At 35.1% G+C, this 143,155-nt stretch overlaps 10 protein-coding genes and 2 pseudogenes across 16 annotated transcripts; 8 read left to right on the plus strand and 4 right to left on the minus strand.

Moving 5' to 3' along the window:
- The first annotated feature begins 2,089 nt into the window (after nucleotides 1-2,089).
- Nucleotides 2,090-23,509, plus strand: ATH13 (ABC2 homolog 13). 2 transcript variants are annotated; one of them, XM_086245462.1, is made up of 21 exons: nucleotides 2,090-2,714; nucleotides 3,987-4,122; nucleotides 6,953-7,119; nucleotides 7,844-7,964; nucleotides 8,111-8,211; nucleotides 8,655-8,753; nucleotides 10,334-10,444; nucleotides 10,548-10,627; nucleotides 10,726-10,795; nucleotides 11,823-11,896; nucleotides 11,995-12,064; nucleotides 12,233-12,321; nucleotides 12,475-12,599; nucleotides 13,794-13,874; nucleotides 15,911-15,971; nucleotides 16,080-16,134; nucleotides 16,225-16,323; nucleotides 16,428-16,517; nucleotides 17,187-17,246; nucleotides 17,349-17,472; nucleotides 23,008-23,509. In XM_086245462.1, the coding sequence occupies exons 1-20, from the start codon at nucleotides 2,229-2,231 to the stop codon at nucleotides 17,463-17,465; spliced, it is 2,292 nt and encodes a 763-aa protein (XP_086101588.1). In that variant the 5' UTR covers nucleotides 2,090-2,228; the 3' UTR covers nucleotides 17,466-17,472; nucleotides 23,008-23,509. The 2 variants fall into 2 exon arrangements, with proteins under 2 accessions (XP_086101588.1, XP_086101587.1); XM_086245461.1 differs by having other exon boundaries at nucleotides 2,091-2,714; nucleotides 22,997-23,509.
- On the minus strand, nucleotides 17,487-22,988 carry LOC147283938 (uncharacterized). 3 transcript variants are annotated; one of them, XM_086245466.1, is made up of 6 exons: nucleotides 22,066-22,987; nucleotides 20,927-21,009; nucleotides 20,255-20,424; nucleotides 19,939-20,177; nucleotides 19,063-19,549; nucleotides 17,487-18,971 (listed from the first exon to the last, which is right to left on the minus strand). In XM_086245466.1, exons 3-6 carry the CDS (start codon nucleotides 20,415-20,417, stop codon nucleotides 18,955-18,957), a joined length of 906 nt encoding a protein of 301 aa, XP_086101592.1. In that variant the 5' UTR covers nucleotides 20,418-20,424; nucleotides 20,927-21,009; nucleotides 22,066-22,987; the 3' UTR covers nucleotides 17,487-18,954. The 3 variants fall into 3 exon arrangements, with proteins under 3 accessions (XP_086101592.1, XP_086101589.1, XP_086101591.1); XM_086245463.1 differs by having other exon boundaries at nucleotides 17,487-19,549; nucleotides 22,066-22,988; XM_086245465.1 differs by having other exon boundaries at nucleotides 17,487-19,549; nucleotides 20,927-22,988.
- A 3,703-nt stretch (nucleotides 23,510-27,212) lies between the features above and the next one.
- On the plus strand, nucleotides 27,213-32,428 carry LOC147283939 (cycloartenol-C-24-methyltransferase-like). 3 transcript variants are annotated; one of them, XM_086243202.1, is made up of 14 exons: nucleotides 27,213-27,362; nucleotides 27,522-27,647; nucleotides 28,700-28,766; nucleotides 29,423-29,496; nucleotides 29,584-29,668; nucleotides 29,777-29,832; nucleotides 30,334-30,388; nucleotides 30,597-30,644; nucleotides 30,804-30,887; nucleotides 30,989-31,105; nucleotides 31,211-31,294; nucleotides 31,404-31,529; nucleotides 31,669-31,766; nucleotides 32,124-32,428. In XM_086243202.1, the coding sequence occupies exons 2-14, from the start codon at nucleotides 27,565-27,567 to the stop codon at nucleotides 32,185-32,187; spliced, it is 1,041 nt and encodes a 346-aa protein (XP_086099328.1). In that variant the 5' UTR covers nucleotides 27,213-27,362; nucleotides 27,522-27,564; the 3' UTR covers nucleotides 32,188-32,428. The 3 variants fall into 3 exon arrangements, with proteins under 3 accessions (XP_086099328.1, XP_086099329.1, XP_086099330.1); XM_086243203.1 differs by lacking the exons at nucleotides 27,213-27,362; nucleotides 27,522-27,647 and adding an exon at nucleotides 28,204-28,374; XM_086243204.1 differs by lacking the exons at nucleotides 27,213-27,362; nucleotides 27,522-27,647 and adding an exon at nucleotides 28,392-28,587.
- Nucleotides 32,429-34,597: 2,169 nt separating this feature from the next.
- LOC147283940 (uncharacterized) lies at nucleotides 34,598-37,003 on the plus strand. The gene is made up of 2 exons (XM_086245623.1): nucleotides 34,598-35,678; nucleotides 35,814-37,003. The coding sequence occupies exons 1-2, from the start codon at nucleotides 34,598-34,600 to the stop codon at nucleotides 36,866-36,868; spliced, it is 2,136 nt and encodes a 711-aa protein (XP_086101749.1). The 3' UTR covers nucleotides 36,869-37,003.
- Nucleotides 37,004-61,152: 24,149 nt separating this feature from the next.
- Nucleotides 61,153-66,960, plus strand: LOC147283941 (Leucine-rich receptor-like protein kinase family protein). Its single transcript, XM_086245839.1, has 3 exons — nucleotides 61,153-62,245; nucleotides 62,788-64,455; nucleotides 66,218-66,960. Exons 1-3 carry the CDS (start codon nucleotides 61,324-61,326, stop codon nucleotides 66,793-66,795), a joined length of 3,168 nt encoding a protein of 1,055 aa, XP_086101965.1. The 5' UTR covers nucleotides 61,153-61,323; the 3' UTR covers nucleotides 66,796-66,960.
- Nucleotides 66,961-69,505: 2,545 nt separating this feature from the next.
- Nucleotides 69,506-75,165, plus strand: LOC147283942 (Tetratricopeptide repeat (TPR)-like superfamily protein). Its single transcript, XM_086244903.1, has 2 exons — nucleotides 69,506-69,604; nucleotides 73,056-75,165. Exon 2 carries the CDS (start codon nucleotides 73,216-73,218, stop codon nucleotides 75,145-75,147), a length of 1,932 nt encoding a protein of 643 aa, XP_086101029.1. The 5' UTR covers nucleotides 69,506-69,604; nucleotides 73,056-73,215; the 3' UTR covers nucleotides 75,148-75,165.
- Nucleotides 75,166-75,624: 459 nt separating this feature from the next.
- LOC147283943 (Mitochondrial transcription termination factor family protein) lies at nucleotides 75,625-79,046 on the plus strand. 2 transcript variants are annotated; one of them, XR_015122401.1, is made up of 3 exons: nucleotides 75,625-75,748; nucleotides 76,976-78,625; nucleotides 78,836-79,046. XR_015122401.1 is itself a non-coding variant. In XM_086244971.1 (2 exons), the coding sequence occupies exon 2, from the start codon at nucleotides 77,181-77,183 to the stop codon at nucleotides 78,369-78,371; it is 1,191 nt and encodes a 396-aa protein (XP_086101097.1). In that variant the 5' UTR covers nucleotides 75,625-75,748; nucleotides 76,976-77,180; the 3' UTR covers nucleotides 78,372-78,815. The 2 variants fall into 2 exon arrangements, 1 of the variants encoding a protein (XP_086101097.1); XM_086244971.1 differs by lacking the exon at nucleotides 78,836-79,046 and having other exon boundaries at nucleotides 76,976-78,815.
- A 17,761-nt stretch (nucleotides 79,047-96,807) lies between these two features.
- Nucleotides 96,808-99,689, minus strand: LOC147283944 (uncharacterized). Its single transcript, XM_086245624.1, has 4 exons — nucleotides 99,534-99,689; nucleotides 98,308-99,458; nucleotides 97,664-97,900; nucleotides 96,808-97,603 (listed from the first exon to the last, which is right to left on the minus strand). Exons 1-4 carry the CDS (start codon nucleotides 99,687-99,689, stop codon nucleotides 96,808-96,810), a joined length of 2,340 nt encoding a protein of 779 aa, XP_086101750.1.
- Nucleotides 99,690-107,909: 8,220 nt separating this feature from the next.
- On the plus strand, nucleotides 107,910-110,407 carry LOC147283945 (transcription factor MYB114-like). Its single transcript, XM_086242828.1, has 3 exons — nucleotides 107,910-108,044; nucleotides 108,442-108,571; nucleotides 109,993-110,407. Exons 1-3 carry the CDS (start codon nucleotides 107,927-107,929, stop codon nucleotides 110,384-110,386), a joined length of 642 nt encoding a protein of 213 aa, XP_086098954.1. The 5' UTR covers nucleotides 107,910-107,926; the 3' UTR covers nucleotides 110,387-110,407.
- A 12,046-nt stretch (nucleotides 110,408-122,453) lies between these two features.
- On the plus strand, nucleotides 122,454-127,098 carry LOC147283946 (transcription factor MYB1 pseudogene; annotated as a pseudogene).
- A 12,053-nt stretch (nucleotides 127,099-139,151) lies between these two features.
- On the minus strand, nucleotides 139,152-140,214 carry LOC147283947 (uncharacterized; annotated as a pseudogene).
- A 141-nt stretch (nucleotides 140,215-140,355) lies between these two features.
- Nucleotides 140,356-141,967, minus strand: LOC147283948 (uncharacterized). The gene is made up of 3 exons (XM_086245625.1): nucleotides 141,845-141,967; nucleotides 140,846-141,581; nucleotides 140,356-140,537 (listed from the first exon to the last, which is right to left on the minus strand). The coding sequence occupies exons 1-3, from the start codon at nucleotides 141,965-141,967 to the stop codon at nucleotides 140,356-140,358; spliced, it is 1,041 nt and encodes a 346-aa protein (XP_086101751.1).
- Nucleotides 141,968-143,155: the final 1,188 nt, after the last annotated feature.

Here is a 143,155-nt window from a genome sequence, read left to right on the forward strand (position 1 = left end):
TTAGAATCCAAGAGTAAACATAAATTTGAGTTGTCTATTATTAAATAGAATCTTATATAAAAAAAAAAATGTAAACTATTCAAAACCCCCTAATTAGAGTTTAGTTATTTCAAAACCTCCACCCTTATTAAAAATAATTCAAAACCCCCTATTAGTCATTTAAACTCTCCCAAAACCCCCTAGTCAACTAACATCCACTTATGTTTGACCCACATTTTTTTAAATATTCCTATTATAACCCTGTTATTCAAATCAGTTTTTTTTTTTAATTTCTCTCATCCTCATCCTCATCCTCACGCTCTCTCTCTCTCTCTCTCTCTCTCTGTTCTCTCTCCTCCGCGCGCGGCTGTCGTCGGCGCGTGTGGTGTCGTCCGGCAACGATTGCCAGCAAGACCACCACCATCAGCTTCGTCTTTCTCTCCTCTTTCTCCCTCTGTCATCACTCGCCCCGAATCAAGCCCAAACAGCCCAGATCGCCGCGACTACGATCGGTGGTGCTCGCCGGCGATCTGCCTTTTTCGACGGAGTTGGAACGCCGGACCACCCAAGTCTTCTTCCTCTCGACGTCCTGAGCACGATGGTATGCTCGGATTCTCCATCCGATCAGCCACGGCGGCAGATCGATGCCACAAAGGCCGCGGCTTCTCCGCCGGCGATCTGCCTTTTTCGGCGGAGTTGGAATGCCAAACCACCCAAGCCTTCTTCCTCTCGACGCCCTGAGCACGATGGTGTGCTCGGATTTTCCATCTGACCAGCCACGGCGGCAGATCGAAGCCACAAAGGCCGCGGCTTCTCCGCCGGCGATCTGGCTTTTCCGGCAGCCATTTCCGTCGAGTCAGGTACTAATATTCTTCTCCTCATTGTACTCTTCAATGCTATGTGTTTGGATTGGACCAATTGCTGATGAATCAAAAAACCCCAAATCGAACCTCATTGTGTGTTGTTGTAACTGTGTATAGGGAACTTTAAGCCTACATTTATTGGTTAAACAGTTTCAGTTCGTGAAACAGTTTCAGCTCGTGAAACAGTTTCAGCTCATGAAACAGTTTCAGCTCGTGAAACATGAGTTTTAAATGAATTTTGAATGAAATTATGGTTCTAAAATATGATGAATCAAATTTGCAGGTAGAAACAGATCGAGGCAGTGGCGACTGTCGTGTACTCGTCGCGCGTGAGATGATCGGACGACGTTGTATTGTTGGCTACTCCTCTCATCTCAATGGCTTATTGTATTGTTATTGTTTTTTTTTTTATAAGGTTGCTGTGTTCTTTTTAGTGAAACGGAATTCAGTAAAGGTGTAACTGTTTTAGTGAAGTGTAATTGTTTTAGTAAAGGTGTAATTGTTTTTTAATTAAGGTGTAATTGCATTTTAGTCGAGGTGTAATTGTTTCATCACTTAATTCAGTTTCAGTAAGTGAATTCATAACTGAATTCTTCAATTTAGTGTAACTGAATTTCTGAAATTCAGTTTCAGTGTAATTGAATTCTTAAAATTCAGTTTCAGTGTAACTGAATTTTTGAAATTCAGTTTTAGTGTAATGAAATTCAATTTCAGTGTTTGATTTTAGTTTTAGTGAAATATTGAGTTTTAGCAAAAACTTCAATTCAAAAAAAAAAAAAACAGTTTCACCAAAATACAGTTACAGTGACGTCAGCATGCGTCAGCGCGCGTCAGAAGGGTAATTTAGGATTATAAGTTTTAGGGGGTTTAGAAAGAGTTTCTAGATGGGTGGGGGTTTAGACAAATTTTTTTTGTGAGTAGGGTGTTTAAAATTAGGCACTGAAAAAAAAATTAGAGGGTGAGAAGGAGGTTACTCGTTTTCGTTTTGGATCCTTTTTGGGTCAAATAATCTCAATTTCTGAGGCAGCCAAGTAAGCGTCCAAAAGAATCTCCCACAGACGAAGCGCCTTTGTGGCGTAATACAACCCGCGAGAGTCTCGCAACCAATGAGAATCCCCCGTCCTCCAAAACACTCATCCTCCCACTTGCCACGTGTTCTCCTTACCTCCACCCCTTTCCCTCCCTTTTCTTTATTTCCGTTTCCTCCACAAAAAACTATATTTTTCTCATTTTCATCTTCATCACACTCAACAGACTTTCTGTCTTCCTCTTCTTCATCTTCTTCAACATCTCTCTCTCTCTCTCTCTCTCTCTCTCTCTCACTCTCTCTGCGGCCATGAAAATTGGGGTTTAGGGTTTGAACAAATTTCACGATTCTTTCCAATAATGGCTGCCTGTTCTCTACCTATACCGGAACTCACCTTTCTCTCACCACACACCACTTCCAGACGCCGCCTTTTTGTTTCTAGAGTTTCTCTCTCTAAATTCTCCCTCTCCGGATACTCTAGGTACGGTCTTCGATCCCGAATCAGAGCGGTGAAAGAGGAAGGCCTTGTAGTTGAAGAGAGGGAAGCCAAATTGATCAAGAAAGTGAATGGTGTGGAGTTGAGTGGTAATGGAGCTACTCTTGGTAATAGTGGTAGCGGTTTCGGGAGCAATGGCTCGGCCAAGAAGTACTCAAATGGCAGTGTGAGTGGGATAGAGAGTGAGAACGGGAGCTTGGTGAAGTATGTGAATGGGAATGGCGTGGCAGCGGAAGTGGTAGCAGAGGTTGAAGTTTCGGAGTCGAAGGAGGAAGGGAGGATGAAGAAGATTGAGGAAATTGGTAAGGAAGATGCATGGTTTAAGCGAAGCGGGCAAGGAAAAGTTGAGGTATGATTCTGTGATGTTGATTTATTGGAGTTCCTTTGGATTGCCTTTAAGCAAGTTGTGTGTGGTTGCATTTCGTTGGCGTTGAATTCGAGTCAGCATTTCTGTGGAGTTTGTGAGAAAACTTTGATTTTGAATGTACATGCTAGATTTTGATATAGGTTTGTGAATGTTAGTTGAAATACAAATTGGTTTGGAATTGTGGTCTAGAATTCTAATTTATAGTTCCCGATTCTTTGCCATCAAGATGCAGTTTCAATGTTAACTTGTCCTTCAATTGCAACGATTTGTAAATTGAACAATTGAAACTACAAGGACCAAAAGTGGAATTAAGCCTATTTAAGATATAGAGAGAAGTTTGAAGAGGCTAGTACACAATGAAATTGAGATTGAGACGTCTTGTTATAGTGAAGAAAGATGTACAGAAAGTATTATTAGCCGTCTAATGGATCATGTTATTAAAACTAGTCGGTTGCAAATGTTTAGTAGTCAAAAGTTGGTATATTCTCACATCAACCACAACAAGGACTAAGGTTAGCTGATGAAATCACAGATGAGTAAATTATGTACAATGTGTCCATTAATTGTTGGTATTAAGAGATGCAGCTGTAGGATGTGCTGACCATTGGAGAAAAAAAAATTGAGCAATCTATGGTGGTGGTAGCGCTAATGGCATAGTAACATTAGATTTATCATATCATTATTTTGGAGATCATAATCCTTTTCCATTATTATTTCTTTTTAATTTTCATCAGGGTTACCAAGATTACCATTTTCTATATCAGTTGTTTTGTGCTGATTCCCTTAATTGTTTTATATAAAATTTGAAGAATATATATTATAAAACCAACAGTCATTTACATATTATTCATAACATTAATGGTAGTCTAAGTTACTCTGAAGCTGGCTCAGTAAATGGGATGAGGATGGGTGGTCCATGTTTAACAAGAGAAGATAGAAACTGAAAGAAAAATGGTTCAGGAAAATCTTTTGAGTAAGGGGATTATTTTTTTTTTCTCTGAAAAGAGGGACCATTGATCTGTTTAGGATGTCCAATTCATGCTTGATGATAAATAGGTGCTTCTAGTATTTTATTGCTAATAATATTGCGTGTGCGGAGGCAGAATTTACTCTATATAGCTATGTGCAACAATTTTGAGTTGGCTATATTATATCAAAATGGCTTAAATTTCCAATTTTGTAGGTTTCTTCATTTGTATGTTGTGTAGTATGTGCAATGTGTGCCACAATATTATGGTACTATATGGTTTGCAGGTTTCTGTTGCACCTGGTGGCCGTTGGAGTAGATTCAAAACTTACTCGACAATCCAGAGGACCTTGGAAATATGGGGATTTGTTCTAACATTCATCTTCAAGGCTTGGTTGAACACTAAAAAGTTCACGTATCGAGGTTAGTCTCCAGTAAAGTGAAATTTCAAAAAGTCAAATACACACATTCCTCATCATTTTTGCTTTTCATGTGAGAAACAAACCAAAACGTAAGAAAATATTTCAAGCAGGGAAGTCCTTGCGAAGCCCATGTAACAACAATTGTACAGGCTTTTTCCCACATGATGTGTAAATGCTTTCTAGTTCCACAATGTATTATCGGATATTGAAGAGAAACAAGATATTCTGCTTCAGTTTACCCTATAGCTATTGGGGGATAATTAGCACAATTTTATGAACACGAGCACAACGTGAACCCTATAGCTATCTAAAATGAGTTTTGTAGGGAACAATCTGAGTTGGCAACTTGACATGGATAAAAAGAACATGATTTAACTGACGATTGAGAACATTCCATATGTAACTAAACCAAACTTTTCTGTTCCTGAAACCTCCTGAGCTAGTGCTGGGGTTTTCATCGCCTTCTTTGATTATCTATTTGGAAGGTCCGATCAGTCCATTCACTTGTTTTGGTAGTATGCTACTTATACAGTAGTTAGTTCAAATCTATTCCTGATAGATTTCAACTTAGCAAAATTCGGGTTGTTAATATGAATCCATTTGCACCATCTAGCTCTGTATAGACTAGTTTGATTTTAAGAGACCTGCTTCATTGGTATTTGATTAGACGATGCAAATCAAAAGGAAATGAGCTGAAAGCACTACCAAATAGAAAGATTCATGTAGTATGTAGTGTTGTCTTATATAAGGAATTGAGTAATTTATGCATGTTTTACTTTTCCTTTTGTTGTTTGTCTATATCTATTATTAATCAGAGCTGTATTATTGAAACTTTATTTTAGAAGAAGTGCCAAGTGTTGGAAGGACCTGGCATGCTCTCAAAATCTTGTTTCAAAAAACACATTTGAGGTGGAAAGATTTGTGCCTTTGGCCTGATTTAGATTAGGAATTATGAGATTGTTACAAGGTGTTGCAATATAGCAAGATTTTGCTGTCTCTTTTTGAGAGAAGATTGTCTACCCCGCCGGACTATGAAGAGCTTCGAGTCTATCGGGAGAGGATGTGGTGGTAATCCCTGCAGCTTCGTCTAGAGCCGGGCGTCCAGCCGTGTAGGAAGACTCGCCCTGGCCACTATAACTTGAAAGTCAATTCACTCTCATAATTCAACACTATTGTTGGTGTTGTTCTATTTGTTGCTGTCTCAGTCTGAGTCCTCACAAATGATCATCAAATGTGGCTCTCCCTGGGAAGTGGTTGTGAAAATTCTCATTGGATAAGGGATTCCCTCTGGAATTCTGTCATAAAAAACAAGTATTGGGTACATGTGAATGGGTGAGATTCTAATGTTGTGGTTAGAGGCTCGAGTTGATGTTCTTGGAAAAACATTTCAACAGGGGATGCTTCTTTCTCTTCTTATCTCCGTGTAGTGGTGGGAAAAGGAGAACAAATTAGGTTTTGGGAAGATCGGAAGATAGGATAGTCTATTTTATATGCATCTTTTCCACGTCTTTATAGACTATCCAACTTTCATAATGTATCAATAGCCAATATGTCTGTGTTTCCTGTTTTACAGTAAGCTGGAATTTTGATTTCCTTAGACATTCGAATGACTTGGAGGTTGGGGAGCCATCTTTGCTATTCTCTTTGATTGAAAATGCTTTGTAAAAAGCTATTAGATTGGATTTGGTAAATTGAGTGTTTGAGGCTTATTTTATGTAAGTCTTATTTTAGTAGGTTGATTGACGAGTCTTCTCTTCCCATTTTCAACCCCTATAACGTTATTTGTAATTTTAGAGAAAGCAAAGAGATGGAGAAGAATGTAGAATGTAGAAAGAGGAGAGAGGAAAAGTTAGAGGAGACCACAGCACAAAGCCTTCAACAACGCTTGATTTTCATTGAATCAAATGATTCAAATCTGATTTGCCTTACAAGAGATAACCTTATTTATAGATCTCAAATAGAGCTCCCAGATTTACTAAAAGACTCAATAAATATGTGAGAACTATTAAAAGACTCATTAAATATAAACGAATTATTAAATAATAGCAGACTATTAGAAAACTTAAAGACATTGTATTTTCCTAAGACCCAAATAAATAGGCTCTTAATAACACTTGACTTAAATAAATACTCTTAACAAACCTTGACAGTAACTCTTAGATTGACTCTTGACTTATTTATTTATTGACGGATTATTAGACTACCATGGGCATTTCATTTTTAGATCAAAAAGGCTTGTTGTTAGATTTGGTCCAATGGGCTTAGTCTTGGGGTTCCATAGAGGATATTTATTTTCTAACCAACCTGTAGATATTGCATCAAAGGAGTAGGCCTAATGTTAGTCTATCTCCCCATTGGTGTATAATGTGTAAAAGAGGAGGCGGAAAATGCTTACTTTAGATCTCTGGCACAAATTGTTCTTGGAGGCTATTTTGTGGTGGATGATTCCAGATGGTGGTCTTCATCGATATCTGTGGAAATATCGGTGAAAAATAAAAAAAAATGATGGAAATTTTGAATTAAACTTCTATAAATATTGGCATGTGTTGATTCATACTTGAATTCTAGAATTGTTTAGCTAGACATCCATTTTTAACAGAAATGCTCATTTAAAGGACTTAATTTGAGGGACAAGTGAGGGACAATGTATCTAAGGGCTTCACTTCAATGTAATTAATTTCAACCCTTGTGTTAAATCCAAGGGCTGGATGTATTGTCTCTTACTTATCCCTTATTTTAAGTCCCTTAGGTGAGTACTTTTGCATTTTTAAGGTAGCTGGACTGTGTAGTTTTTGGTACTTTTCTCTAATTTAAGGGATATAAATGTTCAGGGGGAATGACAGAGGAAAAGAAAGCCTTAAGGCGTAAGGCCCTTGCCAAGTGGCTAAAGGAGAATATTTTGAGATTGGGTCCAACATTCATCAAAATTGGCCAGCAGTTCTCCACAAGGGTGGACATTCTTGCTCAAGAATATGTTGATCAGTTGTCAGAACTTCAGGTTGGAAATGCTTTAATTCAATGTCATTGGGATTGCATATCTACTGTATGCTTCTGTGCATATATCCTACTCCTAAACTGTAATTCTGTAACTTTCCTGCTTAACTTGTCAACAATGATATGTTGGAACATGAAGCCTTGCACTTGAAATGTTTTTATATTTTTATTATGTTGAAATTTGTTTATGCAAGAGGCTGGAATTATTAGGTGGTAAACATAAAGCCTTCTATGCTGTTTGTGTGCCTAGGTTGTGCCCCCTAGGTGTTTTTATAAGTTATCTTGTCAACAATTGAAAAGAAAGTTAGAACTTTTAAGACCTTAGAAGAAGAAATCACATTTTAATTTTCAGTACATAATAACCTAAAATTGAATTTTTCTCAGGCTGGTGGATTTAATGTTATTGTATCATTGGATGTGTTTGTACTGTATACTGCTGATAGGTTAAGTTAAGACACGTTTGACTCTGAGCATGCCAATTACATATCAACATCATAGATATGTTTTTGTTTTTTTAGATCATGAAAACCGAGCTTGGTGTCTAACTTTTTTACTATTAATTTTATTTTATTATTTTCTTTCCCTTTTCCATATTATACTATTTCATCCAATCAGCTATGTGCAAGTAGAGGCAATTTTGTTTTTGTCTTATCCTTTCTCATACAAACTCAGTTGTTTTTTTAAAATGGTGATTCTTAAGGCATAACTGAATCACATTTTAATTTCAGGATCAAGTTCCTCCTTTTCCATCAGATACAGCTGTATCTATTGTTGAAGAAGAGCTTGGAGCTCCTGTGAATGATATCTTTGATCGGTTTGACTATGAACCAATAGCCGCTGCTAGTTTGGGTACTCTTGATTTCATTCTACAGGCTGAGAGAAAATTTGTGCAATCAGAAAATGAATCTAGCTTAATTGTTTCTTTTTTTTTTTTGGTTATAGTTGAATTTGATAAGAGATGAAATATCAGAATATGATATTATCCTTTTATGCAGGTCAGGTCCACCGTGCAAGATTGAAGGGACAGGAAGTTGTTGTTAAAGTACAGAGGCCTGGACTCAAGGATCTTTTCAATATTGATCTTAAAAACCTGAGGGTCAGTTTCTCACATTGGCTTACAATTCTAGATTATAAATGCCTGGATTTTTTTTTGTTTTGTTTGCTCACTAGGAGATTTGAACATAGGATCTACCCTCACCCCACCCTTCCTATGCCACTTCAACTATGGTCATGTGCAATGCTTGGAGTAATTTAGGTTGTCATATATTTATCTGATCACGGTTGACTTTCTTTTTATGTTTATTTTGCTTCCATTGGCCTGCCAAACTTACGAATTCCCTTTGATGTTTTTCTTTGAGACACTTTAATTTCCTATGCTAACTGTATCATTAGATCTTATAACATTTTCTTTATTCAGTTTGGTTTTGTCTTCTGTGTGTGCGCTTGCACACACATGTTTCACTTTTGCAAGGTCTATCCTGATCTTGTGAAAGCTATGGAAATTCTGATGAGGATCAACATATTGGTCGTTATTTCCAGGTAATTGCAGAATATCTTCAGAAGATTGACCCAAAGTCAGATGGTGCGAAGAGGGATTGGGTTGCTATATATGATGAGTGTGCAAATGTCTTATATCAGGTATTGATATCCTCTTTGATTGCTTTAACCTTTTAGCACTGAATAGTGAGCCAAAAAGCACATGAATCTTGTGATTTTTGTAAGTGTAGGTGAAGGTCTATCGTCCACTGTGACTTCTGTTTCCCCCTCAACTTATGTATGGGCTCTATTTGTTTTAGGTGTTTGATAAATTTCCTATCACTCATTCACTCGTAAAATAATAAGGCAGACCATGCATTTTGAAATAATATCTCAAGGATGTTGGCATCAGTGAGTAAGGATGCAGGTAGGCATGGAAGAATATTTAAGAAATAAATAATGTGAGGGACACTTAGATAATACATATCTAGGAAAGAGGTCAAAATAGATGGTTCAAAGTCCAACAAAGACAAGGAAAGGCAATTTAATGTCGATTGTATCATGAGTAAGGACATAATGGCGTATTTATTTTACCTGGCATGTGGTCCCTTAAAGTGAAATGACAACGGATTTACATTGCAGATCCTAATGGTTAGGTGAGGCTTTTAAGTTAATTACAATGTCTTACTGCCTGCCCAACAATAACGTCTAGGCTTCTCAAAAAATGATGCCCTACTGGCTATTAGCTGACTCCTCATATTCTTTCCTGTCATTATTTTGGTGAGAGGGTTACTGTGGGACTAGCAGGATGCTAACAAAACAAGTAAAATCCTGTTGGTTCAAAACCTTATTACCTCGTAGGTTGTTTCAGAGCATTAATCAAGTTGATAAGAATTACCTCACATAGACCAGTAGGTTAATGCTATGGGGTCTCATAAGTCATAACATGGTCTAATTTGTTGTCATTTTTGGGTATGGTAAAAAATACCAACAAGTAAGGAGATATATATATACTATGGGAAACTTGGTAATATACATTGTAGAGGTGGTCCTACAAAGGTGTCCTTACTTTTTCTTAAAATGAGGGTATCCTCATTGGAGAATTGTCCTATATATATTTTTTTATGGGAAACTTAATGCTTATATTGATGAAAAAGGAAGTCCAATCAATGTGGAACAGCAGTAAAAAAGGAGGGAATGACGGATTTTTTTATTTATTTATATTTTTAATGGGAGAGCCAACGAGAATGGAAAGAGGGGTACTTGGTGAATTGGAAATTTCTTTCAAAATAGAAAAAAAGGGAGGATTTTGGGTGGGAAATTTGATCAAGAGGCATGTAGCATGCAAGGGAAGTGGTTGTGGAGATTTTCTTTGGAGTGGGAATCATTGGGGTATGCAGTCATCCGGAGTAGATATGGCCTTGATGCTAACGGGTGGGATTCTAATGTGGTGGTAAGAGGTTCTGGTTGAAGTCCTCGGAAATACATTACATTGGGAATTGATAATTTTTCTCAACACATTTGTCTTGTTGTGGGGAATGGGTAGAGAGTCAGATTCTGGGAAGATAGATGAGCTGGGGTGTCACCATTGTGTTTATTGTTATTTATTAAATGATAGCTTTTGTTTAATATAATTCTCTATTATTATTTATGATGCAAGTCTCCTATTATTATTTAGTAAATGATGCAATTCTCCTATTATTATTTAGTAAATGATAGCTAATAATTATGAAGTTCTCCAGGAGATTGATTACACCAAGGAAGCTGCTAATGCTGAACTATTTGCAAGTAACTTCAAAAACATGGAATATGTTAAAGTCCCAACAATAGTATGGGAATACACCACACCACAGGTTTAAGCTTTAGCACTACTGAATTTTTAGCTGGTGAACATTCTTATGTTTTTTTTTATTATTGTCTCTCTAAAATTCAACTTCCTGTATCTATTACTATTAGGTTCTGACAATGGAGTACGTCCCAGGGATTAAAATAAACAAGATACAAGCTTTAGATCAATTGGGTGTTGATCGGCAAAGGTCATTATAATTTCCTATTTTATCATAGGTGAAATCAAGTTGAGGTGTGACCTCTTTTCATCAGTCCATGCTTCTGATATCAATCTCATCTTCCTCAGGTTGGGCCGATATGCTGTTGAATCATACTTGGAACAAATTTTGTCTCATGGGTTTTTCCATGCTGATCCTGTGAGTTCTTGTTGTTTAATTCAATTTTTGGTGCTAAAGCATGTTTAGATGTCCATTAGAGAATCTTATGGAAGTGGAATTGCAATGGAAGTTGAAGCTTAATGTGCCAGAATATGAGAATAGGTACTTTGCCTACACATAGAAGCCTTAGTTGGAAAGATGTGCAATGCCAAGTTTTGAAGGTTCACCTTCTGGATAGGTTTGAAAGAAAAAAGCCATCCCATGCATTTTATTTGCGCAAACTTCAGCTTGTGCTAAGTAGATGGCACTGAGAAAGTAAGTTCCACACACTTTTAGGCATAAACAACGAAAGGATTGACTATGGAAGTTGAAGTTACTGTACTAGAATATGAGCATAGATACTTCGCATATGCACATAAAAGCTTTAGTTGGAAAGACATGTGAGACCAAATTTTGAAGGTTCACCTTCTGGATAAGGTTAAAAAAAAAAAAAATCTCCAGTGCATTGTAGTCGCACAAACATCAGCTCAGCTCATACTAATTAAAAGGCACTTAGAAACCATGTGGCATGCAATTTTGGGGTGAACAACGAAAGCATTCACAAGAATAATTTTGGTGCTATTGGCATAATGACAGTGGCAAAAAGTACTATAAGTAGAAAGGTGGAGCAGAAAAGCAGTATAGGGTCATAGCATTAATGTGTATAATGGCAAGGAAGTGGGGTTCTGATGATGGTTGTAAGCAGCGGCTGTGGTGGCAGTTGAAGTTGTACCTGGTTTTATCACAATTACTGAAGTTGTGGTGATTTTATGGTATCAATACTTGTATGGTGATGGAAAAATTGATATTGATTTCATTGTTGACTGAGATGGTGGTTGTCTTTGTGCGGGTTCCAGGCTAGTGGCGATAGTGCCAGGTTTTTTGCTTTTGATACTCAGATATATAGGGTTTAATATTTGTGTTGCACACCGAAAACCCTGGTCTTCATGTTTCTTGATTACTTATTTCCTGGTGTTTAATGTCCCCCCACTAATGTGTCACCGCAACTTTTTTTTCCTTGATGTAGCATCCTGGAAATATTGCTGTGGATGATGTCAATGGTGGAAGGTTGATTTTTTATGATTTTGGAATGATGGGAAGGTATTTCCTTGACTGTGCTTCCTATATACAATCCACCAATAACAATTCTCTAGCTTTTATTATTATTTTATAATTTATTCTTCATATTTACCTTGCAGTATCAGTCCAAACATTAGAGAAGGTTTGCTGGAAACATTTTATGGAGTTTATGAGAAGGATCCAGATAAGGTTTTTAATTTTATATGTTTTTTTCCTTTCCGTTTAAGTTTTAAAGCATGGTAGCCTACATTCATGCCCAGGGCAGTCAAATTTACACTTGGCTTACAGTAATTATATCATGGTTCCCATGCATGGTTGTGATCTACTTGTTGATGGAAACTATTTCTACTGGTGCAGGTTCTTCAGGCAATGATTCAGATGGGTGTTCTTGTGCCTACTGGAGATATGACAGCTGTCAGACGAACAGCACAGTTCTTTCTTAACAGGTGCTTTCGATAGAGAAGAAAAGAGAAAATCTGATTAGAATTTACCATGGGTTCCCTTTCTCTTTTGTTAATTAATTTGCAGTCGTTCTTTCTTTCTTTCTTTTTCTCTCTATTTTTTTTGTTAATTAATCTGAATACTCAAAACTTTTGCAGTTTTGAAGAGCGTCTTGCTGCACAGAGAAAAGAGAGAGAAAAGGCAACAACAGAACTTGGATTTAAAAAACAATTGAGCAAGGAGGAAAAGATAATGAAAAAGAAGGAAAGGCTGGCTGCAATTGGTAATTACCTGGTTTAAATCTTGTATTTATGATAAGGTTCTATACGTGACTATATTTTTGGAGTCTAGCAACTAACTAGAAGATTTGGAGGCTGAGTTTTTTTATTTTTTTTCCAGTTGGCCAGACCTATCAATAGCATGGCAGGCTTTATAATTTAAGTCAAATCATGCTTAAAAGTTTATTTTAAATTTAAAGAAGGAAAGGCTTGCTGCAATTGGTAATTACCTGGTTTAAATCTTGTATCTATGATAAGGTTCTATGCTTGACTATATTTTTGGAGTCTAGCAACTAACTAGAAGATTTGGAGGCTGAGTTTTTTTTTTTTTTTTCCCAGTTGGCCAGACCTTTCAATAGCATGGCAGGCTTTATAATTTAAGTCAAATCTTGCTTAAAAGTTTATTTTAAATTTAAAGGCATTCTGTTGGAGAGAGAAATGAATTATATACCTCTACATCCTGCTTCTTTTTTAATTTAGTAAAATAAGATCAATCAGCTTTCCAATGATCATTTAGACTGGGACCTATTCATGCCATGTTGAACTTGACAGAGTTAGGAAAATCTCCAGGATTGACTAATAGTTTTAAAGACTTCTCAGTCTTAGTATGTATAAGTTAACATGTAATATGATGCTCATACTTTATTAATTGACTTAGTTAATTAATAAACACCACATCCTCTATTTTATTTGTGTTTTGAATTTAAATTTGAATCTCAAGTACTTTCTATTTTTTTTTTGGCTTGATTCTTATTATTTCCTTTTTGGATCAAGTTGAAATAATATTCTGGGGTTTCCCTATCTATGTGGATGCCCTGCAGATACATAGATATGAGCGTAGTCTGGCCAAAAAAATAAGGAACTTATGACCTTAGATATTTAGGTTTATGTGTGAAAGTTCAGCCACCTAGGCTATTTGAATTTCATATGTCTGATCAGGGGTCTTATGAGTAAGATGTGTTTACTCACCAAGCTTTCTTGCCTGATTGCACTAAAAAATTCTATTTTTAAATGAATTAAATTTGAGGCTGGGCTTGAACTCTAATTAAGGGTAACCATTTTCTATTCAGCACCTGGATTTCCAAATCTGAGATTAGTTGTGCAAGTTTTCCACTGAAATTGATGCAACCCATAGGTTATTTCACATGTTCGCAGTAAATGTTGATGCTTGCTACTCATTCCTTGCATTCTTATAACAGGGGAAGATTTATTAGCCATTGCGGCAGACCAACCCTTCAGATTTCCTGCGACATTCACATTTGTTGTTAGAGCTTTTTCAGGTAATATAAAGAAATATGATTGAGACATTGTTTATAGGCAAACCTGTATTTATGTATGCATTTGACATTGGCTATGTAATGTATTTATGTACACACACACACACACACAAAGGGAGCTTACTACCTTGACGGATCCATCACTTTTTACGAAGAGACATTGTGGGGGCCACCCCACCTTGCAATGTGGTCCAATGATCTAGACCATCTATTTATTAGGTCTCCATTCAAGGATTATTCTTGAGAAAAATTAGCCAAATTGGAAACCACTTGGACACCTAATTTTGATCAAATAAATAGACAAAGACAATGTTGTATGAACAATGAATCGATCATGAATATAATCAAATGGCTCAATGACTATCGATTTGGTTGGTCTTTTTGTAAAGATGATTCTTTAATGAGAACCTAAATATGGATGGTTCAGATAATGAGACCACATTGAGGAGTGGACCCTAACAATGTGTCCCTTACTTTGTGAAGGGATCCATAAGATAAGCTCTCTCTCTCTCTCTCTCTCTCTCTCTCTCTCTCTGTATATATATATATATATATATATATATATATATTGGGTCCCCTTCTTAAGAGGGATCCCTTTTGATAAGAAGCAAAAGGGATCTGATTGTTGGGGCCATGCCGCAATGTTGTCTAATGATCCAAACATGTCTATTGTTTAGATTCTCATTTTAGAATCATCCTTGAAAAAATCGGAAGTCATTTGACCATTTAATTATCACCATGAACATTTTGGTATTTGTTAGGAACACTATATTTGTCTATTTAATTGGTCAAAGAGAGATGACTAAATGATTTCCGATTTAATTGATATTTTTAAGGATGATCTTTGAATGGGGACCTAAAAAGTGGACAGTTTGAATCATTGAATTGCATTTTGGGTTGGACCCACATGCAATCCCATTTGAATCTTATTAAAAGGGATCGATTGGCCTCATCTACCGGTCGATTGGCGCTAAGTCCGGAAGTTGATAACTTATTGGCATCTGGGCCTGAGAATAATTGTATGTATAACACATTTCTATATCTGAACGTCCGGATCTTACTAAAGACTGGTCCTGTGGGTTTAAGCCATTGTATGCAGGTTTTGTTAAGTGAATTAAGTCATCCACTATAATAACATTGCGTTGGGAATGCAAAACTCTTCATTCCTTCCTTTCTTTTCATTTTATTACTTCGTTAACTGATTGGTTCAAATATGATATGAAATCTTTTTTTTTTACATTATCACCTTTTACTTGCCTTTTCAATCATCATTCCACTGTTTCGAGCATCCTTTTACTGTTTCAATCATTGCTGCAATGTTTCCAAAATCATTGCATTGCTCATAAAACTTAAATTTGGAGAACTGGATTTTGGATAAACTCCCGACATTTGGATTAGAAAGATGCTCTCTATATATAGAAATATTCTCTAGAGCGGTTATCCACAGTGCACATAACCTCGCCGATTCATCGGTGGGGAAGGCAGATCGATTGACATGTTATAGTTTTACGCAATCTTACTTATTGAGGTCGATCGACATCTTTATTTTGTCAATTTTTGACACTTTTTATCTGTTCTCAATATGGTTGATTACTTTAGGGTGTAGAATTGTTGTTTAGAACTTTTATTTTAAGTTTTAACTCTTGAGTTTTGGACACCTAAAATCTAAGAGATGAACGGGTGTAGATGAATCTACACCTTAAAAATTCATAAAATTTGCAGTTGCCGATCGATCGATGCTGTAATCCGCATTGTGGCTAACCATTCTAGAGTCTGAGACATACTATATATATATATATAAACACACAACATAATACAATTTTGATTACTTTTTCACCGATGAGCAGGAAATCCACGTTCACCAACCATGAAATCAAAATCTAACTCTTCATGTTCTTATCCAATCAAGTACCTTTTTTAATAAATGTCAGATTTTAATCTAGTGGTTGGTGAGCATTGTTTAGCAGGGATCATCACAAATATATATTTTACATATATTCCATCCTCAAATTATATTTCTTTCGTTTTCCTCTCTGCAGTTTTGGATGGCATTGGGAAGGGTCTTGATCCTCGATTTGATATTACTGAGATTGCCAAACCGTGAGTTTAGTTTTAGCTTAAAATTATTTCCAAATTGTTTCATCAAACTGAGATTTGGCAAGTTTTACTTCCTTTTTTTTGACAAGTCTTTTACACTATACCTTGCAGCTATGCATTGGAATTGCTAAAATTTCGTGAAGCTGGAGTTGAAGTCATTTTAAAGGCAAAGCTGGACCATTTTTGTTATAATGTGATATTTTACAATCTTCTAATACAAACGTTATTCTTACAATCAAACATATAAATGTTACAGGACATCAAAACGAGATGGGACAGGCAGTCTCGTGCATTCTATAATTTATTTAGACAGGCTGACAGAGTTGAAAAGCTTGCTGAAATTATCCAAAGATTGGTACCAATTGATTTTTCTTATGCGCTATTAATATGATTGCTTTAAATATTTTGTTATGGTTTTCAGTTGTGGGCTCTAGATTGATGTCCCTAATTCATTTATAGGAGCAAGGCGATCTGAAGCTTAGAGTTCGGACTTTAGAATCTGAGAGGGCATTCCAGCGAGTTGCAACTGTCCAGAAGACTGTAGGAAATGTGAGTTCAGCAGGCTAATGACCTAGTGCCATTATACATCATACTTATCTTCTTGGGAATTTGCTTCGGTGTATAATAACCTCACAAAAAAGTTATGATTCAATTGTTTTTCCCCGCATGAGGTTCCATCAGATATAGACAAAAGATATTTGTTAAATGCTTATTGGGCTTTGTCTCTTCCCTCCTCATGTCCCCAATCACCGAAGGAGTCCATTTCAATGGTTTATACACATTTTCCCAGTGTATGAATTTTATGTGGATGATAAGAGTAGCATATCTAGAAATCAAAATGACAATTTTCCTTGTAACATTATTAAATGACATTAAATTTTTCTTATCAACAAATATGATTAAGTGATTTAGTTATGGTTTTCCAGCAGTGCGGGTAATGAACTTTTTTTTCCTTTTTTTTTTTTTTTTTTTTTTTCTTAAAGCAGTTATTTGTGCATGATAGTACTGTTATTTGTTATGAGTCTTAAATCTTTACATTCTAGTATTCTACCTAATAAGTCCAATGCCATAAGTGCTAAAACTATTAAGTTTTTTTTGTATTTTTTGGATGTGTCAATTTTCTGTTGGTTTGGCATATTTACTATAATAATGTATGAAATAATTATAATGAAAGAATATCTACTTCATCATTTGATCTTCAATTTGACCAATTTGCAGGCAGTTGCTGCTGGAAGCCTAATAAACCTTGCAACAATCTTGTATATTAATTCCATTCGAGTAAGCTATCAAATTTACTTTTAGTATTCATGGAATCGCGTTGACTCCTTGGTGCCTAATTTTATTTAATGCTTGATTCCGATGCCATCTATTTCTTTTCAGGTGCCTGCCATTGTAGCATATGTCTTTTGTGCAGTTTTCAGCCTTCAGGTTCTCATTGGCATCATAAAGGTAAAAAGGTTTGATGAGCGGGAGAGGTTGATAACAGGAACTGCTTAAAAAATTGGTAAGTGAAGCTTATTCTATTAATGTAATGTATGTTTTTGGTTCTTCATCCTTGAGGTAGAGAGGGTTTGATAATGTGCAAAATTCAAAAAAAAAAAAAAAAGATTAAAGTGTTTAGCTTCCTCTTTACTTAGACCCTTGATAATTTATATTCACAATGTGCATGAATGTGTTAATATACTTGTGCTTTTCATCCATTCAAGTCTCCTAATATTCATTAGTTTTGGCTGTTCCTTTGCCTAATGAACTCCAAAGAGAAGTAAATGATTGTCAATTGTGTATGAACTAATCTTCCAGAAAACTAACAGGACCTTTATGGGCTAGGGTAGTTTCAACTTTTGAACTTCAATGATAAACCATTCAAATACTCTCTAGAACTGTAGGAAGTGATTAACCTTAATGATAAACCATTTGAACCCTGTAGAAGGGTGTAGAGAAAAATTATCAAGTGACTTGTCTGGGGTCTCCACAGTCAGCAGTATCTATCTTGTTAGTGGAGCTGTACACAGACACATGGGCTCCATGCACATGCTGTGGAAGGGATGTGAGACTCTAGAGTAAAATGGAGGACATTGAAGTTTTCCAAGAGAATCAATGATTGAAACCGGTAAAGAATAAGTTGCATGGGCTTCAATAAGCAATATAATTTACTCAATATGGTGATTTAGGAGCTGACCCTATAGGTGGTGAAATACTAAATGTTATGACTTTAAGACAATGCTAATGAATGGTACAAAGCTCCTTGTATTATTAACTGGATTGTATGGACTTGACCCATGTGGACTTACCTGTAAAGGGTAATCAGCCATGGCAATGGTTCTTGGTTATCTATCTTTACAAAGCCAACATAGGAACAAGTAGTTATCCCTTAAGGCTATCATATACGTCAGTTTGTATCTTGGAGGCATTATAATTTTGCACAGATTTTTCTGCACCTTTACAAATCCTTAATGGCTCACGAATCTAAAATACCTTTTCTGCTCAACTAGATAAATTTAATGATTATGATTATTAGGGCCCGTTTGGATTGAGAATTTGGATTTGGATTTGAATTTCAAATTCATGTATTTTAAATTCATGTATTTCAAATTCATGTATTTCAAATCCTATTGTTTGGATAAAAAAAATGAAATATGAGGATTTCAATTGAAAATTTTTAATTTAAATATATCATTATGGTAACATATGATGAGCTTGCAAAGATAGCTTATAAATGAGGCCCATGATCTATAAATTTAAAACTAACTCATTTTAAATTGTACTTTATATTAGAAATCACTACATATTGTTCAAAAAGGATAACAAATCGTTCAAACCACATAGGAGCTTCATACATATGATTCCAAAACATATACAATATTGTTTAAAAATAATATCAAATATTATTCACAAAAAGATCCAACACCATCAAAGAAATGTTGTTCTAATATGTTTTCCATAAAGAGCTTCAAACATGCAAGGGCTTCATCTTCTACCACTTTAATCATTGGTTTCCCATACCTGAAAAATACACTCAAATCACCTAATTAATATAGTTTATATGAAAAAAATAAAATAAAATAAGGTAAAATTGATAATGAAGAGAAATTACCTTCAGACTGACAAATAAGCATCCGTACCCACTCGGTCTTTTTGACATCAGAAAGAGATTTCAAAAGTGAAAACTCTTCTGGATTACCAGCCATCAATATTCGTACGGCCTTAAAATCTTGCAATCTATTAAGGTTTGGTATATCTGAAACCACTTTATGTACTTCCTCTCCTCTGAGTTGTTTGGTCACTTGACTTGCCATAAACTCCTTTAGGGTGTTTGCCACATCACCAATTGCTTGTGCCACTGGATCTTTTTTCTTTTTCTTATATGGATGTGAGTCACAAGTTGAAGTTGCAGGATGTGTAGAAGTATGGGAGTTAGGAATGAAATCACCTTCATTTTCTTCTTCAGCCTCCATCATGTGCTCAGCATTTCCAACATCTTCTGCCCCTTCACCAGTCGCCCTATCTTTCCCGCACAACATCACAATATCATCCCAATTATCAATAACCTTGTTTTGATAACCACGAGCAGCAAGATGTGACTACAAAAATAACAGGAAATAAGGTATAATATTGATGAAGTCAATGCACCATTCAATTCACCACTTTGGTTTTTCTTTTGGTGCCAAGGATAAAAAGTGCAGGACACAACAAGTCACTAATGGCAAAACTAAGCATTGATGTATCAACAAGTCTCTAATTTTTGGAATAAGGCTGATAAGCAACTTGTACTAGTTAAGAGAAACAAAACTAAGCATTGATGTATCAATTTTGTCCATTAAAAATTTTGCTATCTTAGAGAAAAGGGTTTTAAAAGAGCAATAAGAGATAGACTAGCAAAATTAAGCATAGAGAATTAACAAATAGCTTATGAAAAATGAAAAAGCATAAGAAGCTTAGAATTTAAAATAGCAATAATTTTTAGTTATACCTCACAATAGTCATTCCAAACACTCAAATTTTCTGCTGAGATTGGAACCATCTTTTTTTCTTCGTCCCAAGTGAGCCCACTTTGACTCTTGATGTCAGTGACAATAGCATAGTGTTTCTTCCAAGCTCTAAGTCTGTTCTTGACATTCTCCTTTGTCAAACCAAGTTGCAAAGTTGCATTCAACTCATCCACAACTGCTTGATATGCTTGTGGTTTCCAATCTCCATCACCCTTGTTACCTTCATTCAGTTTGTAGTTAGTTAAAAAGTGGGAATTAAGCACAAAAATAGGGGTCAGTGGGTAGAGTTTTCATTACCAGCATTCATTTGGTCATATAAAGCTTTAGCCATTGCAGTATCCATTTGTGGGTTCCATGTGAGGTATCTTCTTGACTTTGCCTCCAATTGGGATTGTGACTTAGAACTACTTTGAGCTTGTGACTTGGAACTACTTTGAGCTTGTGACAGAAATCTTTTCATATTTGCCCTAACAAATGAACAATAAAAATTTTGTAATTCTGGATGCTAAAGCAATTTTTTATTAAGCAATCAACAAGTAACATGCACCACATATCCTAACAGCAATCAACAAGTAACATAAATCAACCAGAATCAGCCAAAGCACCTAACTTTCAACAAATACAATTGCATAATACACAAATACAATTTCAACAAATAAGATTGAAAGTTTTTGTGTGACAGGGAGATCTTATGAAAGTTTAGTGCACCAAGTCTGAGCAGAACCAGCAAATGGTCCATACCATTCAACAAATCATTAACAACTGCTAACTTAAGCTTAATCACAAGAACTCCAAAGTCCCACAAACAAAATATAAAATAAAAAGATCAAAAAGACAACTTGAAAAATAATAACAAAACAAAATTTGTGCTCCCTTAACAGCAAAGAGAAAAAAGAAAACCATGTGTCTACTAAATCACAACCACAAAGTACACCACTACGCAAACACATACAATTCTCACCCACCAACCTGGTTATGTCATAAACCAGAAGTGCTCCAGCTGCTCCTTTGTAGTAAGATCTAGTGATGGATCTGAAAGATTCTTGCCCAGCCTGAAATAAAACCAAGGATTGCTTGATTAAGTATATTCATTGCACTACTAAAATATCTCCATTTTTCTGATCTCTTGTCTAGTTGTCTCTTAATTAAGCTTCTCTGGCCTGGCTCTGCAGCTACGAGAGTACTATTTTAATTAATAATTCTCTGTGCACTACTAGATGCTATATTGACCAAGCTAATAAGCAAACTTATATAAAGAGAGAAATGAACTCTGCTGCCAAGTCGTTTTTGCTTAGTTTGGTAGGTGTAGATAGATATCAAACAATACTTGGGACTGAAGCTCTACGTATACATATATAAAAAATTAACAGCAGCAGGGCCAGAAACTTCGTGTGATTAGTGAGCAAATTTCATAGTGAGCAAACCCTCTGTTAACTTCTAATTCTATTAAAAAAAAAAAAAAACTTACTATATATCTGCTGCATATATGCTCTACCTGTTAAAGACACACAGTGGATCACCAATTGCTTACAGCTGTTTCTTATAATAGAAATTCAGTACGTACTGGGTCTGAACTATTTAAGAGTGAAAATTAAAAATGTACCATGCATGATGTTCATTCAATCACCAAGAAGCAGATAACATTTCAAAATTTCAACACGCTTTGACCCATGAGATAAGCTTCTCTAGACTAGCTGTCAGGTAAAATGTGCAGGAAAATAGCTAGCTAGGACCCATGGCCTTCAAATATTTGTCATATGCTGCAGCAGTGAACTTTAGCATAGCCTATGTGATTAGTGACACACTGGATGTTAGGATGGCTCCAGAAATTGCAGACTCGTAAACTCATGTCCAATAGGCAAAACCCACATACACACAACTCACCATAGTAGTCAAACAAGCTAGTAAATGATGGATTTCTTAAGGAACAAACACAAAGCTTTGCCAAAAGTGACCCAAAAATGAAATACAAAGCACCACAACACAAAAAAACGAAACCCCATAAGAAAAAAACATGTAGAACCATAAACAAAAAGAGAAAACTAGCCCTAAATTTGAAGCACAACCAACATTGAATCAGAAAAATTAAGAAGAAATAAGAATAGTACCTTTGTGTCCCATCTCAGTTGATGAGAGTATGACTTTGGTCCGATGGAGCTGATCGACACTGGCAGGAGCAGATCGATTCTGGGAGGTGGTGATTGTGTGGAGGCGAGGTCGGAGTTTGAGGTTGTGGTGAGACAACTTTTTGGCCGGAGAAGTCGAACCCGACAGAGGTGGCCGACGCTAGAAGGAGCTCGTCGACGCTGGCCGGAGAAGTCGAACCTGACAGAGGTGGCCGACGCTAGAAGGAGCTCGTCGACGCCGGCATGAGCAGATCGAAGCCTGGAGGTGGTGGCGCGGTTGGGTTTGTGTGGAGGTGAGATCGGGTTAGAGACTGAGGATTTCAAATACCTACATTGAGAAGTGATTTCAAATACACGGTTTTTGGCCTTTCAAATCTATCTTGGATTTGGGCCAAATCCAAATCCTTACTTAAAAATAAGCCCAAACAGGTGAATTTGAATTTGAAAAGCCCAAATCCAAATCCACCTCTTGAAATACATATTCCCAAACGGACCCTTATTGTTATTGTTATTGTTATTGTCATTGTTATATTATTGCTATCATTTTTTTAAATTCATGTTTTGTAATGGATGCAATATAATATGGTTAATTTTTAGAGAAACCAAATAGGCAATACTACTCCATTAACGGTTAGATTCTTTGTAGTTGGTCTATTAATGTCTATTAATGTACAAGAATTCATGTGTGTATGCTATTTGCAATTGCAACTATACATGCACATGTGTGTTCCTCTCATTCTTATGTAGAGTGAGCTGTTCTGGCCGAAAAACAAGAAATGCTGTAGCTGTTTTTTGTCTTTTCCTTTATTTTTTAGTTCTCTTCAGATTATGTACTGTAAAGTTTGTTTTGCATATTGTATTGAACTATTGATCTATTGTCAACTTTTGATTGGGGTCTGTTGCATATTTGAAGTGGAGATCCAGCTCATGGTTTTACAAGTCAACCTTCTGATCCTGAAGAGAATTAGGATCTTGGGAATAGTGTATTATGGTTCTTTTAACAACAATATGATCCAGAAATTCCAACTCGCAAGTTTGTGATGGATATTCCAGAAGCTGAACAGTCAGGCTGTTCTTCCAAAGTTTACCAACAGTTAAGACTTGTTCCTCTGTTAGGTTAGGTTGGTCATTGCCATTTTGCTGCAATAGTCCCTAAATTATGCTCCCAGATGTAGTTCAATGAATATGAGTCGTCATTTTTCAGGTTGATGACTGTATAGGGCAGCTTGTAGCCCTAATTGAGAGGTCCTTGTAACAATCCTCTAGCTGAGATTGGCCTGGTGGGATGTGTGCATAATTGTTGTATAATGTTGTATCATGTAGAACTTTTTTTTTTTTTGAATTTTTCAAGCTAATATGTAAGTATACATATATACCCATCTATATATTGAAAATTGAATAAGAGTTTTCATACATATTCTGTATACGTGCATCTTATCATATAAATAAAAAAGTTGGTCAAGTTTGGGTAATTGCTTCAAGTTCATTAATAAGTCTTGTAGTTTAAAATAGTAGTTGCTTTCTGTTTGTTCAATTGGAGGGAGTTGGTGACAATAGTTGTAAAGCTCAGAGCAAGTTTGCAGTGTTTTGCTTCCGTCTTTCTGAAACAAAAATGGAGTGTTTTTTACTTGTTTATTCTCTTGACTCTTGGGCATTTTTATTGGAAGAGTTGTATACTCAAAGGGTTGGCGTTACGTCAGTGCCAAATTATGCAGTGGTCCTTTTCTTTTGTGGCTTGTATGGTATGTTATGCCTTCACAAGCTGACACCGCTGCTAACGACAATAGCCATGGGCATGTTTCAGTTTCACTCACCCACTTCCAGCACTGTGTGCCTTTTGTGGATGTGAACCAGCATGCATGGTTGTTATTTATTTATATTTTTAACAACCATGCATGCTGTTTGTTAACAACTTAACATTTATATTTTTAGTTTTTAGTTTGTTTTTATTAAAAGCAAATATGTGAAAAAGAAGGAAAAAGAAGGGAGTGAGATGAGATGAGAGATGTGAGGGAAAAATGAATAAGAAAACATAAAACACAAACTGAAAGTAACAAACTAGTTGAAATTGTTTTTGGCTTTTAGTTTTCATATTATGGGTCACTCCATGTTTTCTCCTCCATTCCTCACATCTATCATATTTGATATCTCTTCTCGCTATTCTCTTACATTTTCTTTTTAAAAACTTAAAGTTAAAGCGAAATTGTTACTAAACATGCTCTAGGATTTTCCTAACATGTTTTTTCGATCAACTCTCTCGTACGTTGTGTGTGAGTCCTATATGGGTCCTAGAATATCATGAATTACAATTCATGTGAGAATTGTAAAAAGAGTTGAGTTCGAAAGCATTTTTCTTGCTCATGTTTTAGTTGAATTAACATATATTTCATCATTGCCGTGGAGATTGTGGGATAATATAGAATCACACATTCAGAAGTATAAGCTTTACATAATAATATATAAGATTTTAGGTCTCTATTAATGGCCAATTAATTTTAAGTCAGATGCTATAATTCTCACATGAAATCAGAACAATGAATGCATTCATTGGATCCAATTTGGTTTCACGTGCTCCACGTCACTATTGTTACCCAATATTATCGATCCATTTGGTTATCGCTCCTGTGTAACAGTACATAAAATCTTGAGCTTCTCAATTCATTATCAAAATATTGTCCATAAAAAAAAAAAAAAAAAAAAAAAAAACTAAAAGAAATTACTATTCCTATCCTTAGTTTTACAGAGACTTTTAATAACACATGATGCCATTGTTAACATGCATGGAATACCACGCACCCTGCATCCATGGATTCAATATTGAATTAGTTGAGAGTGTTGAGACACATGGATACCACTTAACGTTTATTTCTACAAGACTAATTATTTACTAAAATATTGTAATTAGATATTCATGTAAGAATAATATAATATCATCAACAGATAATGATTCTAAAGTCCACTTTTGGACTCTTAATAATAACTAAACCCAATTAAAATGTTGCAATATTAAATAGGTCCATTTTGTGATAAATAAGTTCACATTTTAATTTATTCACTAATTTTGGCGCCAAGCGCTCGTTGGGTTTTAAAAAAAAAAATTGGGCAAATTGTCATTGTCAGACAGTGGCATTTCGTGACAGTCATTTTTATGCTATAACATGGGTGAATGTGACTTTATAAGCTTGAATTGTGCGTTTTATGTTGGGTTCATTATGTTTTGACATGTTTATGTAAGAAAAGAAATAAAATATATCAACAAGTATCATTTTTATGTAGCTTCAAATAGTTACTGTCACACAGTGGCAATAATTGCGATGAAGGACTGTATGTTCAAAATTAAAGATGCGATGAATAACAACTTGTGAAACTGGGTGCAAAGAAAAGCAATGGAATTTGATGAAAAAGGTTTGAGTAATATGATTATCAAGAAATTGGGTAACAATTGTAGTTCTGATAACAAATCTTATAATGAAAAGTCATGAAAAACTAGGATTAAGCCAAAAGAAATTGATACTAAGAACAATGAAATCTTAGCAGAGCTAAAACAAAAGGAACGATTTGCTTGAAAGCTTGAAAAATTTGAGAAATCGAGATGCTTGATCTGAGATTTGTATTGGGTTGTGTTGAATATGGTGAGAGAGACTTTTTGAATGTTGATGCTTCCTTTATATAGTGACCACCCTTCTAGGGTTTAGGAATCCATTTCCTTGTTAAACTTGAACTCCTCTTGCCTCATGCCCAAGACTAGCCAATTTTTCCTAATTCACCAAGGACTCTCGGCGGAACTAGACTCTTGAATTCTTCTGGATTCTTCCTCTTCGACTTGGGCCATGATTAAAAGGGCTTCCAAACTACATTGAATTTGGGCCTTATCAATGGAACCTTTGGGCTTGGCTGTGATCTCGGCCCAAAACTAAGTTAGGGTGTAAACAACAATCAAACTAAATTTAAATTTTTTAATATATCAATTAAATGTAACAATCAATTAATATTGATGTTTGCCTATAATAGTGGTGATGGGAAAAAAAAAATTAAATGAAATCTTTCTAGTGGCTATTGCATATAGGCTAAATGAATTAATAACCTTTTTCATATTTATTTCTAAGCATTTTTAATTCAATGCTACAATGTATGCATAATATTATTTATTTCTTAAAAAAAAAATTTATTATTAATAAATGATATGGCCGAGCCAGGCCGTCTTAGGGCCACAAATGTAAGGCCCAAGCCCTACCATTGACACAACAGGCCAGGCTAGGCCTGCCCAAAACATTGGGCTGGGCTAGCCCATAACCTTAAAAAAAGGGTCGGATTTAGGCTGGTCCATCGGGCCTGGGCCATTTTTACAGGCCTGTGAGGGACTAGGTGGGTCGGGTGAAAGGGGGGAGGGAAAGAGGTTGTCCGGTGAGGGAAAGGGGGAAAGAGGTGTGGGTTGGGTGAAGTGGGTGTGTTTTTTTTTTTTTTTTTTTGTTCTGAGTTGATGAGGTGTGTAAGGATTGTCCTTTAAGATCTTTTCTCTTTGTGTCAATTAGGTAAATTCACAATTTAAGTTTGGCTAAAGTACATTTTTGGTCTCTGTACTTTAATGAAATTTCCACTTTGGTCCCTGTTCTTTTAATTTTGGCAATTTCAGTGTCGTACTTTTATTATGTTTATAATTAAGTATAAACTGTTAACTCAATTTATTTTTTAGACAATAATATGACGTGACAATACATATGAATGAATATTTTAAATATTTCATGAGTAATACGGTCTAAATAAATAATTTAAAAAGTTAAATAAAATATAATGAAGAAAGAAAAAAAATAAAAACTTAAATAATTAAGAAAAAAAGATATATGTGTCACTCGGTTAAATGAGTTTCTCTTATAAATTATTTAAAATGTCTAAAATGTTCATGTTATATCATATTTCCGCTAATAATTTAAATTTAATTAATAATTTAGACCTAATTACAAAAATAATAAAAATACAGAACTAAAATTTTTAAAATTAAATTAAAGTGAAAACTTCGTCAAATACAGGTACAAAGATGCATTTGGCCTTTAAGTTTTAGGGGTGTGCCTTTTTTTGGTCGAATGGGCCTAAGAGTTTGAAAAAGTGGGTCATGCACTCGTGCAGTCGTGTCCTGAATCTCTCCCTCTCCCGATAGTTCAAAAAGAGGCTATATTTCCAAATTTCTCTTCTTCAACGAATATCTCTCTATAAAGTCTCTTTTTCTCGGGTTCTCTCGGACTCTCCTTTCCATGCAAACACTCTGATAGTCTGGTACATTGGTACTCTTCCCACATTGTACCCTTTTTCTCTGCTTCTCTCGTTTTCATTCTCTCTCTCTCTTTTTTTCGTTTTTCTTTTTATTGCGATGCAAACATATCAAAGCTGCTCATTCTGATGCTATTTACTTGTGTTTTCCATGTTACGGGTTTGTTGTGTAGATCGCCGTAAGTTGCTTTTCTGGGAAATTTACGAGGAGGAGAGATGTCGAAAGCTGGAGCATTGGATCTCGCATCGGGCCTTGGTGGAAAGATCGACAAAACCGATGTCCTCTCTGCTGTTGAAAAGTACTTCCATTCTCTCTCTCTAGAAAATGATCCAGTGAAACCGTTTCTCTCTCTAACATTGTCATTATTCAATCTATGATCATGATGTTTTGTTCCTTGAAGCTTCAGTCTCTGTTTCTTTCACAGAAATAGATGCTTGATGTTTTGATCTTTGTTTCTGTCCCTAGACTGATGTTTCACTGTGTTTCTCTCTCTAAAATAATTGTTTTGTGTGTTTCTCTCTCTAGATTAAGTCTTAATCTTTTTAATTCTTACTAATCCGTAAGTTTCTGGAGCTGTAAGCTTCGCTTAATATGTTGTTTAGAGAGTTATATTTTTTGGGTTTAGTAATTATTTAGTTCATGATTTTGTGAAAAAAGCAGTGTGATGTGGTTGATCTGGTTAATGGTGTATGCTATGGGAATGCTTGTTCAGTCACGTGAATTGTGGGGGAGTATGAGTTGGTGATGTCCCTGTATGGACCAGGGGGAGTGCACTCTGCCACAAATTATTTATCGGCCCCATTTCAAATTGGGTCCAAGCCTTCTTTTTTTTCGGGTACCCTAAAAAAATAAGGAAAATAAAATTGGGTTCTGGGAAATTTGCTTTTACTTTGATTTTTTACTTGGTAACTGGAGGAACTCCTGATTTGTTTGGGAATTTCACTGATAGTGAGAGTTTTAATGGTTTTCCCACAAAAGAGAGTGAGTGTTTGAATGGTGGTTGTCATTTTTATTCTCCTTTTTGGGTAGTTTCCTGTCAGATCTTGCTAACCAAAAAGAGTAAAGCTTTATTTGTTTTAAATGATGCAACAATGGAAATTTTGGTGACAGGAAACATTGAAATTTTAACTACCACTAGAAGGATTCAAGGATTTGAAATCTAGTTGGTTCAATTTTTTCAAATTATTAAAAGTAAGTTGTGAACGAATTTTTAATCTTCTTATCCTGCAAAGTCTATGGTAATGTGAATTCCAAGAAAAACATTTTGGATGAATGAATCTTGTGACCTGAGTTTTTGTAGATGTTATGGGATATGTGGTTATAAATTCAATTTATTGAACAATGGTTCAGGTATGAGAAGTATCATGTCTGTTATGGAGGCGAAGAGGAAGCGAGAAAATCTAACTATACTGACATGGTAAGAGAAACTCTTTTTCTAATCACTTGACTGTTGAAGATTGCCTTGTATATGAGGTTCACTTATTAATAAGCTATTCCATTCCCTTCTGGTTATACCTGACTTAAGAATCTGTTTTAACTGCCTCTGTTTTATCAGCTATATGTTCCTGATTGGGGTCATAGATTGCCTTGGGATTGTGTTTTCCTCAGTTGGTGATATTATCCACCATATATGTTAATTGTTCATGAAATATGCTGCATACTTGTATATCTAAATATATTACCTTCCCTGGTTGTGAATGCTTCAAGTTTTATATTGTACACACTCTTAATGAACTATTCTTGTCATATTAGATAAGGCATAGGATTGAAAAGATTCTAGAATTGTTAATACTCATCCATTTGGCCTCTAGGTTTCTGTGTTGTCTTATAAAGTCCACCTAGTTAATGTGACAAGAGAAGGGCAAGCTATGTGGCGAGCGCTATACAAGCTATTAACTTTATTGATTATTAGATACGTTGATTAATATGTGTATATGAGCAAGGTTGGCCTTTGTAATGTCTCTTTTGATTATGAAGGATTGATGACTCTTTGGTACCAATTTATCTAATGACCTTTTGGTTCAAGATCGGGAGTGGGCGTACTTACACTAAATTGGTTCGTGTGGGTTTCAGGTCAACAAATATTATGATCTTGTTACCAGCTTTTATGAGTATGGCTGGGGAGAGTCTTTCCATTTTGCACCCAGGTTCCTCTTTTTTCTTATCTTCACATTCAAGCAATGAAATATCGTCTCTTTACAAGAATTTCTGATAGATGTGTTTTTTTCTTGCAGATGGAATGGGGAGTCTCTTCGAGAGAGCATCAAGAGGCATGAGCACTTCCTTGCTTTACAACTAGGACTGAAACCTGGACAGAAAGTATGCCTTCTTAAGTTGACTTTTTAAAACATAGATTAGCGAGAGAGATATATTTTGGTTTTGGGTTCAAATTGTTGACTTGGTTTTTCATATTCTTTTTTGTGTAAGGTTTTGGATGTAGGTTGTGGAATTGGGGGACCACTTAGAGAAATATCTCGGTTCAGGTGAATGTCATTTCTCTTATTCATGTTTGGTTGAGGTGATTTTGCCTCATGTGGCTGTAATACTTGATTATCGGAAATGGCATATATGCAGACTTTGCTTTCAAGTTTCAACTTAAGATTAATTTTTCACATGTGTTTTTAGCTCCTTATCTGCTTTTGTTTCTTGATGAATATTTCAATTTGTTGCTGAGTTCTACCCAATGATATATAACTAATTTGGATTATTATATCATTAATATCATTCTTCCGACTGAGTACAACATAATTTAAGCATATGGTTGTTAATATCTGGGAAGAATCAAGTTGAAAACTCCTTGGCTGACATCCTTTTATGCTTATGGTTAATATGTAATTTATATAGGAAGATGATACTATTGTTATTAGTGCAAACACAGTTTATGCTGATGCCAAGTGTAAAATTGAAGGGTTTGTGATTTACTTGTTCAAGGAGGAAACTCTGGAAATTATTGTCAATAATTTTGTATATGGTGGTTTGTGCAGCTCAGCATCAATTACTGGGTTAAACAACAACGAATATCAGATAGCAAGAGGAAAGGTAGATGCATATTGACCAACGAGTTGCTTTGATTAATTGACAATAGTCAGCCTTGATTGTTTCTCAAGATAATCCATTGTTTAGTTGACAATTCTGAATTAATTGATGCAAATATAAAGTCCAGAAGATTTATTTTTATTTTTCAAATGATCTCTGGAATGATTCAGCTTCCAAGTGGCTTAACAGTTTCAAGCTTTTGTTGCTCCAGGTATTGAACCGTGGTGTAGGAGTGGACAAGACCTGCGACTTTGTTAAGGTTCGTAGTAATGTATATGAAGTTCATGTTCTTGTAGGATCCTCTATGCAGTACCCCCCAATCCTCTCACTAATATTCTGCAGCAATGACTTGGCGGAACATAAAAAACGGGTTTGTGTTATAGACCTCACTCTTTGAACCTGTTTCTAAATGATGCAGGCTGACTTCATGAACATACCTTTTCCTGAGAATACATTTGATTCAGTATATGCAATTGAAGCTACCTGCCATGCACCAGATGCAGTAAGTCAGTCTTGTTGCTTGGAAACTTCCAAATCTTTTGGCTAGCTCAATAATTTCTCACTGTTTTCTGTTGTCTTAACTTCTCTTTCTTCTCTGGATAGTATGGATGCTACAAAGAGATATTTAGAGTATTAAAACCTGGTCAACATTTTGCTGCATATGAGTGGTGCATGACTGATGCATTTGATCCTGATAACCAAGAACATCAAAAGATTAAGGTAAGAAAACCAGAAGCATAAATTTCAGCTGTTGATAGAAATTTTAATTTACTTATGAATGCATTCTAGATTGTGAATATACATAAAAGAATTTCATTGACACAGGCAGAAATTGAGATTGGTGATGGCCTCCCAAACATCAGAATGACACGAAAGTGCCTTGAAGCTTTGAAACAAGCAGGTTTTGAGGTCCGTAGGAGGTTTTACTTTCTTTCTGAAATCTGATACGAGAGATGGAAAATCTGATTGGCCTTAATGAATTTTTTATTTTCTCTTTTCCTTTTCATTGTGACCAAAGGTCATATGGGAGAAGGATTTTGCAGTGGACTCGCCTCTTCCTTGGTACTTGCCTTTGGACAAAAGTCGGATTTCACTGAGTAGTTTCCGTCTCACTGCTGTTGGGCGTTTTATTACTAAAAACATGGTATGATTCAACAAATATGACGATTATTCAATGAATTTGGAATCCACTTTCATGTGGTGCATGATTATGCGGCATAGTTAAAATTCCTCTATCACTATTGGAAGCAGTTGAGTAGTGCCAAGTTATGTTGTTTATGTAGGTCAAGGCTTTAGAGTTTGTTGGACTTGCACCACAAGGAAGCCAAAGAGTTCAAGATTTTCTAGAGAAAGCAGCTGAAGGGCTAGTTGAAGGTGGAAAGTAAGTGTTGTTTATTTTCAGTATGCTCATTATCTTCATAGATCTGAAACTTCATCCACCTCACATGGGCAAATTAATTTTGCTGAAATATGTGGTATCTTGTTTCTGCGATTCAAACATGAATCAACAGGCCACGAATTCATAATTATAGTTTTAGGCAGTCGCATTACATGGTTTCAAATCCAGCATTATGGTGGGTCCATAGGGTTTTCGTTTCACATTATTTTATTGTTTTCCTTTGTTTATGGAATATTGGAAACCAGAGCCATATGAATTCTCTCCTTGTAAACTGGAGTATAAGAAGTGGATAATACTGCATTTTGACAATTTTTTTCTTTCTTGATAATTGCTTTTCAGGAAGGAGATTTTCACACCAATGTATTTTTTCTTGGCTCGGAAGCCAGTTTCAGAGAGTCAGTAAATTGGTAGTGCAGACTAGTTAACCTGCTATTATGATTTTGGAATCTTCCTGGGAATTATGGAGAAGTGATATTAGAATTGGGCTGCTAGCTACTTCTTTGAGTTGCTTGTTTGTGCTTCGTTTTTCCTTTGAGCTTATTTATTTGCACCTTCATTCAGGGCTGGCCCTGTGTATTCTCAAAAATTTACTAAACGTGCAGTTCTCTGCCTTTTGTCAAATATTGAGCATCCATTTAATCCAATGGTTGAGAATACACAATGCAATTAGGATAAATTTTTTCTACCCAAAAGACCGAGAGGTCTTAGAGGAAAATAAATTCAAACTTCGGAATGTTAATTTTTATGAAAGGTAGTGTTATTAGGGTAGCAAGTGTTCACGAGAAAGGTAGTGTTAGTTTTTAGAAGACCAATGGTGCAAATTTTGTATTTTTAAGAGTTCAGGAGATTATCCTATGAATTTTTAAAGAATCCAAAGTATTTTAATTTTTTAGAAATAAATTTGGACTTCTTAAATTTTCTAGAAACTCTCAAAGGGCAAATTGATAATTTGACTCCATAGTAAATTACTATTAGTCAAGACGAGTCTGTAAGAATTTTCCGTGTATTTTTTGAGTCCGGAATTATTTTTAATTAATTTTCAAAGTTTGTTAAAATAGGAAAAGAGAAATAAAAAAATGGTTGTACATGTGGCCACTTTTGATTGGTTGGGCCTTGCCACTTAGCATGGTGAGGTGGCAAAAGCTTCCCCACCTAAGTTCTTCTCTATAAAAAGACCAAAAAACCTATGAGGATTTGGATGGAGGTGGTAACTTGCAAACAAAATTTAATTCAGGGGGTAACTTGCTTCAATTTTTAATTTATGTGGTAACATGCAAATCGAATCAAAGTTCGGATGGGTATCTTGCTAAAAAAAGCCTTAATAAAATGGTTAACAATTGATTTTAGTAGTTTATTAGATAAGGAGGTCCTTATTTTCCTAAAAATGATAATCATCACTTTTTTAGATAATTACTTTATATCTTAACTCAGACTCTTGATAATATTAATATAATAACATTATACATATATATATATATATTTTCTTATAGTTGTACATAATATTAATAGTTTAGTATTTATGGTACTACTAACATAATAGTATTATATAAATATATTAATGTAGTTATATTATATGCTCTAAAAGAAATGTAGTTATATTATATTATATATATATAACTATATAAGCATACTAATGCGGTTATATTACATATATATAATTAAATTTCGATAATTGTTTCGGTTATTTTCGATATATAATTCATTTTTTTCGGTAATAATTGATTCGGTTTATTTTGGTAATCGGTCGATTTACCAACTTTTTCGATTTTTACCAAAACCAAACTCAAATTTTTCAGTTTCCGATTTTTGAATTTAGAATTGTGAAAATCAGTTTACCAAACCAAAAAAATTTAATCAGTTCGGTAAAAACCAAACCAAAAAGCGGCCCTAGTATAGCTCATTAAGGGTATAAGTATAACCCATTGCGGAAATAACCTTAATTTAGGGATAGGAGTAATGAAAGTGTCATAATTACAGTAATTTAATGAATCCATGTAATTTAGGGATTTGTGGAAGTGAGAAATTTGAAAACAAACGTTAATTACATAATGACACAATTTGTGAATAGTATAAAATCAAAAGATAATGATTATAACACCCAATTTTGGGCTTGCGCTTCCTGTGCAGCCCTATTGATTTTTCTGTTTTCCTGTGCAGCCCAGTTGTCTCTTTGCCGGCCCATTTATTTTTCTTCCGGTCCACTGTTTTCTTTCAAATGCCATTTTTACCCTTACTGTTATAAATCGTTATTTTTGAATGCGCGGGATCATAGTTGCTCTGTGCCTCTGCTCGTAAAACTGAGCTTCGTTACTCGATCGATCAAGCTTGGGGTAGTCGATCTGGTATGGTTTTTGTCTCTGTCTCTCTCTGTCTCTCTCTCTCTCTCTCTCTTTATCTCTCTCTTTCTCTCTCTCGGTTTGTGCTTCATCTGGTATGGGTTTTGTATTGTTGTTTGATTTCAATTTCTGTATTTTTTGAATTTTAGATTGATTGATTGAAGATTTTCGATTCAGAATCTGTTTGTTTTTGGCTCTCTGTCTCTCGGTTTGTGCTTCATCTGGTATGGTTTTTGTATTGTTCTTTGATTTTTGATTTTTGTATGTATGGAATTTTACATCGATTGAAGATTTTTACGTTTAGAATCTGTTTGTTTTTTGTTTTGATTAATGATTTTAGGGTGTGGCTTTTGTTTTATTTTTTCATTGTGTTTGTTGTTGTTATTAGAATTGGTACTGTTTGAATTGTTATTGTTATTGTTACTGCATGTTCGTAACTTTTTAGTTTTGGTTATTTTTTTTGCTTTTTTAGGTATCATGGATTCAAATTTCGTTGCGAGGGTTATTTACTGTTCTCAGACTGTGGTTTTGCCACTGTCTGTTAGTTGGAGTTTTTGTGGTTTGTGCAATTTGATTTGCACAAAGTTTAGTATGTTGAAGATTGGTTCGTTTGTGTTGAAATATGTTCTTGGCGGTCAATCTGGATGTGTATTGGCAGATGATCAGGACTTGAAGATGTTGTTTACTTGTTTGTCATTATTCAATGCTCAAATAGTTGATATTTTTGTTACTGACAGTGGTTCTAGTAGCAATTCTTTGTGTTCTGCTGATAGTGGTGGGATTTCAACAAGTGATTCAGCAATTGTTGAAAATGATTATCTAGGGTGTTATAAGGCTGAGGCGGAGAAGGTTTATTTGACCAAGGCTTGGGAAGGGTATATTGAAGGTGTTGGTCAAAGATTTGAAGGTGGTGTCATTGAGTTTAGGGAGAAGTTGTGCAAGTATGCTATTGAGATGGGTTTTAAGTTTGTGTATATTAAAAATGAAAAAACTCGTGTGTATGCTGAGTGCTTTAAGAAGCTTTCTGATGGTTGTCATTGGCATGTAAAGGCGTATCTTTGTAGAGTCAATGGTTGTTTTTACATTAGGCATTTGGATAATGTTCACACATGTCGTGGTGTGATTCGGGAAACAAAGTCTGAAAGATTGGTTTCTCGTATTGTGAAAAGTATTGTCGTTGATGATATTAGGTCTAATCCTGGGAAGAGGCCAATTGATATTGTGAAAGACATTAAAAATAGCTATGGTTTAGATGTGTCATACCGTACTGCCTGGTATGCTAAGGAGTTGGCAAAAGATGTTGTTTATGGTGATGACAAGGAGTCATACAAGCAGCTTGTTTGGTATTTGAAATCTTTGGTATTGAGTAATGATGGTACTGTTGCGAAATTGCAAGTGGATGGTGAGACACAACGTTTTCAGAAGCTGTTTATCTGTTTTGGTGCTTGCAAGAAGGGATTCATGGCATGTAGGCCGATGCTTTTTCTTGATGGTACTTTTTTGAAAAACAAGTTCAAGGGCCAATTGCTTGCTGCTACTGGAAAGAACGGAAATGAAGGTAATTTATTTGCTTTTTAATGTGATTGTTTTTTGTGAATTTGTTTTGTTTTCATTGTGATTTGAAGTGTTAAAACTGTCTGATTTAATTGCTACTGTCAGTTAGTAGCTTTCTTATAATGCTTTGTTTTTGCAGGTTTCTATCCTCTTGCCTTTGGAATTGTGGATTCGGAGACTGAAGATAATTGGACGTGGTTCATGGAAAGGTTGGCTGATGTTTTGGTTCCTCAAAAGCGGATAGTTACTTTCATTACTGATCGGAATGCTGGTCTCATCAATGCTATTGCTACTGTTTTTCCGGGTTGGCCTCACAGTTTTTGTTTTCAGCATTTGAAACGTAACCTTGCAAATAGGTATCCGACAACACACAATAAGTATATGCGTGAGAGGGTTTTATTTTTGTTCATGTGTTGTGCTTATGCACGTACTGAGGAGGCATTTAACTTATCTGCTGGGAAGCTGGAGGCAGAGGGTGGTCGTCCTGCTATTGACTTTTTGGCAGAAGCACCATATGAAAAATGGTCTAATGCGTTTTTTAAAGGTAACAGGTATGGGGAAATGTGCAACAATGTGTCCGAGTCATTTAATTTTTGGATTTTGGAGCTGAGGTCCCTCCCCATTTTAGATATGATTGAAGGCATTAGAACCAAAGTGATGGAGAATATGGCAAATCGAAAAATAGAGGCAGAATCGTGGTCTACTGAGCTTTGTCCTAATTTGGAACTGAAGTTGAGAGAGAGATCCAAAGTTGGTTTGCACTGGAAGGTGATTCGATCTTCATCTCATGTCTACCAAGTTGAAGGGAAGGTGACTGTGTGTGTAGATTTGGAAAAGAAGACTTGTTCATGCCATGAGTGGCGTGTTTCAGGTTTCCCTTGTGCTCATGCTTTTGCTGCCATTCAGAGACATGGAGCTTCAATGTACAGTTTCATTGACAGTTATTTCAAGACGGAGTCTTTTAAGGGTTCTTATGAGTTTCCAATTTTTCCGGTTCCAAATATTTCTCAAGCATTATATGATTTTAGTCAAGATGCTATGATAGTTCAGCCTCCTATTACTAAGAGACCTTGTGGTAGGCCAAAGACAAAGAGGGCGAAGTCTATAGGTGAAGAAGCTGCTCGTGCCAGAAAGTGTAGTCGCTGCGGAAAACCTGATGGTCATAACCGGAAGACATGTAGAGAGCCAATTTAGTTTTATGGTTGCTCTAGGTTTTAGTAATAATGGTACTGCGTGACAGTTTATTGGTTTATAGGTTTTAAACAATTGAGGAAATTTTATGCATTGGCAATATGTGACTTGATTAATAGGAGCCCATTTGTAAATGATATTTTGGATAGATATTTTTTGTTACAGTTGCATAGTAACATTTTGTTACTATGTTGTTTTGGCTTTTGGAAATGATATTTTTTCATCTCTTAATTTTTGTTTATGTTACTCTTATGATTTTAAATTGTTGTGCTTGTTTTAATATGGTGGTTTGTGAAGTCCATGCATGTTTTGTGTTTCCCTTGTTACTGTTTTAATCACGTTTTTTGTTACTGCCTGGCAGTGGCAATTGCATATTGTTACTGCCTGGCAGTGGCAATTGCATATTGTTACTGCCTGGCAGTGGCAATCACATATTGTTACTGCCTGGCAGTGGCAATCACATATTGTTCCATCGTTTGGCAGTGTCAACCTGTTAAGCATTTTAAAATTCAATATAAAAAAGACAAAAGAGTTCAACATAGGAATAAAATTCTGCAATATGTTTGAAACAAAAATACATAAACTTGAATTTTAAAACATAAAAAAGCAGTAGGTAAAGTCCTTCTTCGGCACAGCACAGAGTGTGATCAGTCCTTCATCTGGATTTTCTTGAAGGATTGAAGTTGCTGCGAAGTCCAGCTTTGTTCATGGTTAATGAACCTTTCAATTACATTTGCTTTGAACTTTTGAATGTCCTTTTTTGTGATTTTGTTGTTATTCAGCTCTTCTTTTGAAACTTTGTCCATATAATACATGACAAAGACCCCACAATCCAATCTGCAAATTATAAAATTGAATGGCATCAGTTTAAGATTATTTTTTTAATAATTTTGTTGAAATTGATCTATATGCATATGGTAGACGACTTACGATGTCTCTGACTGCTGTGGACAAATTTTAGATTGGTGAAGTTCGTAGTCATTGCTGAAGTCTTTCAACCATCTGAGTGTTGCTTCATTGTCATCTGTGAGCTCAACTTCAGTGAATTTGAGCTCTCTTGCAGTGCTTCTTTTGTTTAGCTTTCTTCTTATTCTTGATTTTAGAATACTATCCGCTACTTCCTGCATGACATAGATCCAGCTGTCCACGCGCGCTTTCTGCATTTTAAAGTACATTGTTTTTAAAATTTAAACACATTTCATATCAATCTTTAAGTCCATAGAATTTAGTTTTATGAAATCTAAACACATTTCATACCAGTCTTTGGGCTTTTTTGTAGCATATATCCATCTCGATCCTTCTTTGCTTCATGGGGTTGAAGTGAAGCCAATTTCCCGCATCCTTGTCCATCACAAGTAGTGTGTGATGAAAAGCTTCAGAAGTGACCATTGGGATGAATATCTTGTCCGACTTCCCCAAGCAATTAAGGAGAGGTTCAAAAAGGAATTGTTCTATCCCCAACTGATCATCTTCTGCATCCTTAATCTGTTATTGAATTGTCACTGACTGTCAGTAACAATGATGAAGTCTTGGTTAATTTTGAGTAATGAAGTTTTAAATGAACTTACTGAAGCAAAGGTTGTGAGGAATGTTGACTTTGCAGGTGTTTCAGATTCTATTTTGTCCATTTCCTCTTGCAGTAGTTCTCCAAATGCATCAATCATCTGGTATGCAAGATTTAAACAATGTTAAGTAGTTTACAATAATTTTTACTCTTTAAATTAATTTGAGTTTGTGTAGAAATTGGTCTTACATTGTTTGTCACTGCATTGTCCATGATCAAGTTTAGAACATCTTGTCTAGAGACTGCACTGATTCCACCTTCTCCTTTCTGCCATAGTAAGGTGCTGCATAAACAGTATATTGTAGTCAGTAGCTTAAGCTATTGTTACTGCCTTGCAGTGGCAATCAGGTGTTTTAAAATTCAACATAAAAATGCAATAGTACCTGTGTGGGGCATTTGTCCAAAATTCAATTAGGAGTTGTTGAACTCTTTCATTCAATAATTTGAAGACCGGATACTTTGACCACTTTATGTTTTCGAGATTTGGTCTTTTTGCAGCTTGTTGTGTTAAGTCTGTATCACCTTCCTGGGTCAGGTCATCATCTTCTTGTGTCAGGTCCAGGTCCAAATCAAAGTTTGGTTGTTCACTTTTTCCTTTGCCTTTTTCAGCTCTTGTCATTATCTTTCTTGTTTTGTGTGGCAATTCTGGTACGTCTTTTCTTGCAGCTTTCTTCTTCTTCCTTGGTTCAAAGTTGTATTCATATATATCATCAACCTTCCTAACTCTGTCTTCTCTCTCCTTTAACCTTCCCAGCATTGAGTATTGTACAATTGCAAGGCAGGGAGAAGACTGTTCAGGTTGATTCTGTGCAGGTAGATTGGGAGTTAATTGAACTGATGCAGCATTCTCAAAGGCAAAAGATGGTGAAGGCTCATCTTGATGCTCAGAAGAGTCTTCAGCTGTATGCCCTTGTTGAGGAGTCCTTGCAGCTTGAGGCTCATGTTGATGCTCAAAAGAATCTTCAGCTGGATGCTCTCCTTCCATTTGCTCGTCTCTTTCAGGTGAGATAAGTGGGCCTGACCTTTGTGCTTGGCACTCAATGTTCCCACTGTTAACCAACTTCTCTATCATCTCTTTCTGTCTTGAAATTGTTTCTTTCAGCTTCTCAATCTCTTCAAAGAGTGATTTTGTTTTGGCCTCTTGGACTTGTTGTTCCTCTATATCACTTCTTCTCTTTTCTTTCTCTTCATTGAGTAATTGCTTAACTTTGTTGTTCATCATTTTCAATTTCTTATTTTCTTGGCTCAGTTCATAATTGTCACTCTTGAGTTTCCCAATTTCTTCCTTTGCAGTGAGAACCATTTGCCAATAACTAGCATTTTTCTCATCAAGTATGGCATTGTAAGTGGTGAGTTGTTTAATCAATTTTTTGCCAATGACTTCATCTTCATCTTCATTGTGATCTTCATCTTCATCTTCATTTACCACTAATGTCTTTAATTCCTTTATGACTTCTTCATAGATGTTACGGAATTCTTCCATGTCCTTCTTATTCCCCCTACTGATTTGCTCACTTTCAAAGCGGTCTAACTGCATGCATAAAAGAAAATGTTAGTGTTTGCCATATTGTTACTTTGATAAAGTGGCATTTTATTACAAACGGAAATGTGAAATTCCAGTTGTTACTACCTGGAAGTAACAATTAGAATCCCACATATTTGACAGTAGGAAATAGGCACACCCCAATATGAGAAATTCCAATTGTTACTAACTGGAAGTAACAATTAGAATCCCACATATTTGACAGTAGGAAATAGGCACACCCCAATATGTGAAATTCCAGTTGTTACTACCTGGAAGTAACAATTAGAATCCCACATATTTGACAGTAGGAAATAGGCACACCCCAATATGAGAAATTCCAATTGTTACTAACTGGAAGTAACAATTAGAAATATGCATAGGCAGTGGCAATTTCTGGTTTGCAGGTGTTTGTTATTGTCTAATAGTGGCAACTTATAGAACAAAAATGCACAATAAATATGCAGTGGCGTTTTGTTATTATTTTTGAATTCTTACCCAAGCTTCGAGTGACGGTGACGGTTCTACTTCCACTTCCTCCTCTTTGTGTTTTTTATCTAACCAATCTTGGAGTGTCGGTTGTGGATCTTTATCTTCTTCTGATTCTTCTGTGTCTCCTAGCCGGCATGTTTCCTCATTAGTTGGTTTCTCCCCTCTTTCTTCATCATCAAACATGTTCTTCACAATTTAAAGTGAAGATTGTTAGTGTTTTGGTTTTGAAAATAGTTACTAGTATAAAGTAACTATATTTTGTTTTGCTTTTTTACCTCAAAGTCTTCAAGTGTGTAATGTTTCAACTTGAGATTGAGATCATCCAGATCCCATTTGACTATGCCAGGAGTTTCCTCCTCTCTGCCCTTGATTGGATTAATGATGTTTGTCTTTTTGCATATCCAATACTGGAATTCATCAAAGAGAAAAATCGTACAAAAATGGTTAAACATAGTGTCTAAAATAATACATTCATATTTAATGAATTCAGTTTAGTGCTTACCAGTATGGCAACAACACAACCAGCCATTGATTTACTGTCTTTGCACAATGATTTGTGCAAGTAATCATGCACTCCCTTTGCCCATGCTTTATGTACCATTCCATCCAAGTCTTCAGCATGCTTGACCAAGTCCCAAGCAAGGTGGTATCCAGAGTTTGGGAATAGGAAAGTAGCCAACAAGTACAAAATTATCAGACGTACAACATCGTCACTGTTGTCTTTCAGTCTTCTCTTCCTTGAAGTTTTCTGATTCCCTGCTGGTGTCTGAGGTTGTTTTCCTTCCTCTACTGCTTTATAGAGAGCATTTTGCACTGAGGTTCTATTTATCCTTTGTTCATCATCCTTAAAGTGATCTGTAATGAACTTGGATTTCTTGAAACCTTTTTTTGTCAAAACAACTTCATTTCCCAATTCTGGCAGCCCAAATAAATCAGCAATGTCACTTGTTGTAAGTTCTACTTCCTTGTTACCAAAATGGAACTTCTCTGTTTCCTTGTTGTATGCTTGGATGAAGAATCCAACACCGTCATCTGATTTCACAGGGTTGCTTCCCATCATTTCATTACGAAATGCATTTATAAGTGGCCAAAAAGGTGTTTTTTGTAGCTTTTCGTATGCCTTGGGAGTCAGGTCATCTTTAATTTTGTCCATAGCACTTTGGAATGCAACCATGTTGCACCTGTACTGAATTTTTCCGGACTGTTTTGGTATAATGGTTTTTTCTTGTGCACTTGTTGTTGCCCTTCTTGTGGCCATTTTCTTTGAATCCTGCAATAAAGCAGATAGTTAGTACCAAATGTGAGATTCCAATTGTTACTACCAGCCAGTAACAATTCCACTTCCTCCACTTTTCAGTTCTAAGTATCCTCACTGTTTTCCCTCAGTAACAATTCAAATGCAACACTGTTTTTAAGTCTAACCAAATGCCCCAGTCTGCAATAAAGCAGATAGTTACTACCAAATGTGAGATTCCAATTGTTACTACCAGCCAGTAACAATTAGAATCCCACATATTTGTCATTGGAAAATCTGCATAGGCAGTGCCAATATCTAATTTGTGAGATTCCAATTGTTACTACCAGCCAGTAACAATTCCAGGCAGTGGCAATACATAGGTAGTGGAGATATCTAATTTGTCAGATTCCAATTTTTACTACCATCCAGTAATGATTAGAATCCCACCAAATGTGAGATTCTAATTGTTACTACCAGCCAGTAACAATTAGAATCCCACATATTAGATATTAATCTATATCAATTAGACGACTACCATATGCATATAGATCAATTAGTATCCCACATATTTGACATTGGGGAATATTACATAAACATAGGCAATTTAACCAGACAATGACATATATTACCAAGCAAGCCAATAGTACCTGTTTGTCAGTAGCTTCTTCTTCTTCTTCAATGTTTTATTGAGGTAGCTTCTTCTTCTTCTTCTTGGATAATGTTGGTCAGTAGTTATTAGGGTTTCCTTCTATTTTCGAGTCTGGAAAACCATTAAAAAGCAACCGTTTAGTAAATATCGAAATGGGTTTATGGCTATTAGTAGATATTGACAATACTGTCTTTCATTGAAATGGGTCTAGGTTTTTCGTTGAAAATTGTTTTTGGTACTCGGTTCAATATGTAATGTTTTGTAGAAGAAATTGTACCTGGAAGTCAGTAGCTATTGAGGTAGAAATTGGGTGTCGCTTCTTCTTCTTCCTCGACAATGGTGGTCAGTAGCTACCAGGTGTTGTTTCTCTTTGCTTGAATCTCTCATTCAGAATAGGTCTGTGGTTTTTTATTCTTCAAGGCAATCGAAAACGGTTTTTGTTCTTCGTGTTTGTGATTCCAGAAGGCTCTGTGATTTTGTTTTGATTATAATCATCTGCTAATACAGTTTAAAGACGTTTTAAGAGGTTAATTGCAGTTATGGCAATTAACGGATAGTTAAAAGAACCGGTGGCAGGGCCCGTAATTTTGCTGCTTTTTAATGGTTTTTGTTGCGAGTCTTCCGGGCCATTTTAAAAGTGGGCCGCGTTGGTACCGCATTTTTTCAACTGGGCCGCACAGTCAGGGTTATTTAATATTTGGGCTTTAAAAAAAAAAACCCTAAAATCAATGAAATATTTTTATCATACGTGGAGCAGGATTTTGAATAAGGTCCTTTAGATTCTAGGGTTGGACTACTAATAATGTTGGCGAGAAGGACAATTAGCTTAATCACTTGAGTTCCAAGACAAAATTAGAGCTACATTGATTGTATCTGCAGAGTTGCATATGCGGAATGCGGAGCTGCATTTGTGGAATGCATAATATATATATATATATATATATATATAGACACAAACATATGTGTGTGTGTGTGTGTGTGTGTGTGTGTGTGTGTGTGTGGGTGTGGGTGTGGGTGTGTTTTAGCCCATCTTCTTAATTAAAAGCCTATAAGTCATAGCCTTTCCTCACAGCCCAAAAGCAAAAAAACCAGTCGAAATTTTGAACATTGCCTGCAAATCATCTTATTCCTCTTACATGCTTCTTCCTCTTCTTATCAGCTTCTCATCCATATCATCTCTTTCTAACATAATCATAATCATGCTCACTCAACAACGTAGGGAAAACTGACTAAGGTAAGCTACAAGCAGCTGATGGCATTTAGGACTAGCTAGGATGATGATTGAGCACTCTACAATGGTGATTAAGGCAAGCTATAGATGTGGAAGTGTAACTCTTTAAAATGGTAGTGGATAAGCTCTGGATCTATATAACAGGAGGTGGGGATTCTCAGAGAATTAGAAATCAAATTCCCTACTTCTTATAGCAATTAGAACTCAATTTGGCTTTCTATTTCTTTTCCTATAAATAGATAGTACACTCTGTTACTTCCATTCATAAGTTCAAAGCTTCTTTACACTACAAGTGAAGTAAATATAGCAAAGCTAGAGTTCTGGAAGAAGAAAGCTAAGAGTTATAGAAGAGAAAATGGCAATAAGGTTTGAATTTAATAGCTTTTTTTTTTTTTTTTTTCTTTTTAAAATTCATTTTTTTCTGAAAAATTGTTTGGAGTGTTCAAATCAAATTTCAAAATCTTATTTGAAGTCCCAATTTTCATGTTTTGTAGTCTAAAGTCAAAGTTAGGTTGTTAATATGTTATTTGGATCCCTTGGGGTTCATTTTATGGCTTTAAGTTTAAAAGGAATTGAAGGGAAAATATTTTCACAAAATATAAAAATTTTTTGGCTGATTTGGACCCTCATCTTTGGCCAATGCTTTCTCTCAAACCAGAGCTCTATTTTTTAAACCCAATATATGGTTGGAAAGTTGGTTGTATAAGCTTCCCAACGAGTATTTATTTGCCAAATTTCGTTGAGTTTTGATGGGTCAAAATAGGGCACGAATCTGCAATTTCTTTTTTGAAGAAGATGAAGAACAGTAACACTGTTGTTGCCCACTCACATTACCAAAGAGTGGCGGTGCGTGGGGTTGTTTCCAGTCACTTTTCGACTAGTTTTTTGACATATTCTCACTCTGTTTTTTGTTTCGAATCCAATGGAATTGGTTTCGAGACAATCAGAGACCTGTAGCTATGTGTGTGAATTACACTATCTCTTTTTGGAGAGTAAAAATAAATAAAATATAATCTAATTGATATTTTCTATATTTTTTTATGCACTTGTACATTCGAGTTAGACTCGGAAGTATTGCTAGAAGCTCGGGAAAAGAATTTAAGCACTAGCTAGCTTGGAATCAAGGTAGAGAATAATTGAGAAACTTCTGCGATTGAAATTTTGACTTTATTAAAGTTTGTGAAAAAATTATCTTTGTGTGATATTATGTGAATTATATTCGATTAAATTTTATTATATTATTTCCATTTGAGCATGAACATAAGTACGAAAGTTGTTGTGAGAGATTGATTAGGAAAAGAAATTATGGGATTATTGGAAATCTTTGCGTAGTTGAGTTTAAACTTTCAGTAGGTACCATATCTCAGGTTAGTTCAGTGTGCACAAGGTTCTTATCGGGTAATTCGGGACTGACGACAGAGAGTTTGACAAGATGACTAGCAAAAAGAGAAATTTAGGTTGATGACATTTTAGGTGTTAGTCTATATATTGAAACATTCGACACCACAATGGTAAAATGCACGGTATGACACGTGCAGTTTATGTGTTTAATATATAGGTTAACGAGAATAGAAATAGTGTAGTTGACATTACATCAAACATTATTTATTTTTAGAATAAATTATAATTTAGTACCTTAACTTTACATATTGTTTCAACTTAGTACCTCAATTTTAAAAACTTGCAAAAAAATACCTCAACTTTCATTTTGTGTCAAAATAGTACCTCCGTTAGTTTTTCTGTTAAATAAACCGTTATCTACTGATGTGGCATGAGTATTATCGTCTTTTTATCCATACTTAAAAAATAATAATATTTTTAAAACTTTTAAATAAAAAAATTACCTAAAAAAATTTCTTAAAATAATTAAAATAACAAAATTTCTTAAAATTTTTTTTTCCCCCTCCTCCTTCCCAACCATGCCCCACGCAGCCCATCCCCATTCCCAACCCCGTCCCCCCACCCCACCCAATCTCAGCCCCGTCCCCCTCCTCTCCCCTCCCCTCCTCTCCTAGCCCCCACCCAGCCCTCCTCTTCCCGCCCCTCCCCTCCCAGCCTGCACCCATCCCTTCCCCTCCCCTCCCCAGCTCGCCCCCAGCCCTCCCCTCTCCCTGCCCGACCCACCCCCTACCCAGCCCCTCCCTCCAGCAGCCACTCCCTCCCCAGACCCAGTCCCAACGCAGATCACCCTACCCCCACCTCCACCTTCGGCGACACTGCCCAAAGCTGACTTCCCATGCCACTCTTGGCCTTGCCTCCCTCCCCCTCACCCAGCCTCGCCCCACCTCCCTCAGCCCCGACAGCCCGCCCCCACCCATCCTTCCCCCTCTCCCCCCCGTCGCACCCCCCTGCCTCTCTCCCCCCAACCCAACCCAACCCAACCCCTCCCCGACCCACCCCCTTCACTCCCCCTTTTACCCAACCCCGACCCTCCCTGCCATCTCCCCTCAAATTTTTTTTATTCAAAAGTTTTTAAAAATATTATTACTTTTAAATGTACAAAAAAAGACGAAAATACCCAGCCACGTCAGCATATAACGATTTATTTGACAGAAAAACTAACGAAGGTACTATTTTGATACAAAATGAAAGTTGAGGTACTTTTTTGCAAGTTTTCAAAATTAGGATACTAAATTGAAACAACATGTAAAGTTGAGGTACTAAATTGTAATTTACTCTTATTTTTATTATGTCATAATGTGTTGCATATCACTTATTTTACTCTAGTCAATTGTTTATGAGAAGAAAATTCTCTACTGAGCTAAGGTTACTCACCCCTTTATAGATTTTGCAGGTACTGAAATGAAACCTTAAAATTTCTGAAACATGAGGATAAAATGTGTAAATGTATAAAGCTGTTTTGTGTACTTTATTACACAGGCTTGCTAGAATAAAAGACTACCAGAGGGTAGTTTTTGTAAATTATGTACAGTGAAATAAATATAAGTGTTTGCCTATTAGTTATTTTCGGATTTTATTTATTTTTCAATTGTATCTTGATTTTGGAAATAATATTTTCATTTAATTAAGATATGATTCACACTTTAACTCAATATAATTAAATTAGTATGAGTTGAGGTGTGGCATGCGTAGAGCTGCATCTGCAAAATGCAGAAGCTGCATATGTGGAGTCAAGTTAGTAAGTTAATGTATTTATTGCTAATGATATTAGTGATTTGGTAGTACAAATCTAATTTACTATTTTGAATATGAGTTTTAGCTATTAAAAAAAAAAAAAAAAAGTAATGGTTTTAGATTCTAAAAGAAAACCAATTTAATAGACTAATATCCAAATGACCCTTGTTTTTATCTTATCCAATCATTTGACTTTTTTATTTTGTTTAAAAGCAACCTTTATTTGCCAATAAAGGAGTACCTTGTTTTCTTTACCCAAAAAAAGGAGTATCTCTTTTTTTTTTTTTTTTTTTTTTTTTTTTTTTTTTTCAGACGTGTGTTTACATAATTTTACTTAGGCCAATTTATGCACATTGACTAGATCAATTTATATATTTGTCAATTTATCAACAATAATTATATGGTTCATTGGCGAAATTGGCTATATAGGTAAGACAAGAGACAAGAGGTTAATTGGCTACAGTTTTGATACCAACAAGAGCATCACGAAATTAATTGGCTATAGGTAAGACAGGAGACAAGAGGTTAATTGGCTATAGTTTTTTATACCAACAAGAGCATCACGAAATTGATTGTGTGCTTGCCCATTAAAAGAAGATTTTATAAGGACACTTTACAAAACCTAAACATCACCATAATTAAATAAGGGAGGGGTTAAACGTTGGTGGTCACCCACTATTTGATCTTAATCTATCCATGTTTGAACTGTACAGCCAAAAAGTAGCTGTCCAAATTAAACAATACTTGACCAAAATAGAAAAATAAAACAATATTTGTTAAGCTTTCGGACAAATTAGTACTAGAATATTGAAGAATCCTATCAATCCACAGTGGCCACAACTCTAAGCAAAAGATTGCAAACACATCACAAAAGATTTTTAGATTTTTTTTTCTGCAGTACTCTTTCTACATGAGTTCAAAAAAACTTTCGGGATAGTGCATGATACAATTTTCAAATTGGAATTTTATTCGGTGCAAAGTCTCCTATATTTATACAAGAGATTGATATCTAAATAAAGTATAAACATATAAATCAAAGGAGAAAACAATTAGAGAGATTGAAGGAGCTAGAGAAGATATGTAACTATCGTGTGGTGCATTATATGTAAACTAAGTTGACTAATACTGCATATAGCGCTCTCCTTAAATTAAATTGAAATTAACAGGAGACATGCAACTATCATGTGGTGCATTATATGTAAATTAAGTTGACTAATAGTATATATAGTGGTACTCTTCTTAAATTAAATTGAAATATTTTTGTTATATTAGAGAAAATCAAATCATTGATCTATTATAATTTTTAACTCATTTCCTCACCATCTACTAATTCGGAATAAATTCTCCACTAATCAAGGTGAGGGTGAGGAAATGAGTTAAAAATTATAATAGATTTTGAATAGTAGATCAATGATTGTTTTGGGTGCTGAGTTTTCTTCTATTATCTTGGATTTCATTCAATTTCAGAAGATGAGAGATGATTTAGTCCATGATCATGTGCACCTTTTGGAGGAGGTTAAGAGAATTTTGGATTCAATTGTTTGAGGTTTGTTGTAATTATGTGTCTATGATTGTAATGGGACGACATATGCTTTTAATTATTTTGTTTTATATTGTGTAGATCTTATTAGTTGGTTGGGGCCGGGTATGGCTTCAACAACAGCTTCAATTTGATAGTACTCTATATAGTTTTCTTCAATAAAATATTTTTCAATAAAAAAAAATTTAAAATTACATAATCAAATTCTAATCAACTCATAATCCCATAAAATCATAGATCAATTATTGGTTCGTCAACTTTCCAACACTCCCCCTGATCAAGTACGTTGGAGCATAGGTATCTCAAATGTTCAACTTGACAAGTGCCAAATTAAAGATCATGCGATCGACATTCATCTGGACCAAGTAGCGGCAATCAATTTTTGTCCAAACCAAGCAGTGTCAATCAACTTATGTTCATATATATCAAGTTGCGAGGTTGACTTGTATCAAGATCAAGCATTGACGGTTGACTTCTGTCCATACCAAGCAACACCTAAGAGGAAAACAACTCTCTCTCTCTCTCTCTCTCTCTCTCTCTCTCTCTCTCTCTCTCTCTCTCTCTCTCTCTCTCTTTCTTTCTTTCTTCAAATTCAAACTTGAGACTTCTTGAAAAATAAAAATAGCTAATTGATAATAAAATTATTAAATCCCCTTTCAAATGAGAAAAGAATCATTTAAGTTGCCACCCATATAATAATTCAAAATTCATTTAATGTACTTAGATATGGATGTATGAAATACTATCACATTATAATCTCTAGCATTATTCTTTAAATAACAAGCACAAACGTTGATGTTTGTGGTTTTCTTTTTTATTATCAACAACTAGCATCCATAAAATTTGAACTAATGATCTCCTCCCACAAATAGGAGACTATGTGCTACCACTAAACCAAATAATCATTGACATCTATGGTTTTCTTTGTGAATTTTATGTTGGACATGTACTTATTCCAAAGCATTATATTTATGTTTTCCAAGTGTAGTTAGACATGTCCTTATCAAACATTAAATATTAATTTTTTGTTTTGATTTCTTGATTGTGTTCTTTTATTAATTTATATGGCCCTCATTATTATTCATTAATTAAGATAAGTTGATCAAGCCAAACTTAAATTCGAGCACATTCCATAAACGAGCCGAGTTTAACCAGGCTCAAACTTGGAAGAAAACATCTAAGTCGAGTTTGAACATAGCTTTTCAAGTTTTATTCACACTTGATATATATTATTCGAGCCAAACTTGAGCACCTTGATATACACTTTGTGAGAAAAAAAGAATAGGAATATTATTCATACCAGCACACAACCAGATGCTCTGCTACTTAAACTCGTATAAACACCAAAAATAGAAGATGAAAGACCAACATACACTAACTACACAATAAAGAGAAAACGACCATAAAAAGTAGAATTGATAGTTCCAAGACAACAGCTAGAAAGCAGCAGTAAAATACTTCCATATTTCCAACACTCCCCCTCAAGCTTAGGCGAGGATGTCAAGGGAGCCAAGCTTGGACAGAATTTCTTGGAAGCGTGGGGAAGGTAGGCCTTTTGTGAACATGTTGGCTAACTGATCTGCACTTCGAACATAAGGAGTTTGGATAAGTTTGTCTCGTATTTTCTCTCGAACCACATGACAGTCAACTTCGATATGTTTTGTTCGTTCATGAAACACGGGATTTGATGCAATTGAATGACTGCTTGATTATCACAGAACATCTCTGTTGGTTGGGTATGTGCAAACCCCAAATCACAAAGCAAAGCACAAAGCCAAATAATTCTCTAGTAGTAGCAGCCATTGCTCTATATTCAGCCTCAGCGCTAGAACATGTTGTCACTCGTTGCTTTTGGCTCTTCCATGTAACTAGATGTTCTCTAATGAAAGTGCAGTACCTAGTTGTGGATTTTCTGTCAATTGGACATCCAGCCCAACTTGCATCACAGTAATCAATGAGGTTTATATGACCATTGTTCTTCATTAACATGCCTCTTCCAGGAGAGCCTTTTAAATATTGGAGGATTCGATGGACCGCTATCATATGGTTAGCTCTTGGCTGGTGCATAAATTGGCTCACAAGGCTAACAGCATAGGCGATGTTTGGTCGCGTAATCGTAAGATAGATCAAATGCCACACCAGCCTTTGATATTGACCAATATCAACAGTAGTAAGGAACTCTCCCTCGTCGACAAGCTTTACACCATTCTCAATTGGGTTGGCAACAGGTTTTGTGCCAAGCTTCCCTGTGTCTGCTAACAAATCCAATGTGTATTTTCGTTGGTTGAGAAACAACCCTTTTGTTTTGAAGTAAGCCACTTCAATTCCAATAAAGTACTTCAGAACACCCAGATCTTTGATGGCGAATTGTTTGTGAAAGAGAGATTTCAGATTGTTAATCTCGGTCAAGTCACTCCTAGTAATGACAATGTCGTTGACATAGATGAGTACCACAGTGGTGCATGAAGGAGTCTTTTTCACAAATAAAGATGAGTCCACATTGCTTCTTGTGAAGCTCGAACTCATGAGAGTAGAGCTGAGCTTGGCATACCAAGTTCGGGGTGACTGTTTAAGTCCATAGAGAGCCTTACTTAGTTTACAGACCAAATTCTTTTGAGATTCTTGTGGATGGCCAGGTGGGAGACACATGTACACTTCTTCTTCCAGTTTTCCGTGCAAAAATGCATTTTTAACATCCATTTGAAACAACGGCCAGTCATGGTTAACTGCAATGGATAAAAGGACCCTCACTGTGCCCATCTTTACAACTGGAGCGAACGTTTCCTTGTAATCTATTCCATAGGTCTGTGTGAACCCCTGGCAATCAGACGAGCCTTATATCTCTCTAGTGATCCATCACTGTGGTAGTTTACCTTGTAGATCCATTTGCATCCAACTGGTCTCTTCCCTTCGGGTAGCTGCACAATGGTCCAAGTGTGATTGGCATCAAGGGCTTGAAGTTTTTCTTGCATGACTTGTCTCCAAACACCTTCAGAGGAAGCTTCTTGAAAGGTTTTGGGCTTTGGAATTTGTGAAATCTTACTCAAGTAAGCTGAATGAGAGGAAGCTAAGTTTCCATAATTTAAATGGTCTTGAATAGAATATAATGAAGTTGAGCAGTTGGTGACAAAATCACGAAGTTTGACAGAAGGTTGCCGCACTCTAGAAGACCTTCTAGGAATAAAACCTTCATGATGAGGATTGCTTGATATGGAGCTTGTAGTAAGAGGATCAGATGGTGATGGAGTAGTTTGTAGAGTGTCTGTTTCCAATTCTGAAGCTTCATCTACACCATTCAGAAGAAAAACAAACTCTTAACTTATGGGAAGAAGGAAGAAATCAGACATATGCTCCCCCTGGCAACCATCACCAGCATGTCTCTCAAAATAAGCGACAGTTTCGTCAAAACGGACATCTCTTGAAATAACCACTCTTTTGGATGAAGGATGGTAGCACTTGTAGCCTTTTTTGGTGGAAGAATACCTAAGAAAAACGCACTTGAGGGCCCGCAACTCTAGTTTGTCACGATGGGGGGCCTGGACATGGGCAAAACATACGCACCCAAACACTCTCAAGTGTGAGATATCAATTTTTTGAAATTTGAGGACTTCCATTGGAGACTTTCCATCAAGTATTCGAGTGGGGAGTCTATTGATTCAATATGCAGCGGTGAGAACCCCATAGGATCAATATGGTTTCGGGATATTCATCTGAAGCATTAGAGACCGGGTGCAGATCACAATTCTTTCTCCCGGCAACCCCGTTTTGTTGGGGAGTGCCAACACAACTAGTTTTATGAAGAACGCCAAGATCATTCAAATACCTTGAGAAAGCACTATTTGTAAATTCAGTGCCATTATCAGAGCGAAAGACTTTAATTGTAGTGTCGAATTGATTAACAACCAGATTATGAAAGCTTTTAAAAACTTCAAAAACTTCAGTCTTGGATTTCAATAAGTACAGCCAAGTGGCCTGAGACCAGTCGTCAACAAAAGTGATAAAATAAACCATCAATAGAATCAATGGGAGCAGGTCCTCACAAGTCCGAATGAACTAACTCAAAAGGTTTACTTGACTTAGATAAAGATGAAACAAAAGGAATGCGTGACTGTTTGAAAAATTGACACACTTCACAGATTTTGACATCATTGGTTGTAAGAGGAACAAGTCTTCTCAAAGTTTGGTGCGAAGGATGTCCAAGCCTCTGATGCCACAGATTACTATTGACCAAAAAACTTGACTGAAACACCTTGCAGTTCGCAAAAAGTGGTTGATGCAGTAGGTACAGCCTGTTTACAAAGGTACCTTCAGTAATCTTCTTCCCTGTGAGTCGATCCTGAAAGTGCACAGAGCAAGGGGTAAATAGCATATTGCAGTTTAGTGTATTGATTAATTTCCCAACCGATAATAGTTGGAGAGGGAATGAGGGAATGAGGGAATGTAGAGAGCAGATGACTCAATATTGGAACCAAGAAAGTTCAATTTTCCACTGCCAAGAATTGGGACTGAGGTTCCATTAGCTACTGAGACAGTCTGAGCCTTGCTGGACACGTGATAATCATGTAAAAGAGTTTTGTTATTTTCCATGTGGTCTGTGGCACCAGAATCAACAACCTATACATTGGATTTCGAGTTAAGAGAACACAAAGCAGTCGATAAGGTTTGGGTAATACCTGAAGTGGAGGATGCAGTAACAGGCACTTTAGTTTTTCCAAGCTGATTAATTAAATCAGTGATTTGGTTTATCAACGCAGATGAGCTCGAAGTGGTGTGAGTAGCAGGTCCATTGTTGGACTCTTGACTTGAAGCGTTAGTGTGAGTGCTAGTGACTATGTTACCCGAAGCTTTGTTGGTTTTGGAAAATTTAGGTGGTTTCAAATGTGGGTGAAGAACCCAACACTTGTCTTTGCTGTGCCGAGGTCGACCACAATGAGTGCAGCTAACATAGCTTTTTCTTTCGTTAAAGGAATGATTTTCACCTTTCCTTTTGTCAACAAAGAAGGCTTGTGTCTCAGATGGATCAGAATGAGGCTTTGCTTCAGGATTCATGACCTTCCTTCGAACTTCTTCACACTAAATGGCAGTGCATACATTAGCAAAGGATGGTAGTTCAGTGCTTAGGAGGATGTGACTTTGCAAGTCTTCATAGTTAGGGTCAAGGCTTGCACGTAGTTGAAAGATCTTGTCTTCCTCAGTCCTTTGTAGCAAGGTTTTTGTGTCTGTCGTATGAGGGCGATACAACGCAAATTCATTCCACATACTTCTTATTTTTCCCAGGTGTTCAATGAAGGGTTTTCCTTGCTGAGAGGTGGCAGCGATATCTCTATGTAATTGGAAGACATGAGCAGCGTTATTTTGATGCCCATACATCTCTTTGGCTGATTCCTATAAATGAAAAGCTGAATATGAAAAACTGAAAATTTCTGCGATTTGAGGTTCCATCGAGTTTAAGATCCATGACATAACAAGCTGGTCCTTAGAGAGCCAATCTTCATACTTTGGATCATCGTCACCAGGATCAGAAAATTTTCCATTGATATACCCAAGTTTCGACCTTCCTCCAAGCGCCAAGGTAACTGCTCTTGACTAGGGAATAAAGTTGAGCCCGTTGAGAAGAACAGAGCACAGACGTAAGCTTGGATTACCTTCAGGTTTAGAGGTAACATTTGTAGCAGGAGTTGGTGGAATTGGTGGGTGTTTTTGATCACCCATTGAGGGATTTTAGTAAGGAGCCCGGACTAACTGATTAGGCTCTGATACCATGTGAGAAAAGAAGAATAGGAATATTATTCATACTAGAACACAACCAGATGCTCTGCTACTTAAACTCGTACAAACACCAAAAACAGAAGGTGAAAGACCAACAGACACTAGCTACTCAATAAAGAGAAAACGGCCATAATAAGTAGAACTGATAGTTCCAAGACAACAACTAGAAAGCAACAGTAAAATACTTCCATATTTCCAACACACTTGACTTGGCTCTTTACACCCTTATTATTGAGAGAATATGACATATTTATTAATTATTTAATAGTTAATAATTTTACAAGTACTATATTGACTTATTATATTTTTTTTTTATCACATCTCTCATATATATAAAATTTATTTGTACATGTGAGTTCTATATTGGTTTCGTGTAACCATTAATTGCAGTTCGTATTAGTGGTTCATACTCGTATCTTATCATTTCATACTTATGCTGGAAATTAGTCATTCCTAACTCGACCTATTTAATCTCCAATCTCATCTTGGTGTTCTCACCAAGTCCAAATTTGCCCTCCTAAGCTGCATTTTTTTGACATTCAATTTCATGGGTCTATCATCTATGCACCCTGATATGCCCGTGCTTTAAGTTTCATTAATTATTCACAATTATATATGAGAGTTTCCTTGTTATATATTTTATAAGTTTTAAGATTTTTTTTTTCCCCTTTATCTCCATTTTGAAAGGTTATACACTTTGACATAGTATAATTGGGAATAATCAATACATATACAAGAAGAATCAAAAGAAAGGTGGCTTAAAATTGGCGATTTATTGAATTATTAGTGCATCTTTCTCGGTGTCTGAAGCCTAAGATCTATATGAAAAATATTCACTTCTTATTTGGCCATATATATATAAAGGAATTAGAGCTCAAGCATGCTTATTACGAGATAAAGACCAACTTAATTCATTATGGATTCCTTCTCGATGTGGGATATACTCTATAATGTATCTTGACTTTGGGAGAAGAACCTAGCTTAATTCAAATGTTGTATTTTTTTCTTAATTTTGACTCATAGGGATCTTGGTTGTCTTAGAGGATTAGGCTATAGTTTGTACTTTGTAGGTACGTTGTGTTTTGTTAGGAAAAAAAAAATACTAATTACTCCTAATTCTATCTTTGTACGAGATATACAAATTTTGAGAACATCGAAATATGTACTTTTTTGTCAAGGTCAATATCATCCTATTATGGTTATATTCAGATGCCAACAAATTTTATATTTGATTCCATTTGTTTGGTGGCTGTTGTAAATGTTATTTGTTTATTTTTTTAATAGCAAGTATACGAGACTTGTATATGGGTCATATAATTAACGAGGTTGAACCCCTAAGAGTGTTGCAAAAGAGATACACTAATTTAGAATTTTAGTTAATTTATCACTAACCTAGCTTGAAAGATTTTTTGAGTTTTTCTAAAGGAAACTAAATAACAACAAAATAAAATGGTAAATATAGGTGGAAAGATCTAGAAATTGGTATGGAACCAAGGTCTAGGATCCACACCACCATATGCAAACCTAGTAAACTTCTAGTAATTTCCCATAGAAAGGAAGGCACCTAAGACTCAACTTGATGCCCTCACCAAAAGTATTTATATTTGAAGTACAAAAGAAATGATTTTCTATGGTAGATCTTGTTTTTGTTTAAAGGTACTACCTCTAAGCATCCCAAGTAAAACCAAATTTTAGTAACAACTAGAGATCAAAGAAAATTTCATTAAACTTTAACAACCAAGTATAGATGTGGAAAATATGCTTTTAACTACCCATGATACATGACATCATGGGTGAAAGCTTGCTCTTTTCATTTTTATAAACAAAGATCTTTGCACTTTTAAGAACTAGGACATGAGAAATTAACTAAAAATCAACAAGAGAATGTTCGGTGCTTCCCCTTACCTTGGTAAGAGGGTTTAGTGAACACTCATGGTTATCAAAACATAAAACTAAATTGCAAGAAATAAAAGAAAGGAGAGCACAAAAATGAAATGACAAGAGAAAAAGAAGATATTAAATAAAAGCATAATTTAAAGTGCTACAAAATAAAAGACATAAATAAAACTCTCACAATTTTCCTATAAATTCCACCCCCAAAGAGGTGGATAATTCTTCACCAAAATAGAAAATAAAAGCTAGAATAAAAAAAAAGTTCCTAAAGGAAGGGTGGGGGCTGCCTTTTATAGGCAAGGATACAATAGGATGAATGAAATTGCTAGGAAGGTGCACACAAAATATCTTAAAGGAATGGACATATATGTGGCAAGGTGTGTATGGGCCAACAAATAAAGAGAGAGAAGGGATTAGCACAGAGAGAAAGGCTGGAGAAAACTGCAACCAGCTGCCACAATTGCCACGTGGCGATGCATGAGTGGTCCAGTAGAGGAAATTAAGGCTGGCAGTCGGCTTGGCTTCAGAACTTAAGTGGCTGGCTCAGACGGAAAAGTAGAGAGAGGTAAAAGAGAGGCGCGCGGCTTGGCTCCTAGCACCCGGAACAGTTGGGGACACGTGTTACTGCGTGGAAATAGAGGGAGAGAGAGGCGGAAGAAGCTGGGAAGCTTCCCAGCCTTTGTGACCATTCGGCTCCCAGCGATGTGGGCTTGGGCCTGCTGTGTCTTTTTGACTTCCACAGGCTGGGCTGCTGCTGGGCTTCTCCTCTTCTTCTTTAATTTTTTTTGGGCATTCTTCTTCTCTTCTCTCTTATTCTATTTTTGGGCTTTTTCAAAATAAAATTCTACAAAATAAAAAATAAACTAATTAATAAAACTTAATAAAATCTAAAAAATAAGATAAAAACTAATACAACCTAATAAATAACTAGATAATTAAAATAAAAATTAAAATACTAAAATTTTTAAAACACAAGGACTAAAATATATATAAGATTTTAAGGATATAATATATATATATATATATATATTAAGCTCAACAGTAGCCACTTATGGGCCTCAGTCCTATCTTGGTGTTCTCGCTAAGTCCAATGGCGCCCTCCTAAGTCGCATTTTGTTGAAATTCATTTTGATGGGTGTTTGGGCCTGATTTTTTGGATCAACATAATTGGATCCAAATGTGGGGAAATGATGAATTGGGCCACCACAGAGTAGGGCCTAGTTAGTTATGGAGAATCGATTGAAATAAGATGGGTCGAGAAAAATTGGGCCAAGCCTAGAAATAATAAAGAAGTGGATTAAGCCTAAGAAGACAAGTCCCACTTGGACAAGCAACCGAGGAATCCTGGAAGATCAAGAGTCATAACTCTTCAAGATCCTTGCCAGTTCTGACTTCTCAGAAGATCATGACTCTTGGGATCTAAGGCACCTATTAGGGTTTTACCACTACTCTCATGGTTTCTCTCAGGATTTTAGGATCAAAACCTTTGTGTTCTTCAGTTTTTGTTAGAAATAATGTGAGTATGTTCTTTTGATTCGCATATTGTTAGTTTAGGTTTTATTTCTCTTTCTTTATTTTCCACATATAAATTAGGTTTATTGCTTTCGTAGTTTAGAATAGTGTTAGATTATGTGTTTTACTGTTCATACTCGTATAATTTTATTTAATACCGAAGATTGTCTTTGTTTTTTTTTTTTTTGTTTCCAGTTAATTGTTATTTGCTCTATTTTGATTTCACACCCATTACCCGCACATTCACATTCACTCATTGTATAACCATCACACCAACCACGGCCACACTACCCTAAGTCCTAGCTTGCAGCCAAGGCAATAGAACTTTGCAACCGATCGAGAGTTGTTTCGTGGTCCATGATCACCTGACTGAAAGTCAGATTCAGTGCAACTTGACCAAATTATACAACGGCCCACGACCGTGTATTTGCACGCCTAACGCACAAGAAGGACACATACAAAATCTTCAAAAACACAACTTGTGCTTTGTTCTCTCTCCTCCGCTTTAAGAGTCGGTGGTGCGATCTCACCTGAAATGGGTGCTCCCCTGAGCTATGTTCTTCATTCGATTTTCCCTTGTTCACCTTCTCCTCTGCTTCCTTATTTCCCTATGCTCTATATTCTCTCCATCTATGCCTTCCCCTACTTTGTTGCTCCTTCCTCTTTTTTGATTCAGCATCATGATTGGGCCTCTGCAATGGTTTTTCCTAAACGCGTGTTGCGTATCAATCAGAATGTGTGTAGAGTCGTTTCGACTCGAGTGCGCGCACCACCTCCTTCAACAATCCGTTTTAGGTTTTTCTTGGTTTATCTTGTTGTAGGTTTGTCTTGTTCACAGTTTTTCTTCGAGTGGTGGCTACAGTTTCTCAACGGTGTTGCTGTGTTTGATTATGGAGGTGTTATCTTTTCTTTTGTGGAGTTTCTCTTGTAGTTTGGTTCTGCATCTCTAGGTTGATCCGATTTGATTATTGGTTTTGGAGTTTTGTGGGGCTGGCTAATGCTCCGTTGTTTAGGATTAGGGTTTTTTCGGTTGTTAATTTGGGCCATGTGCTCTATTGGGTCTAGGATTGGCCATTTGACCCATGGGTGTGGGTACCCGCAACACCTATTTCATTAGGGGATGGGTTTGGGCTGGGTATAGGGATTTTTATAAAACCCATATAGAGATAAGGTGGGTTTGGGTAATACCCATGGGTATCCAAATATACAAAAAAAAAAAAATCAAAACACAGAGGTCACTTTGCTTGGCATAGTCTGCTATATTCCTAATCGAAGATCACAAATTAGGGCTTATTTGTGAACACACACACACACACACACACTCTCTCTCTCTCTCTCTCTCTCTCTCTCTCTCTCTCCTCTCTCTCTTGCTCGCTTGCTCGACGTTCGTGTTCATGTTCTACTAGTGGCAATGGCACATTCACATTCAAATTTTAAGTCATATTGTTTGAATTGTTGCAGGCCCTTTGCAGTCTTGCATTGATGATGAGAATGAATTGAGAACATCACACTTTGTGATTGAGATTAGAGATATAGGATTAATGAAGAGAGCAGCTCGGTAGACAAGTATGGCAAGGATGACATAGTGGTGAAGGACCCTGAGGACAAGGCCAAGATATTGATGGACAGAGAAAGATATGAGTGAGTACTTACAAATTTTTTTTTTATTTCGAATAATGATTTAGAAATTTATGGTTCAAGAAATGATTTTACAATTATGATTGGATGAACACAGAATTACTAATGACCTTGATTAGAACCAGTTAGTCTTATACTGTTTTTGTTTTTCAGTTTAACTAACAAGATATATGAGATATGAGATGGATGGAAAAGTTGCAAAATAAATAATTTTAATTTTTGAAAATTTTCCGTGCATGATCTTTGAAAATTTTTCAAAGCTAGCCATATAGAAAGTAGAAAATTGATCTTACTGAGATTAATATAAAGCCTTGAAAGCTAGCAGAGGAAGAAAAAATACCAGAGAGATAATGAAATAATAAAGTGTTTCCTTCTAAAAATTGAATTATTAGATTAGAATTATATTTTATGAAAAAAAAAATTTGTGGGTTAATGGGTTAGGTTTGGGTAACCCATTAATCTGGTGGGGCGGGTATGTATAATACCCATGAAAATACTAATGGGTATGACATGGGTATGTGTATATCAAAATTTAAATGAGATGGGTTTGGAGTTGCGGGTATCTGCCCACGAGGTCAAATGCCCATCCCTAATTAGGCCTTCTATTGGGTCATGTATTTGGTCTATGGACTATGGATGGGCCTAATGAGAGAGGATTGTGGAACTAGACTGTATAGTTTTTTGACTAATATCAAGAAAATACAAAGCCCGATTTCACATCCTACCTTATAAAGCCTTTGTATTGTAAATTTACTTTGATCTAATGGAATTTCAATATAAAAAAAAAATAATAATAAAAAATAAAAACCGCACATAAGAATAATGCAGTTTCCTTGATTCTCGGCTTAATCGACACGTGGTCGCAGAAAATTTGAGGCAAATGGGTCTGTGCACTCTTATATGAACATTGATATATGTTTCATTAATTATTCAAAATAATGAGAGTTTCCTTATTATTTACACGTGTTAAAAAAATTGATTTTGCCTCTAGTTTAGTTGTGAAAGGTAATGCAATTGGAGAAAGTCTACTTTGGACTAATCAATATATATACAAGAAGATCCAAAAGAAAGATGACTCGAATTTTGAAATCGATTGTATTATTGGAGGAGTGCATCTTTCACATCGTGGCATATGAGGTCTAAGGTCTATGTGAAAAATATTCACTTCTTATGTGCACGTATAAAGGAAGTACAAGTCAAGAATATTATTCGCGAGACCAACTTAATTCGTTATGTATTTCTTTCCGATGTGGGATATATTCTACATGTAGGGGTGGGTCGGTGTCGGTAATTGACCCGAACAACCCTTACCAACAACTGAAACTGACAACAACAGAGGAGCACAAAATGTCCGCTACTGATCCGAATTCGAGTGGTTACCAACTTTTCGAGTTCGGTTAGGCTCGGTGAGTGTTGGTGGCAGTTCGGAGTTTTGGTATTTTAAGGGGGACGACGTCCAAGCTGTTTCCGACGCCGACGGGGGTGCCACAGTTCGGTAAAACCACCGAAACTGATTTTCAACCAATAACCACTGAATCGATCAGTTGAGATGGGTTTTGCGTTAAAAAAAACCCAACCTTATCTACATGCGTCTTAACTTTGGGATCAGAACCTTGGTCGGACTGTTGTCTTTACTCTTAATTTCTACTCCTAGGGATCTTTGTTGTCTTAGAAGATTAGGTTATAGTTTGTAGCTAAGTTGTGTTTTGTTAGAGAGAAAAATTCCACAAATTAACTAACGTCCAATAGTACACCCAATTGAGAAGACAAGTTGGAGAGTCTTACGGCATGATGTTAACGGCGTTAAAAAGCACGTGCTGTGTGGGGCCATATCTCTCTCTCCCTCTCTGTCTGTGTCACTCTTTTGCTGCTTGTAGTCGTTGCCTACTAAACCTTGTCCTTTACAGACTGTAGTTACTCACCCTCACCAACCAACACCCTCCAGCTCACCAAAACCGCCATTTTTAACGGAATTAAGAATTTTCCTCTTATGAATTCTTAAAACAAAAAACCCTACACACACTCACACACAACTCCGCCAACACACACATTCATTCATACATACTCTCTCTCTCTCTCTCTCTCTCTCTCTCTGTCTGAAAATTTTCTCTCAATTTAGGGTTTCGAGAACTCACTCCCCTCCTCTCTCTCTCTCTCTCTCTCTCTCACACACACACACACACACAGAGCCTCGCTCACTCACTCACTCACTCACTCACACACCGAGTCTTCTTGAAGTCTTAATCAAATGAACGATTAGGGTTGTTTCGGGTCCAATGAACAGTCTCACTCTCTGTCTCTACTTCCTCTCTCTCCTTTTCCTCTCCGCCTCCTCCGCCTCCGAAGCGGAGCTCCGATCCCTATACGAATTCAAGAAAGGGATCCAAATCGACCCGCTCGGCAAAGTCCTCGACTCATGGACCCTCTCCTACCCCACCAGCCTCACCTCCTGCCCGCCCTGGACCGGCATCTCCTGCGACGCCACCGGCAATGTCGTTGCCATAGCCCTCGACCGCCTCGGCCTCGGCGGCGAGCTCAAGTTCAACACTCTCACTGGCCTCTCCGCACTGCAAAACCTCACCCTCTCCAACAACGACTTCACGGGTCGGGTTCCCCCGGTTCTGGGCACAATGTCCTCTCTCAAGCACTTGGATCTATCCGGGAACCGCTTCTACGGCCCGATCCCGGCTCGGCTTAACGACCTGTGGGGCTTGAATTATCTCAACCTGTCTGTCAACCTCTTCAAAGGCGGGTTTCCGGCTCTGTTGTCGAATCTTAACCAGCTCAAAGTGTTTGATTTGCACTCCAATAAGCTCTGGGGCGACATTGCAGATTTGTTATCGCAATTGCACAATGTGGAGTATGTTGATTTGAGCAACAATGTGTTTTTCGGAGGGCTTTCGTTGGCTTCCGAGAACGTCTCCAGCTTGTCCAACACCGTGCGTTACTTGAACTTGAGCCAAAATGAGCTGAGTGGTGGCTTCTTTAAGGCTGATTCAATTGGGTTGTTTCGGAACTTGCAAGTTTTGGATTTGAGTGGTAATCAGCTTACTGGGGAGCTCCCTTCATTTGGGCCATTGCCCAATTTGCGTGTTTTGAGGCTCGGGAATAATCAGTTGTTCGGGGAAATACCCGAGAAGTTGTTTGAAAGTTCTATTCCAATGGAGGAATTGGATCTTAGTGGCAATGGTTTTACAGGTATTTACTCTAACTTCATTCCCTCATGTCATAGTTCTATGAACTTTAAATCTTAAAGCCTACATTTGTGCATGTTTTCTTACGCGTTCATCTTACATGTGCTGTGACAATTTACCATCATATATATCAAATATGGTAGAGATCTGAAGTTTACCCTGTGAAGATCCCAAACCTAAGCTCTTTTTTGTCTACACAATTTTCTACTCAAATTGAAGAATTATGGTTACACTGTTACGGTTCTTTGATTTGGTAGGAAACAACCTGCATGATAAAATTAGCCATGTATTCTATCTTTATCCTGTATCTTGTTTACTGTTTATTGTTCTGATTATTTGGATGTCCCCAAAGGAATCAGACATCCTTGGACTATGCATGCAATTTTAGTCTGGACCAAGTTTCCTTTATCTTTAGTAGTTAGAATTTAACATTGCACACTATTGGAATATGTTGTGTATCTTGTGGTTTCCATTACCCGAATAAATAACTTTAAATTCAATGATATTATTATCAGTATCTGATATTATCCTCATTTATCTGTACAGGTTCCATTCTTGGAATTAACTCTACAACTTTGAAAGTCTTGAATCTTTCATCAAATGGTTTGTCAGGCACATTGCAGAATTTGGATCTGAGAAGATGTGTAGTGGTGGATTTGAGCAGAAATAAGATCTCAGGTGACATATCCATTATGCAGAATATGGATGCTGCTTTAGAGGTTCTCAATTTGGGTTCAAACAATTTTTTTGGAAGCTTTCCAAACTTGACTTCGCAGTTTGAGAGATTAACTACACTTAGTCTAAGAGATAATTTATTTGTTGGTTCATTGCCTTCAATATTGGCGGCCTGTCCTAGACTTTCTGTGGTTGACTTGAGTCTAAATGGTTTCAGTGGGTCCATTCCTGGTAGTTTCTTCTCTTCAACAACATTGACAAGACTAAATCTTTCTGGAAATCATTTAACTGGGCCAATTCCTCTTCAAGGCGCACGTGTAAGTGAACTTTTATCTCTACCTCCAGATTTGCCGATTGAGAGTGTCGATGTCTCCAATAATTCTTTATCCGGTGCCTTGCCTCGAGACATAGGTAACATGGTGGAACTCAAATTGCTAAACCTTTCAAAGAATGACTTTTCAGGAGAGCTACCGAGTGAATTGAGCAAACTTAATAAGTTGGAGTACCTTGATTTATCATACAACAAATTCGAGGGTGAAATTCCGGACAAGCTTCCATCCAGCTTAATTGGTTTTAATGTGTCCTATAATGATCTATCTGGTCCTATTCCTGGAAATTTAGAAAGATTCCCTATGAATTCATTTCATCCTGGAAATAGCTTGCTAAAATCACCAAAGAATAGTGGGGAAGCAAATTCAGTTCCAACTCGTATTTCGGATCAAGGAAAAAATCATAGTTCAAAGGGTCATATTAGAATAGCAATCATTGTTGCTTCAGTTGGAGTTGCTTTGATGATAGTTTTTGTTTTATTGGCTTATCATCAAACACAGCTTAAAGAATTTCATGGAAGAAGTGGATTTGGTGGCCAAGATACAGGGAGGGATGTTAAGATAGGTAGATTTACTCGGCCTTCACTTTTCAACTTCCATACGAATGTTCAGCCTCCACCAACTTCATTGAGTTTTTCCAATGATCACTTGCTAACTTCACAATCAAGGTCATTATCAGGGCAGGCAGAGTTTGTAACTGAAATTGGTGAGCATGCTTTACATGGGGAAGCAGCAACTAGTTCTGCTCCTACGAATCCTGTAGATAATCATCCTACAACATCTGGAAGGAAGTCCTCCCCAAGTTCCCCGTTATCTTCCTCACCTCGTTTTATAGAGGCATATGAACAACCTGTGATATTGGATGTGTACTCACCAGATAGGTTAGCTGGAGAACTGTTTTTCCTGGATGCTTCATTGCAATTTACTGCTGAGGAATTATCTCGAGCTCCTGCAGAAGTTCTAGGCAGAAGCAGCCACGGAACTCTGTACAAAGCTACTCTAGATAGTGGACATATGTTGACTGTGAAATGGTTACGGGTGGGACTGGTCAAACACAAGAAAGATTTTGCTAAGGAAGTTAAAAGGATTGGCTCTATAAGGCATCCAAACATTGTTCCATTACGGGCATACTATTGGGGACCTAGGGAACAAGAGAGGCTTCTTTTAGCGGATTATGTGCAGGGAGATAGCTTGGCCCTTCATCTGTATGGTAAGAGCTCTATAATCCTTTTATTTTTCCAAATAAAAGTAAAACAAAATACTCCCATAATAATAATAAAACTACATTTTGGAGAAGCTTATTCAATGCGGTTTGGTTATAATAGTTTTACTTTTATTTTTTGGCTGGGACTATAATAGTTTTACTTTAAATGTGAAGTTTTATGATAAAACAAATTGCTCTCATCTACCCATTATTTTTTATGGTTTTGTACTAGAACATGCACTAAATAAACCATACTAAATGAATAGATCAATCTTCCTAGCCTACTGACTATGTGGTAAGCTGGATATATGAGCAATGTTAAAGGTATATGTGTCGCGTACTTAGGTGTGAGTGATGCTACTCTCTTTCTTTTTTATGAACATGTTCAAGTGAGAATGGGTTGCAGCTCTTTGGTTCATTGAATTATAGTCTTCTCTTTCGGTCATCATCAGTTTCCATCTATTTTAGACTTACATTTCAAATTAAAAGGCATGCGGTTACATGTATGGACATGGAGTCAAGGAAATTAAACATTATGTTTGACAATCTTTTAGGGATATAAATTTCCATAACTGTCAGGCTGTGTTTAGATCTCTGGTGACAGGATAAGGTTCTTTATTTTTAATATTTTTATACCAAGTAAATCATATTCTCATCAATCAACATGGGGAAGTTGAGCTTGGTACCAAATTTGGGTAAGGGTTTTGAAGCTAAATATTCTTCATGGGCCCACCCCCTTATAGTTGCCTTGAGTTGGAGTAATTGGACTCTGAGAATAATTAAGCTAAAAATGATGATTATGAGGATAAGGTATATAAATCTGACAAGATGATTGTTTTAATTTGTTCTCATCATTTAAGCCTTTTCATATGGCTGCTATTTATTCTTTCTCATTGCTTTTAACTGTTATATTTTCTCTATATTAAAGGATCAATCAGAAACAAATTTCTACATTGTTACAAAAAGACCATACTGAATACTATAACAGTGTATCATGGAAAGGGCTTATAGGGAATTTATCTTTTGGTATGTTATTAAAGACTCTAAAATGAAGATATGGCTCAGAGGGACTTAAATTGACAGTGTGAAGAGATTTTAGCACGTGCTTAAATAAAGGTGGAATTGTATTGAATTAAGAGGAAGAGTTCATAAAGTAGAAAGAAGGGGTAACACTCCGAATCCCTTTTTACTCTATGGTTCGTTTCTTTTCAAAGAATGGATTATGACATTTTGTTAGTTGGTGATGCAAACTATTTGTCAAAGCATATATCAACTGCAGCTGGTCCGTTTTTGTTATCTGCAATTTTAGAACTGCTATGGTTAGGCTATCTGTTTTGTATTTCTTTTGCAATGGGATGATGGGAAGTGTAGGGGTGTGATAATCATATGTACACTAAAAAGAACAAAAAATTTGTTAATAAACTGAGGCCTTTGAAGACTAGTTTTGTGTGTTATGCTCCGTATCTTTTAGCTTTCACATGTTCTGCCTCAGATTGGTCTTCACGAGAGTGGGGTTCTGGGGAAAGCTAGTGGTTAATAGGAAATGGAAACGTAGATAAGATGATCCAGACATAGCCTGATTTCCATGTTCTGACTTGTTTGGCTGTGTATAATGTTGGCAAGCAGCAATTATTATTTTCTGTGGTGTGCCGGTATATTCTGGGTTTCATAGATACCATGGTTTTTCAATCTTGATCTACACATAGTCAAAGTCGCAATGTGATTTTTTTGTAGTTTCTAAATGTTTATCCATATATATGTTATGCAGAGACCACACCTCGGAGGTACTCCCCGTTATCATTCAACCAGAGGCTAAAAGTTGCTGTGGATGTTGCTCGGTGTTTGCTCTACCTACATGATAGAGGCCTGCCACATGGGAACCTAAAGCCAACTAATGTACTCCTGGCAGGTCCTGATTACAATGCTCGCCTTACTGATTATAGTCTTCACCGTCTGATGACACCAGCTGGCATTGCAGAGCAGTTTTTGAATATGGGAGCTCTGGGATACCGTGCTCCAGAGCTTGCTACTGCAGCCAAACCAGTCCCTTCTTTCAAAGCCGATGTTTATGCTTTTGGGGTGATTTTAATGGAATTGTTAACCAGAAGAAGTGCGGGTGACATTATATCGGGCCAGTCAGGGGCTGTTGACCTTACAGACTGGGTTCGGCTATGTGATCAAGAAGGACGGGGAATGGATTGCATTGACAGAGACATTGCCAGTGGGGAAGAACCCTCAAATGCAATGGATGAATTGCTTGCAATATCGCTCAGGTGTATTCTCCCTGTAAATGAGAGGCCTAACATCAGACAAGTCTTTGAGGATCTCTGTTCTGTATCCAGTTGAAATTTTTGTACATGCGTCTTGGAATTAGTTTTTTTTTGTTCCTTGACCCAATTGTTTTCTTATTTTTTTTTCACCCGTTATTATTATTTTTCTTAATTGGTTTCTAGCCTTCTGATTTGGGGCTAATTCTCACATTTTTTCCGTGGAATTTTTCTTGTAAAGGGATAACCCATCCATTGATTACTTGACTGTGTTTTGAGTTTGATATTAAATTGACAAGGATTGTCATTCTTTGTGTTCTCATATTGCCTTCTCTTTTTGACGGTTAGAGAATTGTCCACAAATCACAATAGTGCCCGGAAGGGTGTAGCTAATTCCCATTTTATCATTATTCTTTCTTAAGTTTTGTCTTTTTTTTTTTTTATTGTTCATAATCGAAAACTGAAGTTTCACTTCAATTTAGAAGGGTTATTTTTTTTAAAAGTCCAGTTTAGAAATTAAGCTGATAATTAAGTCCAACTTGTTACAAGAAATTTCAGTTTGGTCCACTTTATTGAGAAACAGTATTGAGCGTTGAACACTATTCACAGATGGAGTGAGAGTGAAAGTGAGAGTAAGAGGGATGGAGTGAGAGTGAGAGAGAAGGGAGGAGAGCCGCCGATGGTGTGGGGTTCGATTGCCCGTGGTGGGCTGGCTGGAGATAGGGTCTAGGTCGGGTCCCGCTCTTCGGTTCCTGCATATGAAGATAATTAATGGGTGTGTATATAGCAGCCATCAAATATATATTTTTTTCCCATAATTTGGTTGTCCACACTCCACACCAAAAGGCCTATTTTCCCTACACATGTATATAATTTGGTGCCACTGCCACCTCGTATTTCCTTTAGTTAAATTGACAGATCCAACGGATTGTTTGTGAATTTAAGTAAACTATATGATTTTAAAATTAAAATTACAGGGATGAAAGTGAAAAATCAAGCAAACTATAATGACTCAAAATGTATTTTGACTTTTATCAGTGTTTTTTTTCTTTTAATTATTCAATTATTTTTTTATAAGATTTGAATTCAGGACCTCCTCCCACAAAGAGACTAGTCATGAATTCAAATTTCAAGGACGACAGGTAATTAATAAAAAAATTAAAATTTTACTCCCTTGGGCTCATTTTCACTTCACCACTTATTTAATTTTTTTGCAATGTCAGACCTGGCATATTTTTCGTCACACTTTTCGTTAAAAATAAGCGTGTGCGTCCCACGTGACCTTATTTTAAAGGTTTTTTTAAAAAAAATTTATTTTATCTTTTTGGCAAAACGAAATACCAATTGGGATTAGGTGCCCATTTTAGGCCCTTTTAAGTGGCCAAGAATCTAAGAAAAATACCTAAAAAGACAAAAAAAAAAAAAAAAAACCATTTGGTATTTCATTTAGGCCTAAAAAGATTAAAAAAAAAAAAAAAACCCTCTCAAAAATGAGTTATTTTTAAAGAAAAGTACAATAGATGCCAAGGTCCGACATTGCAAAAAATAATAAATTAAAGCGGCAAATTAACTCAATTTTTAATTTATTGTTGGGATTTGGCCCACCATTCAATAGACTAGAACTTGGTCATTGAATATTACCAATTCTTCTGTTCCATTAACTTGTCGAGTTCATTAGACTAAGAATTGTCAAACGAGTAATAGAAAAGCAATTTCACCGATGAATGATTGAGATTTTCATAAATACAAACATACCTCAAAAAGAGAAGGAAAAAAAATAAAGTGTTGGTTCGATTGGCAGGATCTAGGGGATCATGGTGGGTCAGGGCAGCACCGACTCGTAATCCTTCCATTGCGAAGTGTGGGAGGTACTTGCTGCTCTGTGAAGATACAAGGCATTGGCTGGATGAGGAGAATGTTCATGGTTTGGTGTTAGGGAAGATGATCCATGGGTGAAAGCCCACTTTTGCCCCTCAAAAGTGCCTCATGTGAGCAGCACATGCCTAAAATAAACGGCCATCTAAGCAGATTTGACAGAATGAATCATATTAGAAAATCTTGGAAAATAAGTGAATTAATATGAAACGAAAAAAGATCGTGAACCAATATCAAATTACTTAATAAATAAGTGGACCGATAGTGTAATTTTCTCTAATAATTATAGAGTAAATTTTACTTTGTACCCCTGAAGTTTGCTCAGATTGTCAAGTTGCTCTCTCATATTTTAATTTTGGCAATTTAAAACCCAAGATTTAAAATTAAATACAATGTGACCCTCAATAAGTCTGACTGTTACGTTAAATGCTTATGTGGCATATATGAGACCCACAATGTTTGCAACCATCATAAGGGTAATTTTAAAAACATTCATCTTGCAAGAGCATAGAAAAGGCAAAAGATCATGTGGTTGATTTCTTGGGTTGTGATGATAATGCTGTTTTGTTGTATAGTTGATCGAGATATTGAATCCTCTATTAAGAAGTCAACAATTAAATTTATTTGAAGCAATTTAACCATTAACAATTCTTGGCAAAAAAAAAAAACATCAACAATTAACTATATGGGTCCCACATATGCCACATAAGCATTTAATGTCTGACTGTTAAGTCAGACTTACTGAGAGGTCACATTGTCTTTAATTTCAAACATTAGGTTTCAAATTACCAAAATTAAAACTTGAGAAAGCAACTTGATAATTTGAGCAAACGTCAGGTGCAAAATGAAATTTGCTCATTATATTGGTTTTATAATTTTAATAGGTGGTGTCACTGTCATCCCAAAATTTCTCCGCCTACTCACCATCACTCACTAACGCTTCTAATTTTCTTCGCTTTCTTCTCTTCCGAGTTTGGAACACAGCAAAGCAGTCTGACTCCCCCACCTGCAAGGTAATCTCTCCATTTCCCTCTTTCTCTTTCGTTCGAACACAGCCCACACAATTGCTTTATGAGTTATTTGGTTTATTATTTATTTTTTTTTTCTGAGTTGGGTTTTGTTATTGAGTCATGCAATATTCTTTTCTCGTTCAGACTTTGAGTTTGAGAATTTCAATTTAGCTGCCAATTTTAGGTAAATTCTCTCTGTGTAGACATAATTATCATGCTGATTTCTTTTTCCAGCTATAATTATCTGGTATTAATCTATGGAATTTAGTCCTGCATAATTTATAGAATTGTTGGTTTTGGTTTTATTTCTTTCTTTTTTTCTTTTTTCTTTTGGCCGAGTTGTAGTATGCTGGTAGGCCTTAAGTAAACAGCTGTGGTGGGTGGTTGCTTTTCTTCATAACTTATTCTATGTTGCAGCCATAGAATTAGGCCTTTCTTCTATAAAAAAAAAAATAAAAAAAATACAGTGAATCACCTTCCATTAGAAAGAGAAATTATGCCCAATTTGGAGGTTAGCCTGTCGGAACAGACAATTTTGGTAATGCCCATTTTTACCCTCAAGCATGAATAGATGCGGAGAAGCGGTGCACAAGTGATCAGAGAGATACCCCAAGAAATCTGGTATTACCTGTGAAATCTCTTTTGCGGTTCAGATATGTACGCAAATCTTGGAACACTTCATTAGCAGTCCTAGGTTCATAAACGTCCATCTCAAAAGGAATGCCATGAAAAATTCTTGTGATTATCTTCTTAGTGACACTAGCATAAGAAAGTTCTCATTCTTTTAAGCCGAAGCATTTTACAAGTGTTTGGATTTAGAACTTCCAAAGACCAAAATGGTTTCACCATTTATAGCTCATGCAATCGATTTCTTTGTTTTCTGAATTTTTTCTTTTTCTTTTTTGGGGTCTTCTTTCAAATTTTAGGAGTCCTCTGTATCTGTGGAATCCCACATCAATTAGAAGATTCATTCGAACATTATCATAACATTTTTTTCGTCACCCTCAGCTTTGGCTTCCAATGTATGGGGTTGTGAGAATTGCGAAGTTTGCATGCGGGATAAGGATGTTTGAAGTTGAGGTTTATAGTCTTACCTTGGATTCTTGGAGAAGAATTAATGGTCCCCCTGTTTCTGATGATGTCGATTGGTAGGATAATTTGCATTCTTGAGTTGAGCTGTGTATTGGTTTCTATGGGATAATTATTTGCGTACAATATCATTGCTTCTTTTCATATGGGCAATGAGGTTTTCCAAAAGATGACGTTTCCTGATAACATGCATAGAGAAACCAGTCCGATTCATATTTGAGTGTTCAAGAAAATCACTTTCTTTGTTCCGTGAAAAGCTTGATGGGAAGGATATGGACTGTGACATATGGGTTGTTGAAATGAGTACTTGGAAAATGATTTGTGCAGATGTTGTGCCAGCATTGTAAGTTTAGCGTGGCTATTGGGCTTTATAACAAATGGTGAAGTTTATATGGTAATTGAATATTTGCGAGACCCATATTTGTTTTTATATGATCCTGAATCACTATACCTTGAGGATATCAGAATCGGACCAAGGTCCTGGAGCAGTATACTGATGCTTATAGTGAGAGTCTAATTTTACTCAACTGAGCTCTAAGTTCTTTTTTGGGGCTGTTATAGATCTATTTTGTAGAATCTGAATTCAACACTTTTTGGGTAACAGCTGGTATATTGATACATATGATGAGTGTCTATTTTTACTCAACTGATTGCCAGTTTACATTGGGGACCGGTTGTGATTTTAATTCGGTGCTTGATATATTTCATGTATTGGCAGACTTGTCTTTGATTTTCTCAAACCAGAAAATTTACTACTCTACATATTTATTTGTTTCTATTCACATTCTCAGGAGATCTATGTCCAATGTTTTTCCTTGATGCAGACATCACCTGGTAGTTTATCTATCTAATGTTATTTGGACGCCCTCCACTGAAATTTTATCAATCCTTGACTACTTGGGGGTTTTGAAACTAGTTATATAAGTTGATTGAACAAGCTCTTCCATTATTGTTTCTCAATTGAATTTCTCCCACTTTGAAGTTTGTTTTTGGGTTTGCAGTGTGCTTTATATATACTGGATATATTGGCTTTTGAGGTAGTGTAACAATTGGTTAATTTGGCTGCTAAAATCTATGGCTTGTAAAGTAACTAGTCATAATTTGTGCTACTTTTTTCGGAGAACTGTGAAAAACCTATTATTTACTTTTGAAGTTGAACATCTATATGCCATGGACTTTACTTTGGGTTCTGATCTTTTGGCATAGACATTTTGTGCATAGTGTTTTTATTTTTCTTTATAATCTGTATTATGCCTGGTTTATTTATGGGAATTGACAGTCAATAATCAACTGTTGTACACTTGTATTGTTTCGGTATGACGGGACCTGGATCGTATGGAAATTTGTGGAGTTATATTGGATTACATTGAAAGTTATAGAATAGAAAATCTTTTATTCAATCTGGATATGTAATTAATTCAAATGAACCGTTTCATTCAACAAGTGTTTTAATTCTATTTCAAACTAGGTATAATTTGTACACCAAAGCTTGACCTAGAAAATATTTGAGTTATAGTGTAACTCATTTCACATCTTAGATTGTCATTGCTGAAATGAGATCACCATGTACAAGACCACATACTTTAGTTTTGGATATTATCTTTTACTCTGTTATGCTGTGTGTTGCTTTGTTTGTATTTTGTTTTGTTCTCTGTAAAGTTACCTTGATAGTAGGGGAAAAAAAGAACATGAGTTGGAACTTTTCATTCCGTGGTTGTCTGATTGTGTTACATGGGTCTGCCATTTGCTTAACAAAGTGTTTTAAATCTCTTTCAAACAAGGTATAATTAATTTGTACATAGAAGCTTGACCTAGGAAATACCTCATCATATGTTTGAGTTATAGCCTAACTTATTAAAAATCATAGGTTTTTTTTTTTTTTTTTCAGAAATGGGTTCACCGTGACTACCTAGCCTCCTACTTAAGTTTTTGGATACTCTACTACCTTTTCTTACTCTTCTTTTGCATTCTATTTTGATTCTGCTTTGATCCTGTTCTTTGTAATGTTCCATTTTACAGCAAAAAAGATCATAGTTGAAGTTTTATTTGTATGAATATATTTTTGCTATTTATAGTTATCCGATTGTGTGATGTGGTTCTCTGAATTTGACTGAATACATTTGTTATTCCATCATAGTTGCATGTGTTGTATAGAAGATTTAGGTTTCATGCACTATCATTAAGGGTTTTGGGTAGTTGAATGATCCAAAAAATGGATTTTTCCATCTTGAAGATGAAGCATACTTGGCGATGCTCTTGGATTGGATCTTCTCTATATTCTAGAACTTTTACTTTTTGTTGTACTCCTTTTTGAAATTAGTTATCTGTGTTCAATTAATATATCTTCTTTCTTGCTTCTTGACAGGTTATCTCTTCTTCAGCCAGGAACAGCAAGTAGGCCAACAATACTTGGGTGCCTTGTCCGAGATTGCATCAAGAAATGTAGGAACAGAATTTCCCTATAAGATACCAACTCAAAGGAGAAAGTGAACCTCTTTTTCTCGCCACAGTGATGACAATGATAAATGGCGCGTTTTTCAAAATTCTCAACCATTGGAATGAACTCCACCATAAGAGAATCTGTGAACCAAGGCCATCCCCTCAATGCCCTCCTTCTCTTTCGCCAAATGAAACAAAATGGTTTGGAACCTAACAACTTCACCTTTCCTTTCTTGGCTAAAGCATGTGCCAAGCTCCCGAACCTCAAATTCTCCCAAATTATTCACAGCCATGTTGTAAAATCACCGTTTCGGTCTGATGTCTTTGTGCAAACAGCCATGCTTGATATGTATATTAAGTGTGACCAATTGGGTGATGCGTACATTCTGTTTGAGAGAATTACCATGAGAGACGTGGCTTCCTGGAACGTGATGCTTATGGGTTTTGCGCAGTTGGGTTTCCTTGATAAAGTGTTATGTTTGTTCCGTGAGATGAGGCTTGCGGGGATTCAACCTGATACGATCACTGTTATGGGGTTGACTCAGGCGAGTTTGGATACAAAGAATTTGGAATTGGTGAAAGCTGTTCATGCATTTGGAATTCGGATTGGGATAGATGCCAATGTTTCAATGGCTAACACTTTGATCTCTGCATATTCCAAATGCAATGACTTGGGGTTGGCCAAGGCTGCATTTGATGGGATTGACAATGGTGTGAGGACTGTTGTCTCTTGGAATTCAATGATAGCAGGATATGCAAACTTAGAGAAATTTGTTGATGCTCTAAATTTGTACAAATGGATGTTGTTTGATGGATATAGGCCTGATACAAGCACTATTGTAAGCCTCCTTTCTTCATGCATTCAACCTGATAAATTGTTCCAAGGTGTGCTAATTCATTGTCATGGAATTCAACTGGGCTGTGATTCTGACATTTGTATTGTCAATGCCCTTATATCTATGTATTCCAAGTGCGGTGATATACTTTCCGCTAGATTTTTATTTGATGGTATGTCTATTAGAACTTGTGTTTCATGGACTGCTATGATCAGTGGGTATGCTGAAAAAGGGGATTTGAATGAGGCCCAGGGATTATTTTATGCTATGGAAGCAGCTGGTGAGAAACCTGATTTAGTTACTGTGCTTTCTCTGCTTTCAGGTTGCAGCCAAACAGGGGCACTTGAGCTTGGAAAATGGATTCATAACTATGCCTTTTCAAATGGATTAAGAGACAACATAGTAGTTTGCAATGCATTAATTGACATGTATGCAAAATGTGGAAATATAAATGATGCTCGAGAGGTCTTCTATGCCTTGCCAATGAGAACTGTTGTTTCCTGGACAAGTATGATTGGAGGGTGTGCTTTGAATGGTAAATACAAAGAAGCTCTGGACCTTTTCTCTCTGATGGTCAAGTCAGGCTTGAAGCCAAACCACTTAACATTTCTTGCTATTCTTCAAGCTTGCACTCATGCAGGTCTTCTTGAGAAAGGAATGGAGTGCTTTGACATGATGACGAAAGTTTACAACATAAATCCTGGGGTAGACCATTATTCCTGTGTGGTCGATCTCCTTGGGCGTAAAGGAAAGTTAAAAGAAGCAGTGGAGCTTGTTGAAAATATGCCAGTGAAACCTGATGCTGGCATATGGGGTGCATTACTTAGTGCTTGCAAGATTCACCGTAACCTAGAGATCGGTGAATATGCATATCGCTTTCTGTTTGAGTTGGAGCCTCAGGTGGCAGTTCCATATGTGGAGATGGCTAACATATATGCATCAGAGAGAAGGTGGGATGAAGTTGCCGCATTAAGAACAGTGATGAAACTTAACAAAGTGAGAAAATTTCCAGGACAAAGCCTTGTTCATGTTAATGGGAAGCCTCATGTATTTACTGTTGAAGATAGGGGTCATCCTGAAGCCTCACTTGTGTATGCAATGTTAGATAGTTTGTCTTTGCAGTCAAAAGAAGAATACTCGGCCACATTCAGAGAATTTTGTGACATAATTAATTTAAGCTAATCTAATATTTGCGCAACATATCATGAATGACACTCTGCATGTTTCGTTCGACAAATGATCCACAAGCAATTTTTTGCATTCTCAGTTTTTCTATCCAAAAGTTCATTTAAAAAAAAAAAAATTAATAGTATCATACGAAATTTGAGTATAATATTGGATTTTCTTTAAGCCCAAAAGTAAAAATAGGATCGGTTAACTTGCAAAGCATGATGAAGGGCTGGTTTGCTTTTTAATGAGCCAAGCGTTCGTTATTTTATTTTTTTTGTTTTACAATAACAACTATTGTCATTGTTGGATGGTAGTAATTAATTTCGCTGGCATAAAATTGTTACTACAATTGGGGATGAGTTGGTTTAAGTGTTTAACATAGGAAAGTATAGAGCGGATTTATTTGTCATTTTTGTATAATATTCTATTTTATTTTTTTATGACAAATAAAAAAAAATCTTTTACATGTAACCCCAGCCCATCCCAACCTTAGCTTCCTCTGCGACGGACTCCCTCCCCAGTCCCCATGTTGCGTAGCGCTTGCTCCTCACTTTCAGTCTTCTCTTCCGAGTTTCGACTCAGCACAGCAGTCTGACTCCCTCCCCATTGCCTGGTAATCTCCCCATTTCTCTCTTTTCTCTTTCATTCGAACACAGCCCACCCCTAATTGTTTTCTGAGTTATTCTTTTTTTTTTTTTTCCCCTAAGTTGGGTTTAAGTTTTGAGTTACATAATTTTTCTTTCAGACTTCCGGGTCTCTCTATATCTCTGAAACCCCATTTTGGAAATTTCAATTGAGACCTTATTTTAGCTGCCAATTTTTTAGTATTTTCTCTCTGTTTAGACTCTGTTTTTTTCATTTGTATTGGGAATTTCTGATTTAATTTTGGGTATGAGTTGTTATGGTTTATCGATTAATTGAATGTCTATTATGAATCTCTCAGTTATGATTTGTGTTTTATTAATTTCCTGTATTTTTTAATTCGGTGAAGTCGACAAAGTTGTAGCTTGCTGGGGTTTTTTTTTTTTTTTTTTTTTTTTTTTCATATATTATTATCTGGTATTATTTTATAGAATTTAGTCCTGCATAATTTATAGAATTGCTGGTTTTGGTTCTCATTTTTATGGCTGAAGTTGTGCCATGCTGGTAGGCCTTGAGTTCACAACTGTGGTGGGTGAGTTGCTTCTCTTTATAACTTATATACTTTAGGCCTTCAAATTCTACATTGCAGCCATAGAATTAGGTCTTTCTTCATTTAGAAAATCAGTCTACCACCTTCCATTAAAAAAAGAAAAGAAATTATGTCTTTTTTTGGAGGTGTAGGCCATCTGAACAACAATTCTGGTATTACCTGTGAAATATCTTTTGCAGTTTAGATATATTTGCAAATCTTGGATTACTTATTAGCAGTTTTTGGATATTCTAGTTCCATTTTTTTAACTCCATTTTCATTCTATTTTTTATTGCGCCTTGTTCCTGTTCTTTGTACAGTTAAAAAAAAAATCATATTTGAAATTTTATTTGTATGAATATATTTTGTTATTTTTGGTTATCGGATTGTGTAATGTGGGTCTCCGAATTTGATTGAATTTGTTATTCCAGCGTAGTTGCATGTATTGTATACAAGAATTATGTTTCGTGATCTATTATTTAGGGTTTTGGGTACTTTGAAATGTTCAAAAAATGGATTTTGCCATCTTGAGGATGAAGCATACATGTTGTTGCTCTTGGATTGGATCTTCTCTATGTTCTGAAACTTTTACTGTTTTTCTTTGCAATCCTTTTTAAAATTAGTTATGTATGTTAAATTAATAAAGTCATCTTCAATGCTTCTTGACAGATTATAACTCCCTCAGCTGGGAACAGCATGCAAGGCAACTATTCTTGGGTGTCATGTCCAAGATTGTATCAAGAATGTAGGAACAGAATTTCCCTAATGAAAAGTATTACTTGTTCCTTTAGATCTTTCAATTCCCTTTGACAATTGCATCCCCTCATAGTCATACTAAACACCTCTCACTCTTTCAACATATATATGGCTATAGATGCAAATGCAAACTCTGAAACCACTTGTTTTCTTCTTTCTTTCATCTTCAAATTTCCAATTTCTTCCCTCTAACCCAGCCAAAGTTTCCCTTTCTCTCTTCTCTTCTCTCTCTTCACCCACAAAAATCCCAAACCCAAGCGCAAAATCTCACATCATCAATTACCTTATCACTACCTTCAAATTCACCAAAACCCAAGCATCCTCAATCTCAAACCGCTTCTCCTGGGTCACATCCCCTGAAAAACCTCAATCTGTGCACAGCTTTCTTCGAGAGCTTGGATTCTCCGATACCGATATCCGATCTGCCGTCAGTGTCTGTCCCCAAATTCTGTTTTCTGATATTGACAAGACCCTAAGGCCAAAGCTTGAGTTCTTTCAACAATTGGGTTTTACAGGTCTTGATCTTGCTAGGTTCATTTCCAAGAACTCCACACTTTTGACTGTTAGTTTGGACAGAACATTGGTACCCTGCATTGAAATTCTCAAGAAAATATTAGGGAATGATGAGAATAGTAAAGATTTGATTCGGATTTTGCATAGATGCAATTGGGTGGTGAGCAGAGATCCAAAATCAAGATTGTTGAGCAACATTGCCTTTATGGAGAGTTGTGGAATTGTTGGTTCTCAGCTTTCCATGCTATTGAAGAGGCAGCCACGGCTTTTCATTGTGCAAGAATCTGCACTTAGAAGCCTTGTCTCTCGGGTTCTGGAAATGGGTTTCTCATTGAATTCTAGGATGTTGGTTCATGCTCTCTATACAGTTAGTTGTTTGCGTGATGGTACAATTAGCAGAAAATTTGACTTGTTTTGTAGTTTTGGGTTTTCTGCGGATGAGTGCATGCAAATGTTTAGAAGAACCCCAGCTTTGCTTAGGACCTCGGAGGTGAAGTTAAAGTTTGGAATTGATTTCTTCTTGAATACAATTAAGTTCAGAAAGTCGATTCTAATTCATACACCTTGGATTTTGATGTTTAGCATTGAGAACAGAGTGATTGCTCGATACAGGGTTTTAGAGGTTATAAAGTCAAAACATCTATTGAAGAGGGAACCAACTTTTTATGATGCATTAATTTTGCCAGAGGATGATTTCTTGGATAAGTTTATATCAAGGTTTAGAGATGATGCAGAGCAGCTGTTGGTTACTTACAAGGCTCATCTGATGGATCCTACTCAGGAAGAAGATTCTTAGCACAACATTTCATCTTCCCAGGTGGGAGTCCTGTGCCATGTCGAAATCAAGACTGTTCCACTGGTGGTGGTTATGGGTCCAGACGGATCTGAATACTGGTGAGAACTGAAAAACCCCTTTGTGCTTTGTGAGGACTGTTGAATGGGGTGTGAGTAGCTTGAAGTTGACTAAAAAGGCAGGTTTGACAGTGTAAGAATATTCAGAGATATCTTTCAAATACCATGACTACAAGATCTCATACTTTTTTTTGCCGGGTACAACATCACATACATAACTTTCACATGTTCGTTTAATTTATGATGAATTAGTTTTGGATGTTCTATTCCCAATTTTTGTTTTACTCTGTTCTGCTGCATTCTATTTTGGTTCTTTTTTGTTCATATTATTTGTAATCCCTTTTACATTGAAAAAGTAAAAAGATATCATATTCGAAGGAATTTGATTGAATAAGTTTGTTATTTCAGCTTAGTTGCATGTGTACAAGAAGTGGGTTTCATCAACGTTTATCAAGGGTTTGGGGTAGTTTGAATTACATCAAGGACTTTTGCATCTTGACGACAAAAGCATACATGCCACATGGTGATGCTCTTGGATATCTTTGCCTTCTAAAACTTTTATTTCTTGTTTCTCCTTTTTGAAATTAGTTATATATGTTGTGTTATTTTTTTTTTTCAATTTTCGTAAACTTTGTCCCTTGTCCCAATTAGGTACCCAAATAATAATTTGCCCTAATTTCATACCCTAATTTTTATTTGGCTTTTTTACAAAAATACCATCCAGATTATGAGGCGGCCAATGCGTAAACACCATCCAAACTAAAATTTCTCGTTTGTCATCCAATCTTTCAAAATGAAGCTAATGTGACATTACCATTTAATTTTCTGTTAAATCAGAATTTTTTTTCCTGAACTTCCAAATTTTGTTCATGAATAAAATTAATTTTTTTAAAATAATTTTTAAGTAAATCTAATTAAAAAAAAACTTAAAAATAAAATATACCAAAAAAAAAAAAAAACGCACCCACCCAGTTGCCGGCTGCACCACCGGCGGCAGTTACACTCAGTCCCTTCACTCTCACTCTCTGCTCTCCAATGGCGACATTTCTCTCCAATTCTCTCCCTCCACTGCTCTTCTCGATCATTATGCAATTTTGCAGCTCAGACCGTATCGCAGACCACATTTGGATGGTGTGGACCTGCATGTATTTGTTGCACCTAATAAAAATTTGAGTGATGGTATTACCACATTTTTTATACTACATAGCTACTACAACTTTAATAGGTTTATCTATATATACAAGTGGGTTTTATATCTATTAGAAACATGTTATAGAAAATATGGAAGGAATAGTTTTATCCTAAAAACTTTACCTTACTCTAAAACTGTCAACAATCAACATACACAGCCATAATGGATATCCCACGATCATTGCAATTCGATCGTCTGGTTGGAAACTAGACTGTCTTTATAAAATCAGAAGATACCCTCACTTTAACTCTCTAAGCATAATTTCTGGTTCTTATCAAAGCAGTCTTAAACACAAGCATATCATATACTTTCATTTTGCTTTTTTTTATGTGTAATGATTTGGACCACTGAAAAGAAGACAAAAAAAAAAAAAAAAGCAATTGAAAAGTGACAAGATTTAGATGCAAGTAAATATTTTTTTGGGTACTTGTACATTTCATACTCCATAATCCACATGCAACATTTTCATGCGTAAGAAAACCAAATTGAAAAGAAGACTACGGATTGGCCAAAAAAAGAAAAGAAGACTATGGAGAAAAGAAAAAAAATTAATTTCCTTATTATAGCTAGCATAGAAGATTTATTGATGTTGTGGCTTTTTCTTTTTTCATTTTCTTTGACCGTTAATCAAGCTTATTAATTGGTAAGCCGGCCATGATTAAGGGTTAATAGGCTCAGAAGGAGAAAAGGGCATTTTGGAAATTTCATCCGGCGTCGTAGGACTTGTATCACTAGGAGGAGGTTGAGCAACACCAATGTCCTTATAGCAGTTATGCAGACACTCGCAAACTCCGGCTATGCATATTCCAAGCCCTCCAGGGTACCAGGTTCCACATAAATTGCTGCATTCTGGTGGCTTGCACAAAAGGGGTGGGTCCGAAATTTCCTTGCTCTTGCAAAGGTGCCATGGCTTCACAAAGTGGCTCTCACCTGTGGAACAACAAACGATATATATATTGACATGTACATTATTTGCCAATATATGTAAAACATGAAAATAGAATGAAAATATCGATAAGGGAATTGGGTGTCCCTACTGTTTAGTGAATTTTACATCAGATTCAAGGATTAAAAAAGTATTCCTATGACATTTGAATTCCTACATAACTATGTTCTTACCCTGAGAAAAAGAGAGGACAACGATGGAGAGGATTAAAATGAACCCAGAAAAGTGCTTCATCTTGATGAGTAGAAACTGTTTACAAATATTGGAAAAGAGAGAAAATCATTTATTTCTCTAAAGGTATAATATATGTATAATAATGGAAGAAAGAAAGTGAGCGATGGAGATGTTTTTATATTCTTGGGAAACATGCACACCGTCACTGGGTGCATGTCTGCATGAGGCTAACTCCATATTCATGACCTAACTACTTGACGAGATCAGTTGGCGCATTGGGAAAAAAAAAATTAAAAAAAGGAAAAACAAAACAAAAGTTAATAAGAAAAACATGAAAATAAAGAGGTAGTATCTAACCTAGCTGGACTATCTTAATTAGCTTCTTAGGTCATGGTGGTACATGTATATGTATCAATGTATGTGTATCTATATTAATTATTAGTGGTACGTAGACACGTACTTACTAGCTACTGATCAGTTTTGATTTATGTGAATATTGACCTTATATCCAACTGTTATGGCAGTGCTTAATTTGTTCATATCTAGATTTATTTTGAACATATAATATACTACCATATATATGTCCCTCACAATATCATTAATTCATTAGTGAATAATTTTTTTTTTTTTCAATTTTCGAAATATTTTGAGGACTAGCACTACTAGAACATGGCACATTAGGCACTGTTGGCATCCATGGCTTTTTTTTTTTTTTTTTTTTTTTTTTTTTGGGTACGAAGGAGGGATAAAGCCCTGAGAAGAAAACTAGTCTAACACAGCTCTAGCACAAGAGGAACCATAAGCATTAGCCAACTGAATTGATAAGACCTTAGCAGGAGGCACTTTAAACCAATGAATTCCCAGTTCCCTCACAAAGCACATAGAAGCAAGGCAATCTGCAGCAGCATTTTGCTCCCTATAAACATGGGAGATTGAACAACTAGCAAAACCAGAAATAAGAACTTTGCAACTATTAATAAGGCTAAAAAGAGGATGAGAACTATCAACATCCTTCGAAATCAACAAAACAGCCACAGCAGAATCACTTTCCACAAGCAAATTAGAGCAACCAAACTCCTAAACAAGAGAGAGCCCCCAAAATAAAGCCCACAACTCAGCTTCTAACATAGAACCAATACCAAGATTGACAGAAAAGCCTCTCAACCAGTCACCATTATTATCTTTGAGCAGCCCTTCAGCACCAATAATTCCAGAAGAAGATTGTCTACACCCATCAGTGTTAAGCTTCAAAAAACCCCTAGGAGGAGGAAGCCAACAAAGATAAACAGTATGTCTAGCAGACTTAGCATTCACTGACTTATTAGCACAAGACCAATCCCAAACATATTGAAAAACTATATACTGAGGTCTTTGAGGAATCACAAATTGAGAGTAAAAAACAAAACAACATCTCCATTTCCATAAAAACCAAAGAGCAGAAACAAACAAGAGATTCCAAGGCAGACCGACTCTAGTAGGAATTTTAGACTGCAAATTAAGCCGCAGCCAAACCTCAAAATAATTAGAGTTGCCCATAGAAACACCAAGAAGATCCTCCAAAGCATTCCATAGGACAAAGCAGGGCTGCAATATCTAAACAAATGCTCTAACGTCTCAGAAACACCATGACATCTAGGGCAGTCAGAAGAAAAGGAAAACCTCCGCTTAACCCTTTGGAAATTAGTCATTATTTTACCATGACAAAAAGACTAAAGGAAAGTCTTGAATTTAGGAGGTAAGAGCATCTTCCACAAGAAAGACCAACACCAATCAACAAAATTGTTGTCAAACAAAGTCAAATAAGCTGTCTTAACAGAGAAAACACCATTATTAGTGGGATGCCAAATGTACCTATCTACACCACTACCAATAGCACCAGCCTGCACAGCAGTAACTTTTTGGATAATCTCAAGAGGTAAACATTCCCTTAAGCAACTACATCCCAACCCTGTTCATCAAGAAAATCACTAACAGTAAGCTGCAGCATCTCCTCAGAAAGCTCAATAGTAGCAAAAAGCTGTAACAGACCAATATCAAGCCATCTATCAGTCCAAAAAAGAATCGAATTACCATTACCAACCCTCCACCTGAGGCCATTCGGAAGCAGCTTCAAACCACAAAGAATGGCTCTCCAAGAGCTTGAACAATTAGCAAAAGCAATATCCTTAGCAGTCAAAAGATCATAATGCTTAAGGTATTTACTTCGCAAAATTCGAGACCACAAACCCTCCTCATGTTGCAAGAGTCTCCAACCAGTTTTAGCAAGTAAGGCCTGGTTCATCAAAGCAGATTTCTTCAGACCAAGACCCCCAAAAAACTTAGGTCTGCACACAACATCCCAGTTAACTAAGTGGACACGAGACCTCTCACTAGAGTGACCCCAAAGAAAGTTCCTGTTGAGCCTATCAAGTTGATCACAAATAGAGGTAGGAAGCAAAATTGTTTGCATAGAATAAACAAGAATAGCAGAGGTGACAGAGAGAAGAAGAGTGAGCCTCCCTGCCATAGATAAAGTCCTGCATTTCCAAGAAGATAACCTCTTCTTAACCTTGTCAACAACCTCACTATACATATCTTTGACACCTTTGGTGTGAATAAGAGGAACCCCTAAATATTTCCCAAGGCAATTAGTTAAGGGAGAACCACAAACAAAAGTAACTTCAGCAGCAACGATGGGGCAAGTATTGGTAGAAAAAAAATACTTGACTTCTCATAACTCACTTGCTGACCGGAAACAGTACAAAAAGCATCCAAGCAAAGCTTCATAATCTGAGCTTGAGACACAGAAGCTTCACCAAATAAAATCAAGTCATCAACAAAAAATAAATGAGACATAAGAGGGCCACCTTGACACACACTCACAGGTTTCCACTGAGAACTATGAACCTGTTGAACGATTAAATGAGACAACTTCTCCATACACAAAACAAAAATATAAGGAGATAAAGGGTCGCCTTGTCTGATACCACAAGCAAGACTGAAGCAAGAAGAAAGCTCACCATTAATAACAGCCTTGAAACTAACTGTATAGATGCACTGCATGATAAGCTCCAAAAGATAACCTCTTAGACCAACTTCCCAGAGAACATTTCTAATGAAGCTCTACTTGAGCCTATCACAGGCTTTGGAAAGATCAATCTTCCAAGCCATATATCCTTTAGACCCTCTAGTCAGCTTGAACTTATGCAAAATCTCCTGAGCCACCAAAATGTTATCACTAATATGTTTACCAGGCACAAAGCTAACTTGGTTAGGATGAACCAATTTAGACATAACATGCCTCAACTTAGAAACCACAATTTTAGAAATTATTTTATACAAAGTATTGCAGAGACCAATAGGTCTCAATTGAGTGACTGAAGAAGGATTAGCAACCTTAGGAACAAGAGCAATGAGAGTCCTACTTAAACCTTCAGGCAAAGTGGCAGTAGCAAAACATCTGAGAACCAAGTCCACAAAATCATGCTTACACATATCCCAATGCTGCTGAAAAAAAAGAAGCAGGAAGTAGGGGTGGGCATTTAAACCGGAAACCGGGTGCACCATACCGAACCGGGGGAAAAAAAACTGTAAAAAACCGTTTTGACCAAAATTGGTCAACACCGGGTCAAAACTGGACTGGACCGGTCTAATCCAGTTCCGGTCCAGTTTTTCACTTCCCAAAACTGGACTGGACTGGATTGGACCATTTAATTAATATGTATTTTTAATTTTTATATATATTTAATTTTTATACAATTTTTATACACTTTATAAACATTTTTATACACATTTTTACACACATTTTTACATACATTTTTACACACATTTTACACATTTTAGATAATAAAATTAATATTAACCTAGCTATATTTTAGACCCTAAAATATATTTTATATAACCATATGGCATATTATTCTATATATATATAATAATGTTTTAGTATATAATTTTAGTTATACCTTTTATAATAAAATTAATATATTTTTTATACTCTATAATCTATATACTAAACCCTATATAGTATATACTAAAATTATTATAGTTATAGGATATAGACTTATAGTATATAGTTAATTAGTTATAAATTTCTAATAGAGGAAATTATGTATTAGGGTTTAGGGTTTAAAGTTTAAAAGAAACCCTATAATCTAATAAGTATATAAGTATATAACATATATACCTATATACCCAATTGAAACCCCAATTAGACTCATAGTCAACTATAACCCTATACCCTAATACAATTATAACCATATACCCTAAACTATCACTACTACAAAATAGCAATCAGACAACGGATTTTCACCGTTGTGTGAGTTTATAATTTACCGTCGTCTAATCGATCGATGTCTATTCATACCCCAATAGATAACGGATAAAATCCGTTGTCCTGGTGCACCTACACAACGGTTATAGATGTACCACCGTTGTATATACAACCTTTAAAATCAATGATTTGGAGGATACCGTTGTTGAGTGCCAATTTAAACATCGGTTTATATTTAATAACCGATGTGTATATATATGTTAAACAACGGTTATGTTAAGTAAAGAATTTGTTTTACAACTATTTTAGGTAGAAACACGAGGTGAAATAGTCATTAAAACAACGGTTTATTGTTAAAAACCGTGGTTTAATCTATTGAATAATATGTGTATTGCCATGTCTATAGGTTTTTCAAACTACGGTGTTTTATATGAAACCGTTGTATTAATGCATTAAGAAAATTGAATATTAACCATATAACCGTTGTATATACTTATTTGGTACATCGATTTTGGGTTAGAAACTATTGTATGAAGGCACTTAGCACAATGGATTTTTAAGATTTGTGTGGTATGCTTAAGAATTAAACAATGGTTTATGATATTGAACCATTGTAAGTCAAGGGCACAGACCCCTCTTTTGATCGAAAAACTGTTGTATAATGTGCCTGTTTACATCTGTTTTTAGAAACTCCCAATTGTCTTTGACCACAATGCAATTATGAACAAACAATGCAAAATCTAATTGATGAGATAGGTTGTTTTGGTACAACCATTAATTGTTCCAAATTGATTCCCTTCATAATTAACATTCCTAATAAATTATACATTTACAAAATACCAATTCACAATAATAAAGGATTGGAATTTCTAAAGTACCAAATAATATAAGATATTTGAAGGTAGTAATTGTATATATGTACCTCGCTCCCTTAACCCAATTTCATTCACAAAACCAGCCATATATGCCATAAACAAAAACCCTCCATATATATCTTTCCAAAAAACTAGGCATCAATCTAATTAATCAACCTAATTACTGTCATATATATATCAAAATATTATCCAGCAGCTAGCCTATCAATCATCCCAAGCTAATCTAGCAAAGTAATCAATATATCATATATACCCAAAGCTAGTCTAGCTAAACATATGGCCTATGTCAAAAAGGTGTCGTGCAAAAATCCAACCAGAAATGTCTACATAAACTGGCCCACGAAGTTTGCCCATTCAGCCCGGACTTCATCGATATCTTCTTGGGTATAAGTGTTGTCTTGCCTTCATTCCCACTGAAACAAGGCAAAGATGGAGTACTAATTAAAAATAAAATTCAACCAAAAATGCAAACAGTCCAGCAGAAAGAAAAAAATAAAGAACATGCGCGCCCCTAAGTAGGTGTATTGAAAAACATAGGCATGCAAGAGAAGAATATGCCCCTGTCAGGTTTCAACATCCAGTAGCAAGCATATATATATATATATATATAGTTAGCATCCACAAGATAAAATAGGGGCCTATATCCAGAATCAAGCTCCAATATATTAACACAAGTGATCATCAAACAGGGGCCAATATAACCTGTTCACTTCCACAATTTTGAAAGAATCCACCAAGTATTCCCAATCTGCACCCAAAACAGACTCCCCCAACTAATTTGTTTCCTTTTATTCCTTTACTACATTTCCAAGCTTTCAGCCACAAAACAAATTAAAGCATTATAAATTGCAACAATACATTAACTTCTTTATCAAAATTCGAATACCCATTTATAAATGCCCAGCAAGGTCTAAACAATTTATAAGTCATTTTGACATGATATTATATAGCTCCTAAGAGTACCAAGGGTTCAAAATGTCCAAGTAAAAGACAATTATCATATCACTGCTCATACCAAAAGCATGACCAACATAATGTCAGGTTGGCTGACTAATTCATACCTTATTCACAAAAGCTAAGCCCTCATCTTCAATTATTTCCTTCATAAAGCGCATAACAACCGACAACCAAAGCATTTCCTTCATAAAGCTCATTGTGCCTTTGGTGCAGATGGACCGACAACCAAAGCATTTTGAGCTCCTTCCATCTTTGAATCCCTACAAAAAAATAGACAAATAGACTCATTAATTAAAGAAAAATCAAAGTCTGTGAAAATAAGACACATAATTGAAAATTCGATTATAAAATAAATCATGTCACTTTGGAGATGTTGAAACTCATGGATGCATGAATATGATAGTCATTTAAATTTAAATTGACAAGGATAAAGGACTTAGCAGCTTACCTTGATATAATCCGTGTAGTAATCTTTAATGGTTGGGTGAACACAAATACATTTGCCTTGATAAACACATACACAAAAAATAATGAGTAGAACAAGGACCATCACTGAACACAAATGCTCCAAAGAGTGCCCTCTGATTATGTAATGATTCGCATGCTTGGAATTCACAACCTGTTGACAAATGAAGGAAACATTGCATAAAATATTGGTTGGTTGGGTGGGGTGCAAAGAAAGTGTTTTATATATCAGAAACCAAACATGGATTGACAAGGGAAGTATATTCATCCCAAAATTTTTTTCAGAAAATCAGGTTGATCAACTAAAAAAGATTCCTTATCTGACAATTGTGGAGCATCTTGTTCTTTGGCTGAAGCAAGGAGAAGTTCATTTAGCAACTCCAGAACTTCATATACCTGAGGATTTAACACTTACGTACAGGTTATATATAGCTCACTTGCTAGTAACAGGACATCAATACTAGTGAAATTGTGCAAAAAATTTGGTGTTTCACTAAAACACTTGAACTAATTAATATCATTACATCAATTTTAGTTTAGGTTAAAATCACGAGAAACATAAGAAAACATAGACATGCAAAAGAAGATAATTGCTGGCAGAGATTTCAGTACGTATTTCAGGGCCAACTTAGAAAATGCGTAACTAATGCATCTGGGGTTCGATTGAGGTGATCTTGGTCTTGAAATAACCATTAGGATGTCTAGTTTATGCTACCAAAAATCAGCTCGAGACCACTTACCAATCAGTACAGAATTCACAAAGAGTGTCACAGGGTCAGTGACTACCAAAACTAGAAAAGTGGGATTTTGTGTAAAGCTTTCAGGGCCAACTTAGAAAATGCATAACTAATGCATCTGGGGTCCGATTGAGGTGATCTTGGTCTTGAAATAACCATTAGGATGTCTAGTTTATGCTCACCAAAAATCAGCTCGAGACCACTTACCAATCAGTACATAATTCACAAAGAGTGTCACAGGGTCAGTGACTACCAAAACCAGAAAAGTGGGATTTTGTGTAAAGCTCAAGACTCAAGACTCTCTTGCCAAACCAAGCATTATCAGTACACTCAAAGCAACATTACTAGGGTCTACACAGAGTTCACAACCAAGTTTAGACTTTCCTTACCAAGAATGCAACTCGGTTTGGAGAAAAGCAACATTACTAGGGTCTACATAGAGTTCGATCACAACCAAGTTTAATTAGACTTTCCTTACCAAGAATGCAACTTGGTTTGGAGAAAAGCTCAAGGACTGCCCTGCATGAAAGCCACCTACCAAATATTATTTAAGGCAGCTTTTTGTAAAGAGAATCAACCTAAGCACTCACATAGTATACAAAAATGGGCTAATAAAGTTTCCAATGTTGTTTATCTTTCTTCAATGCAACTTGCAGATTATATTTCAAAAGGGTCATCACACAAGCTTTATCACTAATGACAAATTTCTGATTTAATAACATACAGAAGTTAACAAAACAAAATTGTAAACCATTATTTCTTAAAATTGCAAAGTGCAGATTTATTCATGATCTATGAGTTGCAAATAAAAGGGAATTCGGAAACTTTCACAGTTTGAAGTAGAAGCCAAAATGAACACACACACAGTTTGAAGTAGAACCTTTCACAAAAAGCTCTTTTTATGTTTCTACTGCTGAATGCAATTCATCCCCTACCTCTTTTTAATTTTCTAGTAGTACTTCTTAAACTAGGTGCTCTCTAACTTCCTCTTCAGGCAAGTGTCTTGGCCACAGAGATGCACAAAGCATCAAATAAAGGAATACCTAGATCTGGGAATGGTTTTATGCAATATAAGAAATGTAATTAGTATCAACAATATTTGAAAGAATAAGCATGATATCGATTACATTATATATGCCTTCACTGGGGACAATTAGGAAAAGTATTTGCTCAAACTCTTTTATATGAGGTCAGATGAGTGATATATTCTTTTCACAAACTTATAGATTGGTTAGCATTTTTATATTTATCAAAACTAAGAGAAAATAAGCAGGAACCAAATTTACTAACCAGCTATCAGGTATGCATGAACAAAAGCAAAAATCAATGTTATCAACTATTGAATTGTGTATAAAGTCTGATCAAAGTGAGTCTGCCCATTCCCCAGGATTCACTCCAGATCTTTTAGCTGTCTTCACCCATAAAATCCTTCAAGTCCAACAGTCACAAGGTGTTTTTCATCGAGACTCTTAATGTATGCCGCCATCTCTATGATCCATGCATGTTCTCCAAGAAGTAAGCACCAAATTAAAGAAATTAAGCATATATGACATGTCTAAGTGATGTGGTACGTGGTGGTGATATATGATGACTAGCTAGTACAGAAAAAAGGATAGAAAAGGCTAGCTACTAAAAATAATCCACTGAACCCCTCCCACAAATGAGTTTTCCCTCATCAGGTTAATAAATAAATTGCAATATCATTGAGCACACAATAGCACCCAATACAAGAAACAACATCATAATGGTTTAAAAGTGTGCCAAGGAGCAAAATAAGAGATAATTAACCTAAATACCAACAAGGAATATGAGTGCCAAATACTCATCAAATTAATAGACTAGCTAGTAGTAGTAGAGTACACTCTCAGATTAGATCTAAATCTAATTTACAAGAACAAAGAGAAAAAAAATATTAAGCATGATGGTGATGTTGAAGGGAAACACAAAACAAGGTGGCAACATGCTTTGTTATTTTTATTTTAAGAAAATAAAGAGAGAGAGAGAGAGAGAGAGAGAGAGAGAGAGAGAGAGAGAGAGAGAGAGAGAGAGAGATATCACCAAAGAAAATTAGACCCCTTTAGTTTAGCAGTTCCTTGAGACTTCATGAAAGAATACAGGAGAGTTATTGCCATTCTACTACAGGAGAGCCACCTATTCCCTAACAACCAGCCACCAAAATCAAAACAACTGCCTTCTTTCTTATGTATGAATACAGCCATATGACAGTCTATCCCAAATCCCATAGTCCAGACAGTTGGTGATATTAGACTACGTAACAGGTTTAAGAAACTGGTGAAAATATTCAGCCTGAAATAGAAATTAAATAGAAGGACATCAATGAAAAAAAGTGATATCTTCAAAGTGCTACATGCTAAAGCGCGTTGTCAAGAAAAATGCAATAAGATAAGCAAAAGAGAGAATTAAATAATAAATAAAAAAACATACACACTTTGCAATTAAATTAAAGAAAAAAAAAGAGCATAATTCCATAGTTTTCAAAGTAACTTGCCCCCAAATCATATGAGCATTAGCACAGTAGAATGGAGATATGAATATTAGTTGTACCTAACAAACTTGCATCAGTTGGTAGTAGGCAATGATCCTGACACTCATTATAATCTTCCCACTTCTTTAATAGCTCGGTATCTCTTTATAGTTAACCCAATGAACATTCTAACCTTAAAAAAATTTTATGTCCTTGAAATAAGTCAGTTAACAGAATAGCACACGTACACAAAAAAACCCAATTTCGCTAATGATAAAAGTGTGAAGAAAACATATGAAATTTCATTATGTGAGTCTAGCAAAGCAAAGTCCATTTACTTAACTGATCTTAATGGTCCAAATCCATTCACAACACAAATATCAAGTTAAATTCATCCCTTAATTTTTGCAGTTTTCTCAACAACCAAACATAAACTAGTCCAGAAGAAAAAAAAACTCAGAAAACAATTAATGAACAAAAATTCCTATTAAAAATCCTAGTTCATGAGATTAAACCAAGCAAGAAAATTTTAAAAAGAGATGAAATGAAAGGAATCAACCTCAAAAAACAAACGAATCTAACCTTAAATCCCTCCAAAGTAAACCCACAAAAAAATTACAGAAAAAAATAAATAAATAACAAAACACAAATTCAACAGCGCGCGTAAAGGAAATAATCAAGAACTTCATGTGAGAGCCCTATCACAGAGGAAAAACAAAAGAGTGAAGTGGGGGAAAAAGCACCTGAAAGCCCAGTGTGAGCTCAGCGAAGTCAATGGTCCAGATTAGGGTTAGGGTTTCAAGCTTTCCCAAATCTCTGTGTGATTTGGTTGGAGGAGAGCATAAATCCAGTGATTTCAGAAGGCATAAACTGAGAGTCGACATGATAAGAAGATGTGTGCAGCCATGGCGACGGTGATGAGAAGACGAGTGCGTACATGGTGGTGAAAGGGCGACGCAATGATGGTGAGGGACGGTGATGGGTGATGGCCATAATCAGAAGAGAGAGAAAGAGAAAGAGTGAGCAAAGTGAGAGTACGGGAGGTCTGGGTTTTGGGAAGAAGCAAGTCTGGGTTTGAGGGTGTGAGGAGGAGGAGGTCTTGGTTCTGTCTGAAGGGTTAAAGGCGATATGATTTTTTTCATTAACGCGAGCGTGTATTTTGTCAAATACAAAGACCCGCATGTTTTTTTTTATTTTTGTGTAGCTTATCCAACACAACGGTTTTGTTTAAAACTATTGTGTTTAATATTTAAGAAAATTCATCCGACCAAATAGCATTGGATATGATACCATCATATAACAGTTTTTAAAAACTCGTTGTGTGTTAAATTAAGATAACGGACAAAATAAGAACCGTTGTCTATTGACTGTTGTCTATTTATACAATTGTAGTAGTGTATATTAATTAGTTAATTACTTTATACATATATTATATATAAGTAATAAGTATATAAGAATATAACATATATAACTATATACCCAATTGAAACCCCAATTAGACTCATAGTCAACTATGACCCTATATCCTAATACATTATAACCATATACCCTAAACTATATTAATTAGTTAATTACTCTATACATATATTATATATAAGTAATAAGTATATAAAACCAATTGAAACCCCAATGAAACCCCAATTAGACTCATAGTCAACTATAACACTATCCCCTAATACAATTATAACCATATACCCTAAACTATATTAATTAGTTAATTACTCTATACATATATTATATATAAGTAATAAGTATATAAGTATATAATTATATAAGTATATAAACCCAATTGAAACCCCAATTAGACTCATAGTCAACTATAACCCTATATCCTAATACATTATAACCATATACCCTAAACTATATTAATTAGTTAATTACTCTATACATATATTATATATATAAGTAATAAGTATATAAGTATATAACATATATAATTATATAAGTATATAAACCCAATTGAAAATTTGAAACCCAAATGAAACCCCAATTAGACTCATAGTCAACTATAACCATATACCCTAAATTATATTAATTACTCTATACATATATAACATATATAACTAATTAACTATATAAGTATAACTATATAACCACAATTGAAACCCCAATAAAAATTAAAACCCCAATTTAATTACAAGTGTTTAAGTGACTTAAGTGTTTAAAAAATTAAAACCCCAATTTAATTACAAAACTCAAACAGACAAACATTAAACAAGTAAACACTAAACAGACAAACATTAAACAAACATTAAAAGTCAAGTACTCAAGTCACTATTCACTAAACATTAAACAAGTAAACACTAAACAGTCAAAGTTTCAAAACAAGTATCAAAGTCTGAAAGTCTGAAACCCTCAGCCCTCACGCCGCAGCCCGAGCCCGCAGTCCAGACCTCACGCCGAATCGGCGACTCAGACTTCAGACAACAGCCCGCAGCCCACAGACCTCACGTCGCAGCCCGCAGACCTCACGCCGCAGCCCGCAGTCACGCAGACCGCAGTCGCGATCTTCCTCTCGCCGTCGCGGTCTTCCTCAGGCAGTCACGCTGTCGCGGTCTTCCTCTTGCGACCAGGCCGTGGCGATCTTCCTCTCGCAACTAGTCCGTCGCCGTCGCCTCTCGGGTTCGTCCATCGCCGTCGCCCCGTGGGTAAGTTCTCTCATCACTCATCTCTCATCTCTCATATCTAGTATCTCGGGTTAGATTTTGGGTTAGATTTAGGGTTTGACTTTGGGTTAGGTTTAGGGTTTGATTTGGGGATTTAGGGTTTGATTTTCTGATTTACTAGATTTTGGATTTGATAATTGTAATTTACTGATTTACTTGATTTTGGGTTTGATAATTGTGATTTACTTGTTGTTTGGGAAAATTGAAATTTGTTGGGAAAATTGAAACTTGCTGGGAAACTTACTGATTTACTGATAATTTTGTTGGGTTTGATAATTTTGTTGGGTTTGATTATTTTGATTGTGAATATGTATGTTAAATTGTTAGGAAAGATGGACCCCCAATCACATGGCACCTCTAGTAACCTCTCCTCCACTGCCTCTGCCTCTTCACCTTCACCATCACCATCACCTTCACCATCACCATCACCATCACCAATACCAACACCAACACCACCACCATCACCAACCCCACCACCAGAACCAGCAGGTCCAGCACCTACACCAAGTGGTGGAAGGCCACCACTACCACCAGAAACTAGTTCAAGGAAAGTAATGAAGGCAAGAGCCCCCATTTGGGAACACTTTGAGAGATATGATCATGTGACTGAGATTAAAAATGCGGATGGAACTACAACTCAAATTACGAAAAAGAGAGCTAGGTGCAAGTATTGTAAAGATCACTATGCTGCTGACCCATCTTTGAATGGTACCTCTGCATTGAAGAAACACATAGATCATATTTGTAAGTCCTACCCCAGATTGAAAGATAAAATGCAAAAGACATTATCTTTTGACCAAACATTGAACAATTTAGTGGCCAGGGGGTCTAGTAAGGATGATTGTCTCAAGGCTTGTGTGGAAATGGTGATCATGGATGAGTTACCTTTTAGCTTTGTTGAAGGTATAGGGTTTAGGAGATTTTGCAGTGTTGCTTGCCCCATTTTTTAAGTCCCATCCCGTAGGACCCTTGTTAGGCATTTTTTGGTCTTGTATAATGAAATGAAGGAAAAGTTGAGAAATGATCTTGCCTCACAACCGACACTTGGACTAGTTGTCAAAACATTAACTATATGGTCATCACTGCCCACTTTATAGATAGTGAATGGAAGCTCCACAAGAGGGTTTTGAACTTTAGAGTGATAGCCAATCACAAGGGGAAATCAATTGGGAAGCTTCTAGAACAATGTTTGCGAGAATGGGGTGTGGATAAGGTTCTTACCATTTCAGCAGATAATGCCTCTTCAAACACTGTGGCAATTAACTATCTAAAGAGCAAGATGAGGCATTGGACAAATGCTAATATGGTTTTGGGGGGGGATTACATGCATGTGAGGTGTTGTGCTCACATTGTGAATTTGATAGTTGGGGAAGGATTGAAGAAACTAGAGAAGTCAATTCTAGCCATTAGGAATGCAGTGAAATATGTTAGATCATCACCTCAAAGGTTGGCAGATTTCAAGACTTGTGTGGAGGTAGAGGCAATTCCATGCAAGGGTCTTGTGGTGTTGGATGTCCCAACTAGGTGGAATTCCACCTATATGATGTTAGAATTTGCTTTGAAATTTGAAAAAGCTTTTGATAGAATGGGAGACAATGAAGAACACAACGCATACTTGAGTTGGTTTGGTGATGATGAAGAAGATGTTTCCAATGGTAGGAAAAGGGAAGGACCACCAAACGGGAATGATTGGGTCAATGCCACTATTTTTGTGAACTTCTTGAAGGTCTTCTATGCCATGACCTTGAAAATGAGTTTGACTACATGACCCGCTGTCCATGAAACATTCCGTGATTTAATTTCCATTGATTCGGAAATTAAATGTTTACAGTTTAGTGAAGATGATCAAGATATGTCTTTCGATTGTTTTGAAGAATCCGAGGCACAATTGGTGTTGCATCAAATGGCCATTGGCATGAAGGAGAAGTTTCAAAAGTATTGGGGGGATCTTGACAAGGTCAACCAATTTTTGATTGTTGCATCAAATGGCCATTGGCATGAAGGAGAAGTTTCAAAAGTATTGGGGGGATCTTGACAAGGTCAACCAATTTTTGATGGTTGCAATTGTCCTTGACCCTAGATACAAATTGGGCAACTTGGCATTTTTGCTCAAAAAGTGTAGTGTGAATGTAGAAGATGCCACAAGGAAGAAGGAAGAGATCAAAGCCATACTCATCAAATTTTTTGATGAGTATAATACAAGAACACCCGAAAGTCAAGATTCTAATACTAGTGGTGTGGCTGATCCTACTATCTCAAATGCCACTACTAGTACTAGGGCAACATATAAGGCACTTAGAGGGGGAAGAAAAAGGCAAGAACTGGACAAAGAATGGTTGGAAGAAGCTGAAGCAAGTAATGTAGTGGTTTTGGAGCATGAGGTGGATACGTACATCATGGATCCTATTGAAAAATGCAATCCAAACTTTGAATTTGACATCCTTCAATGGTGGAAGCACAATGGGGTTAAATACCCTACTTTGGCCCTAATTGCAAATGATATCCTTGCGTGAGGGTTGTTTTAGCACGGGAGGAAGGGTAGTTAATCCCTTTCGTGCTTCTTTGACTCCAAAGATGGTGGAGGCTCTTATTTGTTGTCAAAATTGGTTGAGATCCGATGATATCTCCTTTTTACAGTATGAGCCATCCATTGAAGAAATGGAGTTTTATGAAGCACTTGAAGAAGGTATTAAACTTAGTTTTTACTTTTTGTTATAACTTAGTTTATTGTATTAAACTTTTTTTGTTTATTGTATTTAAACTTTTTTTGTTTATTGTATTAAACTTTTTTTGTTATGAAGGCATTTTTTGATTTGTTTTTCAGAATATATGTCTTCAGCCACTTCAAAGAAAACAGTCCCTGCTGTTCAGTGTTGAGTAGGCAGCCAAAATGGTAAGTTTTTGACTTTCACAAGTTCAAAAACTTTAATTTGTTAAGTTGAATTCTATTGTTTAGTTGCTTAGTTATTTATTTATAGTGTTTGATGACAATTGGTTGTTGACAGAAGTTATTTGAAGACAATTGGTTGGTGGCAGGTTGATGATTGACTAGGATATTTTAATTTGTATTATTTTTAGTTATGTAACTTAATTTGTTTTTGATTGGTTTGTACTTTGTAATTTGTATTAGGTTGGTTTGTAATTTGTATTTGGTTTGTATTTTTTTAGCTTTGGTTGGTTTTTATTTTTTAATTACTTGCACTTGCACTTGCACTTGGATAAATTAGTAAGTTAGTTACAGACTTACATGTACCTCTCCCTTTTTCATGTTTGTTGATCTATAATGATGTGTATTTATCAAATATGCTGAGTTGCTGACAATGTAAATGCTTACCTGTTCCTTTTTTATGTTTGTTGATCTATAATGATGTGTATTTATCAATTATCAAATATGCTGACAATGTAAATGCTTACTGGACTGGATATTTTACAAGCAGGCCAGCCATTAAAGGCTATGTTAAAAAAAAAAAACATGTTTTAAAGTTTTTTTTGGCCCAAAAATTTAATTGGGCTAAGGCCCAAATAGTGAGCCCAGTCTGAAACAGTAAACTGGACTGAACTGGAACTGTTCCAGTTCAGTTTGGTCCAGTTCTGAGCCAAAAAATTTAGTTCTATAATACTGGAATGGACTGGATTAATTATACAGTCCAATATACAGTTTGGGGTGAGCACTGGACTGTACTGGACCGTGCCCACCCCTAGCAGGAAGACCATAAGGGCATGGAGCCTTCAAACCCCCAATAGAAAATAGACTAGCTTTAATATCAGCCTCACAAACCTCTCTATTAATAAGCTTAAGCTCTTCATTACTCAAAGAGGGAAAAAGCTTAGGCAAATAACTATAAGAAATAGATCTTAAATTATCCGAAAAAAGATTTTGAAAATAATCCACAATAATGTCATGCAACCCTGCCTTATCATCAACCCAAACACCATCATCATTGTAAAGACCCTCAAGCTTATTTCTTCTTCTCCTAATGATTGTAGAGAGATGAAAAAATTTGGTGTTCCTGTCACCAACTTGGAGCCAAAGATTCCTTGATTTTTGCAACCAAAACAACTCCTCCTGTTCAAGAAGTAAATTGAACTCACTGCACAAATCACTTTCAAGCTTAACCAAATAAGGATTATGTCTTTGACATAAAGCCTTATGAATGCCATTCAACCTAGCAAGAAGCCTTCTCTTTCTTTGAAACAAACAACCAAATACATTGTGATTCCAATCCTTCATAGCATGAACCAAATTTAGAACTTTCTGAACAGCATGACCAGAGAGAGAATTCCAAGTATCAGCAATAAAGCCCTTAAAACTCGGATGTTGCATCCACATAGCTTGAAACATGAAAGGAAGAAAATCCTTTCTAGGCACATGAGAGGAGGATAAATACACCAAAATAGGGGAATGATCAGAATTAAGTTTGGGAAGGTGTCTAACATAGGCATCAGGAAAAAGTTATCTCCAACTAATACAACTTAACGCCCTGTCCAACCTTCTCCAAATAAGACCATCCTCATCCATCTTATTATTCCAAGTGAAATCAACACCAATGAACCCTAAATCTACAAAAAGATTTATGTTAATCCACTGAGCAAAAGGGCCATCATCAGGAATAGGATTACCGCCCAACTGCTCCATGCTATCAACAATATCATTAAAGTCTCCCAGCCCTAGCCAAGGGATAGAGGTAGAAGATAACAAACCATCCAAGTAGCGCCAAAGCATATCTCTGAAAGTATGATGAGGGTTAGCATATACTGCATAAAGGAACCACACATTTTGGCCTATAGTCACTAAATTAAAGCAGTGACAGTTTGACTAGAACAAGCCACCACCTGCAAATTGGCTGAAAAAGAGTCCCACAACAACCAAACACCTACAGAAAACCTAGAGGCATCCACAATAAAGTAATTACTGAAGCCCAAAGACATAACAACCTTAAGAGCTCAAGCACCGCTTATCCTAGGCTCATAAATAGCCAGAACATCAAAATGATAAAGCTTCCTAAAATTCTTAATAGTAATAACAAAATTAGGACCTCTAGCACCTCTTACATTCCAGGACAAGATTATCATCATGAAAAAAATAAGAGAGAAATAACAAACAAAGAGACAACCCCATTAAGAGGCAAGGGACATTGCCTCCACAGAACCAGAGGCAACATTCCCATCATCATCATCATCAAAACCACCAGGCTTCATTTGAAAATTCTCATTAGAACACATAGAACCAGGATGCAAATTGTCAGACACATGAGAAACTAAAGAGCCAAGCCCTTCATCAACAGCCACTCCAATAACATCAATATTAGGGAGATCATGACCATGGATAACATCATTCTTACCCTTAAGAATGCTAAAACTAGGGGGAACCTCAACATTGAAGAAAAACTGACCTCTCACATCTTGTTGAACATCAGCACTTCGAACTTGCTTACTAATTGGGGAAGAAACCCCAACTTCCTTGCCACCTCTGGCTTTAGCACCATATCTAGCTTTAGCCTTAACTGCAGCAACAGGTAAATGAGAAGAAGACTGCTCATTAGAAATATCCTTGAAAACCTTCATTTGGTTCTTAGACTTTAACTTGCCAGCAGAAGCAGAGATTTTATTCTCAACATCAGGCACTGGAGCCTTGGACTGCCCACTAGAACCACTTTGCATTTTCTCAACACCAACCACTTTACCATTACCAAAAGGCCCAACAGGAACATGCCCTGATGCATCACTAGAGGAATCAACCAAACCAGCCTTAGAAGCATGTTGTAACACATTAAAACGAGAACTAGAAGCCTTAGCACCATCAGACTTATCATTAGGCGTGCAAGACTTATTAGCAGAAGCTTCAGCACTAGGCTTTTTTCTCCATTTGGGCTTGACAAACATCCAATCCCCATGAAGTTTCTCAGGTAGCACAGGGGTACCAGAAACACCATCCTCAACCACCATCTTAGAGATGACATGTTCACCCTCAGCAGGATTAGACATACTATTTAAACCCTCAACCTGAGGCTCATTCTGAGGATCAACACCATGAGATTTAGCAGCTTGAGCCTTGGCCTCCAAAATGATAGGACATTTGTCCCTGGCATGACCATAGCATCCACATTCAAAGCACACTAAATTGATCCCCTCATAAACAACATTAAAAACACAACCCTCAATCTCAATTAAAGGAACAAGAGGCTTATTAAGATCAATCTCAACACATATTCGAGCAAATTTTCCCCTAGATTGACTAAGAGTATGACTATCAACCTTAATTGTACTACCAAGCAAACTACCAATCTTAGAAAGAACCTCAAGGTTAAAATACTCAACACTCAACCTAGAAATCCTCGCTCAAACATCCATATGGCTAACCTTATCCACAAAAGGATTAAATCCAGGCTTCCACTTATGAACCGCCACATATTGGCCAGCAACAAACCAAGGACCTCCAATGAGAACCTTCTGCAAATCCTCCTTAAGCAAAAACTTAGCAATATAATAGTTGTTCTCAATATCAATCAAGGACATAGGTCCCTTCACACCCCACTTTTGTTTCAATTTCCCCAAAATGAAACTCTAAGAATTAGAACGACCTATGAAACGAATAATAGCAGAGCATCTCCAAGCTAAGCAAAGCCTTTCTTTAACATAATTGGAGAAACGAATAGCAGGAATCAAACCAGATTGGACAACAAAATCGTTGTCATCCAACACAAGCCGATCTTGATCCATACCCTTCAAACCTGGAATCATAGGAGAATTCAGCAACATCTCCTTAAAACTAGCAGAGATCGGCTGCGGATCTAACTTCATATTAGCGATGCCATCAACAACCATGGCTTTCGATCGAATCCTCTTAGAACCAACAGAGGAGTCCATCATGAAAGCGCCGTTCCCCAGAGGTCGGAAAGTAGGAGAAACGGGCTCCGGCAAGGACCCCATCACCGTAGACAGCTGTAGAACACTCTTTGATATAACTAGAACCACTGTAATAACTTCACGCAAGAAGCCTTTGTTTTTTCCTTATTGATTTGAAGCTTTTATTATAGGCTTTCAAATGCGTTACATCCATGACTTTTCATCCCTTAAGGCCACATACTATATATGTAGTCTAGTATATATATATATGTGTGTACGAGCGCATATGTCCATTGGCATCCCATTAGGCACTGACATAATGCAAATTACTTATGGCCGTGTTCAATTCATTTAGTTTGCTTAATTGCTTTCCATTTGATGACTCCATGTTATGATTGCTTCTACTATATATCCTTTTTTCCACTTAAATATGTGTGTCCAATTAATCTATGTGTTCTAATATGATTGCACTACTACAAAAACGTTGATAGACATTAGATAAAAGTCAGAGAACTTTTCAATGATGTATGTTTACACTAATTAAATTGATAAATCAATCCTTGTCGTTAGACAAGCTTATCTTGTCTTGCTAGCATACTTTAGTCCTATATATGACAATTTTGACTTTGATAATTTTCTTCTTTGTGTTTATAAAGTATTAACGCAATTAATTCTTCTAATAATTGTAGGTTTCTGAAGAAGTTGAACTCCCCAAGTTGAAGAAAGAGAAATCGGTTCTTATACTCAGAAGTCACACCCAATAAAAGGACATGATATGAAAATTATGGAAGTAATCTTCAAAATTTTATGGATCGAGGAATATTAGTGTAGAGTTCGTTAACTTTATCTATGGAAAATCGTTTAATTTTATTTTTCTTATCTTTATTTTTGTTTTGGGTATTATTTTGTATTAATTTCTAGTTTAATCTAGTGTTTAATTTTTTATTATTTAGATTTTGAATATAGAGAGGACATGAAAAGGAAAAATTATAGGGTATAATCGATATACCGTCATGTGGTATAACCAATCCAACGTGTAAGAGTATTATTTGATGATGTATTTATATTAGTAGGATATAATATTAATAACATCTACTCATATTATAACACATAAATTGGTTATACCACGTGTCAATATATCAGTTATACAGAATAATTTCTCAAGTAAAAGTGTATCCTCAATTTTTGAAAAAGATCCTCATTTTTTTTTCCAATTTTTTAATGCTCAAGGACAGTTTTTATTTAAAAGTGGTCCTTGTTGATGTACTATTTAGCATGCTTGTTTGAACCAAACAGTTCTCTATTCCACTATGCAAAGACCGGTTTCATAGAAAAAACAGTCCTCTATTTCACTTTCAAGGACCGTTTTTTGGTAAAAACAATTCTCCATTCCTACTGATCTATGAAATGCCATTTTACTCTTTGGTCTCAAAAGGATGCTAAATTTCGTTTCTAAATAATCCTATAAAATTACAAAAATAGAAGACACTAAAATAGAAGACCCTTAAAAACTATAATAAATTATTCTCAAATCTTGTTTTTGAAAGATTTTTAACTATAAATCTAGCAAATTAAAAAAGTAAGTTTCAGCCCAATTTGTTCATATATGCATGCGTGGAGACAAAAAAATATAGTACTGAGGGCTCGGTAGACCGAGCGCTCGGTAGCTTGTCGAGTACTCGATGGATGCAGATGCATCTACATTAGCACATTTTTAGATTGTAGATGCATCTTTTTAGCTTGTAGATACTTTTTTTAGGTTGCAGATGCATCTTTTTAGGTTGCAGATGACATATTTGAGGTTGTAAATGCAGGTTTTAGGTTGCAAATGTAGTTTTTAAATGCAGGTGAAGTTGCGCAAATTCATCTACTGAGCATTCGGAAATTCTCATCTAGCGCTCGGTGGACAGTTTGAGTTTCTACTTAATTTTTTGACTGGCTAAGATTTAGCTTAAATTTTTTTCTTATTTTGGGTTTCTAATTAAAGCACCCTAAAAACTATCCTCTACGATTATAAAAAATAGTTTTTACCAATGCTCTATTAGCTTTTTTGTAGTAATAAGTATTCTTTTTGGCCTGGCAATGACTCTGTTATTATATTCAATTATGTGCAAAAAAAATACTATATATTTGAGATTCTTTCTTTTTAAGAAATACATAATTATGTCTTAGTTTATGACTAGATAGTTTTGGGTTAATTGAGTTCAGTTATTACAGTACCTTAGAGCTTTATTAAGCTTATACATTAATGTTTGAGCACTCCTCTAACATTATAGGCTTTATTATACTTTATCCATCTCAACTTTAGAGTTGATCTCACTTCACTACTTAAAAAAAAATAAAAATTGTGTCAATTTACTACATAAATTAAAAATTTATTACAATGTACCACCTCTGACTCATTTTGTCTAAACTTTTGTTGAAATTAAGGGTGTTTTGGTCTTTTCAAGTTAGTTTTCTAATATGTTAAAGTGGGTAAGGTGTTAAAAAAACCTTTTTTTTTTTTTTTTTCTAACAATAGGAACTTGAAAAGACCAAAATACTCTTATTTTTAACAAAAGTTTAGACAAAATGAGCCAGAGGTGATGCATTGTAACAAATTTTAAATTTAGGTGGTAAATTAACACAATTTTTGTTTTTAGGCGGTGAAGTGAGATCGACCCCAAAATTTAGGTGGGTAAAATATAAAAAAGCCAACATTATATCTAACATTTGTCATATAATTTGGTGGTGATTTTTACACTTCTATTTTGTACATTTGCAGTCATCCTTTTCTTTATTCAATTATTTAAACATAAAAATAAGATGAGTAGTGCAAATATTGAATTATTTATTCATATATATGTATATATATATATAGATTCACATGCATACGGGTCTATATATCTTAAGGTTTATTTGCAACAAATAAAACAGTCACATTATTTTGAATCCAAATTTGAAATTTCTAGCGTTATTCTTTTTAAAATTTAAACTATCAAAATTCTAAGTCGAATATGAATATATATATATATATACAGAAATGATCACTTGCTCACTATAGAGCAGGGAATTCCCCGCTTAGCTAACCACCCAGTAACGAATTTCAATGATCAAAACGTCCATATTTTAGAGCATCATTCAAAGATCAGCCTTGCAAAAAATCAGTCAAATCAGAAACTGTTTAGCTAGTGTATTACTGTCAACATCATTTCAACCTTATCTGACGAACTGTATTTGTCTGCAAAGTTTGGAGGACCAAACAATTATCGATTTGGCTAATTTTTTACAGGAATGACCCTTAAGGATGGACCTAAAAAATGGACGGTCCCGATCATTGAATTTCCCGCTCTGTGGTGAGCGGGTGGTTAGGTGAGCGAGTGATCATTACTATATATATATGTAACTGTTTGGGCCTAAAATCCTAAATTGGGCCAAGACAGGTTCTTTTAGATGTTACAGGCAAATGAAATTACAAAGAAGCCCAAGTTAGCTCAAGTAAGCCCAAGGTCAAAAGATGACTTCGGTTGATCATCAACCAAAGGGAAACAAAGGCAAATGACTTCGGCTGATGACTAACCGAAGGGATATGGTACAGGTTGTCACGATAAGAACAAAAAGAACAGCTGGCAACAGATTGACAAGAGTGACCTAATAGGGCTGACATTACAGGGTCATAACAGTAAAGTTACGTCTCATCTGTTGGCCTATATAAAGCAAATCTCTAGTACAGAAAGAGAGATCTAGACTTTTTATTAAGATAAAATATACCCTGAATTCACATACCACAGTCCTTTTTTGCAGCTCCCTTTGCATTAATTGTACTTTGTCCATTCAAAATATTTTATGTGCTTTTCATGTTTTTAGCTCTGCCAAGAGGTCAAAATAATACCTTTGGTATCGATTTTGGGATTTGTGTATCTCTATTTGTTTATTGTAAGCCATGATGTTATGAAGATGAACTGTTACTGGAGTTATTCCCAAATCTATCTCTAATTGGTTTTTTGAGTTAAGATTTATGTTTATTGAAATGATAAAACTCTTATGGCCATGGTTTATGTGATTGATAATAGCGTTTATACTCATTTTTAGCCAGCAAAGTCCTAGTAAAATCTAGGCAGAAAAAGAATTTTTATTGAGTTATTGGCTCTTTCTCAATTAACACAATCCTTTTCAGAGAAGTTAGTTTCTTTAGGCCATCAAACATTGAATTCTAGTGTTGGACCAGCATAGGCCAAAGTTGGTGGCGGGCCTGCAAAAGCCCAGACTAAAAAGATCCAAACAGTATAGCATAAGACCAGCCCATAGTGCGCTGAAGGTTTTGAGCTATAACAGTAACATATCTTAATATTTGTATTTGTTTTTTCATCTCTAATGGTAGATCTATCTTAACCAAAAACAAAAGTTGCAGTAATTGCTTGGGAATCATTGGACCAGATCGATGGAGAATGAAAGAGGTCTCTAGATGTAGACAAGGAATCAAAAGAGAGGAGGGTTAACCAAAAAAAAAAGGAATCAAAAGAGAGGTCTCTAGTTGACTACATATATAGGATCGAGGCTTGCAGTTTATTTGTCCCTTTCAGGCAATTAATGGTAAGCCAGGACAGGAGAGTTGTAGCCTCGGTTATGGCTTGTTTTCTCAGCCCCACGGTCCCCACTCCAATATTTGGGGTAGTTGGGATCTCACTTAATTCATCACCAACGCCCCCACACAAAATTTATAATTCTTACCATTAATTTGCATTTTTCCCTTACCTTTAATAACTAATTAAGCCATAAAAAGTTGAAAAGTGTAGCACCCTTTCTGTGTCTGCAAATTTGATTCGGAAGGACAAAAGAAGTGATAACAAGGATCTCCTCCCATCCAATTGAAATCATTTTATGACACCTATGGGTTGGCATCTGGGCCATACTTTGCAAACATATAGTGTGCATTTCTGCACAATTATATTTCTTATGATAAGGTTATTAAGACTTCCTTATCCCACCAGAAATTATTCATATGTATGTGATGTAACATAATAAGGTGGTATTATAATTTGGGAGACTTCCCTCCATATTTTTAATTTTACTTTTACATTATACAAACTAAAGCTTTATAATTTTTAGAATTCTAACTAAACTCTAATAATATTGTAATTATTCCACGTTACATAATATTGGTCCATTAGTATATATGATTTAAAAGACTTTCATGAAATTAGAAAGTCTATAGGTATTCAATTTAGACTTTTAAAGAGTCTATAAAAATTATGTAGTATTTAATTAAGACTTTTAAAGATTTTTAAAAAATCTATAAAAGTCTTGTGATATTCAATCAAGACTTTGAACAAGTCTACTAGTTTTAAAAAGTCGACTTTCAAAGATTTCATTAAATGTTAGAGTTTTGTAGACCTTGGAGTGTGAAATATGAATATCAGAGTTCACTGATTTTCCAGCCTTTACCCTAAAGACTTTCAAGGAATTTGTCAGACGTGAAATTTCTACCTATAGAGGGTTTTCAATCTTCACCTTGTAGTATTCAGCCCCAACCCGACCACCTCCAACCTTCATGAAATCAGTCGCAATGAGACTCTCCAATCTCATTTCAATTATAGATTTCTCCTGTATTTGATATAATATTGAATTTTGTTTTGTATTGATGAACGATAAAAAAGAAAACCAATATTGAATTTTGTTTTGTTTTGAGATTTAGGAAGAGAGGGAATCGAATTTGGGTACAGAGAGGCAAATTCTACGGTCCTTCCAACTGGGTTACGCGCCTACCAACTACACTCTTGGTTGATTTGAGGAACCCATTTTTTTAATGGATAAATATGATTTATAATTTATGATTGATTATTGAGTTTTATATCATTTTTCAATTAATCACTATTTTCGAAATCCATAATATCAAAATACCAATAGTACCAATTGATTTGAGCAGTAAATAAACTCTAGGTTTTTGGTATGAATTACAATTTGCACCCCTCAAGTATAAGTCATTTTTCACTTTGGTACCCGATGTTCAAAACGTTTCAATGTGAAACTTAAAGTTTATGAAAATTGCAATGTACTATCCCTTCCGTTAACTTTTCTGTTAATTTGGATTGCATATAACATGTGTATGATTTATTTACACTGATGTGAACAGTAAATTTACATCACATGTAATAAAATAAACCAAATAAACCTAAAAAATTAGAAAAAGGCCAGGCAGTTAAATTTTATATATTAAAAAAATTAAAAGATAACATTAAAACTAAATATAAAAAATTATCTCGTTCATTCCTATCTCTCATCCCTCATCTCTTTCATTCCCAGTTTTTTTTTTTTTCAATTTTTAATTGAGTTTTATTGTTTTAAACTATAAAATTTTAGTTGGCTTTTTTAATTTGTTTTTTTTTCCACGTAGCGTAAATTATTATCCTCATCATTGTAAAGGAATCTCACACAATATACAGTTAAAATTAATAGAAAAGTTAATGGAAGGGGCACATTACAATTTTCATAAACTTTAGGTTCCACATTGAAACATTTTGAATATCGGATGCCAAAATGAAAAATGACCTATACTTGAAGGGTGTAAAGTGTAAATGACCCTATTATATATTATACATGAAGCATGTAATTTGGCATACAACCAAGAATCCTTACTAGCTACTATAGGATCTTGGTGAAGAGGAAATCAGGAACTTTGATTGAGTTCCCTGGGCAGCTTGCAATACAAAGTTTGCTTTGTTAACCATGAATTTTTTATATAAGAACGTTAAAAAAAAAAAAAAAAAAAAAAAGGTTAGAATAATCTCAATTGTAGAATTTAATATTAGAAGTCGATAAAAGTCTATCATACTCTATGAAAAAAGTCAAACAAATTCTATGAAACTCAACAAAGAACTCTATGGAAGTTTATTATTAGTCTATAAAAGTGAATAAAAATATGTGAACTCTGCAAAAATTTACCGCTTAAAATAAGTATTGAATCCCCTAAAAGACAAATGGTCCAACAGTACTGAAGAAAATAGACGGTCCAGTTTTATGCAGCCATAGTTTGCAGTGTCCTTTTTAAGGGCTCAAACAGAGCCAAATGATTCTTGCGAAAGAGTGTAGTACACCTAGACAGTAGACAGAAAATGCACTCAGCACTCTACAATCTGCAAGAGCGGAGTGATAGTGACTTTTACTTTTAAAAACAGTGGGATGCATGCCATGTTAGGACCACTGGGATGCCATGTTTATAATATTGAATTCAATTGATCGAATAGAGGACATCTGAATCTCGTGCAAAAAAAAATCAAAAACAGGATATCTGAATGATTGAATGATTGATACTGATCAGACCTTCAAATGTGTCCTCAAAATGGACAACAAGGTCTTCAATTATCTTTTTCTTGTCTCTATATAAGAAACGTGTGCTAAGCTTCAAGATTGTGGTCCCAACTCCCCATTAAGGCCACTCCCTAGCTAGCTATTCACATATTTCTATTTATTCATTTTAGGTTCATTCTAGATTTGTTTTTTTTTTTTTTTTTTTGCAGGAAAAAAAATAAATTCCAAAATGACATGTTATCTGTAACATTAATTATCAGAAAAATTGAAATAATAGTTTATGGCTATAAAATGATAGTGAAACTTAATTATGTTGGCATGCGTTGAAGTGGGTGATATTGGAAACGGACGGTTCGTTAGTGAAAGTGTACAATCATATGAAAATGACTTTTTTATCCCCTTGTCCTTCTGTTTTTCAAGCTTTTATATCTGTGATGTGATTCTGTTTTATTAAAGTAAAAATTATTAATACTTTCTGATAATTTTCGCTTTGAGTGGATATGAAAAAGGCACGTTTCTGGTCTGATGAGAAGCTTTTGCTTTACGTACATGATACAATCGATGTCTTCTGTATATAATAGAGAGCTGTGTCCTGAGGGCTTCGAATTAAGTGGCACAAAATGGAGGGTATGTTGGGTGTGAGAAAAGGTGCATGGAGTAAAGAGGAAGATGATCTTCTCAGGCAGTTCATTGAAAAACATGGAGAAGGAAAATGGCACCAGATTCCTCTCAAAGCAGGTATATATTAGTCAAACTCTAAGTCTAGACAATTAATACACTTGGTAAAAATCAACCTAACTAGTTTATATATACTTCATAATTTGAAAACATAACATTGTTATAGGAAAATTCTACAATGAAAACATAATATGTCATGCCCAAGTTTTCTTGACCTGCAGATGTTGACGAGTTCACATTTTTATTAAGGCGGTATAGATTTTTTCAGTATTAAATGCATGTGCTTGTATGACATAAAATGTTTTTATTGTAAATGTTCTCCATTGTTATATATTAGTGTACTAAGAGGACATTCCTATAGGAGATCGATTAAGCTTAATCAATTAACAAAGTGCATGTACTGGAATTTGGTGTTGTAGAAAGATGTTATATGCTTACTTCATTATTATATATGCAGGCTTAAACAGATGCAGAAAAAGCTGTAGACTGAGGTGGTTAAACCATTTGAAGCCAACCATCAAGAGAGGAGACTTTACTGTGGATGAAATAGATCTGATGATTAGGCTTCATAAGCTCTTAGGAAACAGGCAAGTCCACCATTCATTATAAATTTCCCTTTCAATTCCGAGATTCGCTATATATAGGAAGCACCATCACTCCTTTGATAGCTTGATTATTGTTGTCGTACGTTGTTCTTTTTATGGTACTTGTTTGTGCTTTTGAAGGCGACAAGCTATTTATTCAAAAGAATTTTAGCTGGTAAAATAGAAAAAAAGCTATTTAAAGAACACGATTTTATTCATTAAAAAAAAAAAGAAGGGGTTTTTTTTTTGTTTATTAAAGCCCATTCTAGAAAATAGGCTTTTTTTTAAGGCCCATTATAAAAACTCAAGTCCCAATTCAGTCTACTTTAATAAAATCAAGTAGAAAAATACGTTGGGCACGGAGCCCAGCACGCTCAGCTTTTTTTTATATATTTTTTTTCACGTCAAGAGAATTGTCACTGTCCAATAGTGACAATTATAGTCACTGTTAGACAGTGGCAATTCTCACTGTGCAAACAATATCCAAAACAAGACAACTTTAATAAATCTTCTGTCTTTTTCTTCCATAAACATGTCAAAAAAAACATAAAACTAACACAAAACCCAAAAATTCAAATTTTTGGAGTAAAAAATCTTAATTTCAACAATTACAAAAAATTGTCATTGTTCAACAATAATTATTTGGGACGATAGTTACTCGGCACAACACCTCCAAATCGTGTCCTCGACAAACTTTAGCCTCTATACTTCCATATCGAAGGTCGACAAACTCCTATCTGGAAGTCGCCAACCTCCTTCAAGGCTCTGTCGTTGGGTTATAATGAAGAGAAGAGAGAGAGAGAGAGAGAGAGAGAGAGAGAGAGAGAGAGAGAGAGAGAGAATGGAGACATAGATTAGAAAGGAGATCGGAGAGGAGAGTTAGAGAGATAAGAAAAGTAGAAGGAGAACGACTGTCACAAAAGAGAGGAGAGGGAGACGAGCAGTTTGGCTGTGGTCTCGTCGGCCTTACTCGCTGGACGGCGAGGGTTCAATCGGAGAAGAAGATGGAGAGAGAGAGAGGTCATCGGGGAGGGAGAAGGAGAAGGAGATGGAGAGAGAGAATGGTGATGTAACCTACTTGATTCAGCTAATTAATTAGATAATGTAACCTAATTTGTTTTTGTTGGCTATAAGGCCTGAAAGGTATAATGGGTACATGAAAAACTTTGAAAACGTAACAATAACACCACATGTTGATGTGTAACGCATTGAATAATTGAATGCTTATGTGACTGCATAGTCCAAAGACCAAAGTTACAATTTAATATCCATCATGGTTAAATAAAAAAAAAATTATCTTTACCAAATATTGCATTCTAAGACCCTTTATTTTGTTTTCATTTTTGTTCATGTTTTTTGTTCACATTTTTCTTTTTGTATAATAATGTCTTATGTATTCATTTCCTTTATGTTATGTACATAAGGTGGTCATTGATTGCTGGAAGACTTCCTGGAAGAACAGCAAGTGATGTGAAAAACTACTGGAGTTCTCGCTTACGAAAAAAGATGGATTTTGGCATCGAAAAACCTAAAGACAAATCTCAAGAAATAGCAAAAGCCATCAATATTATAAGACCTCGGCCACGAACCTTCAAAAAAATTTTACATCCTTCAAGCAGTATAGCTGCAAGTTTAGAACACATTCAATCGGAAAATAATTTCAGCAGACCATTTCCATCAGCACCACCCAGAGAGAATGAAATTGATTGGTGGAAAACCTTACTTGATGACACAAACCATAGCGTCGAAAAAGTAACATGTTCTAGTAGTCTTGGGTTAGATGAAGATCTCTTCAGAGACTTTTGGGCTGACATTTGATGATCAAGAAGGCTTGATGAGTAGGAGTGAGTTGTTACTTAATATGGACCTTTGGAATATTTCAAAAGATGATCGAAGAGAGAATTAAGATGTCGATATAGAAGTCCTAAGACTTCTTTTGTAGTATTTAATGTTGTATGTGAAACGTACAACAACCCATCAAAAATGGTTTCTTGTTAATTTGTTGAACTTATTTCGTTATTTCTTTTTAAGCTTTATTTTCTTGATTTGTACGTTGAGTGCTTTCGCACTGTATCTTTCTATTTACTTAATTATTATTTCTATACAGTTTACTGCGTTAGTTAAATAAATACTCAGTTTTTAGTGTTTGCATCCGTAACGAGAATAGAAAAATAACAAGTGAATAAGAGAATTCCTGTATAATGATAATATATCTCTGAAGAAATTACAAATTTAGTCCACTTATTTTATAGCTAGTTCAATTTTGGTTCACGATTTTTTTTAAGTTCTGTTTTGGTCCACTAATTGTTCTACTTGTTCAATAAAGGTCTAGATTTGTTTTCTCAATTTTGGCCGGCCTTTTACCCTATCAAATCTCACCCAAATTCAATAAACATATACTTGTTTTAAAGCTATATATGCATCTCCTCTTTACAACCATATAAAGATTATTCAAATCGGAGTTCTAAAACTCAAGATAATTAACCCCAAAATAGGGTACCCGAAATAACTAATTTTTTTCAGAAAAATTTTCAGATTTTTTAAACTTCACCCAATTTCAATTTTCTTCGATTATAATACTTCAAATTGATTCTTATGACTAAGAAATGATGAAATACAACTTATACATCAATTAAATTAAAGAAAACACAACCCAAAAGATTTAAAATCATAAACCCCAAAACTAAAATTTTGGAATTAGACCTTTATTGAACAAGTTGAACAATTAGTGAACCACAACAGAACTTAAAAAAGATCGTGGAATAAAATTGAACTAGGTATAAAATAAGTGGATCAAATCTGTAATTTCCTCTATATCTCCAAAAGGGCCGAAGCCAATGTATATGAACATATTCATACCGTAACTAACAATCATCTTTGTCACGTTAAAGTTAACCTAGTTAGATTGTCCAAAATAAATTAAGCTAGTTAGAGCCTAAATTAATGACCCTCGAGCTAAATTAGTATACCTGAAATTATGGTTTTGTCATTTGAAGATTCATTTAAATTTTATTAAATAATATTCTTTTTTTATCTTAGGAGGAGGAGGATCTGAACTTGAAACCTGTCCAATATTGTAGAGAGAAATACCAATAGATCACAAGCTAATTGGTTATTAATAAATTTAAACTTAACCTAAGCAAGTGACACCCTGGACAAGGTATGTAGGCCCATTAATTGATTATTTTTTATTGGGCCATCCACATTCATTTTATATATATTCTTTCTGTTCGCTTGTTTTCGGTCCAAGTTGGGCAGAAGCAAAACTTTGGTTTGTTTTGATGTGAGTGCGGGGAGTGCCACTATTTGGCCTCAAATCAGGTCTCAAAAGAATTTAGATTGTGATGTTGGTGTGTATGTGCCTAAATCAGAAATCAAATCAGAACGATTGCACGGCCTAGCTTGGGAACCACTCTCGGCCTAAGTTCTTTTCAAGCCTTGGGAACAAGGCTTTTAAAGGCTTAGTAGGACTCGGAGTCCGAATCGCGAGTAGGCCGGCATCATAAGGATTACGTGATCGAATTCGTGAACAAAGTGATGCAATTATCCAAACAGGATAAACAAAATATGAGTGACAAAAGTATAATGAAAATCAATATTGCGATCTTCACCAACTAAATTAACTTCAAGATTAAAAGAAACAATAAATATAGCAGGCATTTAGATTGCTGAAAACGAAAGAAACGTGAATTGCATTAAACTTGAAATAAGAACAGCCAAAGTACTTGCAAAAGAACAAAAACTAAATTGATACCAAAAAGCCTTAGAAAGGATGTTGACAGCTACAAACCTCGATAACTTGGAACTAAAAGATGTGAAAACTTAGAAGAACTTTGAATGGAAGCAACAAAGTAAGAGAATTGAAAACAAAATTTGACTGATGTGTTTCTTAAGCGTTGTGAGAGTTGTGTGTCCTTCTTCATCCTTGAATGCTTATATTTGTAGGATTGAACTTCTCTTCACTCTCCTAATTTGGGAGTGATTCGGTCATCAAGAATCCAAGATATGGTAAGCTTTTTAAGCTAATTTTCTTGTTGACCACGTTATCTCATCTCTACTTAGGGTTGAGATTTATTTTGAATTCGGACTCTTTGCTTGACCGACTTGACTTATTACTTGACTCAAAGACTTCGTACCCACGTAATCTTGGGCGTGTCTCTTGGAGTTTTGTCACCTGAATGGGCTGCAATAATTTTTATTGGTCCCAATTGATCGAAATGGGTCAATTTATCTTGTAGTCGTATGGTCGGCCTCAAAATAACATTTAGGTTGTGAGACACATCAACAAATGATCCTAAACGATTCTTGGCCGAAAAAAACTTTGGGCCTCAACTGGGCTTTGGGCCACAAATAGACTTTGAGTCTAAAAATATAGAATATGAGCCACCAAAACTCTTTGAGCCTCAAATAAGTCGGCCACAGTCTTTAAACCTTAATGGCCCAAGTGTTATTTTTTGGTGCAAACACATCTCAATTAGTGAGTCAACCTATCCACTATCATTTTCTACCTCTCTTGTATTTTAGCATATCTAGCTCTATATTCATGACCTAACTACTTGGTGAGATATGTTGTTGCATGAAAGTTGGTGCATTGAAAAAAAAAAGAAAAAAAAATATTAATAAGAAAAATCATGAAATTAAATAGCTAGAGCTGTGAATTAGCTCAATAAAATTCTTGTCTGGCTTGTGTTCGACTTGTTTTTTGCTCCTTCGAGATCAAATTGTAAAAGTAACGAGTTGAGTTCAAGCAAAATATATTAGGCTTGTTTTTTTTTAAAAAAGCCGAGCTTGATATCTAGTATATTCGACTCGCAAAGCTCATGAGCAGCTTGTATATTTTTATGAAAACAATTAAAAAACTGCAAAATAAAGCTAAAAATCAGAGTCGAGTTAAGTAACCCGGGTCAACACGGGTCTAATTGTGAGAGCAAACAGGTTCATTTGGTGGGTAAACGGGTGAACAAACGAGTAGAACCGGATGAAGGGGTACAGATAAAGACAAAGACGAAACGGATCACCCGATAGATTCGGGTGAAATGACTGAGTCGCGCCTCTAGAATGTGTGACATGTCGCACAGAATGAACGACCTAGATCGTATCTCCTTTATCGATGCGGGACGGTCGAGATTAAAAGGTATGTGATCTAGTGTAACGCAGAACACGCTAACAACTGCACCTACACCCTTCAGCTTGCCACATGTCGTGGTTTTGAATCCAAAGGCTGAGATTTCTGGTCATTTAACCTTGCTTCATTAGTGCTTGCGTTAGCATTGAGCTCCATCAGTGTGTTTCGTCCAATTGCAGTGCGCTAGCCCAGCGCCTGTCAGTCCATGTTAGCGGCTCTTACTTTGTTGTTTTTCTTTTAATTTACAATATTATTTTAGTTTTGGAAATTCATTAAAAATAGTTCAAGACTTAAAAATTTTTCAAAAATATCCTACGGACTCGTCTTACTGAGTACTATTTACCCTATAACTTCAAAACAATCATTTGTGTTCTAGAGTGTTTTCCAAAATTTCTAAATCCTCAAAATTAATTATGGAATAATCAAAATAATTTCAAGAGCTTGTCCAAATTAAAAAAATCATAACATTTTCTCTTGAACTCCTATCCATAGAAACTAAATTTTGTGGGATTTGTATCAACCAACAGTATCCAATTATGGTCCCACTTTAACCATTTAGCCTAGGAAAATTGTGATATTTCCTCGAAACTCAAGAGGAAAATTTCTAATTTCCACCTAAATGAATCAGAAAAAATTCTAATAATCTCAAATATATTGCCAAAAATTAGGTACTCTAAAATTAACTTGGGCAAAAAATTCAAGGCTACCACAGGTGATTTGCACATTTCTATTTTGTATGTTTTGCACTCATCCTCTTAGTTTGTAGTTTTCGTTATCTTTTAATTTATTCAATTGTCTAAATACAAATAATGAGGGTAGGAAAATATACAAAATTAAAGTGTGAAAATCTTTAATCGTGTGTAGAGGCGTACAATGGGCCGGGCCGGCCTGAATCTGGCACAAGCTCGGCCTGGCCCGTTAATAAGTGGGTCGGGCTCACGTATGGACTTGGCTGTGCCAATGTTTTCTAACTCATTGGGCTGGCCCGGCCCGAGCCCATTTCGTGTTGCGGGTTTGGGCTGGCTCGAACTCGTTACGGGCCAGCCCGTTTATATTAGTATTTTTCAATTTTTAAAAAAAAATTTACTATTAGCCTTGTTTCAATTTTTAATTTTGATTTTGGTGATGATATTGGATAGAAAATAAAATGAAAGTAGTAAAAAATTCAAAAATTTGATAGAAAATGGAATGATATTAAAGACTATTTTATTTATTAAACAATACTAGAAACTTAAAAAAATTAAAATAATTAATCGGCCCGGCCCAGCACGATCCTAGCACGACCTGTTATAGGGTGGGCCATGAGCCGGGCTGGGCTTAAGGTTTAAAATAATTGGGCCGGCCCGGCCTGATTATTAAATGGGCCTACCCAAACATGGCATAAAGCACGAATGGGCCGTCTTTAAACGAGCCGGGCCAGCCCGTTGTACACCTCTAATAGTGTGGGTGAGGCTCCTTGGCTTCCCCCTCAGCTGTTAGCTGATTGTATAACCTCATAATTGCTTCACTAAAATATCTCTTTCATAAAAATTAAAAAAGTGTAAAATGGTCTATCATATTTGGACACCTACTTGGTTTTCAATTTTGGATCCAGTGTTTCATAAATATTTTATATCTAGGTTCACTTTAAGGTTCATTTATAAACAATAACTAAACTATTGTCATATCATTTAGAATACAAATTTAGAATGCCTAATGTTTGTGGACAAATTCACATGGATTCAACAACCAATCACAGACTAACAAGTAGCTGGTCAGATCATATTTTCAATTCTAACTTTTTAAATGGCCAACTCGGTTAGACTTCAGCCTCCACATCACCATGCCAGCTCAACAACACATTTTTGGTCAGATCGGACCGATTCATCCTGGTGGGTTACCCGAATCCAATCCTAACTGACCTTGGGGTTTTCTAAGAACTTGAGTGTTTATCTTTTCTTAGATATCTCAGATCAGTTCGGCTCGGCATATGGTGGTCATCTTCTCAAAAAATCCAGTAACAGCTGGTTACCACTGAAGACGGTCACTACACTATTCATTGGACCTTTCTTGACTGGTTCATCCATGTCCGATCCGATCATATATAATTTTCATACCCGCGTATGCAAAATATATGTGATCGGCTTGGCTCGGGTCCCATCGCCATCCTAGAAGATCGAAGTTGGGACGAACTGCCATACTCGAATATCCCTGACATAGCTCTCTGACATTTGGGACATTCTCAGCTCACAACCATGACTATTAGGGGGTACCATTTGATCTTCCATACTTACATTCAATGCTGCATTGAATGCAAAGGAGGTAGGTAGCTGTGCATGCTACTGTTTATGACCGAATGCGTGGCTTTGTTTCAACCATCCATCTTCATGCAGGTAACTTAACACTCACTACTTCCTTTGTTTATATATACTCAACTATGTGCACAAAGGGATCCATTCATTTTTACACACAAAAGACCACTCAAAAAGAATACACAACCAGCTGAGAATATCCCAGAAGATCTTGCATTGTTCTTCCATATTCTCCCAAGTTCATCATTTGTTCTTCCTTGTTCTTACTCAAACACATTCGAATACACTTCACTGACTTCATCATCGGAGCGTATTTTGCTGGTACCACACCAGTCATTCTCCTTTGATCTTGTGTTCGTGCAGGAAGATCTCATCAGCTTCAACCAGCAATTCAACAAATCTTGATCATCTCAAATTAACATCCAACTCATCATCCAACAAGGCTTCCAATCAATCAGATCATCCACCTTAAGTTGTTGCATTTCTCTTACGAATTTTTGCATCAACACCTAACATTATTCTTTTCTAATTCAATTATCAAATCTCTCAGTTGACTTTTAATATATGTGCAACATTTTTAATGCTTGTTTTTGGTTTTTCTCTAATGGTAGATCTATCTTAGACAAAAAAAAAAAAAAAAAAAAGAGTACGTTGCAGTAATTGCTTGGGATCTTTGGACCAGATGCGGCTCTTGGAGAATGGAAAGAGGTCTCAAGACTCTTAGAAGGAATCAAAACAGTAGTGTCAAGTCCATTTGTGTTAAATGGCTACAGCTATGACTTGGAGACTTGCAGTTTATCTGTCCCTTTCAGCCAACTAATAGTAAGTCAAGACAGGAGAGTTAAGAGTACCCACCGTTGTATTTTTCATCACCAAGGACCCCTAAAAAATTTAGGGCCTGTTTGGTATTCTATTCAAAATTTTTTTTTTTTTTCAAAAACAAAAAAATAAGTTTTAGTCAAGAAAACATGTTTGGTAGACCATTTTCAAAAACAGTTTTTAGAAAAAATAAAATAAAAAACATACATCTTTTTAAAAATGATAAAATATCGTTTTTCTCATTTTTTTTTTTTTTACACTTCCTTCTTTCTTAGCTGTCATCATTTTTTAAATTTAAAAATTGTTTTCAAATTTCATACCAAACACATTTTCAAATTTTAAAAATGGATCAATCAACTCCTAGCATTACTCTTATTTTATTTTTGAGTCAGTTAACTATAAGGGATAGACCACTAATTTTATCATTCAAAAGAACAAAAAATTTGTGCTTTGACATTCCAAGACTAAAACCAGTGCCGAGCACTCAGCAAGAAGCACCGATCACTTGGCGGATCACATCCATCCCAACTACAACTGCAGCTGCAGCATTGCAACCACACTATGTGTCATTAATAATAAAACACTACACTTTTTTTCTCACCTCACAGTCTCACACATATCCTTTACTCACTACGTACACTCCTATTTTGCTTTAGTAATTAAAATTTTTTTCAGTACACACCCCCATTCATTTCAAATATGCATACCCTCACTACACAAGAAATTAAAACTGAAAAAAGAAAAAGAAATGATCACACCCTCTCCATCATTCTCTTCCATGACCAGAATGGAGGGTGTGCATGGGTGGAGATGAGGGTGGGCTAGCTAATGACATTGAAAGGTACGCAATCTCTGATATTTTCACTTGCAACATATTGAACTCTTGCACATTTAGGCATCAGAGTGTCTTTGCAGGTATATTCATCATAGAAGTCCGATTCCACCCAATTTCCAAAGAGAGAAGGTTAATTCATCATAGACGTCCGATTCCATTATCCATTCACTCCAGGTTAATTTTAATTCAATTTATTACTTTTGGTGACTAATTATTTCTTGTGGAGAATTTTGGCATCAATTCGTTCATATATAGTACTTACCAAAGTATGTGTTAGTTCAAATGGTCACACCTGTTTCACGTCACCTAATAGTCTCATAAGTAGTGCTTATAAGGGTTTTTGGCCTCTCCACACATTGCCAATTAATTTTAAAAGGTTTTTTATCATGTTACTCACCTGAACTTTGACCCGTTTTTCACTTCACCATCTAATAAATTTTTCGACTCGATGTACCACCTGAATTTAAAAAAAATTTCAATGTGAGACCTCCATCCAATTCCGTCACATTTTCTGTTAAAAATAAGGGTCTTTTGGTCTTTCTATGTTAATTTATTGTTTAACATCTTCAACCTCAAGCCTCATGTTTTCCAGTTTTTCTTTCAATTTGACCCCTACTTTTGACTCATCAAATATCTTTTAAAATCAACAATCTTATACTCATTTTGAAGCTATGAATCTCCTCTTTACAACCATATAAAAATAATTCAACAAGAAGCTATGAAACACGAGATAATTAATTACAAACTAAGCTACTCGAAACAACCAAATTTTCTTAAAAAAATGACAGATTTTCAAAATTTCACCCAACTTCAAATTCCTTCAAATTCATCACCCCAAATATTTTTCTTAGGTTACTAGAACGTGTGTATAGCTTTCAAACCAACCTAGAAATCAAAATCTCCATCAAGAACATAAACCTCAAAACTAAGAAATTAAAATTAAAATGTCATTTGAAATCAAAATCAAAAGCATGTGTCCATTATCATCACATATTTATGGTAAACCAATTTATTCAGATTTACATAAGATTCCATTATCATCATCAGCGTGTCCATTTGTTAGCATATGGACCATTAGACCTCCAAATGCATGACCATATGTGTTAGCCTGAAATTTGTCTCTCTCCCTTAAAAAAAATAAATGATTAAATCCATTTTTTTTAGGGGGAGTATGTGGAGCTATGGATACATCATGTATAAAAACATTTTGTATACCACCAATGATTTCTATTTGAAAGTTATACTTCAAATTACTATGTTAAATAATGAGTTAGAGGTTGGCTTGTATTTTTAATATAAGTTACAAATGGTTGTTTATTAAAACTATCTATTTCTAATACTCATGACTAAGCAAATAAATTCATTTCTACTAGTTTTCATAACTTCAACAACAATATTATAATATATATATAAATTAAAAAAAATCCACATAGTAGATATGTTTATCATAAATAATTGACAAAATGAAAATCAAAAGGAAAAAAATTATAATAAATTTTATGCTTATGACATAAAATGAACCGACAAGGTGCAAGAGAAGTAAAAACAAATCGAACATATGTATAGCTTTCAAATGACATTTTACTTCTCTTGATTTTGATTTCAAATGACATTTTGATTTTGATTTCTTAGTTTTGGGGTTTATGTTCTTGATGGACATTTTGATTTCTAGGTTGGGTTTGAGGTTTGATGATTGATTTGAAAGCTATACACATATTCTAGTAACCTAAGAAACTGATTTTGGGGTGATGAATTTGAAGGAAATTGAAGTTGGGTGAAATTTGAAAAATCTGCAATTATTTTGGAAAATTTGGTAGCTTCGGGTAGCCTAGTTTGTCACCAATTATCTCGAATTTCATAGCTTCTTTTTGAATTATTTTTATATAATTGTAAAGAGAAAATTCATAGCTTCAAAATGAGTATAAGATTATTGATTTTTATGAAGATTTGATGAGCCAAAAGTAGGGGTGAAGTTGAGATAAAAACTAGAAACATGAGTCTTGAGGTTGAAGATGTTGTTGAATAGTAAATTAACATAGAAAGACCAAAATACCCTTATTTTTAACAAAAAATGTGACAGAATTGGACGGGAGGTCTCACATTGAAAAAAATTTAAAATTCAGGTGACACAACGAGTTAAAAAATTTATTAGGTGGTGAAGTAAAAAATATCAAAGTTCAGTGGATAACATGATAAAAAGCTATTTTACAATAAATGCCTAGATTGCTTGAGTACCCTTTTATGATGGAGCCAGAGGTGGTCCCTTTCGCTTTGGTCTGATGTGGGACATTGCCACTAGGCCAATACACCAACAAAAATAATTAAATGAGAAAAATACTTCGATTTAGCCGAGTGATAGTACAGGAGCGGAGTGATAGTAATTGATCAAGTCAAGAGACAAACTACGTGGCTTTTACTTACAAAATAGTGGCATGCCATGTTGGGACGACTGTAAGGTTCACAGCCTTTGTTTATAATTGAATTGAATTGAATAGAGGATATCTGGATCAATGAATGATTGAATAATTGATAGTGAGACATCGAATGAGGCCTCAAAATGGACACGAAGCTAGCCTACTAAAGCCTGAAGAATGTAGTCCCAAGTCCCATCAATTCGATCCCCCATTATGCACATTACCCCAATTCTCTGTTCACTTAGCTTTAGGGATGGCCATTTGACCCGGCGAATATATACCCGCAAAACCAAACCTATTTAAGTGAAAAATTTATTAAATGTATACCCACGTAACCCACTCCATAGTATAATGGGTATTATCCTTACCCACCCCACCAAAGTAATGGGTTACCCAAATCCAACCCAAAAACCCACCATTCCGGTTTTTTCTTGTCTTGATCTCAATTTTTTTTTTTTAAATCAACTCTTACAGTACATAGTTTTTTTTTTTTTTTGCCACTCTTACAGTATATAGTTACATATATACTTATATGTTATTATGAACAATTACAATTATATAACATATATATATATATCTCTCTCTCCTCTCTCCTCTCTCCTCTTTCCTCTCCCTACTTCTTATTTTTTTGGCCAGGCTCCGCTCCGTACTTCAATCATGTTGCAATATATCAAATATTGCAACAGTTTAATTGATCCATTAGTTTTCGACCAAAAAAAAATTGATCAATTAATTTATGTTTTTCAGTTTAATTGATCCATATGTTTTTTCCGTTTTCCTATTTTTTTTTTCATTCATTAGTTTTATTGCAATTTAAATTTAAATTTTAGGTTCATTATACTCATGGAGTTAAATTTCGTTTTTTAGGGTATGGAAATTTTAACGCTAGTTCGTCAATTTTTCGGTAGTATTTTGCCGAAATTTGGCGCTCAAGAATCCAGCCATCTCTATCTTCTACAACCCAACCACCGGAGTGATTTGGGAGGGAGGAGAGAGAAGGGAGAGAAGAGAGAGAAGAGATAGAGGATGGAGAAGATCAGATCGGGGAGGGAGAGAGAGATTGACGCATGAGAGAAGGAGAGAGAAAAGAAAGAGATGATATATCACAGTGGTATGTGCGAGTTCGACACAGTGGCTGGGAGCCTATATGGCTATATGCAACACAGTGGGAGAGAGAGAGAGAGAGAGAGAGAGAGAGAGAGAGAGAGAGAATCATGGGAAGAAAAGAAAAAGGAAAGAAAAGAAAAAGGAAAGGAAAGAAAAGAAAAGAAAGAAAAGAAAAAAAAGAAAGAAAAAAGAAAAGAAAAAAAAAGTGAAAAAAAAAAAATTTAGGGTTGATTGGGGTTTTGGGTCTTTGGAAAATTAGAAAGAAAAAAAAAAAGTTTGGGGTTTCGTTTGGTTCTTTTAGGGTTTCGTTTAGTTATTTTTAAACATTAACCATAATACATTTCTATATATAAAATAATAAAAAATACTCTGAAGGTCTAAATCCTAATATTTTATATTATATATATTCTAAAGATATAGAGTATAAAGAATATAATAATTTTATTTATTATACTAATTTTATTTACAGTATTTGCCTCCAGCACGCATTATGTTCATTTTATATCACATGAAACCTACTATATAATTTGGTTTCTTCAATATTTTTTTATCAATGTTGTAAACAATATGTTAAATAAATATATGGTAAATTTTCATTCAAAATTTCGGCATTTTTATAGCAATTTCTATCGTTTCTATCTAATTTTTATTGAAATTTAAAAATTTTTGAAATTTCCGTCAAAATTTTCATCGAAATTTCTTCGAAATCCGAAATTTTATTCCTTGATTATACTTGAATTTAATGATAAAAAAATAAAAAATAAAAAAATATAGGGATTGGATAAACCACGGGTATTATCCATACCCGCTCATTTTTTATATGGATATTAACATATATATTCATACCTGTCTCATTACCCAATTACTCATACCCATATTACCCTAACAGAGTAGGTACCCGTGGGTACCCAAACTGATGTGTAAAATGGCCATCCCTAGCTCCGCCCTTGTACTTTTAAGATGGAAGGGAATTGAAACTCATGTCGGTATGGTATGCCGTAATGCGTTGAATTTAGCAATATTGAAAAGGATTCATCGTAAGTGAAACTTTACGATCATTTGAAAATGACCTTTTTATCCTCTTGTGCTTCTCTTTGTCAAGCTTTAATAACTGTTTTGTTAAAATAAAAATTATTAATACTTTCTGATTACTTTTTTTTTTTTTTTTTTTCTTTGAGTGGATAAGAGATAGGCACGTTGCTGGTCTGAGAAGCTTTGCTTTACGTACAATCAATGTCTTCTATGTGTATATATTCAGATGGGTGTGTCCCGAGGGATTCCAAGTGGGCACAAAATGGAGGGTTTGGGTGGTCTGAAAAAAGGTGCATGGAGTAAAGAGGAAGATGATGTTCTCAGGCAGTTCATTGAGAAACATGGAGAAGGAAAATGGCACCAGATTCCTCCCAAAGCAGGTAATATATATATACAGGCATATTTAAGTAAGAATGTCTTTATTTTAAGAAAAGTAAGAACATTCTTTCTGTGTAACATCTGACAATGCAGTTCAATAATCAAAACCGTTCAATTTTTAGATTCATTCTAAAGGGTTATTCTTGTAAAAAATTAGCTAAATCGGTGATTGTTTAGTCATCTAAAATATGCAGACAAATATAATCTGTCAGATAAAATTAAAATGATGTATGCTATATAATAAACTGGCTAAATAGTTTCCGTTCTGACTGATTTTTTGTAAAGGTGATATTTGAATGATATTCTAAAATATAAATAGTTTCGATTATTGAATTGTAGGTCCAAAGAATATGTTTTTACGAGTCTGGAAGACATATTTAGTCAAAAGTCATTATAATCAAATGATTTAGTTTATAGTATGATAATATATATAACTTTGTTAGGTTACTAAAACCTGTGTGAAAGAACATTTGGGTGAGAGTGCTACAAGAGAACATTAACGTGAGAGATTAACAATTTTAAAAAGTGTAACCTGTTTGGTTGGTGAGAAAGTAATCGAGAAAATCCCAGAGATGCAGTTACGCATAGCGCTCTGATACCTTGTATATATATATAAGTTGAGGTATACCTCAACAGAAGGAGTCTGTATATATATATATATATGTTTATAAATGTTTATATATGAATGCAGGCTTAAATAGATGCAGGAAAAGCTGTAGACTGAGGTGGTTAAACCATTTGAAGCCAACTATCAACAAAGGAGACTTTACAGAGGATGAAATAGATCTGATGCTTAGACTTCATAAGCTTTTAGGAAACAGGCAAGTCCATCATCCAACATAAAACTCCTTTGAGAGCTTAATATATTATATTGTTGTCGTTGTTCCTTTTGTGGTAGTTCTGTTTGTGCTTTTGTACGTCGACAAGCTATTTAATTAAAGATTTTTTATAAGAAAAAAGAAAGAAGCTATTTAAAGAACAATATTATTATTCTCGGTACATTGGGGGCGAAGCCTAAGAACAATATTATTATTCACTAAAAAGAAAAAGAACAAGACTTTTATTCATTAAAAAGAAAAAGAACGTTTACCTTTCCCCAAAAAAACAAAAAGACAATATTTAAGGATGTGATATATACCAAGTGCATACATGCATGAACCCATGTGATATATACCATGAGATATATTTAAGGATGTGATATATAAATTTAATTTTCTAGAAATAAATTTGGACTTTCCAAATTTTCTGAAAATTTTAGAGGGAAAATTGGTATTTTGACCCCATAGTAAATTAGTACTAGTCAAGATGAGTCCGTTAGAATTTTCTGTATATTTTTTTGAGTTCGGAGTTATTTTTAATTAATTTTCAAAGTTTATAAAAATAAGAAAATAAAAAAATAAGAAAATACAAGAAAAAATGTGACACGTGGCGCACATTCAGCGCGCCACGTCGGCAATAACGACCAAGTCAGCATTTTTAACAAAATTATTGACAGAACAAGGTAAAATGGGACACGGATGTAAGTTATAGGTGGTGATCTGAGACAAAAAAACTTTCAGATGGCAATATGAGAGTGAGTTACAGTTTTGGGTGGTAAATCGATAATTAGCCCTAATTTTAAAACCCCTTGCCTTCCCACAACTCTCTCCCAAAATCCCCTGTCATTTACCTGATTATATTTCAGGCGTAAAATGCACCCAAAATTACAAACTATGCCACTAACTCATACGGCTAGACTTCAACAATTTTAAACAAATTGAACTTGTAACTAAAAAAGAAAATGATCACTGAGTTTTAGTTTCAGTGTCGATTCAATTTCAGTTTCAATTCAGTCCTAGTGAAACTGAATCGATTCAATTTCGATTCATTGAACTGAATCGATCACCTTAAGCTTGCCACCGTATTTGTCGAAAAAGAGTGGACGAATCTGTTGCTTAAAAATATCGATCCACTGTCTACGACAATCTGATGGGCAAGGTGGCTACACTATTAAAGCTCATCTCAATTAGAGGAATCAACCAATAGTAGTGAGCCATCGCAACGTACACCGTTGGAAAAATCAATTTGCTGCTGCGAACCCAATAATTGCTCTCTTTCGAACCGCCTTCTACGGTGATCAGTTGGAGCATCGGAGGACACTTATGTGATTAGCTCAAAGAGAGGAAGACACCCTTGGTGGTCTGTTATCTCGTCGTTGCCGGAAAAGATAGCTCAAACTGACTGGGTTTTTGGGCAATCAAGTTATATAGGAAAGAAGTGGGAAAGAAAGCAAGTCGATTGACGGAAATGGAGGGATTTGTGAGAGAGAGAAGAAGAGAGAGAATGAAAGAGAGAGAGTGTGGGCAAAATGGGAATTAAAATAATTTAAAAAGTCAAAATGGGGTCTATGTATGTTCACTAGGGAGTTTTGGGAAAGATCTAATTAAGTGTACCTAGAGAGTTAGGAATTAAGTTTCATTTAGGGCGGGGATTTGAAAATTAACTTAATTTTTTGGTATAACCGATATACCGTCATGTGGTGTAACCAATTTAACGTGTAAGTGTATTGTTGGATGACATATTTTATTTGTAGTTTATAATATTAATAACATCCACTCATATTATAACACGTAAGCTAGTTATACCACGTTGCAATGTATCAGTTATACAGAATAATTTCTCCCAAAATAGAAGTCGGGTTAGTAATAATTTAAATTATTTATTAATATCTTTTATTTATTCAACTTTTTAGGATGTATTTATCGCTTAAGATTTAGGGTTTAGCTCTCAAATTTTGAATTTATTGTGAAATCATATACACTACATTACAGTGACCAATGTGATGCATCACATTCGCCAAATTTAATCAATCACAATTACATCAATGGTCATTTACAGAAAAACTTTTAGTCTTTTAACGTTTTATGGTTTTGTTTGTGTCTCAGTGTTTAGGTTTTAGTTCATGAGTTTTGTTTATCTTGCCAAATCACAAACTGAACAACAATCACCATGGCATTAACAATATATAAAAATTTGGGAAAAAAATATTTTTAGTCCTTATATTTTACCTCGAAAATAAATTTGGTCCCTGTGATTTTAAAACTTCACATTTGGTCTCTATGTTTTATGTTATGAGGACAATTTTAACAGATTCAAATTTTCAATTTTTGTTTAAAAATCAAATTGAAGGTTACATACATGATTTTTTTTGTCATTTTTAAGTAAAACTCACGAGTTTATACGAGTCATTAGTTTTAATTTGAAAATAAAGTTTCATGTTGGTTATAAATTTAATGTCCTAAAATTGCAAATAATATAAAACACATGAACCAAATACGGAGTTTTGAAACCACATGGACCAAATATATTTTTAGGATAAAACACAAGGACCAAAAATTTTTTTTCCCTAAAAGTTTAAAACTTAAATGACCAAAAAGCTGGTTGGTCATTAGAATTAAAACATGAAGTAATAATAAAAGAAAACATTAACAAACTAATTAAAAAAAAATGGCAAAAAACGAAACAAGGTTAAATTATACAAGTGGTTGTCATGGTTTGCACCATATTTCAATGCTGTGATTAATTAAACTTTTTTAATTGTGCCCTCTTAGTTAAAAAGGTTATCAATTTCGGTTCAATTTCATAATTTCTTCCAATTTCCGTCAAATAGTGAGCATGTACGTGCTATATGGGAGGGTAAAATCGACCTTTCACTTAATTCGCATGAGATTTTGCCCTACCAGACTCCCATGCACGTGATGTGCATGCACATGCACATGCACACTATTTGGCCAAAATTTGATGGAATTATGAAATTTTATGAGCACGTGCGGACTACTTGATCTTACACTGCTTTTATAATTTTTTCTTTACTCTTTACTCTTTATTCCTTTTTTCTTACTTTTTACTTTTTTATATATTTTTTTTCTTTTCAAATTGGTAGAAGAGTAAAAGTATAACAATGTGGTTAGTATTAATTCATTTTCTCTATTATGCATGTTTTGTATAAAAGGTGGTCACTAATCGCTGGAAGACTTCCTGGTAGAACAGCAAATAATGTGAAAAATTATTGGAACGCTCGACTACGAAAAAAGATGAATTTTGGCATCGAAAAACTGAATGATGAATCTCGACAAACAACAAAATCCATTATTATAAGACCTCGGCCACGAACCTTAAAAAAAAGTTCACATCATTCGGTTAGTATAGCTGCAACTTTAGAACACGCTCAATCAAAAAATAATTTTAGCAGGCCATTTCCATCATCACCACCTATAGATAATGGAATTGATTGGTGGAAAGCCATATTATATGACACGGGAAGTAGTGTCGAAAGAGTAACATGTTCTAGTAGTCTTGGGTTAGAGGAAGATCCCTTCACAAACTTTTGGGTTGAAGATGATATGAAACAATTGCAATCGACAAGAACAAGTGTAGCATTTGATGATCAAGAAGGCTTGGTGAGTAGGAGTGACTTGTTTCTTCTTAGTGTGGACCTTTGGAATATTTCAGAAGAAGAGAGAATTAAGATGTCGATAGAGAGGCCCTAAGCCTTCCTTTGTAGTATTAAGGCTAATTGTCCCAGTGATCCTCGTGGTTTGCCTCATATATATATATATATTTTTTTTTTTCTTTTTTTGCTATGAAAAAAACTATTTCATTAAACCAGGAAAAAAGCCACATGGGCGTGATTTGCCTCTTATTTCAATGTTACCAAAAAATCAAAATTTCGCCAAATAAAGTGCATGCACAGGTCACGTGGATGGTATAATCGTCCTTTCAAGTCCATTAGTTGCTAATCATGCATTTGTGGATTACGATTCTACTCTCCACATGACCCGCACATGCACTTTATTTGATGGTTATTTGACGAAATTCTGATTTTTTTAGCAGGACTGAAAATGTTCTAAACCAAGATGGTATGATTAAAAAAAATTGAAATTACAAGATTAAGTTATGAGGCAAACCACTGAGGACCATAGGTGACATGTGGCCTAGTATTAATGTTGTATGCAAAACGTATAACAACCATCAAATATTGTTTCTCGTTTTGTTGAACAACTTGTATTGTTACTACTTTTTAAGCTTTGTTTTCCTGATTTGTATGTTGAGTGCCTTTGCACTGTATCTTGTTGTTTATTATTATTTTTTCTATGGTCCACTGCAAAATAAATATCCATCGATGAGTGTTGAAATCCGTAGCGATAACATAAATTAACATGTAAATAAGAGAATTCATGTATAACAATAATACATCTCCAAAAGGGTTGAAGCTATATACATGCTCATATTTGTACCATCTAACACCCATATTTGTTGCGTCCAAATTAAGTTAGTTAGATCGTCCAAAAAATAAATAAATAAAGATAGTTAGAGCTTAATTAAAGACTCTAGTGCTATATTAGCATATTTAATGCAACTTTTTGAACTTGAAGTATTAAGTTGAAAAATAGTATATAATTGAGGTATATAATTGTAATTAACCCTAAATTATACACAGCCACAATAATTTTATATTAAAATTTACCAAATATCTTGATACTATATTTTGTACACGATCACAACACTTTTGAAAACATAGTTTACCAAATACTCAACTATTTTATTTTACAATTAACTTTACGTCACAACTGTTTTTTCTTACAACATTATCAAACTAGGTCTTAGTTATAAATATATATATAATTTGTTAGAATTATATTTTTTATTTTCTTTTTTACAATGAAAGAAATGGAAACTCTTGATTTATCCTAATTAATTCAAATTTATTCTTGGACCTTTCTTTACAACAAATTTGATGTGTTTAGTTAAACCGAAAAATTAAATAATTTTGGAGTTGGAGTTGGTTAATCGGGACCCTTGAGCCAGAGATGGCTTTTGGAGAATAGAAAGAGAAGATAGCGATAGTTTGTGGGTTGGCAGCTCATGCTAAATTGCCAAGCAACAAAGACGGTTTTAATTAGCTGTCCATGGGCTCTCTGGCACAGCTTCATAATTATATCTTAGAATATGTGGGATCCACTTTATTGATTACCATCACACAATTACAAACTATAGAATATCAACACCGTTTCTGAGAAGATTTTTGTGAAGCCCTACAAAATTTATGATTTTCTTTTCTTCATTTTCAAGTTTCTGGGTATTATAACAAGCTGAGTGGCCCATTTCAGCCTATCCGAACTACTGTAACACTTTTGAAAATTCCAACAGACAAAAGAAGAGGTGTCAAGAATATATCTACCCACGACCCAAATGCGATACTTCCAAATGGATTCACACTATTTCTTTTTAACTTACGTCTTGTCATAATGCTTCGATTCCTATTAGCATCTGTCGGCACGTCCGAGGGTGTTGGTAGACATAACAGAAAGTATATAGAGGGTGTTTCAATAGAATTCCATCTAATGCCACTGTTTCTAATTACCAACAAAAAACTGAAAAACAAATTTTAAGAAAAAAGAAAAAAACTGAACCTAGTAGTACTTGCGGTTACCCAAAATTTATTGAGCTCCAATCCATGTCCACATATCTAGGGACAACTTTCCATGTCTTGCGGGAAGAAGCTCTCTCCGGAACGTATGTAAGCTTAAATTCTTATTTAAAAATCAAATTCAATGCTATATATGATTTCAGGGCGTACCTATGTGGGGCTGAGGTGGACTGTAGCCCACCTCAAATTTTTGTAAAAAATAAAAATAAAAAATACTACTACTACTTGTAAAAAAAATACTACTACCCAATCCATGACAAAAAAAAAAAAAAATCTGCTCAACACGTTTAGATACCCTTCAGCCAAGCTTTCCGTTTCCCACCAACTGAAGTCTGAACTTCTTCAGTTCTCCTTTTTCTAGCTTTGAATTTCACTATTAGATTCCAATTTTAATGTAAGTTTTCACTCATATATACTCAATCCTTTTTTTTTTTTTTTTTTCTCAAATGTTTTGGATTCTTGTGATAGATTCAAATCATTTAACATTGACTAAGTATGCACTTTGACTGATAAATTTTACCCTCAAGATTTTAATGCACATGAACTATTTAGCTTAAAAGATTAGTTAGAACATTATCCATATGAGGCACGTTAATTTTTACAATTTCAGAATGTGTCTTCTCTTTTGGAATTATGCCAAGAATTTATTAGAGAAAAAAAATACTAGTTGATTAAGAGATTGATTCGTCTACTGTTGACTCTTCCGATTTCTACAGCAATAACATAGCGAGCATTTTCATCTATGAAAATTATTAAGAATCGACTTTAGAACAAGATATGTGATGATTTTCTTACAAATTGTATGGTTATTCACATTGAAAATTAAAAATCTTGTTGATACAATTAGTTATGATTATGTAATTGATGACTTTTATGTTGTGAAGAAACGTATGGCTCAACTTAAGTAGAGTTCTATTGTATTTGCATTATAAGTTTTTTTTTTGTATGAATATATATTTTGAGAGGTAATGCTCATTACGTCCCCCTGACTAGGTGTATATTTTGTTTTTTATTAATGAAATTCACTTATGTCGTCAAGTTTTGTTTGATAATAATTATAAAAGTGATTTAACAAGTTGTGTAAATTTGAGAAATGTCATAAAAATATAGAAGATGCTGTTGAAATTTTGCAAAAAAAAATTCACTAACAATATATAATGAGAAACTATCTTGAACGTTCAGCTCACCCCATTTTAAAATCCTAGATACGCCCCATAAGATTTTCGGTCATTCTTGAAAATACTTGCAGAGTTTAGATTTATTTATTTTAACTCAAAAGGCTAACAATTTGGGAGATTTGAGAAATAAAATAATTTTTGAGTTTTGGAGAATGGAAAGAGGAGATAGAGACGGGTTGTACGTGTTGGTTGCATGGAAGGGGGAAAGAAAGGCAGGGCCGGCCCTGCTTATTAATAATTTGGAGCTAACCGGGAAAGACAGTCGTAGTCCTTTTCACGCCATGCAAATAAGTCAAGAGACCGTACGTACACTTCAATACTTCATAGGAGAATGTGGGATCCACTTGATTATAAACCAAAGATACTGTTTTTATTCTCTTTATTTCTTTTCTTCCCTCAATTTTGTTTTTATGGATGATCGATAACAATTTGTGCCAATATTTCAGCCTATCTATAGACTATTCATACTGTAGCACTACGTTTTTATATACCCAGAACATTAATTCCATCAGACAAAAGAAGAGGTGCGATCAAGGATCCACCGACGACCCAAATGAGATCCTTCAAAATGGATTCACACTAATTATTTCTCTTTAACTTTCGATCATCTTCTTATAAATGATTTAATTTCTGTTAGTATCTATGATATATGTCGGATTCTAGACATGTGCCAAAGTTGAAGACACCAAAGTTGAAGCCCTTGGTTCAACACCAATGTTGAAGACATGAGGCCACAAATTTATAATTGATCAATTCTATGAGATTTCTGAGAAAATGAGCTTTGTGAATATATCCTAGAGAAAGTGTATACTAATTAAGAGGGGGTGCAGATGAGAAATGATAGTCTAAGATCTTGCCACTGTTTATATTTGGACCTAATTAAGTCTTAATAATTTCTTTAATTAATCTTAACAGTTTAGGGATGCCGATTCTGCAACCAACCCTTATGGCTGTCCTGTTACCCTTTACGTTGGTAGACAAAACAGAAAGTATACAGAGGGTGTTTCAATGGAATTCCATCCAATGCCATTGTTTCTAATTAATTACCAACAAAAAACTGCAAATCAAATTTTAAGAAAAAAGTGATATAAAAACAAACCAAACAAAAACCTGACACTAGTAGTACTTGCGCTTAGCCGCTTACCCAAAATTCATTGAGCAGATCGAAGTTGCAATCCATGTACACATGCATACCTAGGGACAGCTTTCCATGTCCGGCAAAGAAGCTCTCTCCGGAACCTCTGTCGATTTAAATTCTTATTTAAAAATTAAATTCAATACTACATATATAATTTTTGGATATGTTTTACAGAACTTGCGAGTTTAAACAAATTATATATTAGTTTCGATTTGTGCTAGGTGCAGAATATTCTATGATCGCAAAAGACATATATAAATATATATATATATATATAATTTGCTAATCTAGTTTTCTTTGTTTAACATGAAAGCTATCAAACTCTTAACGTATAAATGAAAAAAATATCCTGTTTTCGAGGCTCCTATGATAAATAACCTACCTAAAGTATTGGATGTTATTAATTAAGGTTCACTTAAAATTTTTTAAAAATGTTAAACAAAAAATCGCCATATAAATGTATACTCCATCTAATTAAACACTGTTCTGGTCCGTATTTGTGTAGCGCCAAGAGCTGGGCCCTCTCGAGCGAGTGCTTGGCAGCTCCATCTTTTTTTCTTCTACTAGCTAGACAGCTGAAATTGTTGAATGTACAGTTTCAATCCTTGAAAGTGTTCAATAGTAACAAATAAAATTAGAGTGAATGTGATTCCAAATTATTGTACTTTTATATTTTGTGTTGTTTTATTCATATTTCGCATGTTAATTTATATTACCCAACAACATATATAATACATTTGTATAAATATCATTCTTATACCCTTTTAGTGTTTAAACTGTTCATGAGTTTTATTGGGTTTATGAAACTGTTCAGAGTTTCATTGGGTTTATGTCTTCATGAATTTGTTCACTAAAAAAAAACACGCGCTGAGCACTCGACTCATTAAGCTAGTTGGACCGACTTGTAATGCTGTTCACATGTGAGCCATTTTTCCCATTAATTTCTTCATATAGGCTTAAAGAAAAAAAAAATTCATTAAACTTAACTCATTATTCCACCCCTTCTTATCACTTGGGTTAACCCCAAAGAGTTAACGTTAGATCTATTTATTTTAACTGAAAAAGTTAATTAACAATTTGGGAGATCTTGAGATCGAAATGAAATAGTTTTTGAGTTTGGAGTTGGTTGGGACGTTTGGGTCAGAGATGGCTTTTGGAGAATGGAAAGAGGCGATAGAGACAGGGGTTGTACATGTTGGTTGGAGGAAGGAAAGAAAGGCAGGGCTGGCCCTGCTTAATTATTTGGAGCTGGCCGGGAAAGAAATTAAGGACTAGTTGCAATCTGTGAGTCCCTTTCACGCCATGCAAATAACCCAATACACCGTACGTACTATTGTCCATATATTGACAGCGTTGGTTTTGTCTCCATCTGTCCAAAGATCTGTTTTGACAGGAAATTTGTGAAGCCCTACAAAATTTTTCATTCTCTTTATTGTTTGGATTGCAGGAAAATAGAGAGAGAGAGAGAGAGAGAGAGAGAGAGAGAGAGAGAGAGAGAGAGAGAGAGAGAGAGAGAATAGTTGCTACTTGATTTTTTTTTTTTCTGTCCAATTTCTACTTGAATCTTAATATTTGTGGAGATTAATTAAGGTTTTTTTTTTTTTTAATTTTTTTTATAGTGTTTAAATATATTTTAACTTGATTAAGTTTTAGAAAATTAGGATGTACTTCTTTATCACCCTAAGTTTTTGATTAAATCTGAGATTAAATACAAAAATGGTCCACGAACTTTACAGTGAATCTCAATTTGGTCCACTATCTATAAAAAGTGTCAATTTGGTCCATGAACTTTGTAAGTTGTATCAAAGCAATACAAACGTTAACTTCCATCGAAAAATTTAACGAAAATTGGTCATGTGCACAGCAAGTGACCACATTTTCAGAGGCATTTTCGTTCGTTCATCACATTTTTATGTGACCAATTTCGTTAATTTTCTGATAAAAGTTAGCGTTTGTACTGTTTTGGTACAACTTGGAAAGTTTGTGGACCAAATTGACACTTTTTATAGTTAGTAGATTAAATTGAAACTCATTGTAAAGTTTGTGAACCATTTTTATATTTAACCCTTAAATCTAATTCGTTTTTTTTATTGAGGATATATAACAACGTAGCTGAAACGCAAATGCAGCCGACGGTAATTTTAGTTAAATGCGTATGCTAAGGATTAATATGCTCAAGTATTATTGTTTAATTACCATTACTAAATAGAGGGAACAGAGGAGATCTAAAATGATTTTCTCATTTGTTAATTTGGTAGAAGATCGGATGTATACCTGAATGATTGAACAATGGATGGTGACCTCTATAGTTATAGACTGACTTTTGTGAAACCCAAACATGTCCAACGTTCGAGCAAACGGTATGTCTTTTATATAGTTATAAATTGTCTACTAATGCAGGAGATTGTGGTCAAATTTTGTGGTTTTACAATTTTGTGTCAAGCGAGAGATCAGATTGTTCCAACCCTATGCACCTCGAAGACTCTTTATTTTGTTTTCTTGTATCACTGCAGTGTAGTTGCAAAGAATGTACTCAAAAGGTGCAATTATAATGGTTTTTTTTTCGGTTATAGAGATTATTCAAGTGTGTGAGAGTGTGCTTAGCCGACCGATCAACTCGATTTTTTGACCTTATAATTCTTTTTCTATGTTCAAGGTTATTAGTTTTTTTTTTTTTTTTTTTTTTTTTTTACAGTCCAAAACACATTCCACCTAGACAATTAATAGACCCATGCGGAAATACCAAGTTACAAAGCACCCCACTTTTTAAATGTGGAGTAAGGGTCTGTTTGGGATTGCAGTGGAAGACCCAAAAGCTGCTGTGGATGACAATTCTCAATCACCTACAGCAGTTTTGGTGTTTGGTAAAAAAATAAAAAACTGTTCTTTTCCACAATTCTCAACTCCCCACAACAAAAACAGAAAGCAGGTTTCTAGGTGCTTTTGAAAGCTGCAGTGACTCACAGCAACAATGAATATTTTATTTTACCCATAATACCCTCATTGATTTCTATGATATTTTATTGTTTATTTTAAATTAAAAAATATGTCCATTGTTAGTTATATTTTATATTGTAATAATTAATTATGATATTTTATTTATAGGATTAAAATTATAATATACCTAAAAAAATAATAGACATACTTATTTAATAATGTTATTCTTAAAAAAATTAATGCTAATAAAAATTTGTAGTCAAAAATTTCAAAAACAAGTAAAAAAACATATTATTTTTACCAAACAAATAAGTGAAATGCACTTTTAGTATCATGTCCATTTTAGTAATTATATACAGTCACAGCATTTTTATATTAACATTTACCAAACACTTTGATACTGTTTTTTGCACTCACAACATTTTTGAAAACATAGTTTACCAAACACTCAACTGCTTTACTTTACAGCTGACTTTACTTTACAGCTGTTTTACTTCACAGCTGTTTTTTCTCACAGCAATACCAAACTGGCCCTAAGACTCGCTGAAAAAAAACCTTAAAAGTGTCTTTTATTACAGTAGGGTCACCGCACTTCAGTTTAACAAAAAATTATTGTATGTGATCGTAACACCACGTGATTTCACCACGTAATGTTACTAATCTACTTAGATTATAACATGTGTATGATTTTAAGGGTATTTTAAAGTTTAAGATTTTAATTTTTAATTATTGTACACATGTTATAATTTAAGTGAGTTGGTAACACCATATCATCATGCCACGTAGTGTTACAGTCACATGTAATAATTTGTACTTTTTTTGTTTTATCTGTTTTATTTGTTTGCTTCCTTGGGCAAGGCTCTCTATTTTGTCTTTTTGTTCATTGTTTTCTCTTTTGTGATTTTAGAAAGAATATCTTATGTAAAAAATAAAAAATAAAACCTAATTGACCTAAATTCATAAACAAAACAGCTTGGAGCCATATATGTAACCACACAAAAATAACAAGAAGAAGCATCACTCTAAGAAGTCAAAAATTCGAAATTGTATTTTATTCTCATTCCCAAAAAAAAAAAAAAAAAAAAAAAAAAAAAAAAAAAAAAAAAAATCTGTAAACAAATATAGAAATCACATAGATTGTCATTGTTATATTTTGCGTAGCTCCCATATTATTATTTTTCTTGCATACTGTATACATTGCCATTGTTGAACAACTAGTAACAACTAGTTACAGCAGCTCTTTCCCTTCAACTTTCAGGAAGGCACCCACAGCTCTTTCACTTCTTCTACAATAAAGCTCTCCACACAGAAAAGTGGCAACAATTCTATCACATGCACATGAAACCATCCAAAGAGGGGATGAGATAAAATAGCCATTGACACATACTTGAGTATCGTCATGAACAATAATTCTACCCCTCTTTCTCTACATTTGGATCTCTTGGCCTTCTCTAATAAAATTAATAAATAAATAGTGATTTACAGGCCAGTCTAATTTTTTCTCCTCTCTTAGACTAATATCTTAATATTTTTTTATTTTGTACTGAGGTCTAAAAATATTGTCCAGGTGTTTTTAATTTAAAAAATGTCTAATATTATCCTAAAATTAATGATATTTAAATCTTAATATAATCCTAGTATTATCATAATATTATCCTAGTTTAATATTATCTTAATATTATAATATCCTAATATTATCATATGATCTTAAAATTAATTGTGGGATTTAAATTATATAAATCTAATAAAAATGCATTAGCCCACAAAATAGAAAATAATCAAACAAAGAAAAAAAAATTCTTTATGGGTGCATTTCAATTGTACTAATCGATCGATGGTTTGTCGGTGTTTATGTTAAGGTTGCTCCGGGAGCTAAATCCTAATATAACGTCTCTATCAAGCCCATTTTATACCTTAGGAGGGGATGAGATGAAAAGATGAGGATTTACCGTCAAAACTAGATAAATGAACCAACATGGCCGAGCGATCGGCGGCGGAAACCGAGCGTTCGAATCAAGTACGAATGTTCGTTGGTGCACACCTAATCGAATGTGTGTATATATATATATATATATCAACCCATGTATTGTACAATTGAAATGTAGCTATATATATAAACCTAGGTATTGGTACAATTGAAATGTACTTATATATATATATATTTTTTCTTACTTGTTTGATTATTTTCGATTTTGTGGGTTAATGCATTTTTTTATATTTGTATAATTTAAACGGATATTATGTTTTATTATTTTAAATTATAAAACATAAAAACTAGATAATCTTGAATGTTTTAATTCAAAAATGTAAAATTAAAAATGTCCTAACATATATTATCTTTCATAATTTTTAAAATTAATTCATATTAATTATCTTAATTTTAAGAGATAATATGAGTCAAAATTTTTAAAAAGTCTATTTTTTGGACCTTAGCCTTAAAAATTGGATTTAAGTACGGTTTTGGTCTGAATAACTCTCTAAAATTGGACCCATTTCTTATTAACTCATAAATAAAACGCTTCTTAGATAAAATATATTAATGAAAAACAATTTTACGACTTAGTACTTACCTCCTAAAATCAGGTTTTCTCCCTTATCACAAAATTTATTATGAAAACAACCATATATTAAGGTACATAAATGATCACTCGCTCACCATAGAGCGGGAAATTCTTCGCTCACCTATCCACCCGCTTATCACAGAGCGGAGAATTTAATGATCGGGACCATCTATTTTTTAGGTTCATCTTCAAGGGTCGTCCCTGTAAAAAATAAGTCAAATCGGTAATTTTTTGGTTATCCAAACTGTACAAACAAATATAGTCTGTTAAATAAGGTTGAAATGATGTTTATACAAATACAGTGGCTAAATAGTTTCTAATCTGGCTGATTGTTTGCAAGTGCATGTTATTTTTGAATGATGCCTTAAAATATGGATGGTTTCGATCATTAAAATTCGTTACTGGGTCGTCGGTTAGGTGAGCGGAGAAATTCTCTACTCTATGGTGAGCGAGTGATCATTACTGTATTAAGGTATCCCTTTTTTATCCCACATTGGGAAATCTGTTACGGTTAATACATTTATGGGAGAATTCTATTTGTGTAATAATTAATCTGACTTATGAAGCGATTTGTAAAGTAAATTATGGATATATAAGTGCTTTGAAAGTCTTCTTGATAAAATAACTCCCTTAAAGTGTTTAATGTTAAAAAAGTCAACCTTATTTTTTAAACATAATAAAGCAGTTCAAGTTTTGAAGTTAGTGGTGTGTTTGTACATTGTCGAGCACTCGGCCTCCTCCCTTTTTTTTTTTTTTCTTTCCCTACTTTCCTTGAGACTGTTGAACAATAACTTATAGAATTGGAAATCGAAGCAAACCAACTCAAGGAAATTAGTAATTAGAGGAGACACCCAAGATTCTTATAAACACTTATACAAGGTCATAATTCTTCAATGTGGGACTGCAGACTCCACATTCTCACATCAACATGCTAATTGAAGAGTTTTCTTTTTTTTTCCTTATATATAAAAATATGTGTATTTTTAGTAAATCAGTCGTAGGTCAATCCATCCCCCAGATTTGTATCCTGATTGGTTCTTGCACATGCTTGCTTTCCAACATGAGCTTCTTCTGAGCCCTCAACATGGAGTAAATTAGCTATAGGTGACATAAATTACCAAAGGTCCATTTTTTTTTTTTTTATGTTTCAAGTACTCCATTGGCCAGCATGTTATCATGGAGATCGACTACTTTTTTTTTTTTGTGGAAAAAACATACCTAGCTATAACAGGAATATATGAGTTGACTTGGCTTCCCAAAAAATAGTTTTTGTCTTCAAATTATAGAAATTGTTATGTGATGAAGTATAAAAGCATAGGTGTCATCACGTTTTTGGATTGAGATACCAAATCAGCCATATTCATGTTGCAGAAAAGTTTCTCTCTTTCTTTCTTGATATATTTGGTATTGTTTACTTTTATCTAACCTCTTATGAAGATTGATCTAAAAATAAAAAAATTAACCTTTTATGAATAAATAGTTTTGTATGGTTTGGTGTTTATGAATTAGCTAGGATTCACGTGCTTTATTAGATTAGGGTTTAATAGGGCTTAAAATTTTAAATTATTTGAATTAAAATAGTTTTCTATCCTCTCATGGTTTTGTTTTTTAAGATTACATAATAAGATCTATTTAATTATGCAGAAATAAAAAAGTGAATATACTTTTATCAAACAGAAGTGTACAAACCAAAGAAATCGCCAACTATCTTTATCATCATAATAAGAACAATACCAGTAATAACGATATGAAAATAATCGGAGTACAACGAAACTTTATTATTTTGTTTCTTCCAGAAAAATATGTGAAAGAAAGTTGAAAATGATGGGTAAGCAAAGAATAAAATTTCGGGTTTCGAGGAAATTTCGATGGAAATTTCGAAGATTTTTAAATTTCGACAAAAATTCGACGGAAATTATTATCAAAATACGGAAATTTTGATGAAACTTTACCATATGTTTATTTAACATATTATCTACTACATTGATAAAAAATATTGAAAAAAACCAAATTATATGATAGGTTTCATGTGATATGTGATGAATATAATACGCGTTGGAGGCAAATACTGTTAAAAAAATGCTTCACTAATTAATAATTACTTCAATAACACCTCAATTTTATTTTTACTATAATATTGCCACATGAATTACAAAAGTAATCAATACCACATAGAGTTTCTAGGAGGTTCAAAATTTCCGCTGTCTTCAGTATCATCATGTCCAGAATAGGTGTAATGTAAAGAATAATCATTCCAAGATACTTCTCCAGCATAATTTTGCATGTAATTGCCAACATGTCAACCATATGGATCAGGAACCTGTTGTGGTTGAATTTGCCCATAAGCATACTCATTTGAAGAGTTTGTCTCTTATTGTGCCAATGAGTTACTATCAGACTCAACCAAGTAAGGCAGATGTGGTGGGTAGAATATTGGAGGGTTTTGCCCATAATTGTAATTGTCACTTCCTACCCCCATAGAGCCAAAAGTGGTGGATAATGAATTCTCTTCTTCTTGTGCCAAACTCTCATGACCTCTTTGTCTGCGACTATAGTCTTTTCCTATGGCACCAATTCCTGGTCCGGCACGCCTACTCCCATGATCCTCATCTTGTGTTGCATGTGTGTAGTTTGCTTCGACAGAAAATGGGCTCATATACTCTTGAGAATGTCCAGTGACATCTTCATTTCCACCACCACCACCACCACTACCTCTACCTCCACTGTTGGTAGGAGTGCCCGATCTTGTGCTAGAGTTGCTTGATCGAGAAGGATTAGTGGGAACTGGCTCAGTATGATGTGTCGACCTTGGTTGCATAAGTTCATTCAAACTTGTAGTAGGGCTCACCTCCTCATTTAGAACTCTGTCCACATTGATACCTTCCTGACGTGCTTGAGCTGCAATATCAGGGTCTGGATTGCCTGCATCATCATCTAAATGGAAGGGCCTAATCCACTGATAAAGCTGGTTTTCCTCCACATCATCATCCCCTTTAGCAGCATCATATATATCCAGCGGATCATATTCATCAACGCGATCCTCCTCTGCTTTCTTGTCTCGAAGTGCAAGCCTCATATTATAGTAGCAATATACCATTTTTTCTAACCTACTATATGAGAGCTTGTTTCGTTGTTTGGTGTGTATGAGTACGAAAGTGCTCCAGTTTCTTTCACAAGCTGATGATGACGCCGTTTGTGATAAAACTTTGATGGCTAACTTCCTCACAGTAGGTGCATCACTCCCATACATGATCCACCATTCACCTGAAATGAAAAATTTATTTGTGTAAGTGTAACTATAAAAATAAATAATTAAGTTAATCTAACTAATACAAGTACGATGTATACTCACTAGGAGACATTCGTGATCTAGAGGCTTTTGCAGCTCGCTCTCCGAATATTTTCCGGGTATCTTTAAAATATGTTAACTAGATACAAATACAATACAAATTATACAATATCAATCAAATATATAATTTAAGACAATCAAATTCTATAAAGTATTAATATTTTTCGTAAGGATTCTTATGGGCCTTATGGTAAATTATTTTTACCTCATTTCCAAATTGGCCAACTTCTGGTGAATAGGGATCCAATTTGGAGAATACGTTGTGCACAGCCCGAATAAGTTCATCATCATCTCCAACGCCAGGTCTATATTGATAGCGAGGATTCAAATAATAGGCTGCAATCATGCATCAAGTAAATATAGAAATACATAATTAGTAATTTAGTTCATTAATTAAAAGCTAAATCAATTAAAAAAAATGCGGAACCAAAATAACAAATAAATTATTGGGTTACCTGCTGCGTGCAAATCGTGTTATAACGTTTTAAACCATCGATCGTTGATGATTTTTATTACCCACCGTACACCCTGTTTTTTTTCTAGTTCTTCCTTCACGACACGCATCAACTCATAAATTGATCCTATTGTAGGATACACTTCTGTGTCGACAATACGTAAAACTACGTAGAGAGGTTCAAACAGACCGCACACCTTATGCACCTGTTGCCAAAAAGAGTGATCAAGAACTATATTTTCAACGGTGATGCCTGCATCTGAACGCCGGAAATTGCTACGACCCCAATCTGCACTGGTGAACAATTGCTTTAGCCCTATCATCTTACCATACAAACTATCCAATGCAATATAGTTTGTAGCAAATCGGGTGGCACCAGGACGAACAATATCTCCCTTCGTGATCTCTTGCATCTTTGCCAACAACCAGTTATGGTTGTAAATATAATTCGTGATCATTCTGGCATTTTTAATCACATTAGCAACCTGCTCTTTCTTCCCTATCTCTTCAAACATTAGATCAATGCAATGTGTTGCACACGACGTCCAGTACACATTGTATTTGTTCATTAACTTCTTACTTGCTTTGACAAATGCGGAACCATTGTCGGTCACAACTTGAACAACATTTTCCTCTCCAACCTCCGTGATTACATCCTTCAGTAGCCCATAAATATATTTATGATCCTTTATGCAATCTGAAGAATCAACGGACTTAAGGAATACCAACTTCCCTCTTGAGTAGGCCATGAAGTTAATGATAGACAGTTTGGTTGGACCTGTCCAACCATCGCACATGATTGTGCAACCATAAGTTGTCCAATCAGTCTTCAATTTGTTAACATGCTCTTGTATTTCTTGAAACTCCTGGTCCAAAAATCCGGTGCGTATCTGATAGGGTGTTGAAGGTTCCACTCCTACTCTTGCCTGTTGACATCCTATCACCAAATTTTTGAAATGATGAGATGCTGCTTTTGAAGGAGGAACATTTTCATATATGAAGAACTTGCTGATCAAGCGTTGCATCCCATCTTTGATTGACCCTCCGGAAAAGAGATTTTTAACACTCTTTTGGCGTGCTTGAGCTGCCTTGTACAAGCTTGGTACCACTGGAGGTGTTGGTTGTGAATCTCGTGATTCCCTCATGCTTTATGCTCTTTGCATCTGTGCACCACTACTAGACCCAGAACCTTGTCCCCTATTTGGGACTTTATGTGAGTGTTCCATCTCTCATTCTGCTGCTCTAGAGGCTCGAAGTGCAGCTCGAAATTCTCTTCGCTCTTAAGACCCCATATCATCATTATGATCTTCATCATTATCATCTTCATCATCATCACTCATTTCAATCTGACCTTGTCCTCGAAGCTCTTCTCTGAGCTCTTCCATCCTTTGTATTTTTTTGCTTTTTTGGTGTTGTTTGTGTTGCATCCCTGCAATGATGAATTGTCTCACTTCTGGTAGAACACTATTGCATCGTGTTGCACATTGTGTCCAGGATCCAAACCACTAAGGTGGTATTTTAATCGTGTCACTCCTGCACCCTTCATTACAAGGCCACAATATTTGCATATTGAACCTTGTCTGCTACCCGGTAATGGATCGACATGAGCCCAAGCTGGATCACGTGATCTCCCTCCACTGGCCATTGAATCCTAAATTCTTAATAACAAAAAGACATACACAATAACACAATAACAATAACAATTAAATTCCATGTTAATATCATATCAGTATATCACCAAGAAATTAATATCATATTAGTTATTAACTTATTACTAATTAGTAATTTCATATCATATTCATATTACCAATTGGCAATTCCATATTTCCATATTACTAATTTGTAATTTCATATCATATCACCAATTTCATTTCCATATTACTAATTTCATATTAATTATTAATTTATTACCAACTCCATATTAATTTCACTAATTTTAAATTACCAATTCGACAAATTCCATACATGATACATATTATATGCTATTAACAAATCATACAAATTCCATATTAATTATTAACAAATCATACAAATTCCAATTCCATATCATATCATATCACCACTTTCAACTTCCATATCAATATTTATATATCATACAAATTACACAAATCATACAAATCAAAATCAACCTAAAATTATACAATCAATTCCAAAATTATACGATTAAAGATTCAAAATTAACCCAAAATCATATAATTATACAAATCAAAATCAACCCAAAATTATACAATTAATTTCAAATCTATATAAATCAACCCAAGATCAATATAATTTATCTTATATAAATCAACCCAAGATCAATATAATTTACATATAAACCCAAAATATGATATTGATCAATTGATGTTAGATAATATTTAAAAGTGGGTAAATGATATACTCAGATATACTCATATAGATCAATTTAGATATACTCAGATATAATCATATGGATCAATTTAGACATTTTGACTGTCTAATGTCTATTACTCAAATAGACAAATACTCACAGATCGACTTG

The sequence above is a fragment of the Dryas octopetala genome, chromosome 5 (assembly GCF_963921425.1).
Source record: "Dryas octopetala chromosome 5, drDryOcto1.1, whole genome shotgun sequence".
In the NCBI taxonomy this organism is placed as follows: domain Eukaryota; kingdom Viridiplantae; phylum Streptophyta; class Magnoliopsida; order Rosales; family Rosaceae; genus Dryas; species Dryas octopetala.

What these genes read in the sequence shown, in the direction of transcription:
- ATH13 (XM_086245462.1), top strand. Translation starts at nt 2,229, where the DNA reads ATGGCTGCCTGTTCTCTACCTATACCGGAACTCACCTTTCTCTCACCA. An exon ending in ATCAGTTGTCAGAACTTCAG is followed by an intron (nt 7,120 to 7,843) that starts GTTGGAAATGCT and finishes TTTTAATTTCAG; the next exon opens with GATCAAGTTCCTCCTTTTCC. An exon ending in CTGAAATTATCCAAAGATTG is followed by an intron (nt 16,324 to 16,427) that starts GTACCAATTGAT and finishes ATTCATTTATAG; the next exon opens with GAGCAAGGCGATCTGAAGCT.
- LOC147283938 (XM_086245463.1), bottom strand. Translation starts at nt 20,417, where the DNA reads ATGAAAAGATTTCTGTCACAAGCTCAAAGTAGTTCCAAGTCACAAGCT. An exon ending in ATATGACCAAATGAATGCTG is followed by an intron (nt 20,178 to 20,254) that starts GTAATGAAAACT and finishes AACTGAATGAAG; the next exon opens with GTAACAAGGGTGATGGAGAT. An exon ending in TTTGGAATGACTATTGTGAG is followed by an intron (nt 19,550 to 19,938) that starts GTATAACTAAAA and finishes TTATTTTTGTAG; the next exon opens with TCACATCTTGCTGCTCGTGG.
- LOC147283939 (XM_086243202.1), top strand. Translation starts at nt 27,565, where the DNA reads ATGTCGAAAGCTGGAGCATTGGATCTCGCATCGGGCCTTGGTGGAAAG. An exon ending in AATCTAACTATACTGACATG is followed by an intron (nt 28,767 to 29,422) that starts GTAAGAGAAACT and finishes TGTGGGTTTCAG; the next exon opens with GTCAACAAATATTATGATCT. An exon ending in GACTGAAACCTGGACAGAAA is followed by an intron (nt 29,669 to 29,776) that starts GTATGCCTTCTT and finishes TTTTTGTGTAAG; the next exon opens with GTTTTGGATGTAGGTTGTGG.
- LOC147283940 (XM_086245623.1), top strand. Translation starts at nt 34,598, where the DNA reads ATGGATTCAAATTTCGTTGCGAGGGTTATTTACTGTTCTCAGACTGTG. An exon ending in TGGAAAGAACGGAAATGAAG is followed by an intron (nt 35,679 to 35,813) that starts GTAATTTATTTG and finishes TTGTTTTTGCAG; the next exon opens with GTTTCTATCCTCTTGCCTTT.
- LOC147283941 (XM_086245839.1), top strand. Translation starts at nt 61,324, where the DNA reads ATGAACAGTCTCACTCTCTGTCTCTACTTCCTCTCTCTCCTTTTCCTC. An exon ending in TAGTGGCAATGGTTTTACAG is followed by an intron (nt 62,246 to 62,787) that starts GTATTTACTCTA and finishes TTATCTGTACAG; the next exon opens with GTTCCATTCTTGGAATTAAC. An exon ending in CTTGGCCCTTCATCTGTATG is followed by an intron (nt 64,456 to 66,217) that starts GTAAGAGCTCTA and finishes TATGTTATGCAG; the next exon opens with AGACCACACCTCGGAGGTAC.
- LOC147283942 (XM_086244903.1), top strand. Translation starts at nt 73,216, where the DNA reads ATGGCGCGTTTTTCAAAATTCTCAACCATTGGAATGAACTCCACCATA.
- LOC147283943 (XM_086244971.1), top strand. Translation starts at nt 77,181, where the DNA reads ATGCAAATGCAAACTCTGAAACCACTTGTTTTCTTCTTTCTTTCATCT.
- LOC147283944 (XM_086245624.1), bottom strand. Translation starts at nt 99,689, where the DNA reads ATGTCCTTGATTGATATTGAGAACAACTATTATATTGCTAAGTTTTTG. An exon ending in TTAATCCTTTTGTGGATAAG is followed by an intron (nt 99,459 to 99,533) that starts GTTAGCCATATG and finishes GTTCTTTCTAAG; the next exon opens with ATTGGTAGTTTGCTTGGTAG. An exon ending in TCTGGTTCTGTGGAGGCAAT is followed by an intron (nt 97,901 to 98,307) that starts GTCCCTTGCCTC and finishes TCATACTTTCAG; the next exon opens with AGATATGCTTTGGCGCTACT.
- LOC147283945 (XM_086242828.1), top strand. Translation starts at nt 107,927, where the DNA reads ATGGAGGGTATGTTGGGTGTGAGAAAAGGTGCATGGAGTAAAGAGGAA. An exon ending in CCAGATTCCTCTCAAAGCAG is followed by an intron (nt 108,045 to 108,441) that starts GTATATATTAGT and finishes TTATATATGCAG; the next exon opens with GCTTAAACAGATGCAGAAAA. An exon ending in CATAAGCTCTTAGGAAACAG is followed by an intron (nt 108,572 to 109,992) that starts GCAAGTCCACCA and finishes TATGTACATAAG; the next exon opens with GTGGTCATTGATTGCTGGAA.
- LOC147283948 (XM_086245625.1), bottom strand. Translation starts at nt 141,967, where the DNA reads ATGAAGATCATAATGATGATATGGGGTCTTAAGAGCGAAGAGAATTTC. An exon ending in AGTCCCAAATAGGGGACAAG is followed by an intron (nt 141,582 to 141,844) that starts GTTCTGGGTCTA and finishes GGATGTCAACAG; the next exon opens with GCAAGAGTAGGAGTGGAACC. An exon ending in ACAGGTGCATAAGGTGTGCG is followed by an intron (nt 140,538 to 140,845) that starts GTCTGTTTGAAC and finishes GCATGATTGCAG; the next exon opens with CCTATTATTTGAATCCTCGC.